This window comes from Clarias gariepinus, chromosome 13 (assembly GCF_024256425.1).
Source record: "Clarias gariepinus isolate MV-2021 ecotype Netherlands chromosome 13, CGAR_prim_01v2, whole genome shotgun sequence".
Taxonomy (NCBI): domain Eukaryota; kingdom Metazoa; phylum Chordata; class Actinopteri; order Siluriformes; family Clariidae; genus Clarias; species Clarias gariepinus.
This window is the reverse complement of record NC_071112.1, coordinates 5,326,954-5,462,863: the sequence shown is the minus strand read 5'-3', so window position 1 is coordinate 5,462,863 and position 135,910 is coordinate 5,326,954. Positions and strand designations below refer to the sequence as shown.

The 135,910-nt window shown below is 37.7% G+C and overlaps 4 protein-coding genes across 10 annotated transcripts; all 4 read right to left on the bottom strand.

The window, feature by feature from the left end:
* Positions 1 to 40,147: 40,147 nt before the first annotated feature.
* Positions 40,148 to 67,225, bottom strand: si:ch211-63b16.4 (uncharacterized). 5 transcript variants are annotated; one of them, XM_053509637.1, is made up of 21 exons: positions 67,010 to 67,225; positions 64,959 to 65,092; positions 63,857 to 63,915; positions 63,561 to 63,644; positions 63,062 to 63,206; positions 62,406 to 62,479; positions 61,563 to 61,701; positions 61,321 to 61,404; positions 58,561 to 58,592; positions 58,413 to 58,436; positions 57,506 to 57,616; positions 53,702 to 53,781; positions 52,134 to 52,308; positions 51,182 to 51,265; positions 48,873 to 49,062; positions 47,303 to 47,889; positions 44,929 to 45,024; positions 44,770 to 44,817; positions 44,439 to 44,658; positions 44,227 to 44,353; positions 40,148 to 41,722 (listed from the first exon to the last, which is right to left on the bottom strand). In XM_053509637.1, exons 2-21 carry the CDS (start codon positions 65,059 to 65,061, stop codon positions 41,590 to 41,592), a joined length of 2,595 nt encoding a protein of 864 aa, XP_053365612.1. In that variant the 5' UTR covers positions 65,062 to 65,092; positions 67,010 to 67,225; the 3' UTR covers positions 40,148 to 41,589. The 5 variants fall into 5 exon arrangements, with proteins under 5 accessions (XP_053365612.1, XP_053365609.1, XP_053365610.1 ...); XM_053509634.1 differs by lacking the exon at positions 67,010 to 67,225 and adding an exon at positions 65,523 to 65,600; XM_053509635.1 differs by lacking the exon at positions 67,010 to 67,225 and adding an exon at positions 65,523 to 65,600 and having other exon boundaries at positions 44,227 to 44,347.
* Positions 67,226 to 75,966: 8,741 nt separating this feature from the next.
* On the bottom strand, positions 75,967 to 100,782 carry xpo1b (exportin 1 (CRM1 homolog, yeast) b). 2 transcript variants are annotated; one of them, XM_053509743.1, is made up of 25 exons: positions 100,720 to 100,782; positions 95,417 to 95,548; positions 94,928 to 95,029; positions 92,316 to 92,388; positions 90,004 to 90,065; positions 89,865 to 89,909; positions 89,079 to 89,260; positions 88,748 to 88,796; positions 88,534 to 88,653; positions 87,977 to 88,105; positions 87,722 to 87,880; positions 86,996 to 87,193; positions 86,708 to 86,846; positions 86,347 to 86,528; positions 86,065 to 86,221; positions 85,490 to 85,653; positions 85,236 to 85,370; positions 84,385 to 84,568; positions 84,075 to 84,181; positions 83,638 to 83,832; positions 81,844 to 82,012; positions 81,009 to 81,143; positions 79,664 to 79,823; positions 78,981 to 79,077; positions 75,967 to 77,697 (listed from the first exon to the last, which is right to left on the bottom strand). In XM_053509743.1, exons 1-25 carry the CDS (start codon positions 100,723 to 100,725, stop codon positions 77,551 to 77,553), a joined length of 3,228 nt encoding a protein of 1,075 aa, XP_053365718.1. In that variant the 5' UTR covers positions 100,726 to 100,782; the 3' UTR covers positions 75,967 to 77,550. The 2 variants fall into 2 exon arrangements, with proteins under 2 accessions (XP_053365718.1, XP_053365719.1); XM_053509744.1 differs by lacking the exon at positions 100,720 to 100,782 and adding an exon at positions 98,096 to 98,520.
* A 3,129-nt stretch (positions 100,783 to 103,911) lies between these two features.
* On the bottom strand, positions 103,912 to 123,710 carry sanbr (SANT and BTB domain regulator of CSR). 2 transcript variants are annotated; one of them, XM_053510012.1, is made up of 22 exons: positions 123,633 to 123,710; positions 123,330 to 123,398; positions 119,664 to 119,816; positions 118,572 to 118,761; positions 118,126 to 118,222; positions 116,128 to 116,375; positions 115,865 to 115,923; positions 113,343 to 113,503; positions 113,169 to 113,255; positions 112,871 to 112,981; positions 111,608 to 111,731; positions 110,957 to 111,109; positions 109,616 to 109,761; positions 109,297 to 109,396; positions 108,355 to 108,387; positions 108,145 to 108,244; positions 107,637 to 107,728; positions 107,531 to 107,559; positions 106,542 to 106,615; positions 106,034 to 106,122; positions 105,854 to 105,945; positions 103,912 to 104,453 (listed from the first exon to the last, which is right to left on the bottom strand). In XM_053510012.1, exons 3-22 carry the CDS (start codon positions 119,811 to 119,813, stop codon positions 104,417 to 104,419), a joined length of 2,172 nt encoding a protein of 723 aa, XP_053365987.1. In that variant the 5' UTR covers positions 119,814 to 119,816; positions 123,330 to 123,398; positions 123,633 to 123,710; the 3' UTR covers positions 103,912 to 104,416. The 2 variants fall into 2 exon arrangements, with proteins under 2 accessions (XP_053365987.1, XP_053365988.1); XM_053510013.1 differs by lacking the exons at positions 123,330 to 123,398; positions 123,633 to 123,710 and adding an exon at positions 123,188 to 123,221.
* A 2,153-nt stretch (positions 123,711 to 125,863) lies between these two features.
* On the bottom strand, positions 125,864 to 130,707 carry pex13 (peroxisomal biogenesis factor 13). The gene is made up of 4 exons (XM_053509297.1): positions 130,569 to 130,707; positions 128,271 to 128,974; positions 128,019 to 128,141; positions 125,864 to 127,330 (listed from the first exon to the last, which is right to left on the bottom strand). Exons 1-4 carry the CDS (start codon positions 130,637 to 130,639, stop codon positions 126,984 to 126,986), a joined length of 1,245 nt encoding a protein of 414 aa, XP_053365272.1. The 5' UTR covers positions 130,640 to 130,707; the 3' UTR covers positions 125,864 to 126,983.
* Between the last annotated feature and the right edge of the window lie 5,203 nt (positions 130,708 to 135,910).

Sequence of the window (135,910 nt, the reverse complement as noted above, 5' to 3'; positions counted from 1 at the left end):
TCTATTTTCTTTTTTTATATTTCTATATTATATCTATTTTGTTCTTATTTGTACAGTATATTTTTCTATTTTATTTTACTAGTTAATTTCATTTTTCTACAATTTTTCTTTTACTGCAATATATCTTTATTTTTACTTGTACAGTATATTTTTTACCAGTTAACTTTATTTTCTACCGTATTTCCTTTATTCATATTTATTTCTTATGTTTAAGCTTTTATTTTAAGGTCACTGGTAGTCGAAAAAGCATTTCACTGCATATCGTACTGTGTATGACTGTGTACGTGACAAATAAAATTTGAATTTGAATTTGATTTAAGATAAGATATCTGATTTCTGCCTAAAGAAAGTTATACCCGGTCTCTTGGTAAGGTCATATCATCACATGGATTTTCATACCATTGTTATGCAGATGACACCAAACTTACTCTCTACTTTCCTCCCTCCTCGGGTTTCTTCGGGTTTCCACCCGGATCCCAGCATATCTGACAGACATCTCGTCCTGGATGGCTGCTCATCAGTTAAAGCTCAGTAAAAACGAACTGTTGTTTATCCCTTGTGACTCATCCCCAGGTCAAGACCTTGTTATATCCCTGGACAACAACCAGACTAAAATTAATAATAGAATAATAGAAAATATTATTATTTTTCTCTGTACTCGGGCACAATTGTGTATTTAAACTCTCCAATACAGCAGATGGCAGTATGTGCCTATGTGGTATGTGAGCAGCCAGTAAAACACAAGAAAAGAAGAGAACCAGGAAGTAAAATTTCACGCTATGCTTAATATTATTGATAAGAAAATTTGTAAGAGCGACAATCTTGTCAACAATCTTATCAGCGTTCCACTTCCATATCTGATTCGATCAGTGCCCAAGTAGTCTATTCTGTGCCCGAGACAGACTTGGGTGCGGTTTCCGAGCGTGGAACTTAGTTCAGTGTTCTCACTGATCAAAATGAACCAGAATTTTTGGTCTACTAAAGAAACCATCCCGGGGCCCCTACAGTATGTGAAATTAATCATCTTAATATGTACACTAGACATACATTAGGATTTAGTCTTGAAGACTTCCTGCTGTTCTACCTGTACCCACTGGGTAACTCACTGGGTCACAACTAATATTAAAGATTCAAAGCTTTATTTGTCACATTTGTATGTTGTTTTTTGTCAGTGTATCAGAAATGTATAGTCAAAGACAAAGACTGTAAAGACCAAACAATAAACTGAGTACATAAACAGGATTCCCAAGTAAACTAGGGGCTTGCATTTGGCACCATTATTGCACAAACCCTTAGTACCCTTAGTGCTAGTTCTAAACCAGGACTACAGGGAGTGTCAAATCATGAAGTGCATCTAACATAAGACCTGGGCCAAATCGAAATATATATTCACACTGATCCCTGGTGGTTATTGTAATGTTAAACAAATAACAACACAACACACAATTTACAATTTCTTCCAATTGTGTAAGGCAACACACGAAAGAGCATATAAATAATACACAAATGAAAAGGCTCTATGTATCGACATACCTCTACGTACTGTATGTGTAATGCATATGGATATCCATTGCAAATATATTGTATGTTTTATATATGAGTGTAGAGTTATAACATAATTATGGCCTGCTGCTGTGTGTGTGTGTGTGTGTGTGTGTGCTCATTAGTGATCAGAGCTGGAGTAGTGGTCATGAGTTTAGGGTTCTGATGGTTCAGGGAAAGGAGCTTCTATATGGCCTCTCAGTAATGACACTGTGGTTATAAAGGCATTTTTCCTGACCACAATCACCAGAAGATTTCAGTGTTGGGGTGTGTTTGCTTGCTTTGGACCTACACCATCTGGTATACGGTAAATGTTCTCCAAGGCTGAGCAGTGTGCCTCATCTGTCCACTCGGATCACTCTGGATTTTTGCATTACTGTAATTTGACATTCATAATAAAAATTGTGTGCGAAAAATTATTATATTTTTGTTGTTTGTTTGTTTTTTAGCAACAAATTCACAACCAGCATTACAAAGCACATCACATCGCTGTTTCTCTACCGCTTTATCCTGTTCAGGGTCACAGGAAACCTGGAGGCTATTCCAGAAGACTAGGGGCATACGCACTGGACGGAGTGCCAATCCATCGCAGGACACACAAGCACACACACACACTATATCTGCATGTCTTTGGACTTTGGGAGGAAACTGGAATATGCGGAGGAAACCCTACAAGAATGCACACAGAATCGAGGTGAGAATTGAACCCTCGCCCCTGAAGATGCGATAAAAATACATTTTAATAGAAATTATTTAACTTAATGCATTTTAGAGGCATTTTCATGATTGATTTGCAATAAAAAAAAAAAGTGCAGGGGGAAAAAAAAAATACATGTATTCCTGGTTTCCCAACTGACACACCATGAGATAGTATCAATATCATATTTCATTCTTGCCCTTTGGAAAAGTAGTAAAACCAGCTATTCAACTGCGGGAAAGAGTATTCTGACTTTTTTCTTTTTTTGGCTTTATACTACAGTGCTCTGTAAAAATGAATGAAAATCTCATTGATATGCATTTGGAATGCATAGAAATTATTCTTAACATTCGCAATCGCAGTTGCAATTATAAACCTGCATGTAGATTCTAGATCAACACTCCAGGCCCACGGTAGAGGCAAAAGCGAGACGGTATTAATCAGTACAGGTCTGGATACCTTGCTCAAATCCGTTGGTGCATCTCTTAGAGTGTACACATGGCAACAGAGCTGTCTTTCTTAGAGAAACCCGACACACTGACACACCCGGTTTTGTTTATCCAAACTGCGTTATAGGAAACAATGCCTAAGAAGGTGACAATTAAGTGGATGGACACCTCCTCCGGGCTCATCGCTTGTCTTGCAAAGACAATAATTACAATTGTTTAATCTATTAAAGGGAAAATATTATCCAAGTCTATTATTTGAAACAGGGTATTATTTCATGCTGGCGTTCACTCTATGAATGCATGTTAACAAAGAAAGAATTAAATTGATTATATGTTTATTGTTATTCAAAGTGCATTCAGCTTAAAGCAGATGGAGCATGGATGAGGCGCATGGATATCTCTCTCTCTCTCTCTCTCTCACACACACACACACACACACACACACACACACCTTTTTTTTCTTCTTCCTTCTCGCACTGTGCAGATGAAAACAATCTCATTCCCTCTGTACTGTACTTCTTGTGTTTTCTGTCTTTTTACCTTTAAAAAAACTCATCCATCCCAGACCAATTTTCATTTCCACAGTAAACATGAAAAAAACCCTTAATGCCTGCTCACCTGCCACACCTGCCTCGCCTTTTATTCTCACAGCCTTAGCGGTTAGGGGGAACAAAGGAGGCTTGAGCTCTTTCCCAAGCTAGAGACACACAAAAAAAAAACACACACACAAAAAAACCCTGAAAATGCATGCCTTAATTGTTATTTGGGAAATATCTACTTTAGATACACACACACACACACACACACACACATGCGCTTCTGAAAATTGATTCAAGATTTGTTGATATTGAGGTTTTTTTTGGGGGGGAGTATTGCACCAGAAACTATTCCCTACGTTAGAAAAGGCAGACATTGTTCGATGGACTGTTAGCTAATGTGCTATACAAATAAATGTCACTCCTAGGGAACTCTTTATGTTCAGGATTTTTTTAAGAGGCAAAGATGTACCGTATGTAGTTAATAATACTAGAAGGGCCCATCTGTGTTGGTTTTCTCGAACTGGTTCTCTGGTTTCCTCTTACCTCCCTAAAAAAAGAGGATTAGTTATGTAAATTGCCTCTAGGTGTGAATGAGTATTGCCTCATCCAGGGTGTATTCCGGTCTCACGCCCAGTGTAGCCAGGGTAGAGGTAGGTCCTGATTTCGTCAACACCCTGAACAAGATGGAACGTTTCCGAGGATGGATATTTAAACAATCATACATGAGCAGCAGAGAAGCTTAATGCAGTAATACAATATATTGGTCGAAGCACAAAATCTGTGCCTTCCTGATCTAATCACTATTTAAATAGATTGGATCACATGCAATGCAAAGACATGATAGTTTTTTTAATTAAAGGAAAAAATACAAAAAACGAGTTAAAGATGAAAGAAGTCCATTAGTGAATGAGGTGTTTAAGAGCTAAACCCACCGACCTTAGTGAAAGCCAACATTTTTGTACATTGTTTGTTAAACACTGATTATCGCACTGTGTTTGGGTTTTTTTCACTGGGTTTCGGGACAGCACAGTAAAATGACTGACACTGACACTGTTGAAGTATGACCTGTAAGATGCAAACAGTAAACACCAAATATTCAGATGCTCTCAGTCAAGGTTATCACCAGCATGCATACACAGGATGGCTTGGTTTCAGCGGGTTACTCCCTGCATCTGGTGCCAATCTATTACCACAAGCACACCCACACAGTTATCCACTATTCGAGAAACAACAACCAGCTTGTCTTTGAATTACAAGAGGACACCAGAGTACCCTGTGCCGAACACTAAGCCACCGTTCTACTACCATACTGCCCCCATAGTTAGTTAAGCATTTATTCGTCACATATACTTTCCTGCACAGTGAAATTCTTTCTTTGTATATCCCATAGCCATAGCTGGGCTTAGAGCGCATTATACGGCGTCCCTGGAGTACATAGAGTTAAGGGTCCCAACAATGGCAACCTGGTGGAGCTTGGACTTGAACCGGCCACCTTCTGACCAGTAATTTAGTACCTTAACCCAAACCTAACCAGTCCACATGGAGCACTTTTAGAATGACATCACCTGGCAATGTTATGGCCCTATATGTCATATGTCATAGCGATATTTTTTTTATTTGATTTATATCAATTTGTTCAGGAAATGCATCAGAGCAGGTTAAATATATAATATGAGATGTAATTAAACTTATTTCGGTAACAAAAAAAAACAAGCTTTTTAACAATAACTAGTTCTGTCACATGTGCTACCCACATGTTACCCACATGAAATGATGTCATGGGTAGACAAATTCACAGACGGTCACATGACTGCACCAGGATGGTCACTGATGTTACTTATGGACATCAAGAGTGGAAATTAAGGGAGAAGTTGAATAGGGTTCTTATGGGCTATAATAATAATAATAATAATAATAACCACACCATTATTTAATTACAGTAAAAATATTACTTATGTCTACACTATGATGTGACATAAAGAATGTTTAGATCAATTAAATAGATTAACATTGCGCATGATGTCAGTGGCTTGTACACTTGAGTTGGAATAGCTGACACTCACTCATATTTTGGGAATGCACAGCCTGTGTTTCCCTGAAGGTGAATATGGGTGTGGATTTTCAGTAAATGATTGAGGACAATAGCAGACGGCAGCATGATGAGGGCCTGGTTACCGTGATTAGATTAATTAGTCGCTGTCATCGTGAAAGAGGATCATTTGTATGATTAGATTAATTAGATGAAGTCAGAGAGGGTTTCTCCTTTCTCTCATCTCTTGCTTGTCTCATTCTTGGTAACGGTTGCTTTCGTCCGATCTGATACGGAGTCAATACCAATTTTCATGCAGCCGTGCAGAGCAACAGACGTGCAGCTTAGTGGGTTTTTTAATCACACACCAGTAATAATGAAATGTCTGATAATAGGCTAAGGTGTGTTAAAGCGTGTTAGGCCAAGACGAGACGCTACTGTAAGAAGACAGAGGACATTTCAGGTTGTGTTACACAAACAAAAAACAACAAGAAACCACACCACAGATCGTGTTCATCCTATTCATATCTGTAGTTGTATCTGCTCTTTACAGACTGTCCACAACAATAATGCATTTGAATTGAATAAGCAGTATGCATATGCATTCTCAGGGTGTGTTGTTTTGTCTGGATATCTTTGGCAGACGCGTTAATAAATGTAAATCTTCCATTATGCTATACTGTAAAGTCTCTTTAACCTGAAGCCTAGCATGTGAAAATTAGTTTGATTGTGTGTGTGTGTGTGTGTGTGTTTTTTTTTTTTTTTTTGCTTTTGCATGTCAAAGCATCTCTTCTATTTGCCTAGGATAGTTTGCCGGTTCTGGTTAATTTCCGCTTACAACAAAATGCTTGCTTGCTAGATCAGTGGTGGAGTAAAAAGGCAAACATCAACACGTAATGACAAAACAATGATGCATAATGCAATGTACAAAATAGTACATTTAGGGCAATGCTTTTATAAAAAAAAATTTTTTTTGATGTGAGTAATCTTATTAAGGTTATTAACATGATTTCATGCTCTGCGTGTTTTATTTCTCTTATAGCACTTAGTGGAATAGCAGTTTACAGATGGATGAATCCTAAAGCTTGTGTCTTGTTTTTCAGGTTCACTGCTTTTTTTCTCACAAATAACTTATCTTTACAGATAATTATTTAATATATTTAATATTTCATATATAAATCATTATAAGCCTTAAATAGAATAAAACTTATTTCTATTTAAGCTTTTCAAGCTTTTTTTTTTTCTGTCACATGTGCTACCCGGGAACGTCACCATTTTGGAAATGATGTCACGGATTCATAGACGGTCACATGACGAAAGTTACTTATAAACATCATGGGTGAAAGTTAAGGATAAAGTTAAATAAGGTTCTTATGGGCTACAATAATAATAATAACAATAAAGGCAATTTAGAAGTGGTAATTATCCTACAAAGCCTGTTTTTAGACGATGTGACGAAACCCATTCACCATGAGTAGAACATGAAAAAACTCAACTCAAAATGGGACGCGAACTCTTAGACCACAGTACCCCCTTTATTAAATATTTACAATATTAGTTCTTTGCTTCTAGTGACTAACTAAGTGCTCAGACAGGCGGATCAAATCTGAATTTAATTCTATTCATATAGAAACCCCAGTTAGGATGACATCATACATCGTAGTCCTTTGTGGTGTCAGAAATTCATACGCAACAACAAATAATACTATAATTTTCATTATATTTTTCAATTATTCTACTCTACACAAGTCTGTAGTCCTTACCAACACTTAATGTATCATTAAAAAGGCTTGTGATGATCGTCACACTAATTCAATCCTTGTTCTTTATGTATCAGAGCTGCAGGTCGTTATTCAGGTCATTGATTTCTTTTTCTTCTGGGAAAAGCCCTCAAGGCACTTTATTAGACTACTGACTCATATCCACTTCATGAAATGTTGTGAAAGCATTTCTCATAATGGGCTGAGCATCCAGAATGTCAGGTTTTCTGTCTAATAAAGCCGTGAAGACAAAACTAGACTCCTTCCACACAATTATATTACTGGACGTTCGGAAATTCCGATTCGAGCTGCACCTGGATGATTCTCACCTTAAGCGAATGATTTACTGCAGTAAAGTCAGCAGCACAGGTCAAACGGGAACTGAAATGATTCCAGGAAATACCAGGGAAGATGTTTTCTTGGGAATTGCAATGCTAGGAATTGGGAGAACTATTACACTCCAACACACATTGGAAAAATGTTCCTATGTTGACGTGTCATATTTAAAATTGCCGTATTTACATTAGGCAATTTTTTATTACATTTTAAGGTGATAATTTTACTGGTTACAGCTTAATATACAATACATTACACACTGCCTGGCAAAACCGTAGACCTGAGCGACTGAAGCAACCCCAGATCATAACACTGTCTCCAGAGGCTTGTACAGTGGACATTATGCATGATGGATGCATCACTTCATGCGCTTCCCAAATCTGGGTCAATCTGGACTCTTCAGACCTTTTGTCATTGCTTTAAAGTCCAGTCTTTATGCTTCCTAGCAGATTGAAGCCTTTTTCTGAATAGTCTCACTAACAAGTGGTTTTCTTATGGATACACAGCTGTTTAGTCCCAATCCTTTGAGTTCTCATCACAGTCTGTGTGTATGGAATTGCTCTTACTTTTTTCTCATCACATTCCAATCACTTTTCTTCCAGAAAGTTGGCACTTCAGCACTATCCTCTCAGGGTTTGATCATGTGCTAAAGAATTTTTTTAACCCAGTTCCAGCAATTCTAAATCTCACAAGGCAAATTCCTCCTGTTGCAAAAACATCAGAACACCGTATCGGCCACTTTCTCTTTTGTATTAATTCTCCGTATTCCGTATCTTTCCTCTCTTTTCCATGTCCTTGAAGCTTCCCCAGGTCGCGGGTGCCTTGTTCTGAAATAAAGGACAGGAATGAAAGTTAAATTGAATGAAGCAAGACAAGAAGATATAAACAGGACGGAAGAAAATAGGCCTTTCATATCTGTGTTTTTAGGACAAAAGCAGCACATAGAAGTGAAACGTGACCTACTTCTGTTTCATGTCCTGTTGTGAGGTTGAGGGAAAGGAAGAGATAAAAACATTTTCAAATACAGAGCGATTAAAATGTTCGCACAGAAATATTCTTGCATCTTATATGCATAAATATTACCATAAGGGACAATCAGTAATATTTACACATATTCTTGTAATTTCTGTTTATTTGTAGAAATTCTCCAGTGCATGGAGTCACATATGACATAATCATTTCACAGCAGAGAACTGGCCACATTAGCAGCTTATTAGTCCCTTTGGTATTTTCACGTTTTTTTATTGATATTACGGGGCCACCAACCTCTTAGAAACTTAGTTTTTTTATTTGATCTGTCGAATCCCACCAACTCACTGACCCATCTGGTTCCTTCTGCAAACAAAGGCTCATAAATACAGATGATTAGCTACTGTAGTGTTACCGTCATTAACTAGGAGGAGAATATCCCTACCCAACCCAGAGAGCATGGACAATGACCGCAGGTCGAACCCCATGACCACCGTTTGAGGGAAGAAAATCCACCCTGATATGATAACCCGGTCATTCGGTACATTCAGGTCGTCAGCTGACTTCAATTTGTTGCTACATACTGTAGACCTGAGCTAATGAAGAAACCTCTTTACTCTCTTTCAAACAACAACAACAACAACAACAGTAATTTCAATAATTTAAGCTGGAAGGCAAATCACAGGATTTTGTGATGATATTGATGCACAGGTTCAAACATAGTAATTAGTATTGTTCCTATAATAACAGCATAAGTCTGTATAATGGAGACTTGTCAGGTCCCAGAGGGTACGAGTGAGCCTTTGGTGCTCAATGTTTTTAGTTCACCTGCTAAAGTTGTTAAAGTCATGGCTGATGGATGTATGTGGCTCACCTGTACTCTTAAACGTTACTCTTAAAAACATTAAAATGCATTGGATTAAATGAAAATCTTGTCCTGTGTAGAGCTGCAGGGGGATGGAGCCTAAGCCAGGGACCACTAAGGACATTCTTCACAGGGCACAAGCACACAATCACACACTACAGGCAATCTTAAAACACTAATCAGCCTACACTCCATGTCTCTTTGGACCAATCACAGGGAGAAGATGCAAACTCCAAACACAAAGTGCAGAAGTATGATTCGAACCACCAACCCGGGTGGTGTGAGGCAACACTGCTAACCACTGAGTCATCATGCCTCAGTGTAATCTTGCTCAAACCTCTCATTTTTGTCTGTATGTGTAAATCACAGTATTGCATCAGCAGCTTAAATTCCACAGAGCAGTTCTTTATGAGTTGTTTATTAAAAAAATATTAGTTAATATGTTACCGGGTTTCTCTTACACAACAACGAGCAACTGGCGACAATAACAAAGTTTTTAATCACTGCTCACACACATTTTTAGCAAACAGCTTTGATCATTAACGATGGGTTTAAACATTGAAAGTCACTTTAGAGGTCACTGGAGTTTCAGCAGATCGGCAAGATGTACATAGTTCTGAGACAAAAGCCTACCGTGTGCGTGAAAAAGAAGAATAATTAAAAAAAAAGATTGAACATCATCTTAATGAAAGAGCTAAAAATAAAATTATTTTATTTAGTTTTTTTTTAACTTGATTATCTTAAACGTTGGCACTTTTCGTGAATCTATTATATACCCTTAATTTTATTGTCTAAACAAAAAGGGACAAAAATATTTGAATAAACTCTATATGAAGCACGGATGGATAACTGGAAACAATGTTTAACGTAGTGTTAAATTATAATCTTACACATTCTCCTAAATGTCAGGATTAAGAGAAAAGGAGGCATGTGCGCATAAGCCAACATGTTAAAAAAAACAGTTAAAAAAGTGAAAAAAAGACTTAAAAACGGGAAACGTGATTATGAAAACTGTGAGCTGGAACTGTTTCTACGACGGTGGCAAAAGGGCAGAGAATGGAAAACCCTGAACTATTAAAAAACCAGCACAAACCAGGTGCAAATGTAATCAGGGTCAGGGTGACACTGAATACTGATACTGATACTGATACTGAATAATAACATTATAGATAAGAGAAATAAATAAAATGGTATAATTGTTAGATATTTACATGCTTTCATTATTTCACATAAAATGATTCACATGAATGCAAAAGACACTTCTGGTCCTCTTGTCCCAATATCCCTTTATAGCCTGTTCGCTCTGTGTATCTTTTTTATTATTTACACTTTATTATAACCCACATACTGTACTGTGGGTCACCTTAAAGGCATCCACTTACCAATTGTACCCTATCTAGTGCTCTTCTGGTTATCAGCTGCCTCTTCTGTACTTATCAAGTGACCCAAAATATCCAGCCAACAGCAGTGCTGTGGTCAGAAAATATTTAACTGGACTGCACTATGACTGTTAAAAAAGAAAAGAAAAGTATGTACCCTTAAAAAAATATATCACAAATTCTAGGATTTTATAAGTAAAGTTCATTTTTTAAATTTCATACTCCATGAGCACCTACTGTATACTGCTGCTGTTTGCACATTGCACACACTGATTGCACATTTCATACTTTTGACATTTTTATATATTTCTATTTTATACTTTATTGTAACAAAATTACTACATATTGTAGATTTTATATTTTACATTCTTTTTTATTGCCATTTGCTTTTCCTATTTCCTTATTTGGGTCACAATCAGTCAGTGTGTAAGCATTTCACTGCATGTCACACTGTGAATGGTTGTGTATGTGACGAATAATTTTTTAAAATTTTAATTAGAATTTGAGATGCATTTTAAATATTTAACTCAACACAACTACAGAGAAAGGTTCCCTTCTTGATAAATTAACCAGGACGAACGGGTCGCTGATGATGAAGTAGGACCGTTAGAGTGTGAAACGTGCTGGTTTGTATTAAATAGTGTAAAGGATATCCTGGATATTTCAATATGAGTTCACTGAAGCCTGGCTTTGTGTGCCAGTTGTTCTGGTAGTGCAAAGAACTAAATGAAGGAAGGGCCAGTGTGGCTGCAGGGTTTTTATTACAACAAAATTAAAGGTACACTTGATAATTGGATGGTAAAAAATGAGGTGCTAAAATTAGGTGATATATATATATATATAAAATAAAAGGCACCTAGATGTTGTGCAATCAGTCATTACTGCATGTAGTGGGCTAAAATGGGCTTTAATAGGGGCACATTGGGTCAAATATCATACTACACCATACATGTTGGAAAAGCAGCATAAGAGCAGCATGTAATAAAGTTGGAATATTGTGCTATTTTAAAAGTACGGCACAACCATCAAGGTCTGTTTTTTTTACTAGTAAACATCAGTCTGTTGCCAGAATTAGCTGTTCGGAATTAAATCTAAAAAATACAGACAGTGTGTCTGTGATGTACAAAACAGTTTATAATGTAAGATAATAGAAATGCCTATACACACGACACTAGGGTTTCCAAAGTTGGGGTTTAAATCTTGTATGTTCTTCATGTGCTTGGTGAGTTCCCTCAGTGGACAGTACTTTCTGATTCTCACACAGTCCAAAGACATGTGGTGTGGGCTGATTATGTTCCCAAAACTGCCTGTATCATATGACTGGGTGTGTGTAGATGTGTTTGCCCTATGATAGCAGTGTCCTGCACCTTGTGCACCCTGCTCCAGGCCCACTGTGACCCATCACAGGATAAACGCTATGGAAACTGACGGATGGATAATTTCCATAATGTCATCATTGTGGGAAAAAAAGGGTGCTTAAAAAACTTTTCTGGCCCAGTTTCAGGTGTTTGCATGGTTTTTATGATGTGGTTTTGTTGAACATTTTTGCTGAAATGTTCAAGACATATCTGTTATATCAAGCACATTTCAACAAAAGCATGTCTGAAGCCACTTAAGCCTATAGAAAAGGATGACTTTGAACTTTGTTCTAAGCCACATTGTCCTGATTTAGATTTTTTTGTTGTTGTTGTTGATCAGATCAGATTCGCAGAGATAAGTCGCATGAACTCCGATCTGACTGCTCTCATTCAGGTCGCATACCTATACGCTGATCAGCCATAACTTTATGACCACCTGTGGGATGTTGAATTAGTTCCCCTTGTCGTCTGGCCATTGCAATTTGGCCCTTATCAAAGTCACTTAAATCTTTACTTTTAGATTTTTTTTTCTATTTCCAACACATCAACACACAACGTCAGGTTCACTTGCTGCCTAATATATCCCACCTACTTCCAGGTTTCATTATAATGAGACACGTAACTGTAGCTACTGTGACCAGGGCCAAATTGTGGTGTCTAGACGACTGGGTCAGAGCAACTACAAAACTACAGCTCCAGTGCTCCAACTAAGGAAAAGTGGTGAACCGGCAACAGATCATGATCCAAGGCTCATTGATGCATGTAGGGAGCGAAGGTTGTCTCATGTAGTCCGATGATCCAATAGAAGAGCTACTGTAGCTGAGTACCCATAACATTCACTAGGTAATAGACTTTCTTTTTTTTTCCAGGACGAATATTGTCCCTGTCCCAACAAGGTCTATGGTCATGAGCCTCTGTTGATATTGATATTAAAGTCAACTCAATATTAGGTGTGTGGTCATAATGTTATGGCTGATCGGTGTATATCTTGATTTTTTTAATTACACTTGTGGTTTGTTTGTTTGTTTTTATTTTTAACAATATACAAATTTGAATGCATTAAAAAATTGACTATTTGTTTTTTTTAACTAAAATAATAAAACACTTTCGAGGCATGTGTCATATGCTTTATCAGAAAGCAAATTATCATCCTGCACCTGTCTTTGGTCTTCACCTCAGTCTCAGGATTTTCACTGCAAATAAGAAGCACTTCTTCTGTAATCATGCTGAATAAGAGCGTACGCCAAATGCTTAACAAATCGTTATGTTTGTGTTAAAGTGTCTCATGTGATCCACTTGATCAGTGTACTGTATATACTGTATCCTGCTTCATTTGTGGGCCATCATTGGACACTCCAAATCAAATGGCTGATCCTGTACCGTGCCGTCGTGTGGAAGCCTCCGTTTTTTCATTGACACAAAGACAGCTGAATCTGAGAGCTCGTGAATGTAAACAGTGGCTGTGTGTTTCTGCCAACAGAAACCAAACTATCCTCGTGAGACATCCGCGGTATCTATTTATACACTCTATTTACATTCTATCCCTGTTTTTATGCTGGCACAAATCATTACTTACTTTTCACTTACAATACTTTAATACCGTGTAAAACATTTTTAAATGTTCATTAATGGCAGACGCTTTTATCCAGAGCAACCTACAGAAGTGTATTATAAGTATGTATAGTATAGTATATATTATATTTTTTTCCTTACCCTTAATAAATAAATGGTTCAACATGTATAACTGCATCCTTTCGTTTTTCTTATCATCAATCTCATATCTCGTCATCCAGATTCGTTCTTCCTAGCTTCCTCCTTTTTTATATATTTGAGACATCTTCCTGTATCCATAGACTATTTACAAAGAAAGCTACACGTTAGCAAAGGAAGAGACATCCTGGCATAGTTATCAAAGCTGTACTCACTCACTGCTGCACATATAAGTTTATTACATTTATTAATTATTTCTATCAAATATGTTTTTTAAATGTTTGTTCCAGAGATCATGAAGGTAGACAACATAAATGTGGCATGTTCAACATTTATGTTTACAAACTAAATATTAATGAATGAGCCTCAGTTGTGAATCAAAGCTTGAAAATGCAAGCAAATGACATCATAAATTGGTCTGTCTTGTCTTGGCATTGTCACTCTTGGCCTTCAAGATGTAGGGTGATCAGTTGTGAAACCAGTTAAATCCGTCTGGCAACACCTGTTTGCGTTTCTCTGAGTCGAAGCATCCTGATTGGCGTCTCTCTGCTAACATTGTCTAAACGCAGTATGATAGTGTGAAGTCAAATTGCTCGATAAGATTTTTCCTTCAAGACATATCAGTTGAACATTTTCATGCACGTGCATGGTATCTCTTAAGAAGATGTAAATTAGGTTATCCACAATAAAGTAACGCTCTATTAAGCATGATGGGGATTTTATTTTACCATTGTTCTTAAAGTAGCAAGGCAAACAAAATTATAAAATAGATTTCGGTTTTTGCAACAGTACAGTATGGTTTTATTGTATAACATATTATAGCGCTGTCTGTAAATTTAGTTGTAATTTATTTATAATTTGTAAATTGTGGTTTGATTCATTTGCTCATTTGCACTCATTATATTACTTTCCTCACTGTGTGATGTTTATATATGCAAAATTCTTTATCATGGTATACAATACAGTGAAACCTCGGATTGCGAGTAACGCCGTTTGCGAGTGTTCCGCAAGACGTGCAAAGATTTTTAATAAATTTTGACTTGAAAAACCATATTTTGGTTTTCGTAAGGGCTCCTTACTTTAGCTCCACACACACACCCACACACACACACAGAGACACACACACACATGCACAGTGCCCAAACACGTGCACAACGGAAACATTTTTTTTAAACTTTTTTTAAAAAGGTAAAGTGCAGGTTTATTTAATTTTTCATGTTTCATTTTTACTTTATATTTTGAGTTTATTTTAATGTATATTTTTTTGCGGCTGTGGAACGAATAATTTAAGTTTCCAATATTTCTTATGAGAAATTTTGATTTGGTTTACGAGTGTTTTTAAGTCCTTCCTGAATGAATTATGCTCATAATCCAAGGTTCCACTGTACCTTCCTTACTGTACCACCTATAATGATTTGCTTACTTGCACCCATTGTAATTAATCCATCTCACTATATACTATTTATATATGCAAATTATTCTCCACTGTAAAAATGCACTTCTGGTTGGATGTTAACTGTATTTCTACATCTACATGTGCAGTGACAATAAAGCTGAATCTAATCTAATCTAATCTAATCTAAATGAGCTATAAGGCCACTTTTGCAAAGTGAATCTACAGCAATTCATTAGCTAGGGTAACATTCGCTAGCCATTAATCCATCTTTCTAGGAACCTCTGTAGTCTAGGGACTGTGGAGGCTAATTGTGATCATTGTACTTATTTCCATTTGTATGACTGTGGTAGAAGTCAACATTTACACACACTACATTAGCCTAATCTGCATGACTTTGGACTGTGGGAGGAAACCAGAGAACCTGGAGGAAACCCACCAAGCATGGGGAGAACATGCAAACTCCATGCACACAGACCCCTAGGCGGGAACTGAACCCGGACCCTGCGGGTGCAAGACGGAAGTGCAAAGCAATAAGCCACAGTGACACCGTAACACCTAGCTAGCCTGCAAAACAACATTTGATTACTGCTCTGCCAGATGTTTATCTGTCTCTGTCGTTTCTATAAATAATTCAAATTAACAATGAATGAGCAGTGATGAATCAGAGGGAAATGGCAGGTGCTCGAGCCGCCAGTGTGGTTCATGAATCATAAGAATAAAGGCAATGTAAATATCACAGAGCAAGTCAGAGGTAACATGCCTCTCCTGTGCACTGCTGTCCTTATTTCCTTAAACATTGTTCTCCATTTACTCACAAATTTTGCATGTGTTTGCTTGTACATTCTTGTTTACCCTCTGTTTTCCTACTTCTCCATCCAGCTCTGACCACAGCCCCTGATACTGAGCTGTATCTGCTCCTCATGTCTGTCCTTTTAGACCTTATTAGCTAGTGCACTAGGATGTCTGGCTTGTGTAAAAGGTACTCCGTACTGTATCTAATCATGTCGATGTCTACTGCTGATTATAATTATAGGTTTAATTTGATGATAACCATGATGTCTGCAAGGGATTTAGAATATGATTCTTAAATGTGCTAAATAATAAGACAAAATTACATCCCAGTGTCTCCATGCTACAGAAACCAGACCAGCGTTGCAGCAGAGAAAAACCTGATTACTGTATTCCAGGAAAACTGGCCTATAAAATCATTTGTGCTGTGTTTTTCTATCGCCCGTTCCAGATGCAGAACAAACATTGAGCCTTTGTGTCTTGTTGACTTGTGTGTTTAAAAGCCTTTGAATAGAGTACAATATTTAATGTGAGGTGTAACCATGGAAACAAAATGGGGTACTTATTTAGAGAGGGGCAGAATGGCAAAAAAATTAATAGAAAACACATTTTATTATTTTACTTTGTTAAAAATGCTGGCTTTATACTGTGCTATACTACTATTCTATACTATACTACACTCCACTGTATTATACTGCACTATTATACTACCCAACCCTATACTACTATACTACCCTACAGTATACTACATTTTTACTACTATACTATATTGCGCTATACTACACTATACTACACAACTACACTACACTACACTGCACTGTTCTATACTACACTAGCCATATACTGTACTGCACTATACTACACTATACTACACAACTACACTACACTGCACTGTTCTATACTACACTAGCCATATACTGTACTGCACTATACTACACTATACTACACCACTACACTGCTCTGCACTGTATTATTCTATACGAACTGCACTACCCTATACTATACTACACCCAACTATACTACCCTACACTATACTACATATACCGTACTACATTTTTTTACTACTGAACTATGCTACATTGTAATATACTGTACTATACTGCACTATACTACACCACTATACTACACACCACTGTATTATACTGCACTATTATACTACCCAACTACTATACTACCCTACAGTATACTACATTTTTACTACTATACTATATTGCGCTATACTACACTATACTACACAACTACACTACACTACACTGTTCTATACTACACTAGCCATATACTGTACTGCACTATACTACACTATACTACACAACTACACTACACTGCACTGTTCTATACTACACTAGCCATATACTGTACTGCACTATACTACACTATACTACACCACTACACTGCTCTGCACTGTATTATTCTATACGAACTACACTACCCTATACTATACTACACCCAACTATACTACCCTACACTATACTACATATACCGTACTACATTTTTTTACTACTGAACTATGCTATATTGTAATATACTGTACTATACTACACTATACTATACCACTATACTACACTCCACTGTATTATACTGCACTATTATACTACCCAACTACTATACTACCCCACAGTATACTACATTTTTACTACTATACTGCGCTATACTACACTATACTACACAACTACACTACACTGTTCTATACTACACTAGCCATATACTGTACTGCACTATACTACACTATACTACACCACTACACTGCTCTGCACTGTATTATTCTATACAATCTACACTACCCAATACTATACTACACCCAACTATACTACCCTACACTATACTACATATACGTACTACATTTTTTTTACTACTGAACTATGCTATATTATAATATACTGTACTATACTGCACTATACTACACCCAACTATACTACACTCCACTGTATTATACTGCACTAATATACTAGCCAACTACTATACTACCCTACACTAAACTACATTTTTACTACTATACTGCGCTATACTACACTATACTACACAACTACACTACACTGCACTGTTCTATACTACACTAGCCATATACTGTACTGCACTATACTACACCACTACACTTCTCTGCACTGTACTATTCTATACAAAGCTACACTACCCTATACTATACTACACCCAACTATACTACCCTACACTATACTACATACAGTATACTGTATTACATTTTTTTTACTACTGAACTATACTATATTGTAATATACTGTACTATACTGCACTATACTACACCACTATACTGCACTGCACTGCATTATAGTATCCTACACTACAGGACACTATACTATACTCCCACGCTCACTCACTCATTCTCTATACTGGTTATTCTGGACAGGGTCGTTGGAGGCCTGGAGCCTATCCCAGGGGACTTGGGGCACTGAGCAGGGTACACTCTACCCTGTGCAGGGTGCCAGTTTACCGCAGTGCACACAAGTACACACCCTCACACACTTACTCATACACTATGGCCAACATCAATTAGCCTAATTTCCATGTCTTTAGACTCCAGAGTACCTGGAGGAACCTCACCAAGCTCGGGGAGAACATGCACACATGCCCGGGCCAGGAATTGACCCCTCCACACCACGCTGGAGCTGTGATGCCACAATGATCACCACTACACCACCGTGCTGCCACTATACTATACTATATGCTATATGCTATAGATCTTTCTTATAGCATTGTACTATTGTTTTGTTTGTACTTATACTCATTGGATTATGTCTGAAACTGGATGTCAAGTGACACTAAATAGAGAAAAATAACAAAGAGATAGATAAACAGACAACCAGGATGCAGGAAGCCTTTCTGGTAGAGAGCTTTATAAATCAATCTCTCTTACACACACACACACACACACATACACACACTCAAGCACATCAGACGAGAATTTTAGAGAGAGGAAACGTCGTCTAATGTAATATAAAACTATAATAGGACATTATGAATGTTTATTACGGGAGTCTTGATTTCTGGTGGCCAGGAAACACAGCTGATGGGAGATCAACAAGCAAACCCAGTCAAATACAGTAAGTACGTAGCTCTCAGTTTAAAGAGTTTCAGAAAGAGAGAGAGAGAGAGAATCACCACATCTGCATCCCAATATTATTATTATTATATGTATTATTATTATTATTATTATTATTATATGTATTATTATTATTATTATTATTATATGTTCTCACAAGACTGTGTTGCTCACATAAGGTGGTGATCTGTTCATAATTATTCTCTCTATCTTGAGCAATGCTTTTTCTCCCACACAGACACTCCCAGACCTCATTATTTTGTTAAGATTACTGCGTGAATTAGTGTTAGGTTTGTGTTTGGGTCCAGTTTAATTCACGACTGTGTAGGCAGGACATAAAGGTCTCAGAGCTCATCTGACACTCATGATCTTAATGACAGAGCTAAGTCTGTAGCATTTACTCTTTCCTTTCAGCATTTCCCAGTATGCACAAGTGGGAGGAAATTGGAGGCTGTAGTTTCCACATTGATAAATCAATGATAAGTCAATAAGAAGGTAAGAAATGGCAGAGACAGCAATAAACAGTAGGGGTATGGTCCATGTTTGTGCTACTAACACTGTCTAATATAGTAAAAAAAAATATGCATGGATCAATGTGTTTAAAATACTGGCAGAATTTACATTTAAGTGAAATAGGTATGTTTAACAAAACATTATTAGGTAAATAATAATGCTTATTTTTTGACTCATTACATCAAAAAACAATCTCAATTATTTACAAATAATGAAAACATAATTAATTTATGAAGCTAATTTCTTGCAGTTATTAAGGGGTAACTTTTTAATTTTTTTTAATCATACATAATTAGGGACGTGGCTAATTTGATTGACAGCTCCGATGCAGGCGTCAAACTGCTAGCTGTCTGCTATGAATCACCTTATCTAACCAGCTAATTGGAATCGGTTTAGTTTAACTTAACAACAAATGTAGGCGTTGGCACGAGACAACGTGTAGGATATGGATGGCGGAGTTCAGTCAAAAAAAACAAAAACACTAATCAAGTTAATTCAAGCCTCTTTATATGTACAATCTTTTCCATTTGTTACAGATTTGTTACAGATTAAATTTGAGTTAGAATCAGTTCAGTATCAGATTATTGTCTCTGTTCCATGTCTATAAACCATGTTGTTCCATGGCAATAAACCGAAGTATAATTAAACGTAAAACCCACCCACCCTTGACTGTGTACACACTAATCTGCCATTTTCTCAGGTTTAACCCTATAGATCAGTGTACAGTTACTGACTGCATCCCTTCTGCTGCTGTTCGTGGTTTCTCAGCTCTCAAACATGTCAGCGCAACAGGACCACCTCTGTGCAGATAGCATGACATGGTCAACCTCTCGGCTTCCTGTCCTCCTTTCAGTGGAACAGTGACCTGGTTTAACCAACATGCTTGCTTCTGCAACACCCCTCCCCCCCCTCCACCCCCAACACTCCGCACCTCCCACCCGGGTATCAGGCGCAACAGTTGGTATAGTGTTTCTGTGATCCCTCCCTAACCATTTTTCTTTTATCTTGCTAGATACTTATTGTCTACACTTTGGTGTTTTGAATTAGCGCGGTTCTTATTTATAGTAGGAGGAACAAGGGAACTAAGTACTAAGTACTAAGTAATTTTTTTTTTTTATCTCTTATTTTTAGGTAAAATCCATCTTTTTGTGCTACTATATTATGTTTGAAGCCAGCTAGTTTAATGTCATCTATCGTTTAGCGTCACCCTGGACAGGGTGCCAATCCATTACAGGACACACACTACGGGCAATTGGGAACCCCAGTTGGACTAATCTGCATGTCTTTGGATTGTGGGAGGAAACCGGGATACCTAGAGTAAACCCACCAAGCACAGGGAGAACATGCAAACTCCATGCACACAGACCCCAAGGTGGGAACTGAACCCAGACACAGGAGGTGCAAGGCGACAGTGCTAACCATTAAGACACCGTGCCGTCTACCAGCTACAGTAGTTTAGCTGCTTTAGTTAGTTTAGTTAGCTACTAGTTACTAAAAAAATGGCAATTCTTATATGTTATGTTTTATTAAAAATTTTATTGTGTCCTCAGTTGCTATTCTATTCACTCGAACATACACTCCGATGCACACACAATCATTAAAATGCATCACCGTTAAAATGCATTCATTATATAGTTAATAAGTGATATGACTATATGTTGGTTATCGGTTTACCAAAGCTCTATGGGATTTATAAACCTAGTTTTGGTGTACAGTATGAAGTTAGCTATGTCAGACATCTGACCGGATTTGTATTACAGGTAATTGCTTCCTATATGCTTCCTTTGTTTCTCCTTCTCCTCATTCAGTACCTTGTCAGGCCTTGCCCTCTACCAGGCTTCATCAGGTGACACAAACAGTGCTGAATAGGCATCATTGTGCTGAAACACTATACCTGCACCCAGCAGCCGCTCTGTGGGAACACGACCACGCTGAAGACTTAGAGCTGCCGAGAGAAGCTTTCCGACTAAACCTCAGATAATGAAACTGCGCTCTTTTTTTTTTACCTCTTGAAACTATCTGTATGTTCTCCCAACTGTAGACCTTATTTCAATTAAATTTACTTTATTTAATTGAATGTTTAGGAGTAAACTGAAATCGGCTAATCGAGTAATAAACAGGCCTTTTTAAAGACACCAATTTAATTTGTCAGACTGGTTCAAAAGGACAACTACAGGTAACAGGCAATAAGAAATGTACAACAAGGATAGATTGCAATACCAGAATAATTCAAAATTTGAAAAAAACATTTAAAAGTGTAAAATAAACTAGAGACAGTATATAATCAATTAAGGTTAATGTAAAATAAATTAGACTGTGTAAAATGAATAAGGGACAGTATAAAACAAATTTATGTAAACTTAAATTATCACTCACTCATCTTCTATACCGCTTCATCCTGTATTGAGGGTCGCGGGGACCCGGAGCCTATCCCCGGAGACTTAGGGCACGAGGCGGGGTACACCCTGGACAGGGGGCCGATCCATCGCAGTAAACTTAAATTAGACTGTGTAAAATCAATCAAGGATATCTAAAATAAATGATTGTAAAATAAGTCTGAGAAATCAAACAGGCACAGTGTACAATAAATTAGACAGTGTGAAATTAATCAAATCAATCAGAAACAAATGAAACCGTGTGAAATAAATCAGGAACAGAGTAAAACAAGTACTGGACGGTGTAAAACCAAACCGAGAAAATATCAAATAAAATTAAAAACAGTGCCTTATAAAAGCATGGACGGAAGAAAATGTAATTGTAGTATTTATTAAAACTGTAGCAATCATGAAAATGTGATAAAATGTGCATTTGTTTGTGTGTGTGTGTGTGCAAATAGTTCATGATTGTGACGGGCAGATACAGTACACACTTCTGACGAGCTTAAAACACAGCCCTCCTTCATGTCCCCCAACAGAATGGACAGTCTGTCAGCGCTGGGCCGAAGAGTGAAGAGGAGTTTCATTCAAAATGGTTTTAAATCTGTTTTTTTTTTTACTGCATGTTACACACCTTTTTAGAAAATGCTCCTCGGTCTCCACTTTGCGTGCGCTCTTTGCTATAAGCTGATTTGCTCAACTTCCTGTTTTAAATGTGAAAGTTAAACCAGACAGAGATTAAGCAGTTTCTTTATGACTGCTGTGAGACTTTTAAACTGTAGAAGAGAGGAACCTCTGGGGTTTTGGGACGAGAGTCTCAAGATCAAAACCCACCTCTCCAGAAAACACTATAATTCTCTACAACAGCATCGCTGACGCCATCTTTTACCACATCCTGTGATTACTTCTGCCATTTATGTGCGTGTGTGTGTGTGTGTTACAGAAAATCTCCCTGTTTCTCCTAATCACTCACACAAACCACCATGTGGTTCAAGTCTTGAACCTGATTCCTCAGAAGATGTGTGGTATAGGTGTTTTTCCAGCATGGCTCAAACACTCGTTCTGGCTGGGACATGAATGATTTGTTTATATTTATGTGCTCAATTGAATAGGGGATTGTTTCTATAAAGAAACATGCATTTATCAGGACTCGAACTGAGAACACTCCGTGACACTGGATGTAACTATAAGCATTGTATTGTACCATAAGCAAGCATAAAGTATGTTGTTCGGGAAGGAATAATACACTCCAGACCGTGCTGTTACAGTAATCCACTCTGTGATAGAGTGATACACTGACTCACTCATCTTCTACAACGCTTTATCTTGTGTGCAGAGTCGCGGGGGGCCTGGAGTCTATCCCAGGAGACTTAAGCCACATTAGTCCCATACACCCTGCATGTGGTGCCAAAGCATTACAGGGCACACACACACACACACACATGCTAATTTTGGGAATTCTAAGTAGCCCAATCTGCATGTTTTTTGACTGTGGAAGTTAACGCACCAAGCGTGGAGTGAACATCTGCAACCTCCATGCACACAGACCCAAGGCGGGAATTGAACCCGGACACTGGTGGTGCAAGACGACAGTGCCAACTACTAAAACACCGTGCCATCTTGGTGTAATACAGCACAACATAATGTGGTGCAAAGTAAAGTAAATTATTTTTGTAATTTCCTATTACTTGACCTTCTTAACCGTCAGTTATGTGACTTGAAAGCGCTGAGCACCTTGTACGAATGGCTGTAGTGTTGAAGCAGGCAGATATGAGTCATACGGCTCGCCCCTGACACGCATGACTCTCAGACGACTCTGTAGTCACTTCTGCTTTTTCTGTATGTTAGAAGAGCAAGTCCTTCCTGTCTGAATCATACTGGTGCCCTTGCTGCTGAGGATGGCCTTGTGTTGGACTGATATTCCAGAAAGTGTACTCTATACGACCCATTAACTGTCCCATTATAATGAACTTTCAGCCTCATAGCACAAAGGTAAACAAGGGACAGGTTCATGATCATACAATCAGTTATCACCCAAATGAGAATGGGTTCCCTGTTGAGTCTGGTTCACCTCTAAACTTGACATCTCAGGGAGTTTTCCTTGCCACTGTCACTTTTTTTTCTGTACATTTTCCCAATTTATTTCCATACTTTCTTACTTCTTACAATAATGACCAGTGCTTAAAGCATTATACAAATAGAATTACAAAGTCGAATTACTCCATGTCTCCATGACATCACCCTTAAAATTGTCTAATTAATCCAGTAGACGTCCCAGAGGACACACGGGTTTCCGGTTTCTCACAAAATGACCAACTGCGTTTTTTTTGTTTCATTAGCTTCAGAGGACAGAGGATACAGAAGGGGCTTGTGAAAGAGCATCTGTCTATAATGTAAATGATAACAAGAACTATCTTGTCTCATAGGCGATTCATAACTCTGAACGTGACTACAAGTATTTAAAAAGCACTATATCTTGTTTGGTAACAAGCTGTAAATTGCAATCATTGGCAAATAGTGTAAAAGGAATAATACACTCCAAACTGTACTGTTACAGTAATCCACTCTGTGATGGTGTGATACACACACTCACGACCTCATCTTTTGCACAATACTTGGTATTTGTGCAAAAAAAATATTTTCTACCTTAGCTGCTATTTCCAAGGAAATCTTTACTGTTTTTCATTCCACTACCCCAACTCAGTCTACAGACGTGTAGCATGTTGTCATGTTGTCGCTCTTGTTTACACATTTGCACGTGCACTTTATGTTGTCTTTTTTTGCATAGGAATTTTTTTTTATAGGATAGGAAAGTTTCTGTTCATTTATAGTGTTAATCTGTTTAGTCTCAGCTAGTCAGCGAATTAGGTTTCTTACTTAGTTAGTTAGTTACTTAGTCGTTTTTTTTTGTTGTTAATTTTTGAGGAACGTTGTTTCGTTTCATCGTGTACTGAACTGTATTTGGTTGAAATGACAATAAAAGCCTACTTGACTACTTGACTTGAATCTTAAATACCGCTTTATCATGTGGTAACAGGATTCGAACCCAAATCTGAGTGCTGACCTCTAAACCACCCTGCCAAACATGACATAATGCAAAATATTTATGACTTATTTTAGGCTGTTTATTGATGTAAAGCATTTATCAACCGTTTTCTTCCTTTCTTGAAAAAAATATGATACACAAATGAAACATGCAGTTACATCAATCAGTTTAATTAGTGAAAGATTATCAATGCATTCATTAATATTTAATATAGAGAAAACTGTTTTTGTCCACCAAATTAAAAGTTTGATTTTCATTGCAGCGGTTATAAGGCACTGTTTTTACATTTTCAATTTGAAAGTATTTTTTTTGTGTGTGTTGAATTACAGCAAGGCCAATGATTTTGTTTCGTAAGAAAAGTGATGAAGTACTAAAAAAGTTGTGTTAATCCTGTAGTGCATACACTGACCCCTGAGAAACACTGCGCTTCAGAAAATCCCAAACCCGTGAGACACATACACCCTATACGAACACCAACAAGCCCAGACTTTGCCATTTAAACCAGCTTGTTGTTTTGTTTAGCAAATTTAAGTAAACAGGTAACATTACAACACATGGCTGTTTAAGGTCAGCCTATTTTAGGATTTCTGTTTCGGTCTAAATGCTGAAAGAGTGCTTTAAAAAGGCCTCGCTGCCTGCACCGCTTTACCATCAATGACGCTGCGTGAATTTGTGCTTATTTTGAAATTTGCGTAAGGTATGGTGCTAATTTAGCATCTTACAAAGGATGTGGTGAATGCAGCTCTTGTGTTTTAGAGATAAGTGGTGCAGCGGTTAGCACTTCACATGATCATGTCGCTTTATAGAACTGTCCAACATTGATGATAGAAGCAAATGATCAAGATCTCACTTCAATATGGATCAATCAATAGAACTTTATCACAGTAAAATAGTATTATTATTATTATTATTATATATACAGAGTCAGCCAAAAAAAAGTGTATACACACTTGTAATGTTAACGCTAAATTTATTGTATAATATGTTATATATTGATATATATATGATAATATTATTTAATAATATGAAAATATTAACATTGTTATATTAAAATAATATATATCATACTGAAGTTTTTTAGCTGCCTATATGTACAGTACAGTATGTTTGGTGCAACCTCTTTTTGTTAGACTGCAAGAAGGGACTAAGCTGATCTTATTTTACAAACTAAACAGAAAGAATCTCTTGGGAACCAGAAATACCCCCTCACACACACACACACACACACACACAGAGAGAGAGAGAGAGAGACAGAGAGTCAGTGTGTGTGTGTGTGTGTTCTGAGACAGTAAGAGCTGACCTTTCCCAGAAATGTAAACACAGAAGTTGCTAAGGCATAAAGAGAGGGATAAATTAACTCAGTACTTAATTTAAACACAATGTCTCTTATCCATAAAAGGCAAAAATCATTTGCTCTTCCTCACTCAGACATTTCGAAACAGTTCAATCTTTATAGTGTACATTTAATCCTTTTAAAAGGTTCGATGCACGATTCTGATTGAAACACAAGGGATAAATCACACAAACCTGGCCGAGTCGGTAGACACAGGAATTTCGTAGAATCACTTACGGGCTTGATGACAAACTGTTAGAATGAGTTTAGCCATGTACTGTTCTACACTTGTATACCAAAGGACAAAAGGTCTCTATGGAGGAAGGGTGTGTTTGGGTAGATCACAGGAGATTTTAGGCTTCACTGGAAGCACAGCTTCCATAAAAATGCTGGAAATTGCAGCAATGAAATGTTTTCAATAGAAAGTCCTTGGTGGGATTTAGGACTTAAGTTAATTAAATGATCAAAATCTCACTTCATACAGAATATTGTGCTGTTGATGTATTAAACTCAACCTCCTTTTTGTCAGACAGCACAGCCTGAGTGAAAAGCTCATTTAGTGCCCCTGAGCTAACAGAGCGAACAGACACCCGCTGAAGCCTGCGCGTCACTTAACGTCTGATGGGTGTTTGTCTACTCCATGTTTTAATGAGACAAAAAGCTAACCCACAAGCTTTCAACACGCCATTCGGAGTCCTGTCCAGACACACAGATTGAGCGCAGGTGTATTTTGCTCAGACAAAAACATCTTAACATTTATTGTACTGTGTACCCTTTATGTGTGCCACACGGTTTCGCTTTACGATGATGGCGAGAGCTTTTAAAGGCGCAGAACCTTGTAACCCGCTGCCAAACCTTCAACCGGGAACAAGCATGTCAAACGTAAAGACTTCTGGATGATTTGGAATTGTTCAGAGCCTACATTAGGGGTGAAATGAGTAAATTTGTGAGTAAACTGTAAGCAGAGCTGTTCCATGTAACGTCCTTCCTCAGCTAGCGGCTTAATAGGTTTTTTGTGCCAAAATGGCCGACATTGCTAATGTTGACCTGATATTATAAAAGTCTTTTGATGTGGATACTTAACAGATGAAACTGTTTAGAAGAAATCAAAAGCGAAACTGAAATAGAGTAACACTGTATTTAAAGAAACTCAACAACGATGAGAGACCAGTATAGTGTTCATTTCATCAACGAAAATAATGATGTAAAAAACATCCGTCGGCGACCTTTTTTCCTGTGACTAAGACGAAATGATGACGAGACGTCACGGATATCGATGAACAGTGACAGTGATAAAATCAGAATGCAATATTGTTGACGGAAAAAGACGAGACTAAAATTTGGTTTAGAAAAAATTTAAACTAAAAAAAAAACATCTATCTTCCAGTTTTACATGTTTACATGGTTATGTTGTGATGTATTTTATTTTATAGTTAAATCATTGCCAAACACATTAAGCTAACAGGTTAGCAAATTTTATTGCTAAAAGTTTATGTTTTCATTGACTAAAACTAGACGAAAATACCTAAAACTTCCTTTGACTAAAACTAGACTAAAATGTCCAGACTTTAAGTCAACTAAAAATTGACTAAACAAACATTGGATAAGATTGACTAAATATGGGACATTTGTCTCTGGACTAAGACTAAGACTAAAATTTAAAATAGCTGACAGAATGAACACTAGACCTGTAGTCATATCTTACTTTAACTACTTTAACCAGCATAAATCTTACTTTGAAAAAATGCATGTTTGTGATTCACTTGCAGGTACAGAATGAGCTAAAACCTTTTATAAGACCTTTGAGATACAGGGCAGGTTTAAGGTTGTTGTTGTTTACATTTCCTGGCCAATAAATAAATAAATAAATAAATAAAAATCGCCACTTCTAAAGGGCCAAATTATTGACCTGCACCAAGCAAAGAAAACAACTAAGGATTTTACAGGAACTGGGTTAAGAACCGACCAACACATTATTAAAATTGAATTGATAGTGCTGAAACTCCAACTTTACCAAAGACATATGGTCATAAAAAAAAAATTAAGTAGACTCAGCTTTGATTATTAAGGCTATGTGGCAATAAAATGAAGTCAGCTGAAGACCTGGATGTACTGATTGACCAGGTTATCACATCTGTGGAGTTTTTCTTCCGCGATAGCGCAGCCAAATTCTAGCACTTAGATCGTGAAATATTCAGAAAGCTGAAGTTGGCCGAACTAAATCTTCAATCTTTGCAACTTGTATTTTAGCCATGCAGTGCAGTTTAACGATCCTAAAGACGTCACATATAGGACTTGGTTGTCTTTTGTGGTAGGGAAATTATTTCGAATCCCACAGGGGTTCTCCATGTTCAGGATGGGGACTGCCTGACGAGCAAGTGAGAGAGAGAGAAAGGGAAGGATAATTAGGCCCAAATGAGTTTGTCCTGCGGTGAACCTAAACCATCACAGATACACACTGCATTGAGCCCAGCATAAACTTCCCTGTACTTTCAGATCCACATCATTAAATGTCGAGCGGCTGAAAGCCTCTAACATGGAAGCTTGATGTAATATACCCAGAAATGGGTGCGTGCTTCTCCTGAAACGTAAACCCCAGCAGGGTTTTTGTATTTTTTTTATTTATTTATTTATTGTTTTTGTTTACTAAGACAAGGGGTTTAAATGCCACTCTAAAGTCACATGGGGTCTAAAACACTTACATACTCGATGGAAAACCTTCAGGCGTGCAAGAGGGAGAAACTGTAAAAGAGAGCTCGCAAATGTAATACAAGGGTAAGTTCTAGCTTGTTTCGCGTGTTGCCTTTTATGTACCTGATTTATCGTGCATTAATGTAGACTGCTGTCTCGTGAGCAAACAAACAAACAAACAAACAAACGTGGATTCAGTAATCGTTCGTCCTGAGCACCCGCGCAGCTTCAATTTCCACCACCAATCAGAAGACGTAATGGACTGTCTGATAAAATACTGTATAACGGTTCGTTCAAGTGATGAGGAACGGTTAGATCAATGGCTTTTTCTGAACAGTCATTAAATAAAGGAGTGGCTCTTAAATCGGTCATCAGGCTATACCAGGGTGTACTGTACACAGAGGTACGGATTAAGCATTAAAATACAACACTTTGCAATACCTTTAAACATAAGTCTACTGTATATGTTCTCCCGTTTTAATATAATTATTTTGGGTTTATAATAGTTCTTTAAAAAAAAATGAAAAAGGTCAATTTTGGATAAAAGACGAAATGAAAAGAAACCATGACTCACAATAAAAACCCAACAGTACCCAATTCATTTCAATACTATGCTAAAGGTAACGGTTTCTACCACCCTATGGTTTCCTTTTCTTTTTCTGCCTTCGCACCTACCTTTTCTCCTCCAGCAAACCCCTAACCTTTGACAAAAAAAAAGGAAGGTGTGGGTATGCACATTCGAGTGTGCATTTAACCACAATAATGCTCTGAAAGCGAGTCATACACTCTGAGCTCTCACACACAGACACACAGGCACACAGTGACACATTTCAACTCCACAGCTAATAGAGCAAGGCCTGTTTACTCAAAGAGACCTCCCGAAAACACAGACCCCATTCAAGTTCTGCTCCGAACAAGAAAATCTCGAACTAGGCTATTGAGTGTACAGACAAACACAGTCACACATAGACTTTACTCCCTGCTGTCCTTCAGTGGAACAGTATTAACTATTATGTAAGGAATAAAACCCCTGGGGGGATGCAGGGGGGGGGTCAACAAAGGAGTCATGTGATGCGGTGATGTTACCACTCCCAAAATTGATTAATTTCCAAGAACAGCACATTGCATGGTTTCCAAAAACAACAAAGACTTATTTACAAAAATTGAAAGACTTTTCTTTGTGGACAAAGAACGGTGTCATTTTTCTTACCTGTTTATACTTAGTTACATTTACTGTGATATGGCAGAACATCCGCAAAGCGAGAAAGGCTGTTCTAGTTAACAAACCTGATTCCATGCCCTAATGCCATGTACATTACCCTGAACGAAAGATTTGCTTTGGCGTGATCTTGTCACACCAGTTTAATCTGTTATTTAAGGCAGTTATTTGTGGATCTTCTACAAATACTTTTATATTTGAATGTCCTTATATGGGACAAGATCTTTTTCCCAACTACAGTACAAGGTCAATACACAGATCAGCCATAACATTACAGTTGAAAGCATTATGCTCAGTATTGTCTAGGTTCCCCCTGTGCCACCTGGGTATCCCTGGATCTATAGGGGATAACTCCAGAACTTTGAGTGCCGTGGGTGGAGGGGTGGCGTCTCCGTGGATCGGACTTCTTTGTTTAATGCATCCCATAGATATGAGATCAGATTGAGATCTGAGAAGGTTGGAGGCTGGGTCGGTGGCCTTGGGCCCTTTATCTGCTGAGCCCCGTGTGCGGGGAGGCCCTGGGTACTTTTTTCTGCAATTTGCTTTTTCGGTGGGATCAGACCAGATGAGCTTGTCTTTGTTTACTGGTGCAGTCTACAAACAATACAAAGGTTTAGGCACCCCTTAATAAATAACATATTTTGGTGATTTTTTTATTAAAAAGATGTTAACACAGTTTCTCTTGGAAATAGAAAAAATGCACAACTTAGGAGTATCCTATCCGTATCTGATGCAGAAAAGCTAGTTCATGCATTCATGACCTCCAGACTGGACTATTGTAATGCATTACTAGGTGTTTGTCCTGCATCCTCAATAAACAAGCTACAGTTAGTCCAAAATGCAGCCGCCAGGGTTCTCACTAGATCCAGAAAATATGATCATATAACACCTATATTATCATCCCTGCACTGGCTACCTGTTCAATTTAGAATTAATTACAAAATAGTACTACTTACATACAAGGCTTTAAATGGTTTAGCTCCCTCATACCTAACCAGTCTTTTGATACGCTATAATCCACCACGTCCCTTAAGATCACAAAACTCCGGACTTCTGGTAATTCCCAGAATTTTAAAATCTACAAAAGGGGGCAGGGCATTTTCATATTTGGCTCCAAAGCTTTGGAATAGCCTTCCAGACACTGTTCGGGGAGCAGACACGGTTTCCCAATTCAAAAGTAGACTCAAGACGCATCTCTTTAATCTGGCATACGCGTAACTCATCCCATAACCTCATACTCCAGTACATCTATCCTGAATGGCAACTACGCTAATTCTCTCCATCTTTTCTGTATTTTTCTACCCATCCTGAGACATCTGGAGATTGTGCCAGCTTCAGTAGACAAAGGCCAACCCTGCAAGGTTTCTAAGGCATCTTGAGAAGGACCTGCTCCAGCTGGATTCTGCTTTATGATGGTTGGAGCTACACATGCTGCTCCTGTGCTTCCAGTGATCCTGACCCCATCTGCCCTCTGCACCTACTGCTGAACTGAATCTACACAACTTCTGATATATTGAACTTTCACCTGCACAACACACTTGATGTTATTTCTATCTGTTATCACCCAGATGAGGATGGGTTCCCTGTTGAGTCTGGTTCCTCTCAAGGTTTCTTCCTATTGCCATCTCAGGGAGTTTTTCCTTGCCACTGTCGCCGTCACCCTTGGCTTGCTCATCAGAGACATTTCATTCATCATTCATTCATTTAATTATTATCTAGACACATTTTTCTCACACATACACACTTCCAAATATTTTCTTTTCTTAAAAAAAAAAAAAAAAAAAAAAATCTTTAATTTTTTTTTGGGAAGCTACTTTGGGACAATGACCATTGTTAAAAGCGCTATATAAATAAAATTGAATTGAATTGAATTGAATTGAACAATATATTCAGCAAACATTGATGCAAAGTTACTTCATTACTTTATTATTATTAAAACATAGGCACATGGCACTGTGCAAAAGTTTGGGCACCCTAAGAGTTCCAGAGTCTCAGATTCTTTTTACAAGGTTTCAGACCTTAATCAGCTCAATAAATCTGATGCGTAGAAACAGCTGTCATTAGTAAATGCCAATGTCAAAGCTTTACAAATACTTTGACTTTTCAAACCTTTATGCACACACTTGCAGACACTCAACAACCATGGATTCCTCTAAGCAGCTCTCTAAAAATGAAAATTATTGATGCCCACAGTACAGGAGAAGGCTGGCTACAAGGAGATAGCAAAGCAATGTCAGCTTGCAGTTTCCACAGTGAGAAATGTAATAAAAAGATAGCAGTCCAGGGGAACTATGGAGGTCAAGATGAGATCTAGAAGACCAAGAAAACTCTCGGAGGGAACTGCTCGTATGATGGTCAGAAAGACAGATCAAAACTCCAGACAGAATTGGTGGTGCACCGTTCCACAAGACCTTCATGGAAGAGTCAGCAGAAGAAAACCTTACCTGCGTCCCCAGCATAAAATCCAACGTCAGAAGTATGCAACAGAACATCTACAGAAGATGCGATTTGAAAAAACAAGTGTTGTAGACTGATGAAGTTAAAATAGAACTCTTTGGCCACAATCAGACAAAAAAGACATGTTTGGAGAAAAAAAAAGGAGCAACATTTCATGAAAAGAACACCCTGCCAGCTATTAAGCAAGGGGGTGGATCTATCATGCTTTGGGTTGTGTTGCAGCCAGTGGCACAGGAAACATTGCACGGGTGGAGGGAAGAATGGATTCAACTAAACACCAGCAAATTCTGGAAGCAAAAGTCCCACCATCTGTAAAAAAGCTGAAAAGAGGACGGCTTCTACAACAGGATCCTAAACATACCTCGAATACACAGTTCCTCAACTCTTTACAGCCTTGGATTGAACTGAGTTTTTGTGGCTCCTGATGTTGACACCATGTTTGAGTAATGTGAGAATGAAAAACGTGTTTGTTCTTGTTATCACATATGTTATCCCAGTTCTAAGTTCTACACCATCCTATCATCCTAACATCTCCTTATATGGAAAAACTTAATATCAATGATTTTATAAATTTGGAGTCCAAGTTGTGAACAAGCTCTTGCTACTTGGTATTAGACCTAGCAAACCAACATTAATCTTAAATTTAGATTATATAACAAATTATAAAATGTACACAGCACTATTTTTTTCTAGTCTTTCTTTTTTTTAGGATGCATTTTCCTATTTAGCATGCATGTTTAGATGTCAGCGGTACGATGACAGGTGAGTGCAGACATCTTTATTAAAGAACTTTAAACAAACATGACCTGACACATCTGTTCAAACCAGGAATAAACATTAAAAGAACTTAAATGCTAACCAGAGAAATGAGTCTAGAACTGACTGTGCGCACAGCACAAAAGTGAGAAGACAATCAACCCAAACACAGATACAGAGATACCATAGCCTTATAGATAACCATACTCATCGAAACTAGACCTGTGAAAAACCTGTGGAAAAAAGTCCCAACACAGTAAAAGTCTGTAAAAAGTGGCCACAGGCGATGTCACTGGGGGAAACCCTGATGTAGACATTTCTCACTCTCACTCACTCTCTATATCGCTTATCATGTACACGGTCACAGGAGGCTTTATCTCAGGGGACCTGGGGCACTAGGTAGAGTACACATTGAACGGAGTGCTAATCCATCACGGGGCACAAGCACTGACACAGTCATTCACGGGCAATTTGGAAATGCCAACTAGTCCAATTAGACTAAAGGTGGGACGTAAACTCTCAACCCTGTAGGTAGGAGGCAGCAGAGCAAACCACTACGCCACCATCTACACCAATTTAGAATTTCAGCTAAGTTTGTAATATATATATACAGTATATGTATATATATATATATATATATATATATATATATATATATACACAGTATATGTATATATATAGTTACAAATATTACATAATATATTTTTTAATATAAATATGGCTTAAAGGCTGATTAACAATGCCGACAGGAATTCCATAATCATCTTTAAACTCACAAAATACAGAAACATATTGTTATGAATTAACTTACTTACTCATTATCTATACCACTTAATCCTGTGTACTGGGTCAGGGGGGGCCTCAAGCCTATACCAGGAGACTTAGGGCACAGTTTTTACACACACACTATGCACAATATGGGAATGCCAATTAGCCTAATCTGCATGTTTTTGGATTGTGCGGGAAAACTGGAGTACCCAGTAGAAACCCACCAAGCACGGGGAGAACATGCAAACTCCATGTACCCAGAGACGGGAATCGAACCCGGACCCTTGAGGTGCAAGATGACAGTGCTAACCACTACACCACCGTGCCGCCTATGAATTATCTTTCAAATGAAAAAATAATGTAAGTACCTTTGAAAAAGGCTTTGTTTTTGTTCAGTATAATTTAATACACAAACTTGCGCACAAAGCTTTTAATTGCAGTCTGTCGAGCTGTGCTTTAACAAGAACCTTTAGCTCACGTATATATTTCGAAATGACAATTGAAACCTGCTTCAACGTGTTTCAAAGCATAACTACGTCAGCACCTAATTCAATTCTAGTACACTGGATTTTAAAAGTGATGGTTAATGGAATTGTGAGAAGAATACAGGGGACACCAGGTGCAGGCAGAACATCTGTGAACGTCTCATCTCATAGAACGATGTGCCCTAGACAGCTAGGTCTGTTTGTGAAAATTGTTCATTATTTAAATGAATAAGTCTTTGTCATGTAGCTTTTTATAAATATTTACATACAAAAACTCGTTCATTCAGCTTCATTAAGCTCTTCATCCTGGTGAGTCTGATGTCTATTCCAGGACACACACACACCGCACACGTATGGGCTATGTAACGTAGCCAAACTACTAATTGACTGGCATGTTAAAAAACATTAAAAGTGTAAGAAGATGGTCAAGAAAAAGAAAGTTTGGTAAATGATGCTGTTTTACAGTTTGGGTGCCAACTAACCCTAACTATAGTGACCCTGATTTCTGGTACCACAAGTGGTTTAAAACACATCTGTTAGCATGATGTTACTCACATTCACAATACTTTTATTTAAACAATAAAATAAAAAAAAAGGCATTAAAGATTCCTTTCATAACAGTTATAATTAAGCTCTAATCTGGCTGAGGCAGCTCAACCATTTTAATTAACCATGAGTTTAAATCCTATAAACATGTTCCCCTTAGCCCCATGGGTCCGTTTTACACCTCGGCCTGTTCACTGTGTAAATCCGTTCCTCAATTCTTGAATGAGATTCTGTCTAAGGTATAAATTCAAATATAAAATCATTGCCTGTGGTGGTAGGTTGGGTTGACCTTGCTGTTCCAGTAATGTAAGAATGGAAACACAGGTGGAAGTGTGAAACACAAGATTGGGAACTGAAATTCAAACCCACATCCGACAGTTGAAATGGTCAAACAATTACTGTGTGTCTGTCTGTGTGCGTGTGTTTCAGCATATCAGATAATTTACAAGAGGCAATACTTGCATACTGAATCGAGAATTCCCAGTATCACCACATTAACCTTCGGGGGATTGTCTGCCATATTAATAAAGAAAACTAAACTTCCCCAGAATCCATATCTGTGATGTGATCTGATCTTATTCAATATAGATACTTGCACTAATTTGACCTGTGCGACTTGGTCTCCTCTTTCGAACACATTTGGTTGTTTTTTTTTTACTGCATGGATATTTTGTCCACTCTGGATGACTGGAAATTTTACCTGCCTGTCATGCATGCCTGTGGAGTAAATATTTGCATGTTGTTCTCTGGTTACATGGTGCTCTTGCTCGTGCCTAATTCAGTGAAACAGCACCCCCTTATGGACATTATTTGATCTTTTTTTTTTATGTTATTGTTGTTGTTTTTTTTTTATGTATTAAATTTAGGTATTCCAGCATTGATAATATTTGTAAAGTTTATTATCTCAGGTGTTCATGTTTAGAAAAGCGACTAAATACAGTAACTTGGAAAGAAAAGAATCTTCCAGTAAACCTTATCAAACACATTTTGTTTACACAACTCTTTTTTTGTTTGCCTAACAACCCATGAAAGATATAAAATGCAGAACAAAGCTATGATTTGACAGATTTAATAATACTGGTATATGCAATAACATCAGCAAACATGTATCATGTTATCATTTACATGTCCCTTCTGCAGTTTGTCCTTGACTGTGTGTAAGAAGAGTCAGAATCTAACGACACACAGATTTGTAAATCAGAAGATTATCTTTCCCTCCAATAGAAATGAACTTTCCGTGCAGAAATTCTTAGCAAACACATGTCGCAGAATATCCCGAACCTCGTAAAGACCTGTCCTTGTGTATCACATACAGACCACACATCCACTTTACGTCCCTTATAGTATTGATCTGCTCTCCCAAATTCGATTCCTATCATTAACCTCACTAAACAAACTAAACAGTATGTGCATCTATCTTTTTACCTGCAGAGTATTTGCAAAAATAAAGATGATCTGGCTAGTTAATCCCATTCTTCTGCTTGAAATTAGACATTCTCTGTCTCACACATTCACACACACACACACACACACACATTATATCCTAATAAACCTGATGGCTCACGGTGTTACTAATTGTCTCCTGGCTATCCATTTACTGTGGGTGTGTTTACCTTGTGTCCTGCTTAAAGAACATTCATGAGAAACTCATGTCTGTCTATCTGTCTGGTGAAATCAATCCACTTAACAATAGTAGAATTATACATTTTTCCAGCTCCTTATCAATGTAATATGGGTAATCGATGCTTGATAATTTGGCATTGTTAGAAATCTGCTATGAGATCATTAATGTATTACTTTTCTTCTGTATTCTCTCAGAATACTCACTTCTTCTCCTCCTTCAGTACACTGTCATTTATTTAACTAATGGGATTTAACAGTTAAATTACTAACTAAGAAAACTAAGACTAAGCCAGGTTCATTGCACTAAGGATCGTTATGGGCGGGGCAGACATTAGGCTCTTTAATGAGTCCCTGCAGGGATATTATCAATATTTGCATAAATGCCTTATCTAGATGTATTACCTTTCTGTACAAGTATATATAGATAATAACTTTGTGTACTTGGTCTATTTTATTGTATGTTTTAGTCTTTGATTTTGTCTGAAAATCCAATTTTGTCAGAACTGCAATTTCCCTTAGGGTTCATAAAGTTTTATTTATTTTTTTCTAATATCCACTCCATCTTGCTGTGTATATTCAGATAGACTCTTCTTAGTATTTTGCACTGTTTTATATATGGTCATATTATATATACTTATTGTGTTTAGTAAATTGATAATAAATTATAATATAATGGTGGCACAGTGGCATAGTGGTTAGCACTATTGCCTTGCCCCTCCCGGTCATGGAGTTTGCATGATGGGTTTCCACCAGGTACTCAGGTTTCCTCCCACAGTCCAAGCATATGCAGATTATGCTAATTGGCTTTCCCAAATTGCCCATAGTGTATTAATGCATGTGCGTATGTTGACCGGAGGTCCTACTACAGGTGTAAAGAATTAAAAATGAATACAATGGTAACCAATGGCCTCCACAATCCCTTGTTAGACTACAGAGGTTCCTAGATAGATGAATAGAGTATAATATGAGGTGTGTTCGAGTCAAACTGGGAACTGGGATGAAATTTTTCATGAATAAAAGTGTAAAACTAATTGACAATTACAGAAGACATGCAACGAGCAGTGACGAAACTCTTAGCCGCAGTAACACATTTAACGCTGCAAACGTTCCAAGGAAGGCTGTAGTTCCGTGACAGACGATCCCAGCTGAGATCCCAGTAAAGCAGGCAGCCTGTTCATGGCCCTGATGTACTGAAAAAACTTTTTACCCTGATGGTATTCAAGCACTGACATAAGTGCTTGCAGATTATATAAAGAAATAATAGAGAGATAAAAAAAGAAACGAGATTAGCTCTGTTTACAAGCTGTTTTTTTTGCGGTACACCCTCACTTATATGCCTTAAAACTTGGCAGTAGAATTCACTCCCAAGTTCTTATTTAGTACAGTGGCTCGCCTAACAAAACCTAAGATGCCTGCAGAGAGTACTCCACAACATTTTAGTAGTGAAGACTTTATGGACTTCTTTAATGAAAAAATCGATAGCATAAGGAAGAAAATAACGGAGGTTCAACCTCTAATAGCATCTCATGATCTAGTTCAGCCTAAAGTTTCACATTTAGTTTTTCAGTGCTTTACAGGTATAGGACAGGAAGAGCTTTATAAACTTATCACCTCAGCTAAATCAACAACGTGCCTGTTAGACCCAATCCCAACCAGATTTTTAAAAGAAGTGGTGCATACGGTTGGAGAGCCACTTTTAAACATTATTAATTCCTCATTATATCTAGGTCACGTCCCTAAACCTTTGAAGTTGGCAGTTATTAAGCCGCTTCTTAAAAAAATCTAATTTGGACGCGAATGAAATAACAAATTATAGACCAATATCAAACCTTTCCTTTATATCAAAAATATTAGAAAAAGTAGTATCAGCTCAAATATGCACATTCTTGCAGAAAAACAACATCCTTAAAGAATTTCAGTCAGGTTTCAGGCCCCATCATAATACAGAAACTGCACTAGTTAGGATTGCAAACGACTTGTTTTTAGCTTCTGACCAAGGCTGCATCTCAATACTAGTCTTGCTTGATCTTAGTGCTGCATTCGACACTATAGATCATAATATTCTCATAGATCTCTTATAAAATCACATAGGTATTCAGGGACAGGCATTAAAATGGTTTAGATCATACCTGTCTGATCGATACCATTTTTTAGATATAAATAGAAAACTGTCTGGTGTAATGCCTGTGAAATATGGGGTCCCACAAGGGTCAGTTTTAGGACCTCTGCTGTTCTCAATATACATGCTTCCCTTGGGTAACATCATTAGAAGACATGGGATTAGTTTCCATTGTTATGCTGATGATACCCAATTATATATCTCAACAAAACCAGACGGAATACCTAAATAGTCTAGATTAACCGAGTGTGTCCAGGACATAAAAGATTGGATGACCAATAACTTAGACAAGACAGAGAGATATTACTCATCGGCCCAAAAACCAGCACACAACAGCTTTCACAATTCAGCCTTTGTTTAGAAGGATGTACTGTTACTACCAGCTCAACAGTAAAAGACCTGGGCGTAATATTAGACAGTAACTTGTCCTTTGAAAATCATATTTCAAATATCACAAAAACAGCCTTTTTCATTTTTGTTATATTGTACTTTCAGCTGCATAACACACATGATGTTATATCATCTCTATCTGTTATCACCCAAATGAGGATGGGTTCCTTGTTGAGTCTGGTTCCTCTCAAGGTTTCTTCCTATTGCCATCTCAGGGAGATTTTCCTTGCCACTGTCGCCATCACCCTTGGCTTGCTCATCAAAGACATTTCATTCATTCATCTCATTATTATCTAGACACATTTTGCTCGCACACACAATTTATTATTATTATTATTATTATTATTATTATTATTTTTAATGAATTTCTTTTATTTTTGTGAAGCTGCTTTGAGACAATGACCATTGTTAAAAGCGCTATTTAAATGAAATTTAATTTAATTGATGGTCTTTGATGGTCTGGCCCCTGGGGGACATATTATCTCATTGAAGGACTTCCTGATCTCTTGTTGTCTTCCAATGATGTTCTTCCACTCTTAAAGTGCTTGTGCCAGTCAAAACACCTTGAACGACTCATTAATTGCAGCATCGATCAGATTTAGTATTTATTTGGTTAAATAGAGTTCATGAGCTCTTGTGCTTGTTACAGGTAATATTATGCTTTGCACTGTTATCCAGTGAGTACCCCTAGTTTATTACTCCTAGTATATCAAAATTAACAACAGTTTATTTTAATAAGAAGAATGATATTATATATGAGTATCTGAATTTATATAAATAAATAACTATTAGAATTTAGTAATGCAAATAAACTTTTAATTTGTAAAATAACAGTGGTGGATCTAACAGATTAATTCACAGACATAATCGTGACTAGACAGAAGAATCAAACCATTAGACCTGAAGAGAAAATAATATAAAAAGAAAAAAATAACGTAAATAAATGAATGATGATTTTAGTATCTATACCAGTAAGCAGGCTGCTTTTAATAGATAGTACAAAATTAAGAGTAAGTTAGGAGCTCAGTGTCAGAGGGAACTAATTTTTCTGGGTGGATAAATACAGTAAATGTATTATCTCATAAAAACAAGCAAATAAAAGCTCCAGTGTTTATCCCAATTATATTTACCAGGAAGCTTTTAAATAAATACTTTTTTAAAAAGTGTTCACGTACCATGTCTACAGTCTGAATTTGTCAACATGGGTATCAAGAATAACTTGAATACTATACATAAAAATGAATGAATGATCTGAGACTGTTCTCCCTTCAGGTCCTTTATAATTACAGAAATAGTTACAAGTTTAGTTATTTAAAAGATCAAAAAAGATCATGTTTGGGATAATTCAATAAATAATAAATAACAGTCAGAATCCTTTTACCGTTTTCTTAAATATGTACATATCCTTTCAGGCATGTCATTTAATATGCTTTCCGGACTGTTTGTGTGTGAGAGCTGGAGAATGGCAGGTCTGATGGAAAGTTGGAAAGTTGATTTTTTTTTTTTTTTAGAATACGTTAGTAGTTCAGTATCAGTTCAAACATACTTAAAATATGCTATATGAGTCTTTATTGCTGCTACTCTGTTGTGTGTTGTATTAGGAGAAGAGTTAAACAGCTTCAAACCACACAGGAGCATTTCAGAAGCAGATGCTTCACTTGACTTTTGGCTTGATGTGAATATTTAAAAGGCGAAAGCACTACCTATTAACTCGGTTTAACTGCTTTCAGAAGAGTGGCTTTGGGAATTTGTGATTATTCAGCTACAAGAGCATTAGTGAGATCAGACGCTGATGTTGCCTGAGGAGGGTTGGGCTGCAGTCGGTGTTAACTTACATGTTTAATGGAGTCGAGGATAAATGTAAGTGGATGGGATACAGAAAACAAAAACACTACATCAAAAAATAATTAGCTGCATAATCTGTGTGTCCTGGATGCCTGGGCTAGTGGTTTGTCCGACCCTATGGGTATATGTAGGAAAGGAAAAACTCTAAATAGGTACAAGGACAAAAAGCTGTTTGAGTCTTTTTGCTGGAATTCCAATAAAAAATGGATTACAGTAATCAAGACAAACAGTTCGAAAGGCATGGGAAAGTCTCTGTGTTTTTTTATGTTTCTTCCAGCAGTATTACAAAAATGGAGGATAATATGACCCAAAAATAGCATTTAAATAACAGTGCAGGGCAACAGAGCGATCCCTGAGGAACACCCACTGTCACAGTTGCAGTGCTAGATGTGTGTTTGCAACATATCTCATGAATCACTGTATCAAAAGCAGCACTGAAATTCAACTAGAACATTTCTCATCACACATGACTAATCTGAAGACACCAATTTGCTCGTGTTCTCTCACCACCACCTCCACCACTTCCAAAACCACCACCGAAACACACCCTTCAGTCTGAGTCTTCCAGATTGAGGCCACATTTTTTGAGCGTGCGTCTGACGTACGGCATGGCGTCCTGCAGGAACCACTCTCTTTTGTACAGCACCAGCATCACGTCCAGCAACAGACTGTGCTCTCTCCTTCTACACACACACACACACACACAAAAAAAAGAAGGATAATATAATATAATAATACGGGTCTGTGATGTACCCTATGCTTTAAAATGTCATAATACGTAAATTTAAAAATAGAAATCCGTGGCACATTAATGTAACTTATATAACAACTATGATAAATTTTTTAAAGAGTGAAACTCTTGTATATTCTCGATTCACTACCTAAATATTTCAACTTTTTTTTTTCGACAATTACAGCTTACAGCTGATGAAAATAAACAATCAGGGATCTCAAATTATTAGAATATTTCCAAAGATCAATTAAGAAAAAGTGTTTACATTACATAAATGTCCAACTTCTAAAGATTATATTAATTTATGCATCGAATAATTGCTTAGGGCTTCTTTAACATGATTTTCTGCATCAGTGTAAGAATGGAATGGAGGCAACTGGCCTGTGTCACTGCTGATGTGTTCCTGAAGACCAGGATGCTTTACTAGCAGCCTTCAGCTCAAACAAAAAAAGGCTTAAAATATTTCTGTTTTTTACATGTAAATAATTGTAAAAACTTTTTTTTAATTAAATTACAACAAAAAAAATCTTTTCCATGACAATCTAATAAATTAAAATGCTCTGCACACTCTGCACTTGAATAAGAGAAATAAAAAGAGCCCTGAATTATCTGTATGGGTTGACTGAAGGAAAAGAAAAAGCAGAAGAAGCCATTATTACTCAAATGTATTACAGCAGAGGGAAATTTCTTCTTTGCATATCCAAGTTTATTAAGATGTTTGGGGTCAGAGTGCAGGATCAGCCATGATACAGCACCCATGGAGAAAAACAGTATTGAGGGCTTGTTAAGTTGACTTTGTCTTTACTAATTGCTGTTAATAGAATATGAAAAGAAAATCCCCTGTGAAGTCCTGTTAAATGTGTCTTGTATCTACTTCTTACAACAGCACGAAACTGAATACTCTTTACAGGAAATGTTAAACAGTACAGTATACTGTATATTAAGGTAGATAAATTACAATGAGTGCAAACGAGCAAATGATTATACTGTAGGTGGTGCATTAAGAAAGTTATTGTATACCTGTAACACCTGCGCTACCGCGGCCTAAGGTCGGGATCACCGGACTACTGCGCCGCCGCTTTGTCTCCCCCTAGTGTGTCTGCGTGTGTATGTTCTCACTATTATCACTAAAGTAGATTCACCTGTGTCTCCCTTGTGTGCTACAGTACCCTACTTAAACCAGCCGCCCCGTAGATACTTGTCCGTCCACCGTTGAGATTACATGTATGTTTGCGTGCGTATGGTCTGCGTGTTCTTAAAAAGGCTACCGTGTTTTCCTGTCTCCCAGGAGTGAAAAGAGTTGGAGGTCCAGGGTCTAAAACCTGTTGATTCACCCAAGAGTGATAAAGACTTTAAGTTGTGTTTATGTTGAATAATCTCTTTTTGTTTTTGTTAAAGACGTACAAGAATAAAACTACCTTTGTGACATTCCCTGCATTTGCGTCCGATCTTGGTAGTAGCAACATGACAATACCATGATAACAATACCTTCCTTATTGCACCACCTAAGTTTGGGGGTCCATTTAAATTTAAGCAACATTTCAATAAAATATCACTTATTCAAGACACATACACTATATTGCCGAAAGTATTCGCCCGTCTGCCTTTCCAACATCCATTCATAATACATAAAGTTTAATATGATGTTGGTCCACCGTTTGCAGCTAGAACAGCTTCAACTCTTCTGTGAAGGTATTCCACAAGGTTTAGGAGTGTGTTTATGAGAATTTGTGACAGTTCTTCCAGGAGCACATTCGTGAGGTCAGACACTGATGTTGGACCAGAAGGCCTGGCTTAAAGTCTCTGCGGTAATTCATCACAAATGCGTTCTATCGGGTTAAGGTCAAGACTCTGTCAGGCCAGTCAAGTTCTTCCACACCAAACTCGCTCATCCATGTCTTTATGGAGCTTGCTTTGTGCACTGGTGCACAGTCATGTAGGAACTGGTGTGGGGTTGTTTTCCGGGAGTTGGCCTCGGCCCCTTAGTTCCAGGGGAAGGAACTCTTAATGTTTCAGCATACCAAGACATTTTGGAAAATGACATGCTCCCAACTAAGTAGGAACAATTTGTGGACGACCCCTTCCTGTTCCAACTTGACTGAGATATTACTCATGTATAATCTATATGCCAGGACGAATAATTTGTAATGTCCTTTGACTAAGACGGTAATCGAATTTGCCATTTAAACACTGTTTTGATCGCTGTGTGATGTTTTAGCAGAAATGAACTAAGATCTGGCACTTCACAAGCTTTGACTTTAAAAATCATCCAGACTTGCTTAATTTTACATAAAATTTATGCACTGCTTATGAGCAATGTTATAGGGACTCAATAGTAGCACCCTTCAAAATTAGTTTTGAGGTTACGTTTGAGCGTGTGTTTTATTCATATTTGTTCATGTGTGCATGATCTCGAATGTGTGTGAGTGCAAGTGTGTGTGTGTTTATACCCACAGCTGCTTGTAGAGGTTGGGTTTGTGTAGACTCGCTTCACAGCGGCAGGTGTGTGAAGTCGGTTCAGGTGCTTCAGTTGCTTCTTGGAAGCCAGAACATGAACTAAAGCAACACTTATTTGCTTTTTCTTCAATAAAAGAAAAAAAGAAAAAAATCATCATCATCATCATCATCATCACCATAATAACCTTTATCATGTCTTTGTCCCTCACCTTGAGGAAGATCACTGGTGCACTGCTGACAAACCCTGTGTGACACAACAAGCATTTCGGTGGTGACCGTGTGTGTGTCCATGTGTGAGTTGCAAGCGTTTGTGTGTGTGCTGGAGTTGTGTGTCCCCGTGTTGCTATTGCAACCGGAGCATGGTCTGGAGTTGGATTCTTTCAGGAGAGCCTGAAGTCTTGCTTTTAGTTGTGCATTCTCTGAACAAACCTGCAGGAGGCAGCACATGCATACAGAACCGCACACAAACACACACATTAAAAACATCAAAAACAAACATGCACGCGCAGCTCATTTTAGTACGTGCATCACTTTACCTACTTTTTCGTAGCAGCTTTTGGTGTCGTCTATGTGAGAGAGCAGCTCGGCCTGCAACAAAGATCAACAACAGCAGCTGAATTCATGTGAGGGTGGCTGGAAGGCGTAGTGTGTGTGTGTGTGTGTGTGTGTGCTAGAAATTAATTAGCAGAGAGGTAAAACCTTTTCTTTGTGCAGTTGTGTGATGGACAGGGCCGCACTCTTTCTCAGTCCTTCATACTCCTTTCTGATGCTGTGCAGCTCAGACAGTAGGCTCTCCTGGAAGCATATTGTATAATTAAACCCAGATATGTCTATAAGTATTGAACTGTCCTGAAATGTACTCAATTGTCCTGTCCACTTTACTCAATTCACATCGGCTTGTAAGCAAGCAAGATCCCAGTCTCCTAAAACATAAAAGCATTACTGAATTTGCATTAGTTTTTGTTACAAATTCAAATCTTTTAAAGTAAAACTAAATATTTAAAATAACACATTACAGTCGGTAAGAGATCAATCTGAGATTAGTCTGTAAGTAACGACATAAATCGTTCATGTTCCTGTCTCTTTTGAGATAGAGAGCAAATAAGCAATAATCTCCAGGGTCAGGGTGGACAGGGTGGAGTTTGCTTGTTCTCCTCGTGCTTGGTGGGTTTTCTTCGGATACTCTGTTTTCCGCCCACAGTCCAAAGACATTCAGATTAGACTAATTGGCGTTCCTAAATTGACCGTAGTGTGTGAATGAGGGGTGTGTATGTGTGTGTGCCCTGTGATGAATTGGCACCACGTACAGGGCGTACCTCGCCTTGCACCCCAAGTATCCTGGACTAGGCTCCAACCCCTATCTACAGGATAAAGTGTTAGAGTAAGTAGTAAACACCCCAAGGTCTGGGTCTTGATCTGGGATCATACCTTTTAGGATTTATACCTTTTCTTTCATATCTGAATTAATTAAATATATATACCTACTTTTACACAGGCAAGGGTTGAGCAGAATGTAATGTATAAGAGTGTATGGACAGAGAGAGCTGATCCTTATGAATAAAAATGATATAGAGTGAGAGAGATGAATACCAGTGGGAAATTACTGAATTAATGAAGAGAGAATGTATGGCCAGAGAGAGAGAGAGAGAGAGAGAGAGAGAGAGAGAGAGAGCTCTTAGCAATGAATCATAAAGTGTAGAGAGATCAGTGATTTCCATACTGCTACACTGGGATCTCCAGCAGAGAGTCTCTTGAACATCAAAACAGAAACCATTTGTTCAAAAACACTGTAGAGAAGAACTGTGATATTATCATGTCATCTATTAGACAATTACCATTTCTTTGGTTAGAAAAATTGCAGAACTATTTAATATGATAATATCTTATAAACTGTACGTGAAGACATGATATTTTATTAGAGAACATACAGTACAGTAACATGCTCGAGCCATCTCTACTGCTCAGTCAAGGTATGCTATGCTAAAATGGTCCACTAGATGTCACTGTGATTTTAAAGTTAAATGCATTTTAAGTTTATTTATAGGTCATTATAAGAAATAAGGTATCCTTAAAAAAAATTGTGTGCCACAATGTAGCATTTCATTTGACTTTTTTCTCATTTATGTATTGTATTTATTTATTTGGTATTCATTAATTTTTAGGTGTTCGGAAGAGGCCTATATTGGGGTTATTATGGATACTACTACTAATAATAATAACAATAATAATGTTTTTTTTATTCTCTCAAGGAAATAACACATTTAACATAGTTATAATGCACCTTTATAGAACTACACATGTACAGTACCATGCAAAAGTCTTTAGACACCCCCCATTTTTTCATATTTTGCTTCAGATTTTCATCTATTTTTAAAGTAGCCTTGAGGAATAGTTCTCCTGGCTTCCCGAAGGATTTTCTTTATTTCTTCATTTTTGGCAAGTTTTTGTCTCTCTTTTTAAGTCAGTGCCCTGTACCTGCGCAGTATCAGAGGAATGTTTTTGTTTTTGTTTGTTAGTGACCCATGAATCATTCAAGCTGTAAATTTCTAACTTAAGGTATGAACCAGTGAGAAACAGGTGCTGATGCTGACAGATGATCAGCCCGGTGATTAGTATATACTACTGATGCTGAATGCTGAGTGTTTGAAACAGACGAGAGGGGAAATGAGCTTGCTGCTGAGGGTGTTACATAAACAAGCAATTTTTTTATGTACCTTTAGGCACTTTGCAGCCTGTCGAAGTAAAACATTTATTCCCATTTCTTTCATTTAAGCTACATAATGTAATTAATTTTAAAATGAAGGAATGGCAGATAGCTCAGGAATTTTGCACAGTACTGTATGTAGTTTTACAGGATAAGTCAAGGGTGTTCCGTCTTGATGGGTGAATACCGTCTTATTAATTCCTAATTATGGACAGAAAACACTGACCTTTACAAATTTAACTGTGCATGGGAAGAATATTAAAAAAAAAAAAAAAAAAAAAGAGAGAGATGATGCTAATGAATCAGGTTGGATGGAGAAAGCAGATAAAACATGACTTCCTTCAGTTGGATGAACCCCTGGCTGTTTACCTCAGTGTTTTTTGGCACCTCTGTTACTCCATGTGTGGTGCTGATGGATTCCTTTCCATTTGAGTCATTCTCCTTTTCCCCCTCTTTTTCCTCTCGTCTCACTCCTTCTTCTTCTCTTTCTCCCTTCTTCTGTTCTTTCTCCTTGGACTGTCTCCTGGTATCGTTGCCCTCTTTTTCAATCTTGCCTTTTCTTATTTCTCCTTCAGCTCCCTGTCTCGCTTCACTTTCAGCCTTTTTTTCAATCTCTGTTTCAGTACTTTCAGTTGATGTCTCCTGTCTTCCGATATCTCTCTCCACCCTTTCGTGGTCCCTCTGCTCTCCTGCTCGGTTCTTCAGCTCTTTCTCCAGCTCTGTCACTCTCTGGCTCAGGCTGTCTCTATCTCTCTTCACCTGAATGATAAATTTGTCGTACTCCTCCCTGATCTTTCGTTCCTGCTTGCAGTTGGAGCACTCGGCGAGTAGCGGAGGGATGGACGAGGTGCCGAGTGAGGTTGAAGGTTTCTCAGGAGTGTGACGGTGCAGGGGCTCCGCAAAAACAGACCCGGAGAGGCATCGGGAGAGTGGGATGGCACTTTTCATGACACACACTGCAAGAGACAAAGGACACCAAGGAGTGTTTGTGTGTGTGTGTTTTCTTAATAAACCTAGTAAACCAGAACCTTCCACTGACCTACTTATTTACTTATGGTGGTTTGCAAATGCTCTGGAGGTCAAACTTGGTGACTAAAAGTTATTGATCAAATCCGGGCATAACCAAAGCTTGGGGCTTTTATTTAGACCTATCATAAGTACCTGGGAAAAGAGTTTTTAAAAACAGTTAAAGCTCAAACTATGTTATGCACGGTCAAGTTGGAACAGGAAGTGGCCGTCCGCAAACTGTTCCCACAAAGTTGAGAGCACAAAGACAGAGCTGATTGGCTGAGCTCTCTCAGGGGTGGGATGAGAGGTATTTAGTGCTTCCACGTTAATGAGCTCACGCAGGCGGAAGGAGCAGATAGCGCTGTCCTCTGAGTGTGTTACGCCGCTCCCAACGGTTCGTGAGCAAGCAGTTCGGGAAAAAAAGCGGTCAGTGACGTCACGTGGTTCGGAGGAAACACGTGAAAGTCATCGGCCCTCCCAACTGAGGTGTAGTAGCTTAATGTGGGAGCCCCCTAGTGACGGAAAGGAATTGGACACGACTAAAAATAGGAGGAAAATCGGGGGAAAAATTAATGGGCTTCCTGAAAAATAACGTCACACCAGTTCCAACGTGACTGCGCACCAGTGCACAAAGCAAGGTCCATAAAGACACGGCCGAGCTAGTTTGGTGTGGAAGAACGATGGAAAACGTAGGTCTGCATTTTGCACATATACACATGCAAGCACCTTACTGGATAGATATTTTGCTGAATGTCTTGCTAATTTAATTATTATTATAAACAAGCTCTTCAGTCTTTTTCTATTTCCGTTGGCAGAAAACTATTATCTGTGTTGACTATAACTGCGTACATACAACATGCAAATACAGGTCAAGAGTTGCAACCTTTGTTCACGTCAAACATTAGAAAGTGTATGCCCTATGCTTAATTACCATCCTTTGCTCCACTCCTTTCCTCCGAAACCCGAGAGCCGCAGCTGTGATATCCACTTGGTTCTGGTGCTCTGGGTTTCTCCAAGTGCGGCAAGAAGGAGCGGCTCTCAGAAACCTCCAGGCTGCGTTTGGGTTTAAGCTGAGTCAGAGGTCCTGGACTGCTCACAATAGATGGCAAGGAGGCCTGAGACTGGACCAGACAGAACAGAGAGCTAAGGGATTCACTACATTACTGATGGTATTTTAAATGACAGTATATTTTACCGGTTCTGATTGTACAAGTAAAATTCTATAGTGAGCAGAACAGACATTACTAAATTATAAGATTATATAGAATTATAATGATAAAAATTATATTTATTACTAATATCAGTGTAATATAATGTACAGTAGTTCTTGGGGATACAAAGCATTTCCAACTTGCGGCTATGTTATGCATACGTCAATCAAAAGCGAGTTTATGTATTTTTATAGTTTTTTGCAGTTTGTGCAAGAAGCAGGCACGGCAGCAGGAAGAAAACAGAGCCATTTTCAGTTTTGTTTGCCAAGAGAAATCATAAATGAAGAGTAAGTTTTATGTCTATTTACTTTATATTTTACTTTATAAAAGTAAAATATGAAATAAATAAAGTAAGATCCTGGGCTTTGTATGCCCAGGATCTTACTTTATTTACATGTCTTTTCTAAATGTTTTGATTGTTTTTATATGCAAGAAATATAATTATAGTGTTGGAAATTGGTGATAGTGTTAATATTTTGGGATGGCTGGAATGGATTTACATTATTTCCTATAGGAAAATTCGCATCGGAATACGAGATTTCGCCTTAAGAACTGGAATAAAATTTGTATGCCGTGGTACCGCTGTATGTATTCACCATTTGAATTAGAAAATGTAAAAGAAATGATATTTAAGTAATAGCTTGTATCAGGATCTTATTGTACTCATATATAAATGTAGTGTTATAGATTGAATACACGCTGAATTATTAATGCAACTTAATATTAAATATGTGTAATATATTACATTCATGGATGTGCTTTTATCTATATGGCATCATTCCAACTACATTCTGCTTTGGTTTACTTACTGGTAAATATTTTTCATCTTAGTCTGACTTCATCAGTGGAAAAAAAGAATGCCCTTCTCCTGACTGTGATTTAATCCACATGGTATTTTACTTTATTCATTTATTTTTTTGTGTGAGTGAGTCATCCCTGTGATGCTTGAATCGAATGAGAAATGTTATTTTGGGACCTGCCCACATGAGAGAAAACAATTCAAATGACATTGACTGCAGCATTAAAAATAACCCCTGTGGTTTTATTAAAGTCTCAGTGCATGCAAGAGAGGGGCACTGGTGGCTCATTGGTAGGTGTTTCGCCTGCCATGCGGAAGGCCCGGGTTCGAGTCCCAGTGCCCAAACCCCCCAGCCACTGGACGCAGTGCTAGTCCCAAGCCCGGATAAATGGGAGGGTTGCGTCAGGAAGGGCATCCAGCATGAAACCTGTGCCAAGTTGTTGTGCGGACTGGATATTCCACTGTGGCGACCCCTTGCCGGGAGCAGCCGAAAGACCAACAACAGTGCATGCAAGCAAGTTAAGGAGGTTTCCGATAAAATAATTCTCCCATAAATCTTTTAAATAGCATGTTGATATGTCTGTACTATTCAAATTATTAAGGTCCAAGTCAGGTCCTCGTCTGAAGGTCTCAACGTTAAAACAACATAAAATCCAAGCCCTGTCTCAGAAGCCCCCTTTATCAAGTAGTTTTATGCAGCAACTCAGTTGTAAATGCTTAAGTGAAGGCATAAAGTGTGAATGTGAATCGAATCCTGGAACAGAAGAATAACACTTTAAGAAATGATAGTACAAGCAAGAGTTAAACAGAGACATAATGCTTAGAAGTGTAAAAGGTGCACACACAGGGTGCACAAAACAAACAAGTGATAAGAGACGGGTAGGGACAGGACTTGGACTTAATATTCATACCGATCACAAGCTTAGTGCACTGGAAACCATGACTTGCAATTGTCCACCAAATAATTCCTGACACATCTCTGTCACGCTAAATGTAAATGCATGCAACCTATTTGGGAGCAACGGGATGAGGGGTATGAGGAGCGCGCACTGGCTTCCTTAAAAGACTGGAGGAGGCTGAAGCACTTAAAATCAGGACGCAAAAGACTACGTCACTGCTTTGGAGACATCTCAAAGGAAACATGTTAGCTCAACCTCACCTCCTCTTCTCCCTATTAAAATTTACTGAGCAAGAGCAAATGTGAAAAAGTGATTAAGCATTAACACGCACTCTTCGATCAGCACTGACTGGTGGGAGGATCTGGCTTCTCGTCAGAACAAGGCTGGTCTTTTCTGCTGTCCACATGTTTTGCCCCTAAACAGACAAACACAATTTAGTTTAATCAAGTCGCTGCGATTCTGTTACACTGCCAGGAAAGAGCGAACTGTACAGGCAGGGTCAAGTGAGTTTTAATGACATACGAGGGGCGTTCAAGTGAAACTGGGACTCTGGGTGAAAATTTCTTGTGAATGAAAGCATACGGTATAACCGATTGATATTTACAGAAGGCTTCAAGCACAGTACGGTGATGAGACTGCAAATGTTTTAAAGAAGGCCGCACATCTCGCCCGCGGTGGCTCTGAGCCCACTGAGCTCTTCCTGTGAACATTCACAAAGTAAAACACCTGATCCTTAAAAATCGATGCATAACTTGTCACCAACTTGAGGAAGAAATGCAGCTGTCTGTGTGAACTGTACACACAATCATATACCAAAACCACATGAACTTGGCTGGGAGTTACTGCCACATCCCCCGTACAGTCCTGACCTCGCTCCGAGCCATTTCCACATGTTTGGGCCGTTAAAAATTCCTGGGAGGCCGGCATTTCAGAAGTGAAGCAGGCAGTCACTTCATGGCTCTGAATTACTGAGAAAACTTGACGGTATCCAAGCACCAGTGGAAATAAGTGCATTAGTAGTAATAGCAAAGAACTATATACATAAATAAAGGGAGGCTTTACTCTCATAATTGTGTTTTGTCATTCTGCACAATCAAAAGTCCTGGTTTGATTTGAACGCCCCTCGTACTTCATCCTTAAATATAAATCCATAAATAGCATCACGTTTTGTAAAGTGAAATGTTCTGAGTGTGCATATACCAAAAACAACACTAGATTATGTGAGTTGTAACTTGCATGATATAGATATAACGTACAAAAAAATACAGGTGTGTGCAGTGTACCTGTGCGGGTGTGTAGCGGATCTGTGAGGTGTGTATGGGCCGTGAAGGTACGTTCAAAGCGTGTGCGGCAAACTGCAGGCAACTCATAATCTCTGTTACGGCGGACGACTGTGTTGGAACGGTGACCATAAGACACGTCCGACAGTTTCCTCCAAGACTGTACCAAACACAAAGACTAAGATACAGATACAGCTTAATACAACACAAAATATTCATCCCTAGTATTAGGAATAGGACTCAATAGACATAGATAAGCAATGAGATATACATTTTACAATCGTTAGTGTGTTCAGACATTCATTGTTCAACACCTGTCACTGTTGAAGTAAATCACAGAAGTAGATCTTGAGAAGAAGAGGACAGTGGTACCTCAAAGGTTTTAATTGAAAGACCATAAGTTCAAATCCTAGTACGGCCACGTAGGTAATTTTAGGTAAATTAACCTTTAACCCTCAGCTGTTCAACACTCAACTGTAAATTCGTTAAAATTTGATAAAATGCAAGTTCCTCTGAAGTTACTATAGTTTTAAAAGCTGAAGATTTTCACCTTCCCACAAACACACTGTAATAAAACCCCGGCAAATGTAACAGGAGCTGTTATTACATTTGTGGGAAATTTATGGCCTTTTTTGGGAGTATTACATCAAAAGCGTGTTTGCAGCGTGAGTACAATGTGAGTAATGATTCAGTTGTGACGTGAGTAACTGATAAGTTTGTATGAGGATAGGTTCCCCGTGGAATCTGGTTCCTCTCTAGGTTTCTTCCTATTGTCATCTCAGGGAGTTTTTCCCTGTCACCGTCGCCCTCTGGCTTTCTCATCAGGGACAAACTGATAACTACAGCAAAGGGTGAAAAGTAACAAGGCATTGCAAATGGGTAATAAAGTCCATATTTATTAAATAAATATGGACTAATATCAATAATAATTAAGAACTTAATTAATAATTTAGAGTACTTTTTCCTTATAATTTTGTTTCTTTCTTGTAAAACTGCTTTGCGACAATGAACAAGTGCTATACAGTAAGTACAGTAAAATATACAATTTTATTGAAATCAGTATTATTTATCCATTTTATTCATTTAGCACATTCGGAATTATTTACAGGGCTGAAAATTGAATTGAACACACACACACAATACCTTTTAGTAACAAAGGGCTGCAATACAAAAGGATCAAATATTTAAATGAAATTTGTAAATTCTATTTATTACCAACTCAAAGTCCACTCTAATGGGGTTTACCACTCATAGCTCTCGCTTTCTTTTACAGCAAAACTAATTCCTGAATATATGACTGATCAAGAATACTCATTTCATTTCAAACTGTTTTTTTTTTTCTTTTTTTAAATAAATAATGATAACATTTAAATTTTATTTGTCACATACTGTCTAACAGTGTACTGATGCAAATGTCTAAATCATGCAGGGCTTCTTAACGCACTCCAGCTGTTGAGGTGAAATGCTATAGCAGGTATACTTTATGTGCGTTACAGTAAATCGTGGCCTTTGTGCAAACCTAAAAACCACGGATATGATGACTGATAATGAGAATGATGAACGACTCTTACCAGTCTCTCAGGACACGAGTGAGTTTGGATTCTCTGTATGGAATGTGTTGAGCGCTTGTGTTGCTCAAAGAAAATATCACCTGCAACAAGAGAATATTTAACCGATGACGATGAGGGATCTTTATACTACAATACTGTATAGCAGTATACGTATAGTATTAGTATATCTACAGTAATAAAAAAGAACTCCATGTATTTCATAACTCATATTGTTTTTTTTTTCTTACTGCACTGCAGAAACTTTTACACCAGAAAAAAAAAAATCCTGATGATTGAGGACTCTTGGATCATAATTTGATTATATGGGTTTTGGTACATGCTCAAGATATAAACTCCTTATTACTTCCCCTCAACTTAAATTCAATAATGTGGAACAATTAAGGAAATGGACATTTTTTTTTTTTTACTATGACAGGCCGCAAAGTGCCTAAAGATACCATTAAAAAAACGACCTCAGCAGCAGCCTCATTTCCCCTCTCGTCCGTTCCAATCACTCAGCATTCAGCATCACCAGGATACTTATCACCAGTCTGATCATGTGTCATCATCTGCACCTGGTTCATGCCTTTAATTATGTGATTTTTTTTATGCTTGAATGATTTATAGGTCACTGTGTGGTTTAACAACAAAAAAAACTTCCTCCAAAACTGCTTAGGTACAGGGACTACTGAAAATGAAAGACAAAAACTTGCAAAACATGAGAGCAAAAAATCCTCCAGGAAGCCTGGAGAACTATTCCTCAAGGCTACCTTTAAAAAGAAAGGCGCAGTGGTAAAGTGCTCGCCCTATCATCCAGGGATCGCTGGTTCGAACCCCGGGTGATGCTGTAACCTCTCACAGCTGGAGGCCTAGAGAGAGCTGATTGGCCGAGCTCTCTCACAGGGGGAGGGATGAGAGGTACTTTGTGCTCCCACATTAATCATGGCTCTACAGCCAATCAGTGGCGTCTGTGAGCTCACGCAAGCGGAAGGAGCGGATAGCGCTGTCCTCCGAGTGTGTTACGCCACCCCCAACGGTGCGTGAGCAAGCAGTTCGAAAAGATGCGGTGCGCTGGCGGTGAAAACCTTGATGTTCCATCGGCTTCATTTGGCTCAGGGTTGTTTTAATTAACTTAAATCTCTGATATTGTTCAAGTATGGCACTGGACTTGGTTGCTACCTTTATATCAGGGCTTAAGAAATCCTTTAAAAAAGACATACAGTGGTGTGAAAAACTATTTTGATTTCTTTTCCTGATTTCTTATTCTTTTGCATGTTTGTCACACTTAAATGTTTCTGCTCATCAAAAACCATTAAATATTAGTCAAAGATAACATAATTGAACACAAAATGCAGTTTTTAAATGAAGGTTTACGTTATTAAGGGAGAAAAAAAACTCCAAATCTACATGGCCCTGTGTGAAAAAGTGATTGCCCCCCTTGTTAAAAAATAACTTAACTGTGGTTTATCACACCTGAGTTCAATTTCTGTAGTCACCCCCAGGCCTGATTACTGCCACACCTGTTTCAATCAAGAAATCACTTAAATAGGAGCTACCTGACACAGAGAAGTAGACCAAAAGCACCTCAAAAGCTAGACATCATGCCAAGATCCAAAGAAATTCAGGAACAAATAAGAACAAAAGTAATTGAGATCTATCAGTCTGGTAAAGGTTATAAAGCCATTTCTAAAGCTTTGAGACTCCAGCGAACCACAGTGAGAGCCATTATCCACAAATGGCAAAAACATGGAACAGTGGTGAACCTTCCCAGGAGTGGCCGGCCGACCAAAATTACCCCAAGAGCGCAGAGACAACTCATCTGAGAGGCCACAAAAGACCCCAGGACAACATCTAAAGAACTGCAGGCCTCACTTGCTTCAATTAAGGTCAGTGTTCACGACTCCACCATAAGAAAGAGACTGGGCAAAAATGGCCTGCATGGCAGATTTCCAAGGCGCAAACCACTTTTAAGCAAAAAGAACATTAAGGCTCGTCTCAATTTTGCTAAAAAACATCTCAGTGATTGCCAAGACTTTTGGGAAAATACTTGTGGACCGACGAAACAAAAGTTGAACTTTTTGTAAGGTGCGTGTCCCGTTACATCTGGCGTAAAAGTAACACAGCATTTCAGAAAAAGAACATCATACCAACATTAAAATATGGTGGTAGTGTGATGGTCTGGGGTTGTTTTGCTGCTTCAGGACCTGGAAGGCCTGCTGTGATAGATGGAACCATGAATTCTACTGTCTAGCAAAAAATCCTGAAGGAGAATGTCCGGCCATCTGTTCGTCAACTCAAGCTGAAGCGACCTTGGGTGCTGCAGCAGGACAATGACCCAAAACACACCAGCAAATCCACCTCTGAATGGCTGAAGAAAAACAAAATGAAGACTTTGGAGTGGCCTAGTCAAAGTCCTGACCTGAATCCTATTGAGATGTTGTGGCATGACCTTAAAAAGGCGGTTCATGCTAGAAAACCCTCAAATAAAGCTGAATTACAACAATTCTGCAAAGATGAGTGGGCCAAAATTCCTCCAGAGCGCTGTAAAAGACTCGTTGCAAGTTATCGCAAACGCTTGATTGCAGTTATTGCTGCTAAGGGTGGCCCAACCAGTTATTAGGTTCAGGGGGCAATTACTTTTTCACACAGGGCCATGTAGGTTTGGATTTTTTTTCTCCCTAAATAATAAAAACCATCATTTAAAAACTGCATTTTGTGTTTACTTGTGTTATCTTTGACTAATAGTTAAATGTGTTTGATGATCAGAAACATTTTGTGGGACAAACATGCAAAAGAATAAGAAATCAGGAAGGGGGCAAATAGTTTTTAACACCACTGTAACTGTGACAACATATACAGAATAAATACTGTATTCCTAGTAAAGCATGGTGGTGGCAGCATTATCCTATGGGGCTGCTTCTTTTAAACGCTCCCAGTTTTTTCTTCTCAGTTTAATAGCTCTGGGTTTTTGTTGTTGTTGTTGTTGTTGTTTTTGCAAAGAATAATAATATATTCTCACAAAGACTAAGTGATGTATTACAAGAAACAGGGTTAACAGGGTTGACTAACAGTCAAGTTACTGCAAGTTTGATATGTTTTTCCCTGAAACACGTCTATTTTTTACTTTAATTTTGGTTACTATATCACCATAACAAACATGATTTTTACATTACAGAAACCTGCAAGTTTAACAGAGATGTGCATTCTTTTATACTGGATATTTTACATAACCTTTAAATAAAAAGTAACATCCTAACATACTTTAGCATTTTCACTGTGTTGAATTAGGCAAAAAATTCACTTATGAGTTAAATCAGGTCTTTTGGCTCTGTTAAAGCGTTGCACAAGACTCTGAATACTCTATGACCTCCTCCTCCGTCCGACTCGTTATCTCAGAGTCTTTGTTTTTCAAGAATCATCCAACGCTATTGAGGGAAAGGGGCCTCTGCGTTATCTGCAGTAACCAGAGCAACAGGGTTCATTTCTAATATTCTCCTGAACTTTTGCTCATCTCGCTGAATGTGACCCTGACTCTGGCCTACCCCCACTCAATTTCTCAACCATAACAGAAACACATTTAACCCTTTACACAGCATCATGGATTTGGAATTGTGGGAGGTTAGAAAAACACACTGCATTAATAAATTACACGTGTGTGAAATAAAGACAGAAAAGAGACTTTTAGTTGGTGGAACACGAGGACCGTTATCCGATGCCTCCTTTACATGGTGATGTCTTTAACAGTCAGCCCACAGTGCTGAAACAGACACGAAGCTACATGTGTTTTTGTAGCATGTACTGTACACTTCTGAAAAACATACTCACATTTCTAAAGATTGTAAGGGATCGTTTAATTGTTTTGGCCTCCTGAAGGTTTTCTTGAGCCACATGGAAACTTCTTCTCATATCCAGGACTGCAGAACTAGTATACACAGACTTGCACATAGGAATGGAGAGAACAGAAGAACACAGTAAAGTTACATTAGATATGGCAAGAGAGGTTTTTTTTTTTTTCGATTAATTTCCAAAAAACTGATCTGTATTTGCTGAAACAGTATGATGTAATCTATCAAGTAATTAACAACAAAAACAAAGAGAAATGAGAAAGCATGCAACTTGAAATCTACATGTAAGGATATGGGACTAAATTATAATGTACAGTGTGTTATAAATGCAGTCTTAGCTGTCCAGTTACCTACAGTTAACCCAATGTTGTTTCTCCCCCCTCCTTAAATTGTTCTTCGTCTGCTTCGTTCCCAGCCACCAGCCAGCTCTCCGCTTTCACAAAGCTCTTACTGACTGAGAAAGATTAAGGCTAACACATGCGCCCTTTGAGACACATGATGCTAGACAGCTGCATCTTTTCAAACTTCTTCTCATGCAGCATAACACACTGAGAGGAAAGCACTATCTACCCTCTTACTCATATACACCCTACCAGACACCCACGGATGTCTAGTGTCACTGTGACTGACTGAGGTTAGACAGTACACCATCCTTCCCTCTCAGACAGCATGGCTGGTTGTGTTCTCCTGGCTCCTGTTTGTTCATTACCTACCCCAATAGCTTAGTTCTGAAAAGCATTCTTTTGTTCTTTTCTCATTACATTCCACTACAAAGAATTATTCGAAAAAATGTATATGGATGTGCAAAATGTGTATATGTAGCATAAGGAAGAAGTGTGTGTGCACATGTGTGTGTAAGAAGAAACCAAGATTTCTTTTGCTCCTACTTTGCTTGAACTTGCGAGATCCACCTAGAAAATGAGAGAAAAGCACAATGGCTTCTGATCAACAACAACAACAACAACAACACACACACACACACATGCAAATACACAACATATTGCATTTAAGACAGTTTGCTGCCTAACATCTTACCAGAGTAAGTTTGCTGGCTGTCAAAACTCCTTCTGTAAACATCACACACACACACATACACACACACATGCGTTCATTTTGACCATAGGAACAAACGATGTAAAAATCTGAACAACTTTTTAAACACTGAATCCAGTCGGACCGTCTTACAGAGAGGACAGTCCATAGAACAGAACAGTGCAGTGAAATCATAAACAGCAGGAGGTCGAGTTTACAGGTTTGCTCATATCTCTGTACAATAACACACACACACACACCAACACACATTAGTAGGGGGGACTGCACGTGTTTGCTGATGCTCCTAGGGGAGGCTTGGGTTGTGTAATTGTTTGATGGATGTGATGGAGTTTTTTCGAAAGTAAAGAATGTAATGCACAGTATTCTTGGCTGAAGTTACTCTGAGGACAGAACGCTGGACCAGAGTTTAAAACAAAAGCATCATGTGGTTAAACTGCGGTTTTAAGAAACCTAACTAAACTATGAGTTCCATATTCATAACAGTGAGTGACATACGCAGCACTTAAGTCCAGATTTGGTAACACCCCCTGGCTAGCAGGAGTGTACCATAGATGGGATGCCAGTCAGTCAAATCCATATTATTATACATGCACTGGTCAATGTAGTCAGTAATCAGACCGATCCCACAGAAGAGCCAAAGTAGGACAAGCCGTTGGAAAAAAAGTCAATGCTGGTTATGAAAAAAAGGTATCAGCATGACATCCAGCACATATCCTGCTGCGTATGAGGCTTAGTGGGCTAGGTTGATGACCCAGCTTCCAAAATCTCCAGATCTCAATCCAATCGAACACACAGGGGATGCACCTGATAAACAAGCCAGGTCTACAGCACCCAAAAGATCAAACAGAGCCACACTCCGAGGGGCCAGAGCTGTCCCAGTGCCACTAGGGGAACCCAAAACCTAGGTATTTTTAATGTTAATATTTTTTAAAATGATGGCTGATTGGTATATACAGATAATTTTACCCTATTTTCCTGATTCTGCCTTACAATAGATCTAACTAGGCAACACTTATAACTGCACAGCCTGAAACTATCACACTGGTGATGGTATGAAACTTGACATTTTTCTTCATTTTTCTCTACTGCTTTCTAACCACTTTTGGCTTTATTCACACTTTCTCTCCTCATAATTTAGCCCTTCAATACTCTGAGGACAGCACGGCCTACTGGACTTTTCCGAATGGCGATAATAAAGGAAAACAAAAAATTCTCTCTTAGGTTGTAGAGCAAAAGGCAAATGTAGTGTACAAAAGTGTAGGTACTTTTTTATATAACATGCAAATGAATGATTCTAAATGAATGTAAAACATCATAAACATGAACTCGGCTATTAGTCATGGACTAAAACTAAAGACTAAGACTAAGAACTAAACTCATACAAAAAAACGTAAAAACACACGTCTTGGATCTTTTTTCTTCTTTAAATTTGCATATTCCTTCTTTATAAACTCAAGTTATGTGCGGAAACTGAGGAAACAAAAGGTGTTAAGACCCTCGTCTGTCTCAGGGCTTAGCAGTCTGCATTTTCCCAAAACAGACAGATTTGTTTTAAATTAGACTATTAGTTTATTAGATTATTAGTAATGTTTCACACCAGACTGTGATCTCAGAGAGGTACAAATCCAAGCTTTTTTTGCCAAAATACTAAAGCTGAAGTGTGGAACTCTTCCAACTGCAGACCCTGAAGGTGTTACTAGTTTAAAGTAACAGTAAAGTAAACAAGTTAAGATGTTAACCTTGAGGCTAACGATAGCTCGTATGACATGCTGAAGCAGGATAAATCTTCGTGATACTAATTTTGAAAACTCAGTGTGAAGACTTGTAAGCCAATTTCTTGGGCTTCTAGAAAAAGAAGACTTATTCATCACATACATATAGGTTACAGTATGTGGGGGCATGGTGGTGTAGTGGTCTAAGATCACCTGAATGAGTATGGGTTCCCTGTTGAAGCACTATATATATATATATATATATATATATATATATATATATAGCACGGTGGTGTAGTGGTTAGCACTGTCGCCTTGCACCTCCACCTCTGTGTGCATAGAGTTTGCATGTTCTCTCTGTGCTTGGTGGGTTTCCTCCGGGTACTCCGGTTTCCTTCCACAGTCCAAAGATATGCAGTTTAGGCTAATTGGCATTCCCAAATTGCCAGTAGTATGTGAATGGGTGTGTGAGTGTGTGTATCTGTGTGTGCCCTGCGATGGATTGGCACCCCGCCTCGTGCCCTAAGCCTCCTGGGATAGGCTTTAGGTCCCCATGACCCTGAATACAAGGTAAAGCAGTATAGAAGATGAGTGAGTGAGAATGAATTGAACTGAATTGAAGTTAGCACTGTGGCCTCGCAACTCAGAGTCGAGAGTTCAATTTCTGCCTAGGGGTCTGTGTGCATGAAGTTTGCATGTTCTCCCTGTGCTTGGTGGGTTTCCTCTTGGTGGAGCTGGGGATTGGACTGCCAACCTTCAACCACCTAAACAAGACATGCAATTAGGGGCATGTGACATTCAGGGGCTGATGGGAAGCACTGATTAACACCTCTATACCTCTACTGTGATGTGTGATGTGGCTCGAGGGTAAAAGCAATCCTCTTAAACACTCTTATGAACACTCCTCTATGTTTTTAAAACATAATGTTGAGTTTGTCTTTGAATTTTCATATACGTATAGTTAATGACTTTCTAAAACCTTTTACAACAACTAGATAATTGTCTAGACAATCAGTTATTTTCAGCTTACCTTTATCAGACCTGCCTCTCATGTTTATGACCATAATGTTGAACACCATGTGAGACTTGCTGGCAAAATCCCCTTTAGAGACACCTACATAAAAACAAAAAAGGGTTTATTCTTCCCTTATGGTTTACAAGATACACCAAAATTAAGCATTTATTTAAAATGACTATATTTGAAAACAGAACTAACAAAGATGTTATACCTGTAGCGAGGTGTGTACTCATACCTTTAACTGGTTCTCTCACCTGTGTTCCTGTGGCTGATCCCACTGTGGTACACATCCATCAGTTCCTGAGCAGATCCGACCTCCAGGTCTCTCAGCCCCTCCAGAAGCACTGCTTCCTCTGTGTCATGAATACGACACACCTCACTCGCCTGAGACTCCTAAAAGTGAGGATCTAAGATTAGGATCAATGGTTTTTTTTATATAGTTTTATTTTTAAAAATATGCCATTGTAAGATTAATGTGGCCGCACCTCAGGGAGATTTTACACTTATATCGATTCTCACTTATGCAAACTTTACTTTTTAAATATTTTTGGACATTCACCTGGGTCTCCAATGAAAACTCCAAAAAACTGTTCTTTTTCTATTTTTGACTAACAATGTGCTTGAATATGCTGATCAAATTGTCCATCTGGTATGATGTCGTCCCAGGCAAGATCAAAATAAAGGATGCAATAATTTGCATAACCTCCTTCAGTTTAAATGCTGGTCATGTTTTCAGAAAAGTCCTGTTTGGCTGAAGAATTTTACAATTAAGTAAGGTGGGAAAGAGGAGTAACTATTTGTATTTTAAGCATCATACTAAGTCCTCATTTGAAACAGGATTGAGATAGAAAGATTTCCAGGACCGTCAGAATGCATGATCTTAGTGGTATTTCATCTAGAACATTTACATTTTGGAAACTTTTGTCAACTTGTTAATAACAAAGACAACATGGAACCTTAAATCATTTACATGGAAGATACTGTAAGTGTTATTCATACCATAAATAGCACTCCCAGAATTACAGTATGCATAAAAGAGTCATACAGTACAAGAGACATTAGCTTATTGTTAATGGTTGTGTTCAGGATTTACTCACCAGTAGGTCATAAATCTTCTCATTAGAGATGTGATACAAGGACACTCTAACTCTGCAATGTGAAGCCTCTGGAGCTGACAGGGTGAGATTAAGGATGGCTTTCTAAATTCTAAATGTGGAGATGCACAAAAAATCCTGGAATATGTTAAAGGAGCAGGGTATTATTTACAGTAACACTGATAAATCCTCCTTTTTAACCAATTTAACTTCATAATCACTGTTAGAAAATTTAATGAGATCATTTTCAAAGCTACAGTTTTTGACATGCATCTCCAAAGTTCCATTTCCCTTCTCACAGGTCTTGAAACACTTGATTCTGCTGCAGATGTTCAGGCAATACAGCCGTCAAATCATTTCCAGTCTAAATAAATAAATAAATAAATAAACTGTTAATCATAAATGATTATATCTTAATATTCTGAGTGTCCCAAAAAGTCTCCATAAACAGGGTATTTTCATTCTTGTACAGTATCCCAATTCTGATACTCACATATTTGGGATTTTAGATCATATTGCTTCATATGATATTGTCTTTCCTCATCAGTAAGGAAAAGATTACATGTGACAAAAAAAAAACATAATTTCACACATTCCAATGCTTGTATAACATAAACATGTTATTAAAAATTACAAGCTGAGCTCTGACAGATGGATACAATTAAAGATGTCCTCAGCAGTACGGCTGATGATGCCCCTCTGTCTGGAAGCACAGGCTTGAACTGAGTGTGTGTCTCCGCTGGTGGATTGTCCATACAATATGACACAACCATTATAACCTTTCATTACATACTCCACCAAGGACTGGGGTAAATACATAGAGAGAGAGAGAGAGAGAGAGAGAGAGAGAGAGAGAGAGAAAGTTATAAAGTTTGAATAGCAAAAAAAACATTAAGCAAGAATAAAAATAAGAATAAGAGAGAGCATGGAGGAGAAGGAGGATGGAAGAAGAGAATGAAAGGAAACCTAGAGAAAATGTTCAGCGTATTCATAATATTTTATTTTCTATGGTTGCACCACTAAGGCTGTTTGAACTGTGAGAGCAACATGGTTGGATACAGCAAATAATAAATAAATAAATTTCATAGATTTTGTGAATACTGTCCAGACTAAGCAGTAGATCTTGTGCAACATGGAACTCAGCAGTAGGATAAATGCCTTAGTCGTTGACTCATAGATGTCATTCGGCGAAGCCCCTTCGTTCCAAACTGCGTCGAAATCCAGAACATGTGCCCGGTGACCCTACAAAAGGAAAATGCCTGCATTAGCAAGAAGGTCACCTAAAGAACCCCCCCACCAAATCAAAAGATGACAAACTTTCCATGTCTGCTTTCTGTTTTTCCACTCATTCTCTCTCTCTCTAACCTTGTGTTTGTCTGAGAGTCTCACAGCACAAGAAGGAAGCCTGTGATCTAATTGAAATAGCTGATTTCATTGGCCTGAGAATCACTCACCCTGCCAGTGTCAACAGTCACTCTGTTCGTCCCGATAACCCTGATGGAGGCTTTTGTCTCTGTAGAGGAATCAAACACAGCAACTGATTTGATATCACAGCAGGCTTGGGTTTTTATAGTGTTTTCTGTATTAAACCTGTAAACCTGTAATGTAAATTATCTTGTTTTGGTTTCACAGAATATGACAAAAAACACACAAGAAGTGACTATATTTCATTCTTTAAACATATTTTGTCGATTTATTCCCTGATCTACAAAAGAAAAAAAACAAATCCTCTGCATATACAAATAGAAAATGTATCAATATTAATACACTCCCTCCTTCTTCCTTGAATCAAAGCAATCCCAAGGTCTACATTTGCATGCTAGAACATGATAGGGCCATACATTTTATGAGGCAATATCAATAATTACAAATAGGACTTTTTAATCAGTCGAAGGTCCAGACTGAGTGACAGTTCTAGCTAGATGAGAATAAGAATAATTAATATACCAGTAATATAGTGCTTTTTCCCTTCGAGGTGGGCATGGCTATATAAACAATAGTTTACTGTGTATAGACAGAGTGTGTGAAAGAAAGAAAAACAAACGCATGACAAGGCTTACTCCAAGGAAAGCAAACTGAACCTTCAATTTATGTTTAGTCTTCCTGCAGGAAGTTTAAAACCGTTTTTTCTCATACGTAACCATGACAGTAATGTGTGAGCTAAAGCACGGATCATTTGACCAAACGTATTCGCAGCAGTTTAAGGTAAGGGCGTGTAAAATACCCAAGTTGAGAGCCCAGTATGACTGAGCAAACAGTCCTTTCACTTACAGCCCAGCAGTGTGCAAATGAAATTCACTAAAGATTGATTAAAGTGTGTTGTTTGTATTCCATATACACACAAGGCAATTAAAGTTCAAACTGTCCACATGCTCAACATACAGTAGAGTAATTCAGACCTTGGTGCAACGAATATTTTATTGACTGGACCTTCTTAAATTTGAATTCAGTACCCCTGGTTTATAGATTAGTTGGAGCAGGCTAAAAGGAATGCATGAGTGAATGAATCCTGTGGGTTAAATAATTTTATGGCAAACAAACTATTAAACAAACAACCTGTTCGCATTTCTGTGCGTTCTGGGGAACAGAGGCAGAGAACGACCCTGAAGCTCTTGGAATTTCGTGTTTTTTCCATATGATGAACATCTTCTGGTCCCATGTCCTGATGAATGCGGAGATCAAAACTCAGCCTTAAAATAAACAAGAATGTAAAGAAGATGCAGAGGCTTTTTATAAGTATATAAGGAATAAAAAGATTATACAAACATAACATGAATTTTTGAGAGTAAATACAAATATAATACAATTTATTATCTTTTTATTATATACAAAAAAAACCTAGAAAGCAATTTCACTAGCTTACTGTATAATGTCCAAGACAAATATTCTAGACACTCTCAGAATTAAAGGTACTATTCACTGTAGCTAGCTAGTTTTACCGTCAAGACCATTAAAATAGCGTTAAGTTTGGCTTTTATTAGCTTTTTCAGCAACGCTATAAAAGCAACTCAGTCTTCAACATCTAATCATGTAGCCTGAAAGACACGCACTAAAGTTACAACTTTGAAAAATGCCCAGCACATCACTGGCACCCAACTACCATCGATTGAACACCTTTACCACGGCAGACGTCTTCGCAGAGCACACAGCACCATCAGAGACTCCTCCTACCCAAGTCATCAACTTGTGGAACTCCTTGGGAAGGTACAGGAACATTCGCACTAGAACCAGCAGATTCACATACACTATGGTGTACTAATGGGAAACCCAACCAACCCCGGGGCAGAGCGTGCAAATTTCATGCACACAGACCTGAGGCGGGACTCAAAAGTGTTAACCACTAAGCCACCATGCAACATATAAATATATGCAGATAATATTTAATAATACCACAACTAATAATAATAATACAACCTATGTTTTATTATACATAACAAAAATTCTGGAAGAATATATACTGTATACTGAGATATATCCTGCCCGATTGCATGCTTATAATTCTGCTTGTCTTAGATGCCTTTTTCACTTCATAGCATTATCTATTATCTATTCTTTAGTCACTGAACATATTCACTGCATAGTCATGTTATATAATATAAAGAAATTCAAATTCAAATTTAAATTTTATTTGTTACATACACAGTACGATATGTAGTGAAATGTTTACACGACTGCCAGTGACCTTACAAATAAAAGCTTAAACATAAGAGATAAATATGAATAAAATAAATACTTTAGAAAATAGAATTAACTAGTAAAATATACTGTACAAGTAAAATACACTGTAATAAAAGAAATATGGTGGAAAATGAAATTAACTAGTAAAATATACTGTACGATGTAAAATAAAATATACTGTACAAATAAGAACAAGTATCAATATAATAATATAATATAGAAATATAAAAAGAAGAAAAGGGATTACTAAATTTATATATATATATATATATATATATATATATATATATATATATATATATATATATATACTGCTTCCTTTCAAGCATATGTTTATACTCTTAGCTATAATATTACATTTAAGATTTTTAAAAACATAAATTAAATCAATATTAATCTAATATCTGTAACATAGTAACTGCACTTTTCTGCCTACAGTATGTTTCTTTCTCTTTAAAAACTATTTAAGCTACACTATTGGCGCATAAAGGACAAAGGATGTGTTTTAAAGCTTTATTATAAAATAGAAAATATAGAAAAGATACATACAGTATTAATATTAAATCATACATAGGCTAAAATGTACTCCTGCTCTTGATTTTAGTATCAGAGAAAAGCAGAATGTGGTATTTTACTGTATTTCAATTCTATATTGAGTGTATGCAGGTTTTATTAACACTTACTTCACCCCTGTAAGACCTCGGGTATTTTCGTGCCCTGTCGGAAAATCCCGAACAGCTATTCTGCGCTATAATAACCGAATAACCGTCATACACAGCTTATACGCACTTTTAGGCTGCACTCTAGACACGTGCATTAATAAATAAAATTATTAAACAGTTAGACATAAGTCCAGTCCCTTAGATTAGAAAGATTAAGAACCTTAAACTTTGAAAGTATCCACACACACACACACACACACGGTATACCGTTAGATTCGCTCGGTGATGTGTTTCTCCAGGCAAAGTCAAGCAGAATTCAAGCAGCTTTCACTCGTGTCGGCTCGACATCCCTGACAGGAATGCCGTTAATGTCAGAACAAGCGTTTATTCCCAAGGAGTTGTGAAGTTTCCAGCCGAGACCGAGCGCAGTGAGCGAGCGTCCCGTCAGCGCGAGCGCGCATCCCCGAGCAGCACGCGTCCGCGCGCGCGCGCGTCTCTGATAACGCTTAAGTAGTGCACTAATGATCCCCAACATTTAACACTAAATTAAACCTCTTAATGCTACGAAGGAGAGGAGGAACGTATTCATCTAAATATTTTGTGAAGGAAAAATTCTCCTTCAAAGTATACCTGTTTCACTATGGCTACGTCAGAGGCATAGCCTTCTACCATACTCTTTACTGATGAGTATGGCTCAGGAGTAGTTACTATGGTTACTATATATCCGGGGCCAAAAGTTTTGAGAATGACACTAGTATTAATTTTCACAAAGTCTGCCGCTTCAGTGTTTTTAGATCTTTTAGTCAGATGTTACTCTGGGATACTGAAGAATAAGTACACGCCTTTCATAAGTGTCTAAGGCTTTTATTGATAATAACATAAAGTTTATGTAAAGAGTCAATATTTCCAGGGTTGAACCTTCTTTTTCAATCAACTTCTGGTCCACATCCTGACTGATTGAATAATCAATTCTTGTTTCAGAATTTTCGGGGTTTTGTTTGTTCGCCCGCGTCTTTAGGATTGATCACAAGTTCTCAATAGTTTCCTGGCCATGAACGCAAAACTTTGATGTTTTGTTTCCCAAGCCACTCAGTTATCACTTTTTCATGCTGGAACAGGCATTATTCATTACCAAACTGTTCTTGGATAGCTGGGAGAAGTTGTTCTTAAAGGATGTTTTTGTACCATTTTTTGAGCATTTATGGCTGTGTTCTTAGGCTAAAAAAAAAAAAAAGTGACCTCACACGAGTGGTCTCGGGATGCTTCACTGTTGGCATGACATGGGACTGATGTTAGAGCTCATCCTCACACATTTTAAAATGGGCAGGAAAGAAACCACTTCTCTGCAGGAAAAAGGGACAGACTGATATTAAGCAAAAGGAACAGGGATTGGACTGCTGAGGACCGAGGTAAAGTGATTTTCTCTGATGAATGCCCTTTCCGATTGTTTGGGGCATCCAGCGAAGAAAAGGAATAGCTAAATGGACTATGGGGCCTTTGTGGACACCTGGGTTAATTTAATTTTTTAAACCTGGCAATCACACATACAGAAACTACCGTTCAAAAGTTTGGGGTCACTTTCTAACTCCATGATCGTTCCTGATTTTTATTTCTTTCTACATTGTAAAGGAATGCTGAAGACATAAAAAAAAAAAAAAACATTAATCTCCTTTGAACAGTAAATAGTGAAATGTGTCTGCGACTTCTGCTCTGTAAAGACTTCATAATGCCTCTAATCTGAGGTGCTGTTAATTAGTCATTTTTCAGGCAGATAACTTTAAATGAGAGCCAGTTTCATTATGGTGCTTGATGGATTTTGCAAATGTTGTAGAATGTGGAAAATAAATCACTAAACAAAAACAAAGAAATTTGCAAGTGGCCCCAAACCTTTAAAAAGTAGTGTATGTTTCTTCCCCATTTTTAGGCATTTTTATTTATAACATTTGGTAGACAACTTACATTTCCTTATTCAGAGCAACATACATTTATGTCATCTATATATTTATGAGCAGTTGCTGGTTGCTCATGGTGCCCAAATGGCAACTTGGTATTGGGGTTTGAGCTTATGTCCTTTGAAATCAGTAGTCACTGATTTCTTAACCAATCACTGAGAAACCACTGCCTTTAAAAAAAAAAGTCCAAAAACATTTACCGTATCAACAACTTTTAATAAAGAACAGAATTTTCACCAAAGTACAATATGTAAATTAACCAAAAACAAATAATGGTATGTTTATGTTAAACTTAAAATATAATTACATAATTTTACAACACATAATACAAAGCATTGTAATTAAATATTCATAATGTCTATTTGTAAAAGTTATAAGAGGCCAATGTTTTTTTTTTTTTTTTAGTTTATGCTGTATTTATTTATTTATTTATTATTTTTCTTCACTGGAACTAAGAAGGCCAGACCTGCTCCAGCATGACAATGGCCCCGAACACAAAGCGGGCTCAGTGTGGACATGGTTTACTGAGTTTACATGATGTGAACCCAACCTCAACCACACTAAACACCTTTGGGATGAACTGGAATGCCAACTGCACCTCAAACAGCCACGTACCAAAATATAATGGAAAGCCTTCGAGAAGAGTGGCACTGACTGATCTTGATGCCTTTGATTCTAAAATGTCTACATAAATAGGGGTGTGATGGACAGGTCAAAACAATGTCCAAGCTGGTAAAACTGGGAAACCAAGTTTGCCAGTTTTAAACTATTTTCTTTTTTCTTTTTTTTTTTAATGATAGGCATTTAAGTCAATTCAGGACTTTCTCGTGAATGAACTTGTAAAACTGATTGAAATTTACAGAAGCACGGTATGGTGATAAGCCTTAGAAATTTGTAAGGGATATCTATCTATATTCTGTGTCTCAGAATAGCATAGTACCATTGGAAATCATATTATTAAATCATATCAGTTGTTTATATGTAGATATGTTTGTATTTTTCTTTGTGTATCTTTTTTGATGTAAACTATGACTATATCAGTATGTGTTTTTTAATTAAAAAGCCGTGACCATCAAAGGTTACTTACAGTATACTCCTACGCAGTGATAACACTAAATCTTCTTTTATTATTCTTACACTGACACTAAGATTTGTCTATGTTTTGTTTGTTAAACTATTTACTCATCCTATACTCTGCCTTGGAGGTCTCCTATATGCTGGGTGGGCCTGTAAGTTGCCTAAGTGTCTGACTGGAATCTCCACTTTAGGCGACTTTGATGGTTTCTCCCTGTTTATTGTCTTTTTTACAACGTGCTCAGGGGAAGAATGTGCATCATCAGACAGGGACATTTCAGCTTCTGGACCCCCTTATGGAGCAGAAGATGAATCAAACATTACGAGGCAGCAAGGAGAAAGCAGTTATAGGTGAAGTCACAAAAGGTGAGCGAACAGAAATGAATAGAGATGATTTTTTTTTTTTATCATGCACAATGAAGATCAGTATAGCGGTCACTGATAATGAATTTGTGCATTTATAGGCGTATGTTGAATGAATTGAAATGAATTGAAAATGCTAAATTACGGGGGAAAAGGAAGAAGGAAGATGAGTGAGTGATAGAAAGAGGTATTAGTTATACAGTGAGACAAGGGTTAGGGAGAAAGATAGAGGAAAGGGAAGTCAGAATGAGAGAAATGGGTAGATAGAGAGAGAGAGAGAGAGAGAGAGAGAGAGAGAGAGAGGTGAGGCTGCTGTCATCTCCAGCTGTCTCTGGGTAAATGGTGCACATTCCTCACCTCCATGTGTATCTGTGCTTGCACACCGACGTTAAAACAAATCCTGAACTCAACAACTCAAAAAGGTGCTTCAACACTTACAGCTGTACTACATGCTTTTAGAGTAAACTAGTGTTACTGTGCTGTTTCATTTTTATAGTCCCATTACTTATCTGAGATACCTGGTAGCAAGCAATACGGCTGTAAAGCAGACTAAACAAACTAACATCTCTGTGCATAGAAATTCAGCCGAATAAAAGAGATCTGGGCTTTTTTTTTTTTTTTTTCAAACAGGTCTAGTGTAGTTCTTGCCATCATTATGTTTAAAGCATTATGTTAAACCTGGAGGTCACTGCACTGCACAGATGAATGAATTTCAGCTCCTCCTCCAGCAGATGGTGGTATGAATGTAGTCCTGCAGCACGGGAAAGTGAAAATCATTGTTTCCAGATTGTTGCGTGTCCACCTACTGTAATGTAGAGATGATGGGACGATCATCAGTGGTGTTTTTCCGCCTATTACAGAGTCACTGAGACCTTGACCCTGAAGTGCTTACTGTGGATGAATGAATAAATAAAACTTTGTTGGTAATGAAGTTGTAATTACAAGGATGAGTGATAATAGTTTAGATAATAGCTTGTTCTACTTGTTTGGGGTTTATCTCCGGTCACTCAATAAATTCAATAGTTGAATAATTCCAAGATCAATAAATTATTCAAAATTATTCTAGTAAGAGTAAACAATGTACTTGTCAGGATTGCTGTGGGTGTACAGTATAAACACTTTCTATTTACATATTATTTTTATTATTAATTGCATATTAAATATATAAATAATTAAAATTTGCCATTGAACCTTAAAGCATTTTAGTCAATTTTTGTTTTTTAATAAACATATATAGAGCTCAGGATTGTGCAGTATAGAGTAACATATCCTTTTTTTTTCAGCACAAAATATGATGAACCGAATTTTAGTTCATTTTAACAAAGTTCCCCAAACACGACTTGGCAAAAAATTAGAAACTGCATCACATTGGCAAAGGAATAGCTATGGTTGTTTTGTTTTTTTTCTATGACCAAATAATAATAATAATAATAATAATAATAATAATAAAAAGCTCACACCAGCAAGGCTTCTCTATATAAAAAAGCATATTTGTGCTGCTTGGGTTTTAAATTAAACTAATATAAATCCTTCAGCTCGATGTTTTTTATGCTTAAATGATTCATAGGTCAGTGCGGCTTAACAAACCATTTCTCTGAAACATGCTCAGGTACAGGGACTGTACTGAAAATGAGAGACAAAAAAATTGAAAGTCCTTCAGGAGGGCTCGAGACTTTTGCTCAAGACTTTTGCACAGTATTATTATATATTTAAATCTGAAAAATTATACAAATATGTTTTTCGTTATCTTGTATAAAGTCTTGTGATAATTATCATTTAATCTTTAAAGCCACCATTGCCTGCATGTTAAGCCAAAAACTAAATTTATACAATAATACTAAAATTATATACATATAAGGTTTACCAAGTGTGCTATGCAAAAGTTGTGATTAAAGGTTTATAATAATGTATTTGTTATGATAGGTTTCCATTTCTATAGTAACAGCTCATTCATAGGGACTTGCAGGGTGAATACTATATGATCTAGGACAAATAATAGTTAAAAAGTTTGAAATAAGATAATTATTTTAAAAAGAATAAATTAATTGTTTGTTTGCTGAAGGAGACTTTTATTTTGCATTTTATCTGTCAGTACTTTGTTACAGTCCCTACTTTTATTAGTTACTATATAGGACTTTGTGCTTTTAGGTTGCTCATTACATAACAAGGTGTGTTTTTGGGGATGTCCTGTAAGCTGCCCTATTTATCTATTTCTTTAACAGATTAACACAGGTCTAAGAGCTCCCCTGAAGTGTGTGTTAAAGTGCCAGCTAAAATACTCCTCAGATTATGCATTTTCTCTTTATACCTCAAACTTCATTTCACTCCTCCTACAAATGGACAGTTTTAGTGTCTATGTAACTGAGATACCGCTCACCCATGCCCCGGCAGAGAGCCACTGAGCAGGCGTGGGCGGAGATGAGGAACAAACTGGAGAAAGGTGTCTTTTTATATGAGGTCACATTAGGGGGAAATCTAACTGGCTTGTTTAAGCCCTGACCAAAGCATCCAAATCCAAATTTAAAGCAGGGAATGTTGTTCGATTTCTGCTTCAAGTCTGCGTGTGACGTTTGCATGTCCTCCCCGTGCTTGGTGGGTTTTCTTCGGGTACTCCAGTTTTCTTCCCCGGTCAAAAGACATGCAGGGTAGGCTAAGTGGTGTTTCCAAATTGCGCATAGTGTGTGAGCAAATGTTTAAGTGTGTATCTGTGTGTGTGTGTGTGTGTGTGTGTGTGTGATGGATTGGCACCCTGTCCAGGGTGTAACCTGGCTTGTGCTCCAAGTCCAATGTAACTTCAAGAGAGAAAAAATGCTGGTGAGGGAACATTTATAGTCATTTAATAATAAATATCAAATGACTGTAGAAACTAATATGATAAGGTTATTTTGCTGCATTAAATGGATAAAAAGATTACGCTTTTAATTGCTTGTAATTAGTGTTAAGTTTTTAATTGTCATTGTCGTGGTACAAGATGAATTAAAAACACACACTTTTAGACATGTCTGTTATAGGTAACTAAATAACTTTGTGCAGTCGTGCCATAATTGATAATTATTCTTTAACATTCTCAAGTGTGTTGCAAAACAATATGAGACTCTTTGAAACTTTCATATTGTTTAAAAGTTGTGTTGCTATAAAAACAGAAAGAAAGACAGACCACCCAGAACAATGCCATGTCCATGGCTAAACAGTTAAAAATACACAAGGGCTGAGTGACCTAGATTTTCTGTGTGCGTATTTTCAGAACACCCTGTACGTAGTGGAAATGTAAAACTCAACTGGTATCTGAGTATCGCATCTGGGAGAAAGTGGGTCAGAAGGAACACACGATTCAGAGCTGCTTGGCGGTGTCACACATTTCAACACAAGCTTAATGAAAATGAGTTACGACCAAAAAGAATTGGAGGCTGTCACTACCAGCTAAGGACCTGGCTGAAGAAGACAAGTCACTGATCACTTGACTAAACTTTGTCTTGAAAGAATGCATGCAGTTGTCTCGCAGAAACTTCTAATGCTTAGGATCAAAGCAAATGTGGTGACCTATAACGTGTGCTTTAGGGCAAAACAAAGATTGGCGTAAAAGTGTAAATTTTTGAGAAGTAAGAAAGACTGTTGATATTTATTTTATTGTCATTACGCTACTTTAACTTAAATCCTTAGTCTTAGCATTAGATAGCTTATCATTTCCCATTCTTGTTTTTTAACAAGGATAAATAAAACGCAGCAGTTTAATCTGTTTGATGTCACTTCAATCGAATGCCTCAAAAACACGTAGGTCAACATTAAAGCCCAACATGTTCTGTTGGGAGAAAGTTCTGGAATAATTTCCTGTAAAAGACACCCCTAGCAATTTAAATCTTGTCATGTTTAGTGAGGATCTTTTCACCCTTCCAAGAACTTTACGTAAATAATAGTTCTAGATAGCTTTTAACTGTTTATGGTAAACTTCCTAGAAACAGACACCCACGCGCTCAACTCGTTTATATTTAAACCGTGGATAATCCAGCTACGTGGCGTCATTTAGAGTTCACATTACCGCAACGGAAATGGATACTCAAAACAGTGACAAGCATAAGCAGGTGTGTGACTCCTCACATGCACCTGCCAGCAAATAAATCACTCACGATCATAAATCAACAGCAGCAAGCGTTCTACGTGAACTATTTACAAATCCTTAGTAAAGGCATGATGGTTCTGGATGGTGTTTTACTCAATGGGTGTGGTGCCTAGAGTTGAGCTTAATTTTATTTCTTTTTTTATATCTACATTGGACGATTAATTGGCAGCATGGTGCCAATGCTGCCTGAGCTCTGAAGTTCCTGATTCAAATCCAAGCTCAAGTTTGCATTAGAATCAATTCATTCCACCTAGGGACTTTGGAGGCCAATGGTGTGACTGATAATACCAAATTATTCCCATGTGTGAATGTGTGTGTGAGTGGTGATTGGCACTCCATGCAAAGCATGTTCCCATCTCCCTGTGTTAAGTTCTGGATTTGTCACAACTCTAATCAGAGAAAAAAAAAAAAATCCATTCAGGGTAGTTGAATGGGTACCTTTTAAATAATGTGTTGATTTAAGAAGGTAATCATATCTAGGGCAGCATAATGATTACCACAGTGGCCTCGCACCTCCAGAGTTGAGGGTTTAAGTACCGCCATTTGGGCCTTTTTAGCATTTTTCAGGTGATTTAACTTAAAGTCTTCTCTTCTTATAGAAGTTATTTACATGACAACTGAGATTAGGAAATCCCACAGTAGTAATGTTACTGACACAGCTCTGAAGCTTGTATCATTAATGCCCAAAAAGGCAGCATATAAGAACATGTACACCTTACAACAATGGCTGAGAAAACTGCAGGGGAAAAAAAAAAAATCCTTTTCTAATCTGGACAGAAAGTCCACACCAAATTTCGTTCCAGGAACGTTTGCATGTCTGATTTTTTTTGAAGTCCGACAAAGTAAGTCTTATACGCTTTTGATACGAATATACAGTGTAAGGCATAATAATCCACTCGGCTTAATCTGTCCCCACACAGCAATTATGTGGCCAAAAACCATAACTGCACCCAAGGAGTATTTAATCTCGCAGTGCTGTCTTTGCGCCTTTAATTGGCGAGAGAATCCCGGGCGCCATTTTGTCTCGGACATGTTTTCCACTGCATTGGACTGTAACCCCCTTTGTTGAGGATTTTAGGATGTTGTTGGGGAAATAAGAATTATTTACCATCAGGACAGCTATTTTCTATCAATATGCTTATCATGTCGATTAATTTCTCCTGCACCCCCACACATACAATATAACAGACTTTAGACATTTTATACAATCACTTACACACTGAAAATATTGTATATAATTGTGAATATTATCTGATGCATTGCAGTGTCTATTTGTTTTTGTTGCACAATACATGTGAGCTACATCAGTGATTGAACCGAAAGTAGAACCGCAATCCGTTTGTATCTGTGGAAATTCATAAGGCGAATGTTTGTAAGTCAGGGACTACCTTCTGTTTACTACTTACTGAATTTAAGATAAAGTGTTTTTTTTTTTGTTTTTTTTTAACACTTCCCTTAAAAGCAACTCAGCACCATTATAAACAAAAGCAAGTCAAGGAAACATGGTTATAAAATTCTTTTGACTTTAATCAACTCAGAAAAAAAAAAAGGTTTCACATCAAACATAACACTTAGAGAAGGGGATGTCACCACTACTGACTGATTCAGAATATTTTTTCCTACTCAGAATGTCAGCATTTTTATTTATACTGAAGTTTAAAAATAGTGAAAACAAAACAAACAAAAAAAAAACCAACGAAATAAAAAGAAATGTAAACTGTTTTCTTATCTCTTTATTTGCTCGACGTAGTGACTTAAAGCACTACAGCACGGTAAACAAAGTAAATTAGTACAAAACAAAACAAAAAAAATACAAACCTCCATAACCGTCTCTGAATGAGTTAACATGAGAGCAGGTATAAAGACGCAGCCTACAATAAACCCATAAATATTTCAACCACTTTTGTTTATTTTTTTTTTCTAAACTTCGATTTAATGAAAGCTCGCAAAAGGAGCCACCATCCTCATTGAGGAAAACGAAAAAAACCTGATGTCGGCTAAGCGACAGCACATCCACACACAACTGCACGCGCACAATCGCACTCACACACAGAATCAAAAAAAAAAAAAAAAAAAACCTAATAGGAAGAAACATCCAAGTGTTCCCATGGTAATAAAGCTGCTATTCGATAGTGATGATGCATCCATTATAATATAAAGCCACTGGACAGCAAGAATGCTAACCAGATCTTGACAGAAAGCTAGTGCCGCCGGGATGGAGCAGCGTCCGACAGACCTTCATCACTTTGTTTTCGGATTCACTTACAAACTTTGACATTCTTCTGCAGGTAACGCAGATCCTCACAGCTTGTTTCTTTTTTTTTTTTTTTTTTACTTAAACACACATGCAAAAGAGTGATGAGGAATCTTATGTAGTAGGAAGTTGGGACAGGTGAGCCGAGCTCATTTTGGACTCGATCAGTAACCGTTTAATTTAACCTTTGGGCCCGAGTTGGACTTTACAGGACGGGGTCACAAATCATATTTAAACAGTCAAATAAATGTAATAGTTTTTTTTCCCCTATGGTCAATTGACCAAACTGTAGGTTTCGGTTTACATTTAACTGTTATTATTAAGGAGGCAATCAGTTTGACTGAAAGAAAAACATTTTCTAACTGTATTATAGTAAGAGCTTTACATACTCTTAGTATGTTTTATCAAATTTCTCTGCAACACCGTCATTTTAGCATATGAAGCAAAGATCTAATCTCCTAAGCGGCCAAAATATAAGATTCCTCATCTCGCTGCTTTAGCACGTGGCTTACTGCAAGACAAAAACAAACCAAAAAAAAAAAACCTGCACTCCCAGTTTAATATATAAACTAATACATGATGTGTAAGCAGAGAAGAGAGAGAGAGAGAGAGAGAAAGAGAGAGCGCAAGTTAAAAAGTGTAGCTTTGATAGAAAACTCCATGCAGCGTTGAGGTTAACTGACCAAACAAACTTGAGTTAATTATGTAGAGGTATTACACACAACAAAAAGAAAAAAAAGAAAAAGAAGAAAAAAAAAAAAAAAGTGTCCATATAAAACGCAGGTTATGTAAAAAGGGCCACTGGGTGACTGGATCATTTTACAGATTGGCATTGATTTGGTCAAAAGACAGCCAAGTGCAGATATCGCCTCCGTAGAGAAAAAACACACTCTCAGACGCGATCAACTCTCACTCACACACACTCTCTCTCGTACACACACACACACACAACCTGGACACTCGTCTTTAACGATGTGTTTAAACGCATTAATGCGCCAGCACGATGCGCGTTTGTGTACATACACACAGTGCTAGTGTGTGTGTGTGTTCAATCACACATCTCCTCAGGGATCTCGTGAGGGTTGAGGATTCCAGGGACGGACATCTGCAGCTTGTGCTTCTCCTCCTGGGCCTGGCGCAAAGATGCCTCGCGTTCCTCAAGAAACAAATCTGTAGTGTCCTCACCTGCAAACTCCTGGAGGAGAGAATGGTATAGTTAGTGCAAAAAGCTTTAAATAACATCTGTATAAAATCTCTCAAGTAAACATGGTATTAAAATATCTACATAAATGAACTGTATATTAACTGTGAAAAAGCATCCATCTGCTTAATAGCCGGGATTTGACTCTATGGCGTCATAAAAATTTTGCACACAATTACAAAATTGTCAAAATCTAAAAATAAATAAATAAATAAAAAAACTAAAATTGAATGATCCTCAGACATAGCTCCTTACACATGCACATAAATTAGAAAGTCATTAATCCTAAATAAATAAAACCTCTGATGGTGTTTAAAACCAGGCTGTCAGAGGTTTACTGGCTCATGCCATATAACTCTTAAGAGTAGCATTTCTGAAATGCAGAATAGACATTCACGAGAAAAACAAACATGCAATAAATGCCTCAATAACACCGTTGGCAATGTACTACACTTTCCCTGATTGAATTCTCGCAGGTACTTTTTACCCATGTCTTTTTTCCCCTCTTATCAAGGAAACTTTAATACATTCCTACTGTTAATTTTTATTTATTTATTTTTTAATTACAAGACCCAAAACTAAAAACCAAACCATATGTTGGCTTTTAAGTAGGAAATAACTCAGTAAAGGACCTTCTGTACAGGTTTGTTTGCCAGTTAATAGAATAGCATAATTAAAATTTTAACTGTAAAAAAAAGTTTATCATCTGTAATTATGAATAATTGTTAGTTCTGAGATCATGTTTTTTTAACATGACATTAACTTTGGAAACATCTTGCATTTATTAAACTTTTTGGAAAGGAAAATAAACCCTTAACCTTAATATTGGCTTTTCTTTAACTGTAAAACAACAACAACAAAAATAAAACAGTAGTGATGCTTTGCAATCTAATAATTTCAATTTCAATCCCACTGCCCGGAGCACGTTCCCAAGTCTGATTTGTTCTCGAGTCCGACAAAATTAGTTTTATACAGGTGGTCCTTGACTTACAAACAAACTTTCTGCTATATAAAAAATATCCCTTTATACACAAAAAATATTGTATATAATTGTAAAACTTGGTATCTGGTGCACTGTAGTGTCTATTTTTTGTATATGTGAGCTACGTCCGCGTATTGTTCCAGCAGTCCGTTCGTATCTGAGGAAATTCTTTGAAAAAATTAATTGAAAAAAAAAAAATTCATAACTTGAATGTCGGGGAAACCAGACGCAGATTTGAAGTATGGCAGAACAAGTCAAATTACCAACACCAGATATATTCTGTGATGCTACTCACCTTAATCTGTACCAGGAAGTCTCTTAAATGCTCTTTAAATGCAGGGATGTCCTGGTTTAGACTGAATAACCCCGTCACAAACACCTTTACCTGTGCACTAAATACACCATAAAACAACAGTCAGAATTTAAGCAAAAAACAGAAACCAAACCAAAATAGAGGCACATCGTATCTTCTAACCGCAACTGATGGCACTACTATAAGCGCAAGTAGCATTACAGAAGTATTCACCTAACAATTATCACCAGCATGTTTAATTTATTAAGAGTTGTTATTTTGTGGCTAAATATTAAAATGTTTTTTTTTCATGCAAATCATGCATTATAAAGTGTAGAATGAAAAAATCTTTTTAAAAAAGGACGTAAATGTTACACAATGTCACCATTTTGCGTTACATGTTTTTTGTCCTAAGAATGTATAATCAAACAGTTTTGAGAAGTAATATCCAGTAAATACTTTTAATAATTCCAATATTAGCCTAATGAGCATTTAAAAACTATTTATTTTGTTTGGGGTCCCATAAGACTAACTACAAGGCCGTAATTAGTACCGATTAGAATCGACGCCAGTAGGTGCTTTGCTAGCTAGATCTGTTCTTAATTACTCTAGCATTAGCAATGTAATTATACATTACAAAACAATTTAAAAGGTCTAAAAACAGCAAAGTCAAACACAAAACTCACTCCTGCAGATGAGGGAAAGCCGTCTTAAGCAAGTTGGCCACGTACTCCTGAATGAAAGCCTGATTGCTCATAGGGCTCGCAGGGTTCAAGGTCATACTTATCTTACCCTCCTCTACTAAATTAAACATGTAAGCCAGGATGGATGCATGCATCGTGAGACCTGAAGGAAACACACAGATACATCAGTTATCACCCTAAACGTCTTCAGCAGTGTAACAACAGAGCAGGTAGTTTCACAAAAATACTGCATGTGTAGAAGCAATGTATGACGTGAAGCAGAGTGGATTATTTCCATATAACTGCACAATTATGAGAATGTTATTCCATTTACGCCACACCAATTTTGTCAAATATTACAAGTGTAATTTATCTTTAGCAAACACCACAGTGCACATTTTAGCAGTTTACAGTGAAGACCTTAGCTCCTGTTTTCATCACATTATTGCAGCGAAACCTTCATTCCTCCCCAATCATAACCATCATCTTTTCCCCTTCCTCTTTCTTCAGCTCGATCAGATTGTTTTAACTCATTTGCCATTTCCATCTTAAAATACAGTCATTTTTATAGAGAAACCAGAAACTGTAACAGAAAGTCCTCTATCCTGAAGACTCTCCTGCCCTGGAAAAGACTGACCGTTAAGTAAATACCTAAGAGCTGAGACTCCTTCAAATAAATGTGGCATAATAAGACATTAGCAGTGCTTTATGCTTTAAGACATAGAAGCAAAAACATCTACAGTGTGAGCTGTAAGACTTGATCCATGGGCATTTATTCTTGAATGAAATTTGACATTTATATTTTAGTTCAGACTCAAGATGGCTTTAGCTCTAACAATAAATGATGAAGCAGAACCAAAAACTTTGGCCTTATTTCAAATCAGTAGGAGGAAGGTTAAAGGAGGAAATCATCTTGGCATGTAAAATTCAAATTTCTCATACATTAAAAAGTTTTCATCGTCCTCGTATTCAGAATATACACAAGTGCCACAAAGACAAATTCAATTCGAGCATCGGGTATAATTTGAGGAATTTAGGCTTTTAGGCCACAACAAAAAACTTTTTTTTTTTTAACGCTTGTAAAAAAAAGCCTTCGCGGTGATCTTGCGCCCTCTTCCCCAGTGGCAGAAATAAAGAAGAAGGAAAAAAAACAAAAAAAAAAAAACATCTGTGCACGTTCCTTTGTTAGAGTGTGTGTGTGTGTGTGTGTGTGTGTGTGTGTGTGTTATTCATATTTATTCCTCAACCTCCAGCATTAGTAGCAGTGACTCATTGGGTGGGTGTGTGTGCGCATGTGTGTGTGTGTAATGCATCATTATCTTCAGTGAATCTGCACTGTATGACTCACCGGCTGTGTGTGATGTGTCCGTAACTACGGAGAAGATGTGTTGGAGTATGTCGCAGAAGTATGTCTGGTAGAAGCTCTGTGCTGCTGCCTCCTCCTGGGCCACGTTCTGGAGCAACGTGTAGAGAATCTGCAGACCTGCAACCACACACGCGCAGACCAAGAAATTTGTAGAGACTAGAGATGGATGTGAGCTCTGTTACAGGACAAGACACTATTCGAGCAAATAAACCTGACCCCATGAAATTATCCAGAGTGAACAAGTACAATACAGTCAACCCCCAAAATTTATGGGGGTCACATTCCTAGAGCACCGGTAAAATGTGGAGAAAAAAATAAATAAATTTAGAATGTGGTTAAGAAAAAGCCTATTTTTATCATTTAAACACTAAATATGCCCTCAAATACACTTCCAAAGCACTTTAATTTCAAACTCATTTGAACTTAATTAAAAAAATAATAATAATTTTAAAATTAAAGAGGTAAACCCATTTACTGTACAGTACTGTCCTGCTGTGTCTCCCCCAATGTTAGGATATAAAATACCAATGTTGCCCCTATATGTACTGTAATTTATGCAATTTCTTAGGTATGCGTTGTCGTTTTCTTTGGTAAAAGTGCTGTAGTCCAACACAACTGGGAAGAGTTTATTTATTCATTTTTTTTTTTTTTTAGGGAAACTAATAAAACAATTTATTAGTTAGGTTCTAAGGAAAAATCTGCGAACAACTGAGCCTATGAAGTATGAACCGTAACTTTGCAAGGGGGTTAACTGTACTGTACACCTATAGAGAGTCACTGCAAGATCATCTGTGTGTGCACGTGTTTAGTATCTCACCAGTGTCGGCTACGTTTCTCATGGTGTGCTTAAAGGCCCAGATGATGGAGTCCAGTACCAGTTTGAACTGTGCCGGGGGAATTGCGAGGAACGCGGGAAAGCAGTGGGAATTCACCGCCTGCAGCAGGTAGAAGAAATGTGTGCGGTGCTCTGGATACTCCTCAAAATCCTGAAAAATGAATAAATTATTTTATTTATTATTAAATAATTATTAAAATAATTAAAAAAAAACACATAGAACTAGCAGAACGTCAGCAACTCCAAGTGTAGTAGTCTTCTCATTACTTATCCATATATCTGCAGTGCATCTATAGTGTACATCAAACCACAAAAGAAAGCTATTAAAGAAAAAAGCTATTTTAGACACCTGGCCTGGCTTTGACCTTACACTGTGTCCATCAGTTTTAGAATCAAATCTGTTTATATGCAGGAAAGTAATAATTTAGCATTCTTTTAAACAGAATCTAAGGTGGAAACATGAACACAATAATGTACACCATTTATAGCCTAAATTCCAGAAATGTTTTTTTTTTGTAAATAAAATAAAAACTAAATGACTTTCAAATCACACGAGCCAATATTTCATTCACAATAGAACTAGAGAACATAAATGTTTAAACTAAGAAATCTTTACCCTTTTATCCACTTAATAAGCTCATTTTAAATTTTATCCCTGCTACAGGTCTCAAAAAAGTTGGGATAGGCCTGAAAAAGCAAGACTTTTATGAAAAGGTTTAGCTGGTAAACCTTTAGCAACTAATTAAGGTAATTAAAAATCAGGTCTGTAACATGATTAGCTATAAAAAAGGATGTCTTAGAGAGGCAAAGTCTCTCAGAAATAAAAATGTGCAGAGGCTCTTTGATCTGTGAAAGAGTGCATAAAAAGATGGTGGAATACTTTAAAAACAATGTTCCTCAACGTCAAATTGCAAAAGCTTTGCAAATCTCATCATCTATATTCTATTGTGAATGAAATATTGGCTCATGTGATTAGAAATTTTTAGTTTTCATTTTATTCAAAATAAATAAATAAAAAATGTTGCAACATTTCCAGAATTTAGGATGTAGTACTGGAGCAAATGCAATTAAGATGTCTGGAAGTACATAGTCTCTAATTTAGCTACATGCCAAAAAACAAAGAAACAAACAAAAAAAAAAACACCCAAATCAACTGCTTGGCTTAGTAACACTACTCACACAAAAACAACTTCATAAAATATGCAGAAAAATTTGAATGCAAGAAAAAAACAAAAACAAAAACCAGAACTATAATATCATCCAAAACAAAAAAACAACAACAACCGCTAACACAATCAAATCGATCAAACTAATTGTTGAGAAAAGATTCCACCATTTTATGGTTATGCACCATTTTATGTAGCTCTGCATTTGATTTATTTGTAAAATAACCAGGAGTGTACCAGGTGGAGAAGCACAGGGGCTAGAAAACATATAAAGTCTGGCAGATTTATGATCGACTCAAACCGGTTTGAGGGAAGTGTAATGACTTTGGCATTAGCCTCATAGCTTCAGAGCAAAACTGTAAACATCAGACACCCATGCAGAAAAACATGTCTTGGCTGATTGACTATTCCTGCATAAGGGAAAAATTGGGTTTGGTTTATTTTGCAAACTATTGCTTCATGTCTTGTAAAGTTTTGTTTGTGCAAGTAGTTTTAAGGGCAATGAAATCTTTTATAACATTTCTCACTGCTGTGCAATGTTTGCATTTTATATAAATAAAATGTCCAATCCCCTGTTACAAAGTATAATCCGATGTAGAATGGGTCTTACTTTGTTGATCATGTTCAGTGTGCATTCAAACACGGCGTCAAAGATCTGTGGAATCTCGTTTGTGATGTGACCGCCCAGTTTGTTCACGATGGTCGCCATGGTGCTGAGCACTTCCGGCTCCCTGGCTGCCGGAACGTTCCGTTGGTAATCTATCAGGACGGCGTCCAGCAAAGGTGGAACAAAGTTCTCCCCGACCTGAGAATACACATACACAGAGGCTTAAAGGATGAGCAAAAGAATGGGGGACAGACTGTGTGTAGATAGATTATCTTAACAGGTTCAGAGTGACTTACACCTGAATTAGGTACAGCTTCATCAGAACGAAGACATGTGACTCAGATGTTAAAGGGGTATTTATCAGTAATGTGCTCATAGGCATGGAATGCATCGAGTGTAAGCTGTTAAGTCTGAATGTGTTTGTGTGTGTGCATACTTACCATCTGTGGGTCATTGGAGCGACTGACCCAGCCTGAGATGAGTTTAAGAGTTTCTCTCTTTACCGTGCGCATGCTCCTGATTAGAGGCTGTTTGGTCACCATCTCACCTGCGGTCACCCATGTACACACAAAAACACTTCACATTTTATATCTAATCATATTGTATTGATCTTGCCAACAAATTTACTGACAAATTTAGTTTTTGTTGTTTCAGTGTTATTTTATTCGTAATATAAAATCATTAAACACTGATCTTAACTTCAAGATTTTCCCTAAAAAAACAACAACAACCTTTCACTCACATACTTACCATTGGTCTGGATAGCTGCAGAGATGTTCTCACTGAGGCACTTGTAGACATTAAGCATATCCAGATAGATGCGTCCTAGCTGAATTACGAATGGGTGACCCACTGCCTTGCATGCCCTTACGTTGGTCTTTAAGATGCTTCCAAGCTGTTTCACAGTCTCTGGGTCCTTCAGGATATCAACATTCTGTGCAAGAACAGTAAAGCGCACAATTAGCACTCTAAGATATATATAATAAATATGAGTGACGGATTCCTTTAATTCAAATATAAATATTCTGTATCCCGGCACTTCCTGCATTACATCCATTATCTGATGCATTTAATCAAGTTGTACTAAGGACTATTCACTTTGATCAGTTTTGGCTGACATATGTGGAAACTGACCAAAATAAAGTACAGCACAATACTGGCCTAATTCTCGCTGATAAAATATGCAGTGCACCTTTATTAAGCAACATATCCCCTTCCTGGCAATTTTAATACTTGAACAACTGCTCACAGTCCATATCCATGAGCTTAACAATTGGACTCCCACTCCCATGCGATGGGGTTAGGTCTCAATAAACTGTATAACAGACAGAGATGTGTATGTGGAGATGTGGCTCGCTACTTCCACCTAGCACCAAGAGAGGGCGTTACACCTAATATCACTACTTAGGAAAAGGTCTAAATTACACATTTTAAGAGAATTTTCCACAGAATGAATATTGCTTTTAAAAACAACAAACCAACCAGTTCAAACAACCTTAGCGGGGGCCATCTTTATTCTTAAAATTACTATGAGTCTGCAGTCTAAAATGCTACCGGATGAGTGTTTTGAATATCTGACGGCAGACACTGAAATGTCTTACCTTAGTGGCTTGTTGGATGATGCTGTCCCACACCTGGTTTGGTAGCAGCATGTACTTCTCTATCAGATGCTCTTGTACAGCCTGATCCGTCTGAGCGCCAATCATGTAACCCACTGCTTCATAAAACGTATGCACCTACAGGGACAGGACGCGTGATAAAGCAAAAAGAGAAGAAAAAAAATCTATAGATTAGAAAGAACACAGACTGTAACAAGACTTTAATCACACAGATGAGTGCTTGAGCTGAATCAGACCTGCTGTGGCTGCAAATCACAGATAATGGTGTTGATATTGTTGAGTATCTCATCAATGAAGGGCATGACTTCGCCAACCTGCACCTGCACAAAATGCCTCCTGCACTTCTGTGCAATTTTAATGAACGTGTCACACGCCATGTCCTGCACACCGTCATGGGTTTCTAAAAGACAGAAAAAATAAAATGTTTAAATTATATTACACAAAGACTAGTAGGATCAGATTTTTTTTTTTTTTTAAATCATACTATTATTTTTTTAAATTAATATCAATGCACATAGCACTTACATAATCCCATATGTATATTTATATACATATATATTTATATATATAACTTTTAACTATATATTCGGTTAAATTTTCGAATTACATTTTCTGTTTATAGGAATAAAATTTATACTTTGACGCATGATCTCCAATCATTTGAGCATATTTTTGGTGTAGAAGTCACATTAACTGGCCTTGTATCTAATGTGAATTATGTTTCTTTAGAGGTGACCTAAACTTTTAACAATATACACGTACAAAGCAAAACATTTAAATCTGTGCCTCAAACTCAGGCTGCGTAACATACCATGCATGAACTCAAACAGTTTGTTAACAACAGTCTTGAGGAACTTCCAATGTGCGCGCAGGAATCGTGGGTACTGGCCTACGATGTACATAATATTTGAGGCAATGATGGCTTTATTATCCTTTCCTCGCTTCTGCTCGCACAACCCCAGCAAGTCCTAATACACACACACAAACTCATTTTATATTTATACCAACGCTGACAAGAAAAAGAAAGCATCAGCAAAACACAATGATTTGGGAGGCAACATTGAAAAATTAATGAACCGTTATAAATAAGCACCTTGATGACAGTGACAAGGAATCGCTTCTCGTCCTCCTCGTGCATGGCTCCGCTGATGGAGCCGATGGCCCAGCACAGTGTGTTCAGGTTTTTCCAGGACCACTCTGTCCCGTTCACCTGGTTATGAAGTTTTTCTGTCATGATCCGCTCTGTGTCTGCGTAGTCCAAATGGGTCAAATACACTACACAAGGAAAGAAAGAACAAATAAAAGGAAAAAAAATTAAGACAGAGATCTTTTAACAATGACTAAAGGAAAAAAAAAAAAAGTGTCTTCATCCATTGTAGCGTTAGCATAGATACATTATAACTGGTTATATTAAATGTACAAAGTGTGTACAAAAGGTGTGTGTGTGTCCTTACCAAGCGTCTCTCTCATGTTCTTGTACAGGTTGATAGAGTCTGTGTCCTTCATAAACTCTCGCACTACCTCACCCTGGTCGTTTTCCACCACCAGCACCTCCTCCGGCTTTGCCATGCGGCTCACCATCAGCAGACGCACCTGAACACACAAACACACCAACTTTCAATACGGCAAACTTTGTGCATGTGCGTGCGACTTTGAGTCAGCTACAAACGTACAGTGTGTGCGTGTGTGTGTATTAGTAGTAATGTTCAGTTGCCCAGCAGTGTGAGAGAATGACCCTTTACCTTGGAGAGTACAGGTAGATAGAGCTGCCTGCGTGGTGGAACATCAAAGTGCTGGCTGCCAGAGAGCAGTGGGGAAGTGGAGGTGCTGAATGGACTCTCTCTGTACAGCTCGGCTGCCAGGTGGTTCCAGTACTCCAGACAAATCTTAAAGATCTCGGTCTCCTCCACCTCGGACACCAGCAGCATGTAGTGCAGAGCCTTGAGATCACATGCAAATATTTAAATCAAAAAGACATTCATTCTGTTCATTTATTTCCATGTAATATAATCTCTGTGCTTGGACTAGAAGCATACACTGCCAGACAAGAGTGTGTTACAGTGCAATTCGTTTAATACTAACGCTGTGTTTTAAAAAGACTTTAACCTCATTGCTCTATTATGTAAGAAGCCTAAAGTAAAATAAACCTAAAATCCTGAATTATATTCTTAAGCCTTCTGAATTCTTTTTTATATGAACTTTGACTAATCATGAGACGGTGTTTGGCAGCCAACACATTAAATCAGTGTGAACACACACTAATCGAGTCAAGGGTTTCTCTGATGATTACTGTAATATTAACATTTCAACTACCTGTCTTAAGGGCATTGTACTGGATTACTCCACACAAACAAAAGCGCTTTTATTTTCATTATTATAAACTGAGCATTAGGGTAAAAGGGATGCTCCCCAACTTTACTGTGCACATGGAAACCTTGGGATCTGAGGCATGGGTGTGGTGTTCGTACCTCCATAAGGGTCTCGCGCAGGTTGAGCCTTTTCTCTATGAGCTGGCCGTGCTCTTTGAGGAAGGTGCAGAGAAACAGGCTGAGGTTCTGAATGAAGTTCTGCTCGTCATCCTTCCCGTTGGCGTAGGCCAGACGGATGTTCGTGTTCAGAGGCAGCATCTACGAAGCAAACCCAGAGAGACCGGGTATGTCAAAAAGATTTGTTTTTGGTTGCTTTGTGGAGTGCGTGGCAATTGGTCGTATGCGGGGGGTTACCTGTTTGAGCTGCATCATGGTGAGCGTGAACAGTGTGACAAATTGCTCCTCATACTGGCTCACACTCACACCGGCGATCTCAGTCAGACACTTGAGTGTCACATTCCGAAACATTGGAACGTTGAGGAACTTGTGAGAGATCAAGAAAGAGAGAGAGCGAGAGAGAGAGAGGAAAGTAGAACAAAACGGTGATTTATAAAACTAAAACAATATATAATACCCAGCCTGTGTATACTCAATTCAACACATTTTTCTCTTTTTTAATTTCTTGAAACAATTTTATGAGTCCCTGAATAGCTTCTGCAACTGTAACCTGCCTTACACGTACTCCTATTTGACGCAGATTAAGTCTACAAACACTGCAAAACTCAGATGTACAAGCTAAACTACAGCTACAGAAGTACCAGTGTAAATAAACACAACCACAACAACAACATCACTTATACCTCTAGGAGTAAATCTAAATCACACTATGGGCGTGAACTATGTGACGGTACATCCCAGTGTAAAGTGCTGAGAAAACAGCTATCTGCCTCTGATAGGGGTACAGCTCTCACCTTGTACACGAGAGTGCTGATGAGTTTGGTCTCGAAGATATAGCCCAGTGGGATCCAATTTAAAAAACGAAGCAGTGTTTCCAAGGTGGCGTGCACCAAAGGAGCATTCTGGGAGTTTTCCTAAAGATAGGAAGATGAATTGATAAAGGCTTTGTTTTAACACTCTGAAACAATTTACATACACTTGTGTATGTAAGGACAGGTTGGTGCTCACCATCACGAACTGGCAGAGCTGAAAGATCTGCGAGAACTCATTACACATGCTGGAGAAATAAGGAAGAAAAACAAACAAATAAATAATAAATAAACAAAATTCAGTATTGTAGTTTCAATGATAGTCATTTAATCACCACGCCCTTCACATATTATGCCTCGGCTTTAACGCTCGTAAAATTTTAACCATCACTCAAGTAGCACTTTCTCCAACCTAAGTTAGGTGACTTATATTACAAAAAAACTTCCTAGAACAGTGTGCACAGTACACAATTTTCCCCTCTTAGCTCCATCGCCCGTTAGCTAATTTATTGCAATTGCTGCAGTCTCACCTGTCCTTGAGATGCTTGGCTTTAACCTGGGTCATCTGTCCACTGGAGAAATCGAACACCTCTTCACTGAGCAGCTTCAGGATGATCATGTTGTTCTGGCAGAGGCTCTCGCTGGTACGGCTTGCTCCTACAATGTCGCTGATAAACGTGGGCCAGTGCTTAGGCCACTCCTGCTTTAAGATCTATCAAACAGCAACAGAACCCAAATGTGTGTAATAAACAGAGGGTGAAAAAAAAGGCACAAAATTATAATTTTTTCACACACCTAAATAGTAGTGCGTAGGATGACAGGTGACTATTTACAAAACACGCCTTTCTGTTCACACTGCCTGTGTGGGACAACAGACGCAATGCAAAATCACTCATCATCTGATCATTATTAATTTTAATGTTTTGGAATATTTGAGGTGATAGAATGGTGTTGTTCCTTTATTCCACACATTAACAGGCAGTGCAGTAGAAGCAAATAATTTGTGAAGTTAATTCAGAACAATAAATAATAATAATAATAATAATAATAATAAATTAATTAAATAATTCCCATCCCTAAAGTCCACTACCTTCAAGAGGTACAGTCATCAGTACGTATTTGTGTACAACAGCAAACCTCCATCAACGACAACTGGCGTTTGTATTAAGTGCAGTAATTGGGGGAAGGACACTATAAACATAATTTTTTTGTTTTTAATTTGTTTTAAACATCTGCCAAAAACTACCACATCTAAAACTTTAAAGACATCAAACATTACAATCAAACAAAAAGATCAACTTTCTAGTACATCTTACCTGAACTAAAATCATGTTAAGTTTTCCAATGTACACCTTCTCCTTCTGCAACGAAAAACAAAACATCACACATCACACTGACTGTCAAATAACAGTAAAGCTTTGAGCTTGAGTAAATTTAGATACCACACGTACATACCTCCACACTTGCTGCATCAGAAGACGTCTTGATAATGAGGCCCACAACGTATTTTTTAATTCCTGAAGTCAAACAGAGGTGGTGGAAGAAAAAGAATTAGGTCTGAAGAGTAGCAATTTACCAAGAGAACACTGTTATATTGCCATGAAGCAAAATTATGCCGGACAGCTCTTTCATTAACCAGCTCATGGCCTTAAAACCTGACCCTAACACTGGCAATGGGTGCTGAATTGAGTATTTTAGGACTAACTAGAGTCTGAGTCAACCTCAGTCTGGGAACACAGTAGTGAGCTATAGAAAGCAATTGGATTATAATGTGTCATTCAACAGTACAGCAGTGTTTACATGCGCTCAATCACTACAGCTTTGAACCAGTTAAACATTAATGAATTTCTGCAGGAAAAAAAAAAGTACAAGGTCTCTACAGACTATAGTGTAGACCTTTCTTCAGCCTACATTTTCTCACTGATCAACAGGAAGACTTTGTCGGTAACAGTGCAGATTCTGACGTCACTGCGACGCACTAAAAGCATTCGGTCTTAACTGCATCTGTCTTGTTGCTTTTGCAGATGCCAACTAGGTTTCTGCTTTTACCTTACATAATAAACCACATGGGCATGTCACTTTGCATTCCCCATCATACCAATCACTTTGCATTCCCCATCATACCAATCACTTTGCATTAAATGTGTGGTTTTATTTTGCATGATTCAGTTTTAATTACTGAAAGATTGTGCATGGCAACCCTCTGAAGAACCTATGGAAATTAATCTGTTAAATATTCATGTATATATTTAAAGCACAGACTATTACAGTCATCTGCATCTTAAAATATCACTTACGGGCATTTAAAGAGAAACATGCAAACGCAACCAAAAAGGAAAAAAAAGGCACATAAATGAGTGACTTTGGAAGAGCAAAATAAAACTGAAGCAACAAAATGCAGTACATTTGTAAAACAGTAGGGGGAAACACGCAAAGGCATTTCTGCTTCACTTATGAGTAGTTATATGTATATGCTGCTTGCTGCTAAAACATTTAACTTCATTCAACCTTCTTTTTTTTTTTTTACACTGGTACAAGGGAACCCACTTATCACGTTAGAGGTGTCTGAAGATGCCAGTTACACAGCTGTCCTATGGAAGAAACTGGCTCTTAAACTGGCAATACTAAATCTCAGCATTAAAAGCAAACAAAAGAAAATAAACAAACGAATGACTGAAAGAAAGAGAGAGAGAGAGAGAGAGAGAGATTTTAGTTTTAAAAGCGACCACAACTTGGAAACCACATGGCTGCTGCTGCTGCAAACAAATGTGGTTCTCACTAATTAATGCAGCTTGCAAGCCAAATCTGGGGATCTTGGGAAAAAAAAAAAAAAAAAAAAAAAAAAACAGCTCTCCACTTACAGTTGTAGTCTTCATGATTTAACCCTCATCCCTGCTTATTCTGTTAATGATTGATGCTAAAGACTTGTTCTGAGATTCAGTTTTGGAATGGCTGTACATGTACATGGTTGAATGGCATTTTTGATTTCTTAGGATTCTCAAAGGATGTGATCTTGCCAAACTCAGTCAGGTTGGTTGGAACGAGCATGCACACATGCATAAGAAGACCTGTGTGTGTGTGTGTGTGTGTGTGTGTGTGTGTGTGTGTGTGTGTGTAAAGCGGCCACATGCTAATCTCAGGATTTTGTAAATTCTGATAAATTTTACGTCCAATATCAGCAGACGAGACATTAGGAACAAACAACCACAGACCCTGGGCCAGAGAAAGAAGCCAGCATTACACACTCTCTGTAACACAAATGCCAAGGTGCACCAGAATGGTACTTTCATTTCAGTTTTCCCTTGTGCTGTCTGAGCAGCTCCAACTCTTTGGGCCATGACTTCACAAGACCTCAGGGGGTGTGCTGTGGTGTCTTACAGCGGGATGTTAGCAGTGGATGTTTTGGGTACTGTGGGTTGCAGGGTGGTGTCTTCAAGGATAGGGAGCTCATGCATCCATCAGATTTGGAGGATGAAACAGCAACATTGAACTCTCTACCTATTAAGCACCGTATGCAGCAGGCAGTGATGCACTGGGTGGTCCGATACCTTTTACAGCAATGTGTACTACATTAGTCTTTCTGTGGGATCAGTCTGAGGTGAGTTGGCCTTTATGGTTATATAATCGATATTCAATGCTATTCAGTAAACCTAGTGTTGGTGGTGTTAACACTGTGGCTGATCGATTTGAGAAATGTGCAAAAGACCTCAGCAAGTTTGGTATTCTTATTGTTTAAGTTTCCAGGTGAGCTGGGAATAAAAGCTTACCTTCACACTGGTTTCTGGGCAGAATCTTCCATCTTGTTTTTATAACTGTTTCCAGAATCTGCAGAGCATAGTACTGGAATGCCAAAGGGGGAAAAAAAGCAAACATTAAGCACTTCAGCTTTAACTATCCAGTTCTCCACATGAACTACTGTGAACTCTTTTATGACTCAAAACAAACAGAGACAAAAAATCATCACTGCCTGAAAGCATTTTAAAATCTCTTCTTTTTTTTAAAGTATAAAATCAGACTAAGTGTAGCCTTTTATGCAGGTTCAATTCACTTTGTTAATACATAGTTGTGCTGTAAACATTCTAGAGAATCAGGATTTTCTAGATTCTCAAAAGCTTGTACGAGTTTTGCTGTTTCTGCCAGTTTCACACCAGAAAGTGAAAAAACTGAAAGGAAAATAAATCATTATTGGATAACGGCAAGCCGCATCCGAGTATGACCAGGCAGGAAGCCAGAGAACGCACAAAAATTATTTAAAAAAATAATAATCGACGACACTTTAAGTACTCAAATATTAGAAACACGGTGAGAATAAACAGCGAGGATCTTTTTCTTTAAGCGTTTTTACAAAGAACAAACCCTTGAATAAAAGCATCGGCGTCTGCTGTTTTCACCTTCAGCTGGTGTGCACCTCTGGAAACAGCAAAGCAAGCTACAAGTTTGGTTATATTTTTTGCCTACAGTGATATTTTTATTTTACATTACAGAAGAAAAAAAAAAACAGGTGAATTCGTTAGTGATTGTGTTACTGGTAAGGTATCTGTGTCATTTAGGCTGATAGTATTTCAGCTGTATGGATCACTCATTATAAAGTATCAGAAGAAAGATAAAGTGGGCGAAACAAAGAGGGGCAGTAAGGGAAAAAATGGCATGACAAAAGAGGCTTTACAAAGTGAAGGGGTGTGATTAAAGATGAAATCTGGATACATAAACACTCCTGGCTCATTTTTATTGTCAAACATTTGGTCAGATCTCCACCTTTAATTCACATACGAGAGTTTAATTAAAATAAATAAATAAATAAATAAATAACCTCATTGACGTAAGGGAAACAAGGGGGGAAAAGCAAGAAAGTGAAAAGAAAAAATTAAGGAAAAAAGAGAGAGACAGTGAAATGATCACCTTGAAATGATCTCTACAGCTGGAATACCTACTCGCCCTATACCTATATGCATGAATAAAAAAATATTAATAACACCTGCCTAGGACCACTGTAGTTATGAAATCTAAAAAGAGAGGAAGACTGCTGACCCAAGATCAGTTTCTCCTAATGAACATAACTGTACAGGAGAAGGAGGAGCTGCCCCTGGATCAGCATCTTGCTCGTTTTCACACTCAGTTCTCCCTCCTCCAGATGAGAAGAAGCAAATGCAATGAAAACGAATGCAGAGCAGAATTAAGTATAAGGGAATGAAAAGGTAGACCTTGTGGAGGCCTGCCGCCCAAAGCCTAGCTGTGTCAAGGTGCACAGGAAGACACACCCCTTTTCTTCCTATTACAAGCAATCAACATAATGGAACATTGGCATTAATGATCAAATATGAACAAATTCAGATAAGAAAAAAATTTTGTCTTGTTTTTTTTGTGTTTGTTCATTCTTTGTTTAATAAGAAACAGGAAGAAGCCAAATGAACACAGTGCTTTAGCTGATGCACTTAAGATTTTTGAAGTATGATTCTGAAAGGGTACTTGTATGTGAAATTAAATAAGAGAGTTTTCTCTTTTCTTTTTGGGCAGCGTATTATGAAATTATTAATTCTGTTGACAAATCCACTCCAAATATTAGTAATAATGACCAAAAGGTTAAGAGCACACCTACAGCAAGCCCAAAACAAAATGAACAAATAAAGGCAAACTGTCACCGGTAGTTTAAGGAAGTCTGATACACACAATAGGGAAATAAACTCCATCCCAACAACTGCTGAGTAGAACAAAGCTCCAATTAGGATGAGCTAAACAGGAGCGGACAGCTGACTCAGGATTAGCTGGAGTTTACAACCAGCTAAACATGCGCGTGGACATGCTATATTACTGAACTGTGAGATGCAGAAGTTTATATTCGAGTAGCTTTAATAGACTTTCACACGATGAATGAAAGTTCGGAGAGGGTTTACAGGGTGGGGTGGGGTTTATGGGGGTCTTGGGGAGAGAAATTTCTTCTCCTCTGGTATAAAAGTCCAAGACCTATATTGAAGAAAACAAATTCCTTTTAACAAGACAATAATTAGTTTAGGTGGGGCAGGGAAGGTAACTAGGTTCCACAGGTGTTAAAAATAATCTTTATCAACCAGCTCTGTTTAAAAAATATTTAAAGAGCTGCATTTTAAAACAGTTCTAATGGAGTTCCCCTAATATGTGTATCAATTAATGACATCATGTCAGCAGGGAAGTCAGGGCCTGTGTTCGCAAAGCACCTCAGAGTGGAGTAAGAGCGCTGATGTAGGACCTGCTGATTGCTACAATCAGAGAAAATGAAAAAAAAACAACAACTACATATTATATAAAAAAATTATAAAATGCCTAATCAGCACTCCTCCACCAAGATGACTCATGAACATCAGGCTGGTTGACTCTAGCAGGTTGATTGAGAGTGAAGGCTTACTTTGGTATTCATGTTCTGAGAGAATTCCAGGATGGTGTCCACTCGAGTCCACGCATCTGGGTGCTCCTTTAAATGTGTAAGGACCTCCTGGGCCATTCTTTGCTGGAATACAAATAAAAAATAAATAAAACAAACAAAAAAGTCAAAAAAAAAAAACTAATAAGCATCCTGCACTTGACGAGACGCTAAATTCATGATCAGTTTTGCTTGTGTGGGTATGTCATCACTGACGCGTTTATTTGTAGGCGTGCACCATTAACAAATGGTAACAGGATACACTTTACATCCAAGCACACCTGACCATAACACACTTGAGCTTACTAAACATCTTCTAGATTGAGTCCATGTATGCTGTTACAATATGCTTTATTCTTTTTATTATTAACGGCTTTCCACTACTTGGGAGCACATTTTTAACACATGTCTGAGGTTTAAAAAAAAAAAAACCTCCGAAGATGCTACTCCACATAGCAGGGTGTGAATTCTTACCTGCGGTCCCACGCCATGGTACAAGCAGTTAACGACATTATCCAGGAGATTAATGTCCAGTTTCTGGTTGAAGTCCAGCAGCTGTCTGGCTGCGTGGTCGGCTAACATTGTCATAACTGCTGGCATAGAGCTCTGTGGGGACAGGGGAGGGCTGATGAGGCCTTTTTAGGGAAAGTAAATATCCAACAGAGCAAAAGTCATGTGAAATAAGCTTAACAATTCCATCATAAGCAAAGATCAATAGAAATCATAGAGGTAAGATGGGATGCTGGATGTGGAACAGAAGTCTGATAGATAACTTTTACCCTGAAACAAACACATGAATTCATAGCAAATTGTACATAACCCAAAAGCTTTCAGCACATTAATAATTAATTTTAAAAAGCCAACCCAACTTAACACACTTTTTTTTTAAATCCAAACATTGAAAAAAAAAATATTTCAATACTGCTGTAAAGTTTTTTTTGATTTATCGAGTGAAGAATCACATAGGGCAAGAAATTACTTGATAATCCTGAATTTACGACTGCACAATTTAATAAATTTTTACACATATTGTGATTTAAACTGCAATATTTAATTATTAATATGAGGATGTTTGCCAATATTTATTAATCAAATTAAACTTCATATACAAGATAAATATGTTAGTTATTGACAGACTCTAAATAAATTTCTCTATATGCATATAGTACCTGTAATGAATTCTAACCTTCAGCGATTAAATAATTGTACTGGTCCATGTCGCAAATAACAATTATGAGAATAACTATACAGCACTAGATTTTTTTTGGTGTAGAAAGACTATCAAGATTTTAAAAGTTTTCTTTTCCCTCCAATATTAAATAGTCTTCAAACTCCAACTTTAATTGTAAAAAGTTGTATGCATGTTAAATGTGAACGTATAAATGACGTTTTTAGAAAAAAATATTTTATTGTGTACAAAATGTTTACTGTGATTTGCATCATCAAGAATTTTGATATGTTCAAAGACGATGAACTGTAATGATATAGAATTGGTATATTATGTGATTCTTAAAAGACACAATTTTTGGGATACACAATATTGATAAGGCAAAAAAAAAAATTAGCAATTCTGATAATTTTAGGACATGATAAAAATATACATGAAACAATTTAAAGACTAGCATAATAATTGACAAAAAAAAGTCATCAGCTTATCAGGCGTTTGTGAAACAGAAGAAAGTACAGTGACATCACGGTATACATACATCATAGTAGCACTAAACCCTCCAAGAGTCTTACGTTACACTAACATTTGTACTCCGATGTCTAACTTAATTTCATATTAACCAATCTCCTTGTCAGAAACTATGTTATGAGCAACGGCTTGCTGATCTGGTTACAGCTCTCACACATGCGGATATAAAAAGCACCCCATTCTGTTCTAGACATGCGATACGCTTCGTCAATAATTAAAAACAAGACACATTTTTTACAACTGAAACAAAAGTAAGATCCTCAACATTTTCAACTTCTTTCTCTGTTCATGGAAGTCTGGCAGCAGAGGTTTTTGGTGTGTGTCTGACGCCCCAAGGGATCTCTGATCTTTATTTTCTCAATGAGAACACGTGCGAACTGTGTCTTTTGGTCAACGCCTCACTGTTTACATCTGTCACGGACAGGCGTGGCCATGCGACTGAATCTGAAACCTTTCCTCGACATCTCATCAAGTAAGGAATGACGCAATGACCAGGGTTGCCAGTCGGCTGTCAAGCGCACAGAGACTGTTTTAACAAACCAGTTCTGTGTCATTAGACTCATTCAGTTTTTAGAATTCAAACTTTGGCAATAAGGTTTGTTGCAAAGAAATGCACATACTGTCTGAAAATAAGCTTTTCGTCATTGATATGCATCGGAAAATCTTTCCTTATTTGTCAGAAGGTAAAAATCTCCAAAGATTCAGAACATAATGTTATGTTTGCTCATTTAAAAAAAAAAATCCTACTCATCTATGGATACACTTTCATTTATATGGAAAAAGGCCCTTAAACTTAGAAGTATTCCTCTCCTTATACTGCAAAAACATAATAGTACAACCATCATTATTATAAAGCACACTAAAACATGTACCCATTCGTTATTAATATCAACCTTTAAATCATCTTAAAATATTAATGTAGTGTCTGGATTAAAAACGTTCTTCTATGCGATAGTTATATACGTTTTAAAGATTTTATTATTATTATTATTATTATATAAACAAGTCACACTACTCAAACCACTATCAACACTGTAAGCTTGAATAGGAAGTGTTCAATCCTGTACTTCTTTGCTTGGAAACACTGGTCAACCCCTCCCACCCGACACACACACACACACATGGAAAGCAAGCACAAGAAAAAAATCAATCACTCCACCCAAGTATAGACTGACTGGTAGTTTTAGAGCAAAAAATATATAGTGAAAAATGACACTGTTGCTTCAGAGGCAGTTTAACCTAAACATTTAACTTGGTTTAAAATTAGCTACATGGCTAACAAGCAATGCAGGTGACTAAGTCAGCACCTGGATGGATTATCTGGTTTATTTTAAGAACATGCAACCTAGGAGAAATGGCTAAAAAACGACAGAGCATACACACATATAGACACGCATTCAGTTAACTTGTTAAGTTAATTCATTTTCTCAACCCACACTTCACTTCATGTTACCTACCGATAGTCCAAGCCTTTGAAAGAAAGGTCTGCCAGAGTTGCTAAAAAATCCCCCTTATGTCACCTCACCTAGCTCCAGTAAGGTTAGCGCTGGATGAATGAGAAGTACGCTGACTAGCCCTGCCTTCTCCTGGGATGAGTAAACGCTAACAGCGTTATGCTAGCTTCAGCTAGTTTGCTTTCTGATAAGGACCACTGCAGCGCACTTACAATCACGGCAAAGCTTACGGTACCTCCTCAACCCGAGTCATTGTACGACATAAACTTCACCTTGAACAACAAATCGTATCTTTTTTTTTTACTTATTATTTTTTTTTATAGAAGACAGAGAGACTGAAAGAGATAGACAGCGTGTGAGTCTGTGCCTTCTTCTGCTTCTTCTCCTCACAAGCAACAAACTCATAACCGGTTGAAACCGGTTCAGACTGGGAGATTCCATCTCGGTTTAGTTTTCAGCCGTCGGCACCGCGAAAAAGTTTGGATTAACGTCACGCCCTTTGCGCAGCGCCATTGGCTAGATGCACGGCGGTGGACGCGCGCGCTGTCGCCCCATAGGCTTAGGCGGCGGTCAATCAATGTTTAATGAAATGCTCCGCCCTCGTGAGGAGAAAAAGAGCAGGCGGACTGAAGCTGCAGAGCGGAGTGTTAATTAAATTCTAGTATTAAATGCAAAATGTGGTTGTTCTTATTAAGGAGTAATCATTACTTCGATCAGTTACATTTCTGATCAGATTTGTGTTAGAATTTGATGTCGCGGTAAATCCGACGCGCTTAGATTGGCTTAAGAGGTAACTTATATCGACCCGTAGGAATTAAAAACGCATGTGAATGCAGTGTTAGATTTGTTTAGGTGAACTGTACACACGATCAGGGCTATCAATGCCTCTCTAGCGGATGTCAGAGCGTGTACTTGGGGCTGATTGTAAGCTGGTAATTTTCCACTCGCCACCGAGGGGGCGTGGTCGGCTGCTCCACAGACAGGCGCGTGCATGCGCGCGCGCTGGTCACAAGAAAGATTATACGCTTATAAACGCGCACCATGGCGACGAAATAAAACCGCGTCACAACGTTATTCTGCGTTTTTACAGAAATAAAGCGTGTGACTTCTGTGACAAAGACGGAATGACACAACCACGTGATGTTGCTTGTTTGTGTTTTTTTTTCTTTTTTTGTCAAGGCTGTGTGTGTGTGAATTGGCGCGCGCTGCCTCTACCCCCCCACCCCACACTTTAGGTGTCACGTGGTAAGACTCCGCCGCTGCTGCTGCTACGTCACGTGATGGAAAAATACAGGATTTTAGTGTAGGAAGAAAAAAAATCTATAGTGCATCGGCAGAACAAAGGATAAAAAGATAATAATGAAGCCTAAATACTTTGTGATTTTCACGTTTTAAAGTGATTTTGCACATGCAATTCAGTGCACGTGCCACACATGAACAGTAATCATTATCAAAAACTAATAATGCACGTGCAAACTTGCAATTTTAGTGTACTTTACATTGAAAGCATGATGCTTGAGTTGATTGGGTCAGGGTCCTGTTGCATCCCCCTTCTTACAACCAGTTTCCATTTGATTGAGAGCTCCTTATGAGCATGCAATAAAGCTGCGATAACTGATAAGCAAATGAGATTGTAATAGCTTGATCACAGCAATTTGGCCTAATGTTTACCTTTTCAGTAGGAAAAGTCAAGAGCATCTAAAGCAATATGCAGTGCCAGAGGGCACTCAGCTTTCTAAGAACTGAAAAAACTCTTTCTGAGAAAATGGGAATGGGTGTGAATTCTGCAAGTGTCTGGCACAGGGACTGGTTTTTGAAAAAGCTTTAGACCTAGATGTAGTTTGCATTTATGTTTACACACTGTTAAATAAGACTAACATTTAAATTGGCCTATTGTATATTACTGACCTTTATTTTTTTATAGTGACTATACATACTATACAGTATGTACCTGTATAATCTTGAATCTTGACATGTACATTAGGCTATTAGTATATATTATATAACAAGAAAATTGGTTGAGAATGTTCTTTTTTCTTTTTTTTTATTTGTTTTGATTCCACTCAGCGAGATTGTGCAAGAAGTCAAAAGAGCACTGACACAATTGAGCCATGTGTTAGTGCAGAGTGGGGAGAAAACAGTTAGATTTGTGGCTCTTTATAAAGTTTTTTGTGGGTGTTTGGCATGCCGTATTCCTTTCCATGCAGTCATGCAAAGAGCATACGGGGTCAGGGGTTTTGGGGGCTCATGGTGATATGGTACAACTACAATCCCAGAGGAAGATGTATTAAATGCCCTTCTCAAGAAGCACCCATTCCTGTGAAATGTTTGTTGTGTTACGTAATGTGATTAAGAAGAAAATTTGCCAGAAGTGACGGTACTGGTTAATATTTGGTAATGGTTGGTGGTAGGTCTAATGAGAATCTATTTTGATAAATCAATAAATTGCCTCTTGATACCAACAATACATCTACTATTTTATTGCTTTAAAGTTTTTTTTTTAAAAACTGCATGAACATTTCAAATGTACTAAACATAATCACATTAAAAATGTATCCTCAGCTTGTCATCTAATAACCTGTAATTTTGAAACCACACAATTTATTTTAAAAATGAAACAAACTTACATGCATGCTATCATGATAGTTTTGATTCTCTCTCTAGAGTAACTGCTATTTGCACTCCAGCATTGTTGAACAGTGCCAGTAGTGATAGCTGTAATAGATTATCTATGAGAGGAAATGGAAAGTCAAGTCAAAATAGAAACTTAGTCAGAAAGTGAGTCAAGTACAAAAGAGATCTAAGCTTTCATTGGTCATGAAGGGAGAGTCACCTGAGTGTGTAAAGTTGTAAACAAGCAATGGTGCAACACGTGAGTGTGTGATTGTGTGTGTGTGTGCGTGTGTGTGTGCGCGTGCATGCATGGTGTAAGGTAGAGCACCGCATTCAGGATTTGGCCAGCTTAAGCTTGTTCGGGCCGGTCCTGCCTGCCTATTTGCATACATTATCATGCCGTCAGGTCAGTGGGCCGACTTTGGCTTAGCACCCCGTTTTGGCTGAGTGTGTCTGCAAATGCTGGACTCAAAATAAAGGATCTGTTTATAACATTTCTCTGTAAAGTGCAAGAAAAATTAGTGTACTAATATTTAACATTTTATCCTAATTTCCTTACCAAGTATGCCAGGTAATGATTTGTGAACATAAAATAAACATATCCTATTAAAACAATTATCATTATTCACACACAATACATGTGTGAAGTTTTATTTTATTTATTTTTTTGCGAGAGAGACATGTATGGTGTCGGGAGTCTCTATGAAATAAATATATAAAATCAAGCCAATCAAAACTGTTGCTGTGTCTATTTCTGTCAGCATCTATAAATAGTAGTGGCCTATCCCTCTGTAAGGTGAACTTGAAAACAATACAAACAATGAGGAGGAGTCAGTTCTTTAGAGGAGCACTTTAGGAATAAACAGCTCCCTTTAGTGGCTCTCTTTCAGCATGACAGGCATGACTTTTTTTGCTGCTGCAATAATCACATCTCTAATGCATAAAAATAAAAGACTATCTATCTATCTATCTATCTATCTATCTATCTATCTATCTATCCTGTAACAATCTAAATATAAAAGAAATATTTAAAATAATTAAACACATGAATAAAAATGTTAATATTGAGCCATTTAGGTAAAAATATTAAAATGTAAAATTTTTTATATTTTTCTACACAAAACTGCTAAATTTAGAGAGATTAACTTATCATTTTATATTTATTACACCCATAAGGCACAGATTTGTTTATCGCTCAAGAGAGAAGCTTTCGTCCCCAGGCACAATGAACAAAGAGGCAGAGAATGATCCGGATATGACCTCTGACCTCCCTCACCAAGAATGCATCTACTGTCCATGTTTGCGCTCGTGTGTGTACACTGGTCTTTGTCTTACAAGACAAAACAAAACAGAGACACTATTTTTTTCCCTGCCGCAAAAAAGTGTCAATTCATCACGCCTCCCGCAGGCTCATCTTAAAGTTAAAATCTACAAATATTTCTTGTAAATAAACATAAATGAACGTGATGGAGGCATGGATGTAGACTGTCTAGCAGATGAAATATCTAAATAGATTTGCAGGGGTTCTTGGACATTTTGCTCTCTGGACTATTCACAAGTTAGGCTTATTATTCCAAAATGAACAGTAATTTTGTGGTTATATAGAGTTCCTGTTCCTGAACTTTCCCCCAAAAGGCAATAAAGACTGTAGAAGCAATTAGACATTATTTTTAGACTTGGTTGATTAGGAATTTTTAAGGTTCGGATTTAATCTACTTCATTTAAGGGACAAGTCAAATAGTAAGAGCTCAATAATAATTACTTAAAAATGTGGATAGTGATGTATGTATTTTTTAAAAAGATTACAGCCCTGACCTGCTGCAACCTTTTAGACTCCTGGAGCACAGTTTGAGAACTACTACTATACTTAATGTGTTATAATTTAATTTAATGTGGCATTAGTGGCTCAGTGGTAGGTTTCACATCTGTTAAGCTAAAAGCTGGGTTTGATTCCCAGCATCCTTAGTGCCGGTCCCAAAACCGGATAAAACAGCATAGCTGCATCAGGAAAGGCATCTGGTGCAAACCCAGTGCCAAGTTGTGTGTAGATCAGATAGTCCACTGTGGTGACCACTTGATGGTCGCAGCTGAAACAACAACAACAAATCTGGAACAGAGAGCAAGGACAACAAAAGCTGTCCTCACTTAACTGCCCCATCTTCCATAACAGCAATATCCTCAGACCATAAGCAGGCAGTAACTCATTGCCATGAACATGTTGACTCCGAGTCAGGTTTTAAGGGGAAACGGAAACTTTTTTTTATCCGAAGAAGGGGGTGCATAGAGTACATTCTGTGATTCTTGTGCTGAAAATGCTTCAGTGTCCTGTAGTAATGATTTACTTTAACTATTAATCTTAAAAAAGGAAAAAAGTTTGAACGAAATTTAGCCATGAATCATGTGCGAGTCAAAAACATCAGCTCTTCAGCTGACTCACTAAAAAGATCTGGTATTCCCATCACTACTAGCCTACATTCTGCCTCTTCTAAGCTGTAGATTTTTCCTCTACATGAGAGAAGAGGAAACAAAGCGCATATGAAAGGGAGCAAATCCACTGCATTCGGATCGGAGAGTCTCACAGTGATTCCTGTCATCACAGGGGATATTAATTAAATGAAATTAAATTAATAATGATGCGGTTAGTGCTTTGAGTTCCCAGGAGCCCCAGTGCTGGAATCTAACCAGTCTGAATCCAGCCAAGTACCAACCAGTATGAGCTGTAGGTTGCCTGGGAAAAAACAATCACTGTTACATCCAATAATCCCATTCAATTAGAAGTTCAGCCAATTAAAGATTCCTTCTACAAACCTTAAGAGAAACAGACTTTTTTCCCCTTTAACATCAAAACATTTTTAAAATCAAACTACAAGTAGTTTTGAATTACATTAAGTGTAAATAAAAATTGCAAAAAAGTGTCACTAGAAGCCGGATTATTTTACATAAAAAATACTCTGATGTAGTGGTCTGCCAATCATGCATTATATATTATTATTATTATTATTAGTGTTATCACTCTATACTTGTGAAATCACTGCAAAGTGACTGCAGCATTGGTCACTTCGGACCTAATCCCATCACAGTCACCCATGGATTTGCCTTTTTTTCTAAAATATCACATAAACACGACTCACATCACAGATTTCAGCTTTTTATAATGGTTTAAGGAAAACAAGGAGAACCGGGTCACATTAGAGATTTGCTTGCGCTTTTATTGTAGATGATCTGGATCTGTCTTGTTTATGATAGTTTAAAGTGCAGGTTACAATAGCAATGTTGGAAGGGTTTGTTCACCTGAGATTAGAACATGAGGAACATGAATGTTAGAACACTATAGTACTTTATACCAGAGGTTACAGAATGAGGCCGATACAGACAGGAAATAAAAGATTATGGAGAATAATAATAAGATAGTCTTATAAAGCTAGCAGCACAGTATGTAAAGGAGAGGGCAAATTTGTTAAAAGCTTCTTTAATGCTATTAATATCCAGTGCATTGTAATCAGGTTCTGCTGCAGGAATGCATTTTCTGGCCTCTTTTTATGATATTGCAGACCTCTCGACTGTCTGAAAAGTGTAAGATACAGTAGAAGGAAGGCTGTAGGCTGGGTAAGAGCGATGACTCAAAGGATGCATGTTGTTGTTTTCTTTTTAAACACCTCTTCAAAAAGTCTCGTTCATTCATCAGCACGTCAGTCTCTCTTGTTGTTTCTTTCACATTGGTCTAGACTGTCCAGACCGTGTCTTCGCCCTAAAAAAATAACAAAGACAAGTTAAAATTAGATCTGAAAGACAGAGAGAGAAATGAAAGAATAAACATCGGCAGTTTAGAAAATCATCCCTATAATGGATCATAAAGGTGAATGAAATCTTAAATGTGTCTGTGGCCTTACAGCCTTACTAGGCTTCCAGGCATAGACAAAATAAAAATATAAGAAAACCGAGCTGTTGGAAAAGTTGCATATTTAAGCATAGCGTGTCTTCAGTTCATATAACATGCTATATTTTATAGTACATGAATGTGCATACATGTATTTATACCTCACATTGCTAACTTTATGGTTTTGATTAGTTAGATGGTACTGATTCATTTTTCATAAAAGAAGATCAGACACTAATCCCGACTGTAATTCCTATCATAAGTTTATATTATTGTGTATGATCAAATACATTTTATATATATATATATATATATATATAAATATTGTTTCTATAGTAATAGCTTATAAAGAGACTATCGTAGATTAGAACATTAAGATTTAAATTTAGCATTTTTGTAAATACAGTGAAACCTCTGATTGCGAGTAACACGGTTTGCAAGTGTTCCGCAGGGCGAGCAAAGATTTTTAATAAATTTTGACTTGAAAAACGAACAAGTCTTGGTTTACGAGTACCGAGTATAATGTATAACGCATACGCTTCTTGTTTTGATGCCAAGCGTCACTTGATCACAACTGAGCCAGAGGTTTATCTCTCTCTTGCGCTGCGGAATTGTGGGTAATCGTCCCCCTTTTTTTAAAAGGTAAAGTGCAGGTTAATTTGTTTTTTTTTTTACTTTATATTTTGTGTTAATTATTTTTATGTCTTTGGGCTGTTGAACGAATAATTTGAGTTTCCATTATTTCTTATAGGAAAATTTCCACTTCCTGAAGTCTCTAGTGTAACATACAGAGAGAAGCTATAACTTTTTAAAAAAGCAGTTCGCTCTTTGGTGTGCATTTTTCTCAGTAACAGGACAAACTGCATTTTTTTGTCTTACTAACTTAAAGAGAAAGAAAAGTGTGGCTGGTGAGAGAATATAGCTGCTATAACATAAGTGATAGGAACTAACTAGCTTCCTAAACGTTTCATTAAATGTAACTACACACTGAAATAATAAAATGATATTCTAGCAAGTAAAACCACCTTGAATATAGTTAAATGTATCTGCACTTTCTTAAAATATGATAACAACAAACTAAATATAAAGTATAAATATGACATCAATCTGCAATAAATAAAACTTTGCAGAGGAATAAACAATATTTAAAATACACAGTCATATCACTGATTAACCAACTAGACAACTCAAATAATTGTTTAATTTCTTATAGAAAAACTAAAAAGATCTGTTATGTACAAGTTACAGTATTCTGTATGCGTGTGCCATACCGGAGTGTTTTGTCTGAGGTGCTCTGTCTGTTACTCAGCTGAGTAGCACTCTTGAATTGCGCCTCCAACCTGGAGTAGATACCTCCTGCGAACTAAGGACACACCCACACAGGCACACGCTTTAGCGAGATCTGTTCCTTCTTCTTTACTCTTTTAACAATGAAAACAATCCTGGTTTACCTCCTTAGTGTCTTTTGATTTGCTCTGTTCCATGTCACCGAAGCGCATCTTAGTGAGGTGGTCAATAATCTCCACCATTCTCCTTTGATCTACATGGAGCCGGGGAGAGAGTGCGAGAGAAAGAAAGAAGGCATCACCATGACATTAGAAAAAAAAAATCACCTGCCATTTTATTAGAATGAAAATCTCCAGCCACATACAGTATACCCTTTGTTAATAAGATCAATAAAATATAATGTCAAACTCGGTCACCTTTATCCGTCATCTATAGCACGGAACATCTTAATTTTGATGTTTCTAGTTATTACGTTCTAGCAGTACATTAAATTCATTTGAAACGTCTATCTGCTGAAGAACCTCTTCAGTATGATTTAAAAGTAGTCATTAGACACTTCACTCTTTTAACCACAGAGAAGTATGCAGATTAGTGATAATGATGGAAAACACGCCTTTCTGTGTGAGACTGAGCAGATTAAAGGATAAATGTATAACAGAGAAGTGCAGAGACCTTCCTCCCTCTGGGCATCCTGGTTAAACCTCAAAGAGCGAGTGCTGTCCCATTTACTCTTCTGCACGCTCACTCTGGGGAAATGAGAGTCAGGGAAAGAAGAAGATACACCAGTTTCTTGGCATTGCATGATTCAATCTATGAAAACAAATGTATACACACAGTACACTAGAGATGGGAATCACCAGGGACCATTTAATACGGTATTATCACGATAACAAGGTGCTGATTGATTTTGTATTGCGATTGTTTTTAAATATCATAATTTTTTCCCCCTGATTTTCGTGTCCAATTCCTCCCCTTCACTAGGGGGCTCCCACTTTGGGGCAACTACTACAACTCAGTCGAGAGGGCCCAAGACTATCATGTGTTTCCTTTGAATCACGTGACGGCAGACGACCGCATCTTTTCGAACTGGGGGTGGTGTAACACACTTGGAGGACAGAAGTATCCGCTACTTCCGCTCCTGTGAGCTCACAGACGCCTCTGATTGGCTGTAGAGCCGTAATTAATGTGGTAGTACTAAGTACCTCTCATCCCTCCTCTCTGAGAGAGCTCGGCCAATCAGTTCTTTCTAGACCTCCGGCTGCGAGAGGTTGCAGCATTATCTGGGAATCGAACCAGCAATCTCCGGATAATAGGGCGAGCACTTTACTACTGTGTAACTCGGAGGCGTAAATATTATAATTTTACAAATTTTCTGATTCAATACTTATATTTTTTTCCTGACTTTGTTACAGTTCTAAACAAATAATTTGCTGTGCCAAAGTATGAATAGTTTAAAGTGCACCACCTGTACAATTATAGAGGAACTGCAACGTATTGATATCTCAAATGCATAAAATAAAATGTAAATAATATTTTTTTAAATTGATTGTGGAGTCAGTGTGGTAATACACAAATTGCAGCATAAACAAATCGTGATAAATAACCGAATCGATCCCCCCCATCTCTAATATACACATTGAGCTGTCAGTAATATGACATACGTGAACGGGGTCGAGTCCTTTGAAGCAGCCTGAAGAAAAAAGATAAACAATGCTGTGAGGTAGAGAAAGCTGGAGAAATAAACGAAGCAATATGCTGCACACACACCTTGTCTCCTGCAGATCGCTCTTTGTGTAGTATGCTTGGCGAGGACACTTGTCTTTTCAAAGGCTTGCCTGGTTTCCTGGGCTTTTTAACAGCTAATTAAAAAAACAACGAAAAAAACAACAACACTTGAGTAAATATGAATGTTAAAACAGTAAAGTGGTTCAAGTTGTTTAAACACACATGCCTGCAAACTTTTAGCTGCTTCTGAATTCAATATAAAATAAATTGTTACACCACAGACCACATTTCTTGGATGTTCTCTTATTTAATTTTAGAGGCATTTTAGAAGAACTATTGAGTAAACTTGGCAAAAAAGGAACAATAATATGCGATGAAAAGATGAGATTGGCGGTAGTGAACCAGCATCAGTGTAATCACAGTGTTTGTGGAACTCCCTTTTTTCTTAATGTTTAGAAACTGGCCACTAAGAAATATTAACCAGTAAAAGTCACACTCTCAAAAAATTATTAATTAAGATAATGATGAAAAAGCTTGATTTAAGTACAACCTTTCTTCTTTGAGGTGTCATCCTCATCCCCTACTTCGTCCTCCGTGACCTCTGACCCCGTTGTGTAGTCCTCATCCTCAGAAAACAAGGACTGCTGCCTCTGTTTGGAGAGAAAATTTTGTCATTTTTTATTTTGAAGTGTGTGTGTGTGTGTGTAAAATCTGTGAGACTTGATACATTAAGAGAGTGTCTGTGTGTTTAAGCGCTTACCAGCTGGAGAGTCAAGTTCTTCAAAAGGGAAAACTGAAACAGATTAGAGGAAGTGAGAAACGGTTCTAGCACATTATAGCCATGTTGTTCTAGCTAACCGTAAGCCTGAAGGTATAGCATTGTTGCAGTTTAGTTATGTCTTAGTTTGTGTTATCCCTAAATTTGAGTTATTTCCACCTGAGTTATTACTGAATTTGAGTTATTAAATTGAGTTATCTCAAATTCTGAGTTACCACTATGTTGGAGTTATGCTTGAGCTTAAGATAAACCCAACTTTGAATATCAGGTTTGAGTGATTTCCAAGTTTGAGTTATCCCCAAATTTAAGTTATATCTAATTCTGAGTTATCACTAAATTTGAGTTATCACTAAGTTTCAGTTATACATGAGGTATCCCTAAGGTCGAGTTCTCCCTAACATTAGTTTAACTAAGTTATAGCAAAGTTTTATTTATGCAAAATTAGAGTAATGGCCAAGTTTAAATTAAGTTAGTGCAAACTGACCATTGAGTCCAAGTCACTAAGATAAGACTCATTAAGACTAAATGTTGTTTGGGTATAATTATGTAATTTATAATTAAGCTGCCTATAAAACTGGCTGACATTGGCTATGATAATGAAATGCATCACACTAAATTTACATGTATATAGCCTATGTCTTTGTTTGGGCCTTCAATGTAAAATTGTAAGGGTCTAGCTAGGCTTAAGTTGGGTTTTATATTGGATTTATATACACTGTTCTAGCTTACTCAGGTTTGGTGATGGTACAAGTCTAGTTTTAAGTAAAAAAAATAACAGTCCTGAAACTGTGGGCAAAAACACAAATTTATTTCTGGAGATTTTTATAAGGCTGGGTGAACATCCTGTATAGCAATAAAATAATGTAAGTACCGTGTGAAAGTAGTGATTATGATCACGACAATAAAATAAAGCAGGAGACTCACAGCAGTGACTTCTCTGGCTCGTTGCACATTAATGGCTGCATGGTCCAAAGTGACATCACAGTCCTGCACTTGCTCGCTCTGTTTAGGCGACTCTGCAGAACTGCGACGCAAATGCGGTACAGCACAATCACAAGGGTAAATGTCTGAAGGTTACTGAGTCATATACAACATTTATCCTGTCTTGGCTGTATCAGACCAAATAGTTGCTACGTCAGTAATATGGCTCACGAAGTCAGTCTCTTAAAATAATTCTAATATTCTAATTTAATAATTAAAATAATAATACTCTCTAACATAGAGGTTAACATGAATTCCGGACCTGTCTGTAGCTGTTGGGCAGCTCGTGCACACAACGTCTCTGTGGAGCAGCAGGTCATTCAGTATTCGAGTCTGCTTAGAGTTTGTGTTGCCTTCAGGGTCCCCAGGTTCTGCCACATTTACCACATGGTCCCTCATCTTACAACCCTAAGGCACACACACACAAGCAAACTGCGATGGTCGCAAGACTACTGGATGGTGTCTGGTACTTATAGCTGTACATTATCTAAGGTGCAGATTTTTAGATTACCCAGATAATAACATACAGTTTTAGTAGGGTTCTCTATTCTATCTTACCTGGAGGATATCTATACAGTTTTCTCATTCCAGCTAGACAGTGCTATTAAAAATTGTCTTATTTTAGCTAAACTAGGGTGTATGTTTTTTAGCTATCCCTGGGTAAAGAAAAATAGTTTAGTTTAAGATTTTTATTGGATATTTTTATTTATCTACTCCTGGATTAAGTTAAAGAGTTTGCTTTTAGCTTATAATTTTGTTCAAATTGTCTATTTTTAGCTAGCCCTAACTCTACACAGTTTTCATCAGAACTATATGGTTTTAGCTAACCCAGAGCATGTGGTTCTAGCTAGCCCCTGGTTTTGCAGTATAACTATTAGTCTGTAAATGTCTGGTTCTAGCTAACCTGGGTTGCATGGTTTTAGCTAATCCAGAGCTAATACTGTAGCTTTAATTGATCTCAAGACTAGATATGCCACTTTATCAGAGCGGTCAAGTCTTATCATTTCGTAAAAGTGAGTTCTACCTAGTAGCCATACACTTTTATGAAAACTAACAGTTTCTAGCTAATCCTAAGATTTACAAAACAGTTTTATCAGAGATATCTGGTTCTAGCAAGTCCTGGATGGATTTATGAGTTTTAGGGTTCTGGTTAGGCAGGTTGTTATTTAGATCTACGACAGCTATCCACAGTTTTATTACATTTGTCCATTTTTAGCTATTTCTGAAGAAAAAAATGTAGAGATTTCTTTGGCTTTTCTTAACCATAGAGATGACGTATGATCTTAGTTTACCTAACATGAGTTGTCTTATTGTAGTTAATCTAGACCTGAGTATTTCTATACATAATATATTTAATATCAGCTACTGTATATTTTGGCAGTTATTTCATGCTTACTAAGCGTTGATGACAGTGTTTTATGCTAATGACAGCTCGCAACATAACTATGCCGTTCTAGCTCATCCAGGATATGGTAACTATTCATATAGTATATTTTAGCTAACATTGTGTGTAACTATTGAGTTCTAGCTTAATCTGGACAAACTGGTTTTGTTCTTGCAAACCTTAAGCTTGGTTACACATGTTCATCTGGTTGTAGCTCACCGTGGGCATGGCAGCTGGGTCAAAGCGTAGTGCTCTCTGCTTGCAGCAGGGGTAGATCCCCGCCCCATGCTCACTGCGATCGGCGCCCACGCCTGGGTACACCACAGCCTCGGGGTGATACCTGCACTGAGCCAGGTCACAGCAGAGGAACACCTGCAGCAGCGGAACATCAACATTACTAACAAAAATAAAAAGTACAGTCTTTACTGTATATATATTTAAGTAAGGTTAGAAGTGACACAACAGCTTATTCATAAAGGCGTATTAGGTAAGATATGTGAATAAAATGTCTGGAATGGTTAAATGGGAGGAGTTAAACATTTTCATTTGATTGACTCTCACTCAATGAAACCATGCCTGTAGCTAAAGCTTGCCCCAAAACTTAATAGTTCAACTAGTGTGAGCATGCTACCATTAGTGAGTACTGTCTTGACATTGCTTTCGAATGCACTCAAACATTCAACTGCTTGAAAGCCACATCATTATGAAACATTATTATTTTATTGTTTTAATAAAAATGTTTTTTTTTTTTAAATATCACCTTGTTGCCATATTTTATTTTTACTTTACTACTCATACCAAACCTTATAAAACATCCAGTATTATTACATAAGCTTGTTGCACATTTATAGCAAGTATAAGTATATTTACCTGTTTACAGCAGGAACAGGTGAGATAATTGATGATGCCCCAGATCCTCCAGTAAACCAACACCCAAGATTTCAGCTCTTCATATAAGCTGTTAAGATACTCATGGACGTCCCAGCCCTTTTGTCTGGAGGTAGAAACAAAACAAGTGCACAAACCTCATAATGCTCAATGTAGAACAAATGCAGATATTTGTCCTCGCAATGTGTTCGGAAAGTTGGGAAATTTCTGGATCACACCATTCTCACTTAAGCAGCGGTCAGAAATACCCATACGAATGGCTTCTAACAACGTACGAATGATTTTTCGAGCATTTCCTACAGTCTTCTTAAGGCAGCTTTATCCAGTGTTTGTAGCCTGGTCGTAAGCTCGTGGCTAGGTCGATAGTCTTGTTCAAGATTTCCTCTGAACGCCGCATGAAATCCACTCTTTATAAAGCCACCTTCGAAGTGTCTTGGGAACAACGTCTGATGTTTGTGGATCATTTAGATTCAGAAGACATTTCCAGAAGCCCATATTCCTACGGTGGCTGTAGGTATGCCGCAGGAACGCATGAAGTTGTTCATATGAGTATCTTAGTCATTTTGTCTTAAGGATGCTCACCTTAAGAAAATTATTTTCGTAAAAGCCTACACTTATGTAGACTGTAGGAAGGTCCTAAGGCAACCTTAAGGTGAATGTAAGAACCCTATGGCCACTTGCAATAGAAAAGTCAACTTTTTTTCTCCAGAATGCCTTAAATTGTTCTTAAAAACTTCCTAAGGAGGCTGTAGAAAACTATGACCCCCGCCACAGAAGTCTGAATTTGTAGAAACAGGGAGATTCATACAAACCTGCCATTCTTAAGAATATTTGTGACCGTGCACTTATGGAAAGTTAAAAAAAAAAAAAAAAGAAACCTTACATTTGCACACTCTAATATTTCATTTAACCGTCTTTAGCTTTGATTCCTCATGCTTCCAGAACCACTTTTTCACAATCTAAGGACTTGAATATGTCCGTGACATCATGAAAGAAAAACTCCAAAGATGTGATACCCTCGTCATTCAGTACATTCAGGTCGTCGACTGACTTCATTTTATTGCGACTGTTGCTGATCAAAAAGTTGTTTCCAGAGACTACTATGCATGATGCACTATTAATTCAAATCTGTTTTCTTCACTTAATGCAGACCCTTCTAAATGAGCCTAAAGCTTTTTTATTTAGCCACGCAGTGTACAGTATGTGCAGAAAGAAAACATACTGGCTCCAGAGAAACATGTGTACCTGCTGTGGGTGTAGATGATGTCCCCTTGATTATTGATGTTAATTTTGCCTGCAATGCAGGAAATCATCCTTTCTGTGTCTTTGGTGAGAAGCTTAAGGCAGAGACCACACCTTCCACAAAAAGAAAGAAAGAAGATATGATGATATGCCACTCAAATGTATTAACCATTATTCCACAGAAAAGCATTATTAATAGCATTCTATCTATGCTATTTTACTAATTTGCACAGAATATTAAAATGGGTTAGGTGCCCTATGAGGACTAAGGGGAGATCCAAGTTGCCCATTTCTGTCTTACCTGTACAGTGTAGCAGCGTTTCCTGGAGAGTCTTGATTTTCAAAACCTGGATCAAACAGCTTTTCGATCTTATTCTGGAACAACTTACTAAAAGATGAATATCAGAGCAAGATCAGAGGCTTTTTTGTTGTTTTCTGGTTTAGCAACATAATGTTTTGGAAAAAACAGGTTTACCTTTTGAACTTGTCCTTTTTGTCCTTGATGTCATCTGCCTGGTTGTGTGTGAACAGCAGGGCGATGCGTGAGGCGAGGTTGCTGTTGATGCAGCTCATGTTGCACGGAGTAGCGACGATGGCGCTCATGTGTTCATGACAGTACTGAATACATTCCTCCACCTGCAGACACAGTGATTAACCTTTACTTAATGAACAAAACTAATTAACTATCACCAATCCATGTGTGATATTAAGTCAGAGATGTATGGAAAGCTCCTATTCAATCCTTCTTTCAGACAATAAGCAGAGATCTTATAATTTTGTCAGACCACAACATTCCACAAGCAAGGTTGGGAAAATTGTACTGTAAACCTAAATATTCAAAATCGTAGAACAGATAGCATGGCTTTTACAAGGGGCATTCAAGTCAAACTGGAACATTTAAAAAATAATAATAATTTCTTGTTAACGAAGAAGTAACACTGATGGACATTTACAGAAGACTTCACAGTACAATGATGAGACTCTTAGCCACAGTAAAACATTTGAACGTTGCAAATGTTTTAAAGGCGTCTCTTAGACCGTGATCAAAGATCCCAGCCGAGGTGGCTCAGAGTCCACTGCAGTTGGTTTAGTAAGTGGAACGCCTGATCCTTAAAAAATCGACAGATAACTTGATGCAAACTTGTGGATAAGACGCATCTGTCTGTGGGATCTGTACACACATTCATTCACCAACACCACTTGCACATTCCAAGAACTGGGCTGGGTATTATTGCCACATCCCTCGTACAGTCCTGACCTGGCTCAAAGTCCCATGTTCCAGATGTCTGGGTCATTAAAGGAGTTCCTGGGAGGCCAAGGTTTCAGACGTGAAGTGGACTGTCCAATTATGGCTCTGGCGTACTGAGAAAAATTTCTACCTTCATGGTGAGTGCATTAGTGCAGAAATAAATGCAGTTTTTACCCTCATAACTGGTGGTGGCTCTGTGTGTTAAAGCTCTGAGTTACTTATCGGAAAGTTGTAGGTTGATGCTTGATCCTGTCTGCTCCAGAAGTGCTGTATAATGGCTGACACTGTGTTTTAACCCCAGAGTACTAACAAAGCTGAAGTATGCAAAAAATAAAGAATTTCATGGTTCAGTAATGTAAATGTGACGAATAAAGGCTGAAGTTAACTTAATCTGCACAATCAAAAGTCCTGGTTTGTCACAAATGCCATAATAAAATACATTCATTATATTGACATAATTGAACCTGTTAAAGATGATTGATTTGTTTGTGTTTTTTATAACAAAAAAAAACACACTTATACACTTAATCATGCACCTGATGCCACATGGATTGTTGAAACAGACCAAGGGTTAAATCCATCCTTTGCAGTTTGCTTAAAATTATTTATTAAAATATCACAGGTCATGCAGCATGCTGAACACAACACACAGACAACCAGCTCTACACAGAAAAAAAAAATTATTCAACCTTACTAAAGCATCCAGACTTATACACTATCAATAAAGTATTGACTCTTAAAACCTCAAACAGGAACTGAATCTTGTGTGAATAATAATGTTCCTTAATACCAAAGTAATATTAGGTATTATATGGTATTAAAAGTAATTTAAGGCCATTAAAATAAAATAGATACTACTAATGGCTTTTAAATGTCTACATCTTTATCCTCTGTAGCAACAAGGCACCAAAGTGTCTCGATGCCATTACAAAATGCCACGGAGCCGTACTGGGTCGATGTGACTCTGTTCGTATAACCCCAGACTGACGCACTAGTCTGAAGAGACGTCTGTCCTCTAGAGATGGCAAATCGTTTGTGTATCTAAGAGGTGGTTTTGTACTTCAATCTGCAGTTGCTGTTGTTCTATGCGAGTCAGGAAATATAGTGTGGGTAAATGCTAGTAAAGAGCTAGCCAGCATGTTAACTGCTAGTAAACTAACTTGCATTTGTAAACACAATATTAACAAGAGTTTTCATTTCAGGATCTTGATTTGACCTGTTATATCTGTAGCCAAATTAACAACAACAAAAATAATAATTCAAATTATTTTCCTCACTGTTTTTTGGTTAAGTTTGTTTAAGGTCAAAATCAGCCAAATTAGATAATGTGCAACTTCAGGTGCATAAAAAAATTGAAAGATACAGATAAATAGATGGATGGAAATTTTATTGATCCAGAAGAAAATTTTAAATATCCTTATGTTAATAATTTGCATCATTGAGGTCAGATGTTTTTCCTCTTATGTCTGTGTTGTAAAAAATATATTCAGAAAAGAAGAAAAAAATCTTTAAAAAAAAAATGAGGCCCAAACACCAATCTTTCTATCAGGATAGAAAATAGTTAGTTAACTAGTTGAGTGGTATTTTTTGGGTGTAGGGGGTACTATAATTACTCTTATTGCAGAAGACATACTGTATTGAGAGTCCACTACATTAACTAACATTTCAGCAGTCTGTAATTGAGGCTTCAAGAATCAATTGCTATAAAACTCACAAACACACAGGCTTACTAAAGTAACCACACTTACTAAAGTATCCATCTTCAAGAACTCGGATGAGATCAGGATTGAGATGACATTGCTGGGCTCTGAAACCAAACACCAAACACGGCACACCATGACCAAACAAGCACGTCACAACCAGACACACACACACCGACCTGTCCACCACACACCACACACGAAAAAAAGCTCATTGCTCAGGAAACAAACATCAAACATTCACAATACCGTGGCATCTCTCCCTTCATACATCAAACATGATCGCTGTCACAACACTCGGTCTGCCTCACCCAGGGTCGGCTTGTCCAAGTGTTTCCCGGGTTCATCTTCCGCAGAGTTTCTTTTGACGTAGTTCATGAGCCAGTCGAAGATCTGGATGTCACAGTGCACCGAGATGTCCACCTCTTCCCAGCGCTGAGCGTCCATGGAGAGGTACTCAGCGAAGTAGCGCATTTCTCTGACCAGCAGGTCACGTGGACATTCAAAATCCTGCTTCAGGTTCTTGGCTTCGTCACACACATGGATCACCATGACGGGGCTAAGAGGGACAAAACAATTTTAAGAAATTTAATAATCGTATAATTTACAATATCATCACTCAATTTCTTTTTTAGGGCTGGAGAGGCAGAACTTCTCAGCTGAGCCAATTTCCAGTGATAACACAGTACCACATTTTGTCTGTTACTGATAGTAATACTGACTATTTTTTTTACAATGTACTTGATGTAACGTTAATCGTAGTCTGAGTGATCTACTATTGCGCACACACACGGCGAGTGTTGTCTGTTAAAAACTCACATGTGCAAAGTCTGAATTAATCCTGAAATTTTATTCTGTCTGTTGCAGTTTTGTTGTTTTCAAGATCTGGACAGGAAGTAGAGGTGCACCTATACAGTATATATCATCACCTCTTTTTGTCTAGACACCTTAGGAAAGGGTCAGGCGCAATCTAATGTAGTTTTTGTTATTGATTAGGCAAACAGGTCCTTTTATGTTCTTTTGGTTTTAAGGTAACTATTAAATGCTTGACTGTTTTTTGGTTTGCTTGTTATTTTTCTTATGCGAAAATCCATATACACAAATACAAAAAGAATTTATTTTGCAAGTATAATGAATGTAAAAAAAAAGGATGAAAGTTGTTCAAGTCACTCTGGGACTTTTGATTGTGCAGAATAACACATCTGCTACGCTAATGAACTTATCCCAGAGTTTCACTAGTGCGGGACAACATCAAGATAGAAACTTTTCTCAGTACGCTGGAGACACGATCACACTGCCTGCTTCACGTCTGAAATGCTGGCCTTCCAGGAACTCCTTTACTGGTCCAAACACGTGGAAATGGCAAGGCCAGGACTGTATGGGGGATGTGGCGATAACTCCCAGCCGAGCTCCTGTAATGTGCAAGTGGTGTTGGTGTGTGTACAGTTCACACTGACAGAAGCTTCTCTTTCACAAGTTGGTGAAACTTACCGGGTGATTTTCAAGAATCAGGTGTTCAACTCGCTGAATGTTCACGTGAACAACTGCAGTGGGCTCTGAGCCCACTCTTTAATACGTTTGCACCATTAAAATGTGTCTCAAGAGTCTCAACACCGCACTGTGCTCGATGTCTTCTTTAAATGTCAGTTGGTTTTACACCATCATTTGCATGGAATTTTCTCACAAGTACTAGTTTGACTTGAACGCCCCTCAGAAATATATGATAAAAAATAAAAATCAATACTAAAAACCAATACAATCAAGTCTATTTATATGTAAATATTTGAAAACTCAACATGAGTTCATTAGTTACATTATCAGATCCAATTCATGCTCTTTTCCAATATCCAATCCACCTGCTTTATATTTTTCTAGAGTCACCCCGCTACAGATCCTGCCTGTTAGATCAATGGCATTTCTTTTTCTCCTTTTTCACCGTTCCCCCCTTCAGCTGGATCATCGGCCAAATCATGAATATCACTCTAATGGAGCACTGTTTAGTGCCATCTGCTGTGTGTGAGTTGAACTGCAATATCCAATATATTAGATATATATATATATATACACTAGATCAGGTTTGTTTAACCAGGTCAGAGCTTAAATATCCTGAGAAACAGTTATGGTATTATAATATACTATATATAAATCAGCAGAGTGTATATTAGAATATTGCTCCCTAATAATAAAAATAATAATAATAATAGAGTGATACCTTAGTTTTAATCATAATTTTACATAATATTCATAGTTGACATTAAAGGCAGGGAATGAACAAGCACCCTTAGTATGTCTAATTAGTTTAGGCGTACCTCTCCCTTTTCCTGTCTTCCTTCTCTTCATCCTCTGTTTTCACAGTGTTCTCATTCTCAGCATTGGCACCTCGAACAACAGGAGTCACGCTTAATCCTGAGAAAAAACAATGTCACACGCTCAAACCCTTCAGACATGTTACTGATCATTACTTTACAGCTATGCATGTGTATACTGTATACAATGTTATCACATAATATAGCTAGTCAACTAGTTAACTGTAAGTAAACTGACATTTGACTGAATTTTGACAGGTAAACACCAATGTGATTTTAGGATCTGATCTAATCTACTTCTGTAGCAGTGTCTACAGTATGTACACTCTCGTAAATGTTTTTTTAATCTTACTTTTTTAACCCTTATGTCCAACATTTTATATTTTTATGATCAATTTCAAATTTAGGTTACAGCCATTTCCTGTTCAAACCCTGCTCCTTTGACTCACCCGACACTGAGAGGGAGCTCTGGTTGGTCCCTGTCTCCCCTGTCTCCCAACAGAGGTCTAATAAAGTGGATCGGATGTAAGCAGATAGCGGTTCAGATGGAGAGCTGCTGGCTCCAGACAGCGCGTTACACTGCTCGTCTACTAGGGGGAAATTCCCTGTGCTCTTCAGCTCATCGAACCTTTGTGCACACTAAACACACACAAATACAAGTACACACACAAGAATAACAACAACATCAAAAAGACAGGTGACCCGTTATGCCAAATCAGGTCACACGGGTTAATTTTGTGCTATGGCCAAGAGTCCAGTGTGTAAAAATATGTTTAATTTACAAATACATACATTTACAATTACACTGACCTATAATTTCTGGGGTCAAAATGTTTCTATTTAGCCCATTTTACCTTGATTTACATAATCATTCAAGATGACTCCACTGAGTTCTTACTGCCCCTACAGGTCAAAATGATAACTGCAACTAATAATGATCCATTGAATCAGGAATCACACCGCTCCATTGTTCTACTGTAAACTGCTAAACTGCATGTGTTATCGACTTGCAATTGCCAATTATAGGGTTTTACCATATTCTACTGATCTACAATTTAAGAAATTTGCTTCAACTTGTTTTTCAGTTAGAATGATTTGAGGCTTTGTGGTTATTAATGCAATCCTGCCCCATCAATATCTATAGTCACAAGCTGCTGCTGTAACTGTGCTGCTTTCTTGTACACATGTCTAGGCTCTCATAAACATCTTGATGTCTTATAAGGCTTTAATATCTATGAATATGCCTTTAAGTTAGTTTGAAAGCCCATCATGCAAAATATGAGTGACTACTACAAGCACATCTGCACTATTTTACCACATACTTTAACCATATAAATTGCATACTTTCTTTATTATTTCTTCCCATCAGCTCATATCATAATTGGCTCATGTTATGTTACATGCATTAATCAAATTCATACGACATAAATAAACCTAGTGATTAGAAACTATTTTCAATCAGTGTTAAGTGTTAACTTTAATCAGAAACATTTTGATTTATATTTTAATTTTTCCAAGCTGATGTTTTACTTCTTAATTACCTCTTTGGGAGTGAAACCGGGAACTAGACGGGCTACGTTCTCCCAGTTGATTGGCTGTGTGGTTCCCCATAGCGACCGCAGAACCATGTCCAACACCAGTAGACTGTTATCATACGGGAAATTATTGTTTACGTTACAAAGGCGATTCATGTTCTGAAAAAAAAAAAACAGTGAAAAACCAATAATAATAATGTTACAATTCAAAGCTCAAAATTACCCAAACACATTTATATATTACTTGTTATCTGCCTTGCTTAAAATGTATACACTTGTCATTACTATTTTGTGTTTCTTTCACACTGCCGTGCTAAAAAACTGGTCACACAATCTAATATTTCATTCAATAGTCTTTAGCTTTGATTAGAGTGCACAGTTCCCGGTTCCCGGTGCTCAGTTCATGTGTGAAAACAATTCCTCGTGATTCCAGGACCACTCTTTCACATTCTGAGTCCTGGATTATACCTGTGACATCAAGGAAGGAAAACCACATAGATGTGATAACCTGGTCATTCAGTACGTCAGGTCGTCAGCTGACTTCCTTTTATTGCCACATTGGCATAATGACGTTACTGAGTCTAGACTTGAGCAACTGAAGCAACCCCAGATCATAACACTGTCTCCAGAGTCTTGTACAGTGGACACTATGCATGATGGGTGCATCGCTTCATGCGCTTCCCTTCTTACCCTAATACACACCTCGCTCTGGACTAGGCTCAATCTGACTCATCAGGTAACATGAACTTTTTCCATCGCTCCAAAGTTCAATCTTTATGCTCCCTACAGGATTTACTTTCCGTCCACATTTGTCTCATGACGTTGATGGGTAAGCGCTGTCCTTTCATGTTTTAATGAAGTGAGTTCTAAACCCAATTACATTTGTCTTCTTTGCTTGATGCAGAATAAATAATACTGTATGACCTTTCTAAAATGGTGACTTTTTTTCTGACCAATGTATTTATCAGCTCACTGTCACTTTATTACCAAAACACTTTATTATTCCATGTCATTGTTTGCATCTATCTTATCTACTTATGTATAGATAAGTGTGTCTCGTTGGTATTTGCCATCTGTAATGTCATGTGTAATATCTGTCATTTTTTGCTGCTGTGATAAATCAAGTTCCCTCAGATGGATAAAACTCTCTCTCTTTCTATTTAAATGACATCACTCTAAATTATCAAAATAACAAAACAAAGCACAACACAGCACTCCTGGGAAGTAGAAGAAGAGAAATGTGCATAATTTATTTTTGTTTATCATATATTTTTCAGTAAACAAACTACAGTCATTATTTGTATTTTAATAATGTATTAAAATCAAACAACCTACAATATAATTATAATAATAGTAATAATAATAATAATATTAAACCCAGAAGCAGGCATCTTAAAAATAAATAAAATAAAAATTTAAAATGCATTTATTCTAACTGGTCGTTAATTTTTTAAGGTCTATAGTATCGAGTCTTCCATTTTGTCTCATTTGACTTTTTATCAATAGGCTTGTCTTTAAATTCTTCTTTTTTTTTTTCCTTTTAGTTACTTACTTTTAAATGTATTTTATTTTTATTTTCGTTTAAAACTATTTCTTGTTATGGCACAGAACCTACTCACACTCTGTAATTTGTCCTATTTTACAGTTGTACATACCATACATAGAGGAAACGTGAGGTAAGAAAACGAGACATTTTGATGTGAGGATTTAAAAAAATATGATAAAAAATATAATCTTTATAACAACAAGAGAGGACAAAACATTATGAAGGGCTGTGATCTAACACTGACTCTCATATACATGTGTTTTACAGATCAGGAAATGGGGCCAAGTTCCTAGATAAGATTTGGTAGTATGTACTGTATAAGCTTCTATCTGGGTTAAGAATGTTGAGGAGATTAACCTTATACTAAGACTTACTCACTTACACTCGTTCTGTATAGCGCTTATCCTGTCCAATGTCATGGGAAGCCTGGAACCTATCTCAGGTGACTTGGGGCACAGGGCACGGTACAAGTTGAACAGGGTGCCGCCAATCCATCCCAGGGCACACAAGCACACACACACACTTAAACACGACAGGCAATGTGAGAACACCAATTAGCCTAATGTGCATGTCTTTGGACTGTAGGAGGAAACCAGGGAGACAAAACTCACCAAGCACAGGGAGAACATGCAAACTCTGTAAACACACTCCAGATGTGGAAATCGAACCCTTGACCCTAGAGGTGCGGGGCAACAGTGCTAATCGCTATGCCTGGTAAAATGTTTATTCATGACATTGTTTACAGTTCGACATATCTGGCTATTGTTAGTGATATTAGTATTAATGTTAGGAGTTGTCAGGGTACTTGAAGTAAGGAAACATCTGACCATGAAAATGAACCAGAAATTAAAAAATATATATATAGAATCAACTGCGGAACATAGACCCGGTTTGCAATTACAATTTGTACTATTCGCTAAAGAAATTGTATGACAAGCATATGCTTATGTTTGTTGGAATGTAAGCTGCGTACAATTCCATATCTAATCATCCAGGAAACAGAGATTATATTAACATAAAGTTTTTCTTAGATTATGTACAATACAAAAAAAATATGCTAGATAGAAGCAGTGATGTTGTTGCATTACATTTATTCATTAATCCGGTATACTGTTTTTCCTGTACAGGGTTACAGGGGGCCTGGAGATTATCACAGAAAACTGCACCCTGGACAGTACCTTCGAACCCTGTAGGTGCAAGGCGACAGTGCTAATCACTACGCCACTGTGCTACCATAGACCAATTGATATTTTTTAAAAATATAATTGTCAATAAACCGTATTTTGTACCTAAAATAAGTTTTATATTTATAATATACACTCTATTGATAAAAATATTTGGTGCAAAAGTATAAATTATTGAATTCAGGTGTTTCAGTCAGACCCCTTATCCTCAGTAAAGGGCAATCTTAATGCCTCAGCATACCAAGACATCTTGGACAATGCTACTTCTAAGCAACTTTGTAGCAACAGTTTAGGAAAAGCCCTTTTCTATTCCAACATGACTGTGCCCCAGTGCACAAAGTAAGGACTATAAAGACATGGTTTAAAGAGTTTGGTGTGGAAGAACTGAACTGGCCCTAACACAGAGCCGTGACCTCAACCCTTCGAGCACCTATGGGATAAACTTGGACGGAGATTGCGAGCCAGGCCTTCTCATCCAACATGAGTGTCCGACTTCATAAAGGCTCTACAGAATAAATGGGCACGAACTCTCACAGAAACACTACACAATCTTGTGGACGGCCTTCCAAGAAAAGTGGAAGCTGTTACAGCTGCAAAAGGAGGACAAACTCTATATCGAAGTGTATGCATTTGGATAAAACATCATTGCAGGTTTGGCCAAATACTTTTGCCCGCATAGTGCATGTTTAAAAATTAGGGAAAGACTTCATGCTCATCCTGTATGTTGTAAATTAATATCACATGTCATTTTTAAAATTAGGAAGAGTGAAAAAGTGTGTATATCTGTGATATTATTTTACCTGGGTTAAGTTGACTAATGACTTTGTCTGATAGATAAACTAATAACTGATTGAAACAACAGAAAACTACAACTTATACTGTAGTATTGTACATTAATGTATTAAAAAAAACAGTAAATATGTTCAGTTTGCTTTTGCTTACCTCTCTCCACAGTTATTGTCCTCTTACAGCTTTAAACAGATGTCCAGGCGGAATCACACCGGATAGATGCTGTAAAATACAAACAGCTTCATATTGCTATACATGTGTGTGTTAATAATAATAATAATAATAATAATAATAATAATAATAATAATTAAAGCTTGTGTAATAATGACGGCTGCTGGGTTAATGCGCTCGCGCTGTCATAGCCCTAATGGCGTCTCTCGTCAGTGGATATAATGCGCAGAGGCAAAAAAGAATATATATATATATACAGTATATTTATATATTTTCCAGATTTACGCGCTATAACGCTGTAACGTCTTCCCTCTCCCTTTCTCTATCTCGCTCCTCTGAGCCGGTCAGCCGCTCCTGTTCCTGTGTGCGCGCGCGCTTCCGGTGCCGCAGTGCAGCAGGTGCGCGAGGGCATCCTCGTTGCCATGGTGACTATCCGCAGGACTTCCGGTCATTTTTTTTTTAAACATATATATATATATTAGGTTAAAAGCAGTTTTAATAATATTAGCGTGTCCCTGACATTATATATAACATATTATCTCATTTGTATTTGTATAATGTAAAAACAACAGAAAGAAATATTTATAAACTGGATAATTCCTGTTCTGAAATCTGATTGGCTGAGCCGCGCTCGAGATCCGCACGCGCAGCCGATTGAGTTCTTGTACGTATAAATGAGTAAAGCTTTAAAACAAACAACAACGCTTCAATTATTACATTTAATTATATTTAGATATATTACATTCACAATTTATTCCGCTGTAACACGTTAAAAGTCTAATTAAATATTAGACACTAGATTTAATTATTTTTTTTAATTCATTGAATATGCTTATCATGTTGCTTAGCAACAAAAACCTATGTCAGGGAACTACTTTGCATAGTGGAGGAACTCATCGTCCATACCGCTTCATCCTGTATATACTGTACGGTCACGGGGATCAAGAGCCTACCCCTGGATAGTGATGGGAAGTTTGAATCATTTTAGTGAGTCGGTTGTTTGAATCTCATTCATTAAAATTAACGAATCTTTTTTGAGTAATTTAGTTCATTTAGTTCTTTTGATCAGAAATAAAATAAAATGTTGCATTTTAAATAAAAAGACCCCCAATACGTCTATATACAATCTATCGCATGGCACACACACACACACACACACACAAACAGTGATGCAGTCTAATCTGCATGTCTTTGGACTGTGGTAGGAAACTGGAGTACTCAGAGGAAACCCACCAAGCACAGGGAGAACATGCAAACTCCACACATATAGACCCCGAGGCAAGAATCGAACCCAGACTCTGGAGGTGCAAATAATCATTTATAACTCAACATTTTAAAAAATGTTTTATTTGAACACTTTGATAATTCCATAATTGGGGTTGCATTTGTGTTTCACTGATATCACAGTACATACAGTACACAAAAATATGGGTAAACAAATACTTAAATTCTTTTTCAGTAATATTGTCATGTTGGCTGACAAGATCATTTTGGAACTATAGCTGTTATAAATACACATAAATTGTACACTGTCTGGCCAAAACAGCCTCCTTTAGCTTTGATTACAGCACACAATGTGGTGTCCAGGTCATGTGTGAAAATGATTCCTCATGCTCCCAAAACCAAAATTCCCAAAAAGTCACAATCTGAGTCCTGGGTTATAACCCATGCCATTATGGAAAAAAAACTCCATAGATGTGATGACCTGGTCATTTAGTACATTTAGGTCGTCAGCTGACTTTATTTTATTGCCACAGAACGTTGCAGAGTCTAGACCTGAGCAACTGAAGCAACTCCAGATCATAACACTGCCTCCAGAGGCTTGTACAGTGGACACTATGCATGATTGATGCATCGCTTCATCTGTTGACCTTTTTACCCTGATGCGCCCATCGCTCTGGAATAGTACACTCAATCTGAACTCTTCAGATCATATGACCTTTTTCCATTGCTCAAAAGTCAAATCCTAATGCTGCCTGATAAACTTAAGTCTCACTAACAAGTTTTTTTCTGATGAGTCTCACCAACAAGTGGATTACTTATGGCCAAACAGCTGTTGAGTCCCAATCCTAAATTCTCCTCACATTTTTGTGCGCGTGTAAAAATGCTTTTAACTATTAAACATAGCTCTAAAATCTACAGTATTTTTTCCAGTGCATGATTTTTTTCTTATCACATTTCCTTCATGAACTACGATCTTTCCAAGTTTAATAATACGTTGGAGATGACGCACAAGGAAGAAACCTAAAAAAAAAACCAGACTCAAAGTAAACCCTTCCTCATCTGGGTTTCTAGAATCCAGAGCAACCTTTCCTAACCTATCAAAAAAAACTAAAAAAGATTTTCTGGTTTTAAAGTCCTCCCACACTTGATATATGTCCAAGCAGATGCCATGTAAAAACACACAAAGCATCACAAGATCAGCTACATAAGTTGGGTATTATTATCCCATGTGTACTTCATAAGCAGCTCTCTTCAGAGCCCAATTCTGGATTAACTCGCAATATGACAACAGATAATTGTCTGAAAATATTTTTACTGAAAATATTTTTATTTACACAACTGTATGTGTGTTAATGATCATTTAATGACAGTACACACACAAAACACACAGGAAAAGAAGAAACAACAAACCCTTACAGATTGTTAAAACATTCACATTGCTGTATCTTTTTTGCAAAACGTGATGCTGTGTAATGTTCTTGCAAGCGACTGAAACATTCACCTTAACAAAATATCTCAAGCACATTTTCAATAATCTGATAAATCTAGCAAATAAATTTGTTAATTAAAATCTAGAAATAAACAGTAAATCCATTGATTTTATCCTAGCAGGAAGTCTAGAAAGTGTAATAAATTATGTAGTATTCCAGAAACATATACTATACAATATTATCTCTTTATCAAAACTGCTTAGACATAAAAATGTCTCTGACCGTAATAATTCTCAGCTATTTATCCTTTTGAAGAAAAACATTTATAATAGGACTGACACAGCACACTTTGTCCACACTTAACAAAACAAACAAGAGAGTATTGTGATGATACCTGCTTTTCCAACATACAAAGGTTTAAAGCTAGTTTTGCAGCTTTTCCATAACATTTTAAACCATCTCACTTTATTCCACTTTACAGCCAGTAGAGGGCTCTATTTATTACAGACAGCTGCTTTAAATCCTCCCTATGACTTCAATTCAGTAGTGAGCGGTTTAAATTCCCTAGTAAATTTTCTTTATCTGTAGAAACCATGAACCAAGTATGTTTAACTGATCAATATGAAAACATTCTGATTATACCTTTAAAACTGTTCCAAGTTCTCAGCAGAGAAGAACCACCACCTCCTCCGCCCAAAGTGTCCTCCATTTAATCAAGTTTATTTTGCTTTCAGCTAAATGTTTAACAAAATTTATGCACATTTCTGAAATTCACACTAAAACAAAACAGATCCAGTTCTCTCTTTAACCATTATAACCAAAGTTGTTGTATCAACTATTTCTGTCAAAATTCCGTATTTTCAAATTTCAATTATGCATAAAAAGCATATGGATGAAAAGTCTACTTTGGACAAATATCAAGCCAGATCATCTTTCAGTTAAATAACCACCATTACCCCTTGAAGTCTCTCTCCCCACACACTCACAAATCAAGTTTCTCAGTATTTCCTACAGCAGTGTTTGTGCTGCCGTTGTTCACCGTGACGGCTGGGCTTGTGTAAGACACGGGAGTTTCTCTGTACATGCTCTCCAGCAGCTCCTCGGGGCTCGGCTGACCAGCTGATGCTGAGGCTGGCATGGTCACTGTCACCTGATTTGGTGCTGTCGATGTAGCCTGCTGACCCTGCTGGAGCTGTGCCAACCTTTCCAGCTCGGCTTGCCTCCTGCCCCTCCTCTTGCCCAGGATCTTGACATAGTTGGCTGGAACGAGACCTGCGTTCTGACCGTCCACGCTGGCCAGCAGCCATCCACGCACCCTGGGCTGTTGCTCTGGAGGTACAGAAGAGTTAGGATCATAGAAGTGCATGCATTAAATATAAAATCTGCATTTAGCTTAAGATTAGTATTTGGTACACACTTTTTCCCCGAAAATCATTTCTTTAATTTATTCAATAAAGTGCTTATTAAAGGATAGGTCTTATCCCAAGTGCTATCCTTAGCACTTTAAGATGCCAAATTAATTTCACCACAATACTGTCATTATAGAAAAATCATCGGCGAACTGCATAGGACTTGAAAAAGCAGGGTCAACACTGCAAATATTGACTTTTTGCATAATCTCAATGTAATAATCAATAAAAACCTTTGACACTTATGAACTCCTTGTAATTATACTTCAGTATACCAGAGTAACATCCGACAAAAAGATCTAAAACCACTGAAGCAGCAGACATTGTGAAAATTGATATTTTTGTCACTCTCAAAACTTTTGTCCTTGGCTGTATAAAGAAGCAAGCAGTAAAAAGAGCTTTGCAACTAATCTTACATATATAATGGACAACATCAGGCATAAAAAATAGCAGAGTTGTTGTTATAGTGGATGAGCGATAAGCGAGCTGCTCTGGTTATAACACGAAAGTGTTTGTGGTCGTACCGCATTCATGACTGTTCCTCATATTACTCTACACAAAACTTACTTCTATACTTGTCAAAGATGTGAGAGTCTGTTTTTTTTTACCCTTTGGAGCCAGGTTAAGCATATCTCCAGCCTGCATGGAGATCTCTTCTTCAGAAGCTGCCGTGAAGTCGTACTCAGCTCGGGCTACCACGTGATCATCTTCACCGCTTGCCCAGTTAGTGCCTAAACACCAAAAACAAACAAACATGCAAATTAACAGGAAAATGCATAAAATAACACCTGAGATGAAGAATCTCAGATAAAGAATGTTGGGCCAGAAAAAGAGTGTGTGAGTGAATGAGAAAGCCTCACCACGCTCCTCTGTGCCCTCCTCAGTTCTCAGAAGTTTCCAGATCAGGTACGGTCCGCCGAAAACCACTGCGAGAAACAGAAATATGGGCCAAGACTTGACCGTGCCATCCCTGGAATTGCCAACGCCAGCTCCCCTGCCACCTGGCACCATGGCGTTTGCTGCACTGTCATCCCAAAGCTCTTCCACCTCAGCGTCTGTCCTCATACCCAGGATCCTCTGCAGGCGCCGGTACAGGTAACGCAGCGTCCGGACCAGCGCGAAGGCAGACAGTACTTTGGTAAAGTGGATGCGCAGACGGGAGAAGTGATTGGCTACGTCTAGCACTGCGCGGAAACTGTTGTAGACGGCCGAGAAGGTGGCGTCCAGCATCATGCTGACGGAGGAGAAAGCGTGCACGATGCTCTCGACAGACTGGAACGCGCCTCGGCTGCTCTCCTCCGCCTGCTGCACGAAGCGACTCGGAGGCGCGTCCTCTGGGGGGAAGCGGCTGTAGCCCAAACCGCCGTAGCCCAAACTGCCGTAGCTGTAAGGGCTGTAGCCTCCATAAGGAGAGCTGCTGAAGGGGCTGTAGGAGGAAGGGAAAGAGCTGTAGGCTGGACGGTAGTTTTGCTGGATCGGCCGCGGGGGGATGGGAGGTGCTACACGCGTCAGGGTAGAGGGAACCGATGACATTAGACCGCTTCCTGTTGCAAAATCTGTGGAGCTAAGGAGTCAAAAAATGTCTAATATTAATGTCAATTTATTTACATCATAAAGTGAAACACTTTAGGCTAAATGAAATTTAAATGAATAATGTAATAAACAATACTTCAATTTATTAGATCACTAACATCTAACATCTTTTTATTTTTCATTTACTCAAGAGAAACGCTTCTCTTGTTATAATCTTTGCTAAAGGCACAAACTTTCATGGATAATGCGGTATGATGAAATACATTAAAAGGACTAAAGATGTTCTACATCTAACTTATGAAGATTAAGACTCTATTTGGGCCTAGTGATTAGAAAAGTATACTCTTGCACATTTCATGTATCTTGGCTGTTTTTTAATTTTTAATTTTATTGATCAGAAGTTATGCATGTGTGTGTTTAGCTATTTTAGAATTGGACAGCATTTTGACTTGGGACAGGGGTAGCTCAGTTAGAGCATTGGACTACGGTTCGGGAGATCCCAGGTTCAAACCCCACAACCACCAAGTTGCCACTGGTGGGCCCTTGAGCAAGGCCCTTAACCCTCATCTGCTCAGATGTGTAATGAGATAAAAATGTAAGTCGCTCTGGATAAGAGCGTCTGCCAAATGCCTAAATGTAAATGTAAATGACTTGAGCAATAATTGGTGCAAATCCACTTATAATCCATTAATTATGGTCCATCAATCTAGGTACTGTATATTTGTTTCCACATCTTTCTTTTTCTCAGAAAACTTACTGGATATTTCATTGTATCTCTCTTTAAGAAAGACATCACGTTGTATCTGTCCCAGCTCTTTCTGTCTCACCACTTCTCCTTCAAACCTTTCTGTACAGTACATTTGTATTCTCTGTCTTTTAATAAATTTATTTAAAATTCTGTTAAACTTGAACCCCTTTCTCTTTATCCCTCGCACTCAAATTTTATTTGTTAAATACAAAACCGTACACAGTATGATATGCGGTAAAATGCTTATATGACTGTCTGTTACCTAAAATGGAAAGAATAGGATTGAATTAATAGATTTCACTACAATAAAAGAAACTTACACTAGAGGAATACACTTTAACTAAAGGTAGAAATGTAAAAATACAAGAATAATAAATATGTAAAAATAATAGCTACAAAAACCTACAAACAAAATATAAATAAAATAGAGATATCTAAAAAAAAAACATCATTTATATAGAATGTGCAGTGTCGTTGTAATATATAAACATAAATGAAAATATATCTGAGTCCACCTGGAAGGAGGAAACTGAGTATACAAATACAGAACGAACACACACACACACACACACACACACACACCTGTCTGTTAGCTAAAAGTTTGCTAGTTACTACTGTTACTATTTCCTATATGGCTTAAAGCAAAATCTATAAACATTGAGCCTTATCCCAAATCACGCCACCACTGTCTTATAGAAAACACAGCAAGGTATACATGCAGCCACTTCCTGCCCTATGTAGTGCACTGATCTAGGGCGCGACCTCCTAATCCGGATGTAGCCATGGCCTGTCATCGTTTCAGCTAGCTCGAGCGCTAAGCTGATGGAAAAAGCCTTATTTAGCAAACTGACATAAATAAAAGCATAATTTTACAAACCGATAGTTTAGTGGAGCTCCTACAGCACCAGGAATTCGTCTTTCCCACGGTTTTGGTGGCGGTTGAGACATTGTTTTGGAGCTGAACGCTAACAGCACACACTCGGCCGCGCTTGTGCTCACTCACTAACCCCAGCAGCTCTGGCAAGGCCAAAGCAATCGACTTCATACTGTATCGATAAGATACATTATTTTATCAGCAATTCTATTGCCCAGAATTATCAACAGAAAACTTTAATATAATATAGATATAAATCTATATCTATTATAATTACATTTTCAGCCACAATCATAAAAATCTCATTATTATAATCGTTAGAGCAGCTGATATGTGGCTCGATTAGTTATGCCTATGAAATAGCCTCAGACTTTGCACTTTGAGTTGTCCTGGTACTCTGTGTACACTTTTTCAAACATCATTTTCACGTCTTTTCATTTGTTTTGCGCATTTTGCTCATGTAGATCTCAATTTCCATGAAGAACTTCATCGATAACCGTATTTACCTAAATGAATGATGTTTACTATGTAAGAAAAAATATTATTGTATGCTGTTTGTACCACTAGATGGCGGTATTGGGTAAGATGTATCATTGACGAAGGCATGCACTTAATTCCTCATTGATTGATTGGTTTCATCTTCTGTACCATCTAACCTGTACAGGGTCGCAGGGGCCTGGAGACTTCAGGCAAAGGGCAAGATACGGCACAATCTCAGGACATGCGCGCACACATACACACATGCACTACGGGCAATTTGGGAACTGTGGGAGGAAACAAAAGGAGAACATGCAAACTCCACACGTACAGACCTGAGGCAGGAATCAAACCCTCGACCCTGCAGGTACGAGGCTACGATGATAACCACTATCTCCAGGACCCATCTAACTCTAGTGCCCCGCTTCTTCCTATTGCCATCTTGGGGAGTTTTTTTCCTCAGCACTGCCCCCCCTCGGTTTGCTTGTCAGGGATGATCATTTTTTTTTTAACACATTTTATACTAATTTCCATAATGTTAATTCTATGTTGTTTTTTTCTAGCTTAGTTTTATTTGGGGTGGCACGGTGGTGTAGTGGTTAGCACTTGCACCTCCAGGATCCAGGTTAAATTCCTAGCCAGGCTCAATTCCAGTCTCTGTGTGCATGGAGTTTGCATGTTCTCCCCGTGCTTGATGGGTTTCCTCCAGGTACTCTGGTTTCCTCCCAGAGTCCATAGACATGTAGGTTTGGTTAATTGGCGTTCCCAAATTGCCCATAATGTGTGTGAATGTGTGGGTGTGCCCTGCGATAGATTGGCACCCAGTCAAGGGTGTACCCTCCCTCATGCCCTAAACTTCCTGGGATAGGCTACAGATCCCAGCGACCCTGAATACAGGATAAAGTAGTATAGAAGGAGAAAGTGAGGGTGTTTCACTTGGTTTTGTTTCCTGTTGTGTGCGTTGTCATCCCAGGAAGCTTCTGTTACCAAAACACATTTCTTGTATGTACAAATATACTTGGCAATAAACCTCTTTATGATTCTGATTCAAGCTGCTTTATGACAATGACCATGGTTACAAGCGTTACAAGGTTGCGGGGGGGGCTGGAGAATTACGATCTCAAAAGACTTACTGTAGGGCCTGAAATGGGGTGCTAATCCATCGCAGGGAACACACACACACACTATGACAATTTGGGGAATGCCAATTAGTCTAATTTGCATGTCTTTGGACTGTGAGAGAAAACCCACCAAAGCATGGGAAGAACATGCAAACTCCATGTACATAGAGCCGGTAATTGAACCCTCGACCCTGGAGGTGGTAACCACTAAGCCACGGTGCCGCCTTATCCAATAATATTAAAATATTTATTCTTTGTTTTAATTTTTTGTTAAACTACAATACCCAATATTAACTAAATACCAACTTTTATCAAACTATTAAACAAGGCAGATCTTTTTGTTTTGTTTGTGGAGAAAAAACAAACAAACAATGCTACTGTCAACGATATTATCATTAACAACAGTGAGACATTGTACAATAATTAGTATGTATATGTATAATTTACATTTAAGTTTTACAAAGTTATATCTTTTACAAAGCTTCATACTTAAGTAACAAACACTTTATTGCTAAATGTATGTGGACACCTGACCTATTACATGCACATGTTTTTTGGTCATTACAGTAGGTTTTCAGGTTTAGTCCCATTAAGATAATTTAGGTAAAAGAACATGAGTAAGGTTAGGCGATGATGTTGGGTAAGAAAGTCTGGGGTGCAGTCAGAATACCAGTTCATTTCTAATGTGTACTGTACATTGGAGTTGTCTTGCTTGTCTGTTCTGGAGAAACAAGTTTTCCCTGCTTTAAAATGGTACAGGTTTGCCGTAGAGAGGAATTAGAAAACTGTATGTTTTTAAACATTGTGCACCATTAATGTGTGTGACATAATTTTGGACTTAAAAGGCTTTCAATGGGCATATGATGATGAAATAATTTTATGGATATTATTAACTTTTGAAATTATCAATGCATAACTTGTTGTTGTTGTAAATGCATACTTGAACATAAAAAAGTAAGAAAACTTTCATTCTGTTTGAGTCTTTAGTTTAGATCTAAGAATTACGCTGACTACACCATTGTCACAGTATTGGATTGCGATTTGTGTTACAAGGCTGAAAACAGGTCTTTCCTGATGTTTTAGTACAGGGATTGTCTGTTCGTGTTCTGGCACTTCATGTCCTTTACATGTAGTTCAATTCATGTCACTCAAGTTAATTCGAATTGCAACAAGCCTTTGTGTTCCTACAAACTGCTCCTACACTATAATCATGTGGTCCTGTTATAGTTCTCTTCTACTTACGTCTGATGAGTATAGATACCACATAGGTGCATAGAATGAGCCTTGTTTTTATCGGATCAACCAGTTCATTTTACGTGATCATATAACATGATGGTTTGTTTTAACTCATTTTTATCACAACCAGCATTAACCTTCTTAACCTTTTTCTTTTTGGAGGAATACAAATTTCTATTGGATCGGACTACATGGGCCGGCTTTCGCTCCCCACTTTTGGTATGTCCTGACCACTGCAGACCGAGAACATCCCATAAGACCCACACTAATGTGTAGTTTGGAGGTTTCCATAATCGCATTGTTTTCTAGCCGTCCTGATGAATAATAGAGCTGCAGCTACAGTACAGGAAGTACAGACAAGGTCAACAATTGTGATGAAGGCTTCAAGCTGTTTATTGCTCTAGGAATAGTGTAATGAATAATGTAAGACCTATTCAGAGCTTTTGCATAAAGCAACAGGGGTAGAATATGGAAAATCAAGACCCAGCAAATGATTTTCTTGTCTTTTCAGGAAATAAAGCAAGTGGTAAAGAAGGAATGTGACAAACCACCTGACAAGGATGGGTCAGGGTATACTGTGAATACGTTTCAAGCATATGGAGAACTTGGCACTAACTAAATTTGAGGGGGAGGATAGAAAACATCCTGCTGAGGAAAAGATTGCACTAATGAGAACTGAAAAAAAAAATCAGGATTATAAGGGGGAAAACCCCCTTATAATAGATAAAATTCCTTATGTGTGTTAGAGTGGGTTACTGGACTGGTTAATCAATGATGGATTAGGGTTGGATGTTATAATCTGTGTAGCGGTTAGTAATTAAAAGACAGAGGTCAATGTGGTTGTGTGTTTGGAGAAAGCAATAAAGTCCTTCAGGTAAAATGAAATGTTACAGGTGAACAGATAGCAAGCTGAAGTTGCTCCAATGTTGGTCCAACATCAGCCGTTACGTTTAGTGCCAACGTTGGCCCAGTGTGAATTTTGAGCCATCAAGCCAGATCAACTTTCAGCCACCTTTTAATCCACCAGCGTTGGCTTGAAATCAACTATTCTCCTGTGCCAACATTGGTCCATGTTGGCAGGGCAGTTAAGAAAAGTGCTCCTTTGCCATTGTTGGCCCAAAACACAGCCACCCAAAATAGATGTTTGACCCATAACATTTTGGTACCAGAAAAAAAAAAAATAAACTCCCTATGTGAACTAACTAATATCAATTGTGTCTGTTAGCTTTTTAATACAATATATTAATTAGTACCTAATATAATATTAATGTTAATATTAATAAGGCTCATTCATTTTTTACTAGCTGTAATGGCTTAATAATTGATACAGTTAGCTAGTAATGTCATTACTATATTTAGACCTACAGCACATCCAAGTCCTGTTCAGAAATAACGGCTGAAGCAGTATCTCACTGACTGAAGCCTTTCTTGCTGTCTGATTACAGTGTAATTGTCATATAGGGGTCTTAACTCCGAAGCACATTGTGGATCTCAGTAACGGTGAAATAAGACTGTGCTCCAAAATTAAACACACAATTTAAGGCCCGTGACTGTGTAGATTGTGAAAGATCCTGTATTTTGGTATAAGAGTAGTATGTAATATAGAGTTCAGAAAACATATACACATATGCAATTTTATACTGGACTGAACGCTATGCATTGGACAAAAGCATATTTTAAAAATCAGGATGGGGTCTCTAATAGTATTGTAGTTTTTACATTTAACTATTAATGTTTTTTTTCTTCCTTGAGCCTAAAGGAGCTAGCAAGAAGAAAATATGCGCATATAGTTTTATGGTAAATTGTAAAATGCATTGCCGTTAATATAAGTACTGTTAGACCTACCGAGAAGTAAGTGTTAAAGAAAAGTCTGAGGATGAAATGTTCCAGAGACAAATACTGTAGCTAGGAATCTTAAAATAGCCTGTTCTACCTTTAGCAGAAGTATAATTCAATTAAATTTTAAGGGGAAAACATCCATGGAGTTGCGATCTGGCCTTTCTGAAAGATGTGTTCATGCTGTTTTTACTTGTTCAACATTTTCCTAATTTTTGGTGCATACACTTTATTATAAAACCCCATCCATCCATCTAGAAACCTCTATATTCCAACTAGGGACGGTGGAGGCCAATGGTAACCACTGTATTTATTCCCATTTATTCGACTGTGGTAGGATCTCTGGTCAATATTCACACACATGCTTTCACACACTATGGGCAATTTGGGAACACCAATTAGCCTAATCAGTGGGAGGAAACCCACCAAGCATGGGGAGAACATGCAAACCTTCTGCACACAGACCCAATGCAGGAATCGAACCCGGGTCTTGGAGGTGCAAGGAAACAATACTAACCACAAAGTCATTGTGCCGTTATTATAAAACGATGGGTGTCTATTGGGTGTCTGTTGACTTCTTGAATGTCTGTATTTTTCCATTTCTTCTCATTTTCACATTGGTTTACCTTTAGAGTTGACAGTGGCGCACAAAGCTGCTATAGAGGACTGGCAACG

What these genes read in the sequence shown, in the direction of transcription:
- pex13 (XM_053509297.1), bottom strand. Translation starts at nt 130,639, where the DNA reads ATGTCTCAACCGCCACCAAAACCGTGGGAAAGACGAATTCCTGGTGCT. An exon ending in GGAGCTCCACTAAACTATCG is followed by an intron (nt 128,975 to 130,568) that starts GTTTGTAAAATT and finishes TTGACTCCTTAG; the next exon opens with CTCCACAGATTTTGCAACAG. An exon ending in GGAGGGCACAGAGGAGCGTG is followed by an intron (nt 128,142 to 128,270) that starts GTGAGGCTTTCT and finishes TTTGGTGTTTAG; the next exon opens with GCACTAACTGGGCAAGCGGT.
- sanbr (XM_053510012.1), bottom strand. Translation starts at nt 119,813, where the DNA reads ATGAATCGCCTTTGTAACGTAAACAATAATTTCCCGTATGATAACAGT. An exon ending in GAGCTCCCTCTCAGTGTCGG is followed by an intron (nt 118,223 to 118,571) that starts GTGAGTCAAAGG and finishes GTTTTTTCTCAG; the next exon opens with GATTAAGCGTGACTCCTGTT. An exon ending in AACGCTGCTACACTGTACAG is followed by an intron (nt 112,982 to 113,168) that starts GTAAGACAGAAA and finishes TTTTTGTGGAAG; the next exon opens with GTGTGGTCTCTGCCTTAAGC.
- xpo1b (XM_053509743.1), bottom strand. An exon ending in TCAGCACTCTCGTGTACAAG is followed by an intron (nt 88,106 to 88,533) that starts GTGAGAGCTGTA and finishes ATCTCTCACAAG; the next exon opens with TTCCTCAACGTTCCAATGTT. An exon ending in ACTTCCTGGTACAGATTAAG is followed by an intron (nt 77,698 to 78,980) that starts GTGAGTAGCATC and finishes TCTCTCCTCCAG; the next exon opens with GAGTTTGCAGGTGAGGACAC.
- si:ch211-63b16.4 (XM_053509634.1), bottom strand. Translation starts at nt 65,557, where the DNA reads ATGGTGCTGTGTGCTCTGCGAAGACGTCTGCCGTG. An exon ending in ACGCACAGAAATGCGAACAG is followed by an intron (nt 63,916 to 64,958) that starts GTTGTTTGTTTA and finishes ATTCCTCTACAG; the next exon opens with AGACAAAAGCCTCCATCAGG. An exon ending in CAGCCAGCAAACTTACTCTG is followed by an intron (nt 58,437 to 58,560) that starts GTAAGATGTTAG and finishes CTCATTTTCTAG; the next exon opens with GTGGATCTCGCAAGTTCAAG.